This window comes from Cupressus sempervirens, chromosome 11, assembly GCF_028749045.1.
Source record: "Cupressus sempervirens isolate cs-2001-9-10 chromosome 11, ASM2874904v1, whole genome shotgun sequence".
Lineage (NCBI taxonomy): Eukaryota > Viridiplantae > Streptophyta > Pinopsida > Cupressales > Cupressaceae > Cupressus > Cupressus sempervirens.
This window is the reverse complement of record NC_143128.1, coordinates 505,768,292-505,912,470: the sequence shown is the minus strand read 5'-3', so window position 1 is coordinate 505,912,470 and position 144,179 is coordinate 505,768,292.

Genomic DNA, 144,179 nt, shown 5'->3' with positions numbered 1-144,179 from the left:
TATTGAAGACAATTCAAAGGTACAAAGGCAGCTGGCTGAAGAACCCTCTTTGGTGATCTTAACTTCTAACAAGAAGACTCCGAAGTAGCTAACCAAATTATAGTAGATTCCCACCCCAAGGAGAGAGTCTCCTAAAAACAAACTCAAAACAAGCATATCAGGAGGATACAAACCTAAAGATATCCCAGTGCAAGACTTCTAGGTTTTTTTAAATAAGGAGCTAGAGGAGTCTGAAGACATTGAAGTAGAAGCTTTAAAAGAGGAGGAAAAGAAAAATATAGAAATACTCTTAGATGAATTGATCTAGGTATTTGACTTTGAAAATGAAGAAAATTGTAGTATGTCATAGAAAGAAGAACTTTTGCAACAAGTACTATAGTTGGGAGGAGATAATTATACTTTTGAAGATCTCAGAAGGGACCTATTATCTTTTGAAGAAGAAAATAAGCCAAACAAAGACATCGATGAAAATGTAGCCAGAAGGTTATGTGAGGTTGAGGATAGAGACACCTTGGATCACCAAAGCATAATATAACAGATACTACAAGAACTGGGTAATGAAGAAAAGGAGGTCAAGGAAGTAATCAATATGAGACAATAAAAAGTGCACAAGAGAATCTAGAACAATTGGGCATAATAATAAACTAGGAAGGGGTCAAATCCCCTAATTTTGGTAGGATAAAATCCACAAGAGGAAGAAAATCACTCAAGGAACTTAGAGAAGTGGATGGTCAGGCCCGAGAGCATCAAAACATAGGGAAGGGGAAGATCCTTCCCAAGGAACCATGAAGATCTCCACATGGAATGCTAGGTACTTAAATTCCCCTACAAAAAAAAGATTACTAAAACAAAATATAAAATTATTTGAATCTGAAATTATTCTATTATAGGAAACTAAACTAGATAATATAGAAGGAATTAAATTAGGTAAGAAGTTAGGCAGTTGGAGTATTACCATGCAAGAATCTATAGGTGCATCTGAGGGTGTAGGTTTCATTTGGAATCATAAAAATGTAACCTTAGACATTTTAAGTATAAACAATAATTGGATCAATGGTATAGTCAAAAGCTCAAAATCTAATCTCAAGTTTATTCTAATTAACATTTATGGTCCAGCTAGCAATCCAAAGAAAATTAGTTTGGGAAGAAATCAACCAATTCATGAAGGATCATTAGAATAGTCTAATTTTACTAGGAGGATATTTCAATACTATTTTAAACCTAAATGAAAAAATAGGGGGATCTCAATAGATCCTTCAATCTTCTAAAGATTGTTTAAAATAGTGTGATTTCCATAATCTAATATACATCCCATTTAACAATGGGAATTTTACATGGAACAAAAAACAAAAGGATTTTGAGTATATAGCTGAAAAATTAGATAGGTTTTTCGTTAAAGGAGATCTAGATGTAAATAACTTAAATATTCAATCTTTGATTCTACCAATTACTAGTTCTGACCATTTCCCAATTAGAATTGAATTTTTTGAGCCTCATAAACCTGTTATGAATTCATTTAAATGAGAAAAATCTGGTTTTTAGATTCTAATTTTTAGATAATATCAAGGAGTGGTGGTCACAATGTAATTTTGAAGGATCGAGGATGTTTATTTTTGTGTCTAAAATGAAGATGCTCAAGAAAAGATTCTCAAATTGAACAAAGAAAATTTCAACAATATCTTTAAATAAAAACTTGAAATCGAAGATAGATTAAAGGAATTAAATCTAGAAATTATTAAGAAAGGTATGAATAATGATAGCTATCTTTTAGAAAAAGAATTTCTTGCTAAACAAGAGGATATACTATCCAAAGAAGAATTTTTTCGAAGATAAAAGTCATGAGAAAGGTGGCTAGAGGAGAGAGATCAAAACTCTAAATTTTTCCATAACTCTACCCTCTACAACAGAGACAAAAGTAAAATATCAAGCATTAGAAATCATTTTGGTATCTCAATTGATAAATCAAACAAAATTGTGGAGATTTTTGTGGATCATTTTAGAAAACATTAAATAATTTTGAAGGGTCAAATAGAGAGGCTCAAGCCAACTTTCTTGAAGTGATCCCTAAATTGGTCATAGTGGAGGACAATAAAGCATTAAATAAACCCATAATGTTAGAAGAAGTCAGAACAGTGATGTTCAACATGAATCCTAATAAATCACTAGGTCCAAATGGATTTCAGGCATTTTTTTGTTAGAAATGTTGGGATATTATTGGCATAGATCTTTGGAAAGCTATTGAAGCATCATGGAAGAATGGATCTTTGTTATCCAAAATTAATTATTCCTTTCTCACTCTGATTCCCAAAAAGCTAGAGCCTGAGAGTCCAGGAGACTTTAGGCCCATTGCATTGTGTAACACCATTTATAAAATATTCTCAAAGATATTAGCAAATAGACTAAAATTAATCCTTCCAAAGATTATCTCTGAGGAACAAATAGGTTTTGTACTGGGTAGATCTATTTTGGATGGCATTTTTACCATTCAGGAAACTATTCACTCAGCCCAAAAGAATAAAGAGGCAAGTATGTTCATGAAACTTGACATCCAAAAAGTCCATGATATGGTGGATTGGCAGTTCATCTACAAAACTCTAGAAGCTTTCGATTTTTCCCATCAATAGATTAACCTTATTGACAAATGCATCTCCTCTACCAAAAAAATTTCCCTTATTAATGGGTCCCCTAAAGGTTTTTTTGAAATTTCAAGGGGCATAAGACAAGGAGATCCGTTATCCCTATTTTTGTATATAATTATGGCTAAAGCCTTTAGGAGATTTCTTACTAAGGCTTATAACAAATAGGAGATTAAAGGTATTACTATCACAAGGAATATCCCTAATATAACTCATCAACAATATGTAGATGACATGATTTTTCTAGGTGAAAGCATTGTGAAAGAGGCGATTATTTTAAAATCCATCATAGAGAGATACATGAATGCATTTGGCCAGAAAGTGAATGATTCCAAATCAGAGATATATTTTATTAATACAGATTCTAAGGTGGAAAAATAGATCTACCATACTATGGAATACAAAAAAGGTTTGTTCCCATGCAAGTACCTTGGCATTGAAATAGAGAAGGGTATGAAGTCTAGTAAGGTTTAGTATAATACACTTGAGAAATTGGAAGCTAGGATTGGTTGTTAGAAAGATAAGTGGCTCACGAAAGTAGGAAAGAGTATCAAGATAAGTTTGGTTTTATTGGCCATCCCTACATACACACTCTTCTGCCTCCCTCTCCCCAAGCATCTTCATCATAAGGTAGAGTCAAAATTTAGAAATTTCCTTTGGAATGATTGCAAGGAATCCAAAAAATTGGCCCTCATAAAATGGGACAATATTTGCAAACATAAGGATTGTAGAGGATTATGAATTAAGAACTTACAATGGAAAAATGAAGCACTAGGGGCTAATTAATATGGTGCCTCTACACAAAAAGAGAGCATAAATGGGCCAAGATTATGTATAATACGTACTTGAATGTAGAAAACCCCATTTCAATTTTTAGAATGAAGACCCTTCCTAAAGGATCGGAAAGTTGGATCTTTATGGTTAAGTGTTGCCACCTCACTAGAAAATACCTAACATGGGATGTTGGTAAGGGCAATGAAGCCCTTTTTTGGGAAGACTCAGGGGATGGGCATCCATCAATAGATATCAGTCTAATCCTAGGAGACCTTAAAGAAAATCTAATTAATCTATGGGGTAGTAAAGTGAGGATTACAAAAAAAAGATCACTATGGAAGAATATTCTAGATGGATTTGGAAACCTTTGAAAGATATAGAGATGGATTTAGCTACTATAAAGGCATATGAAAAGATCATACAAGACAAGAAAGTTAAGTAGCTTGAGAGGAATGACAATCTCATCTAGGTGGCATCAAATGATGGCAAGTATATTGTGAAAAATAGATACAAAGCACTGATAAACTCAAAGAGATGGGATGAAGTGGAAATCCCACTTAAACTTTGTTGTGACCCTGCTTGTTTTCTAAAGGCAAGATTTTTCTTATGGCTAGCATTTTAGAATAGGATTTTTATGGCAGACAAACTCTGTAAACTAGGTTTTGAAGGCCCTTCAAGGTGTTTTCTTTGTAAGCATGACAGTGAGAATGCTAACCATCTACTATATAGCTACCCACACTCTTAAGTCTATTGGGACTAGCTTAGATAGAGGTTAGGTTGGTATTCTCCATTACCTAAATTATTTACTAATTTTCTCAAAGGTTGGTCCACCAACCCATGCAAGGGCATCTATAGTAAACTATGGAACATTTGTCCTTCCATCCTTGTGTAGGAAGTCTAGAAAGAAAGGAATAGAAGAATTTTTTGTAGTATAGAGTTGAAATCAGAAGAGTTAGTCCAAAAAATAGAAGCTAGCATCATTGAAATAGCTAACTCCCATCTAATCTAGAATAGAAGAAGGCTCCTTTTTTTATCTAGGATGGCCAAATTAAAAAGGTATAGCCTAATTTGATAAATCCTCCTCTTTTCTATTTTAAGAAAAGCAAGGAGGCAAGGGAAAGGTGCAAATGGACTCCCCCTCCAAAGGGATAGGAAAAGCTTAACTTTGATGGGGCAACTAGAGGTAATCAAAGGATAGCTAGGATTGGATGCATCATCAATGATGACACAGGCCAGTAGATTGCTAAAAAAGCCAAGTCTATTAGCCCTACTTCAAATAACCTGATAGAGCTTGAAGCATTAGAAGAAGGGCTAAAACTTTGTCAATATTTAGGATTATCGAAGATCTTCATTGAAGGCAATCCTGAAATTGTTTTAAATGCAATTAGGAATAGAGCTACTACAAATTGGGTTCTTAACTCCAAGTTAGAAGAAGTTATTAATTTGTTGGATAGGTTTGAGGATATTAGGATCTACCATATCTTTCAAAAAGGTAACCAAAAGGTATACCTTTTGGCTAACAAAGGAGCTGATGGTGTTAACCACTTGGAATTTAGAGATGGGCTATGAATTTTAAGTTTCAATTTTACTGTTAGCTTTAAGTTTTTTCTATATGTAAGGTGCACTTGGTATCTCAATAAAGATATTACTTAGGATAGCTAGATTAGGTAAACCATATATAAGGATAGGTTGCATGGGGACTTTAGCAATCTATACAACATCTTGCTTTATAAAATTCCCATGGGTTACATAGCACTTAGGTGGTTAAGATTTGGTATTTTTAAAGACATCATGGAATTTAAATGAACTCCTGGGGTTCTTTTAATATGTTACTGGCTATGAAGTAATAGATTATGATTAGGATTGAAAAAGATATTTAGGTTTTTGTCGTTCCTTTTAATGATGTATGTATTATCTATTAGCTGAAGCTTGTTTTCTTCATAATTCTTAGTTGACATCAAGCTTCTTAGATAGTGCAGGATAGTTAAGGAGCTTGTAGAGAAATTGTTGTATTTTTTTATTCCTACTATTGAAAGTTCCCTATCTTTATCATTCAATTTTTTATTTCATAGATATGGACACAAACATCTATGTTTTTCATACCACCAAGGCCTACACTATGGCCTTTTGAGGCAACACCAAACCTAAAAGATGGAATCAAATTCTCAAGTCACTTGATGGGATGACTCACATTGTGGTTAGTAGGGAAATTGGGAAAGGTTTCTTCAATTATAATACACTTGAAGGACGAACAAAAACATCAAAGGCACATTCATTAGACATATGGCCAAAGCTAGGATCAACAAATGTGCCATGGTAAGACTTTGTTTGAATATTTTCAATTCCATTTGGTGTCAAGGAGCAATAGAAGTCATCATGAGCTTGGATGAAAATTTAAGAGTGCCCCTTCCTAAGATGTACATGAATCATCCACTAGGGAACCTTGTTGTGGAAAATATACCTAGGAGGCGTGCATTAATATTAAGGGATATGGTAGCTTTCAATATGATTTGGCCTAACATGGAATCCTATTTTCACTTCCTCCTTAATTGGAGAAGAATCATGATGGATATTGGAAATGAATGGCCTAACAATTACCTTGGCCTTTTTAAGGCTTATATTCACCTAAGAGTGGGATTTGGTAATCTGGACACACTAGACTTCTTCACTTCCAATCTTGAGAAGTCCAGTAGAGAAAAGTCTTCTTTCAAATTTCCCTCCCAATTTTAGTCAGAAATTTTGAATGATATTGTGGAAGTATTCATGGTGTTTTGGAAGAAGTATGGTGTGTTGAGGATTTTTTGGTTTAGATCTCGATTTTTTCTATTCTCTTATGACAACTAGGCTATGATATATTGTCTCCCTTAGAGATTGGGAGTTTTTGTAAGGGTTTTTTGTTTTCAAAAGTACTATTAGCCTATAATCTTATGTTTCTTTTATCATATTGTCCTAGATAGGTTTTTTTTAGTCTACATTAGGGTTTTGGTTTCAATGTAAAGTTTTTGAAGGTTGATATTGGAATGGGGTCAGGGAACAGGTAGTTTAGGTGCCTTTGGATATAAAGATGTACATGCATACTTGTAATTTTTTGTACTCAGTATGAAAATAGATAATAATGAATAGTATGTTTTATTTAATACATTTGATGGTTACAATCCTTTGTGATATGTTTATCAAGATTTCCAATTTGTTATGAGTTATCTAAGCAATTTATCTTGCTTTAATCAAATAGCACTATTTTGAAAATTTAGAAATGGTATTCTATTTTTTAGATGAGTAGATTAATGAATTTCACCCAAAAACTAATTATCATTATGGTAAGATAAATTATTTGCACTTAGAAGAGAACTTTGTTTTTAAATCCCTGATTTGAAGGGTTTGATGGTTTGGGATTTAGCTTCATTTTTTTCAATTTTTTGATGATTGTGACTAGTATATTGGGCTAAGGAGATGGGTATTTGGGGTATCTATTGGTATTAAGCAGTGGTTAATCTAGCTAGCTTTGTTTGATCTATTGTACTCTTTTTGTATTAGCTTGAGGTGTTAGTTTTGTTGCTATGGCAGATTGAGACTAATTCATTGGGCTCTTTAGAGGAAGATAAGGTTTAGTTTTAGTCCTTGGACACTATAGGAATCGTAATATAGCATTTTAATATAGCTCAGTATAATAGGGAAGATTTAAGATAGTATTATTTTAATTATAGTGATAAATGTAATTTTTTTTGGCATGTATTGGATACTAATAATTTTTTTGATAACTTTATGGATCTAGTTAATAAAGAAGGGGGAAATAATTATTTTGGTGAGTCAGTAAGGCTTATTTTAAGTATTGTAGGATGTAGTAATAATAAATCAAAAATAAAAGGGAAAAATTTTATTCTTTCCAAGGTATCTTTTATGTTAAGGAAGATAATTGCAGTACTATCACTAACCAATCTGACTGTCAAGTCAGCAAGGTAGGGATGAGTGTATCATTCAGTAGTGGAAAGATATAAAGTGTAGTGGCTAGAATGGTCCATTGACAATAGATCTCAACTGCATGTAAGATTCATTTAATCATTTGTATTCAATTGAATTATGATCTTCTCTATTGTAATAATAGCAATTGTGGTAATTTGACTAGGGTATGCCCCTTTTATGGTGTAATAATAAAGGTCCAAGGTCCCAAGCTAGACTAAAGGTTTTGTTCCCCATTCTTTCCCACCAATGCCCATTTGAATGGAGGTACTATATTGTAACTCATTAATTTTTATTAATCAATATAATCAAGGCCTTGGCCATTTATCAATCAAAAAAACAAAAAAGTGAATGGGTTGAAGATAATAGTGAATTTGATTCATCCATAGATGATGATAATGTATCTTGTGATTGTGAAGATATGGATTCCAAATCTAGTAAATCATATGTTTTCGATCAGCATAATGAAGATGGATATGTAATTGAGAATGAATCATGTGACACTATGTATGAGAATGAAGAAAATTCTAACAGTAGTATGGATAACTCTTCTTGTGATGAAAATGAAAATGAAACACCTAGTAAAGTGGTAATGTACAAGGAAGAGGAAATGTATTGTAGTAATGATTCTTATTTTTTAGATTGTCATACTAATGATACTACTACTATTTAAGTTTTTCAAATAATCTAGATTGAGATCATAGCCAAGGAGAATAGACTTGTGATGAATTCTTGCTAAATGCTAATGAAATTTTAGAATTATTGGCTCTTGTTCTTGAAATGTATGTAAACATTTCTCAGGATGCCCATGCTTTCTCCATTTTTTCTTTTTCATGTAGTGAATTCCTTTCTCCAAGGTTTGATGTTGAAGGTCTTATAATTCAAAATGATCTTTATCAGATTTTGGAGGTGTATATGATTGTAGTTCAAATGCCAATACACATGATGACTTGTCTTATGTAGATAATACTATTAGGGAGGATTGTTGTACTATTTTAGATTCTTTTAATGTTGATGATGTTGCATTCATTTTTTATTATTCATATGATGATAAAAGTAATGTTGATATACCTTATAATGGATGTGATATATCTAAGGTTTCTATTAAAGTTCTTGATAATAATAATGATATAAATTAGTTCACTATGAGTGAACACTTTCAAGGTAGTTTTTCAAACAAGGTAACTAATCCAATGTTTCAATGTGAAGAGGTTTTAGCACATGATAAATCTGATTGGATGAGTAATAAGAATTCAAATGAGCAAGGATCATATTTTACATACTCTTCACATCTAGGTAAATAAGGTGAGTTACAAATTTATGATGAATATGACTCTTTAAATGAAGAAGAGTATGAGCATTTTGTGATTCCATTTGATAACATGCATGATTATTTTTATTATAATGGTGACTCTTAGTTTGATTTTGGATCTCAAGAGCATGTTGATATGCATTTTCATAGTGAGAAAGATGAAGAGAATGTTTCAAGTTTTTATATGCACTATGAAAGTGATTTGATTTTACCTAATCTACTAATGAAGAATTATGATGTGTTTGGTGAAACAATTGAGAATGACACTTACAATTTACAATAGGGAGATGTAAATGAATATCATGTGTTTGATAGAGGTAAGGAGTTTTGGTGGCTTGAGTTCATCATTTGTACAATTAGAGTAGTTTTCATATTTTCAATAAAGTTGTTTGAGGGAAAGTCATGTATGTGGTCTATTCACCCATAAATTTTGAATTCTTGCATACATACTTGAGTTATCCATCATCCCCAGATAGAGCCATTATTAGCCCTTATTTTCATTGTGCAAAATTTTTGAAAATTTAATATGAAAATATCTTGAAATTATTGTGCAAGTGGGGCTTGTTATTCATTTTTTTGTCAATTTCCAATAGAAACTCTAATCTGATAGGTTTTTCCCTAGCCATATTGAAAAAAATTTCCTTAGCACATGATTTTTGCATTATCCTAAGGATCATGTCTTCTACCCTTCCATTAAGAAATTTCCTTAATCCATAATAAATTTCAACCTTTACCTTAGGTTTTATTTTCAAGTGGGAGATTGTATATCTTTTTTTAGATATAGCTATAGCTATAGTGATATGGCATTTGATATCGCTATAGCATATAGCGATTGGGTTTGTTATTGTGTAGAGTAGGATATTTTTAATATGGTGATGAGTGATTAAGGAAGGTATATCATTATAGCTTATGGTGATCATCAACAACTGCAGTGTCATGGATTTGGTTGTGGTGATGACCGATGAGGTTGTCGTTATAGTTGTAGCAATGAGGCATCAAATAATGGGATAACATACAATGATTTTAGTAAGGTTAGCTTGAAGTCAGGTAGGATATCACTATAGCATATAGTGATTGGGTTCATCCATCAATAGAGAAGGCTCATTTTTAATATGGTGATAAGTGATAAAAAGAAGGCATATCGCTATAGACTATAGAAATCATTGACAAGAAGGATATCATGGATTTGATTGTGGTGATAATCAATGAGGTTGTCACTATACGTTATGGTGATGGGTAAAGGAAGCCAAGTATGATTTTTTTTATGTATGTTATGGAAAAATGAATGATTAGAGTTTGGAAAAGTAACATTCTCTTATATCAAATGGTGATGAGAAGTCTTACATCACTATAGGTTTTTGCAATGAAGGGTCTTGAAGATGTTAGATTGCTATTGCAATAGTGATAAGGAGTTTAGTGATCGAAGGAGAAGTATTATTTTATTACGATAAAGCAATGATGGCTAATGATGGTGCCTATTAGAGGTTGTGGATGGAGATTTTTGGTATAGCGATGATTGATAATGTCATCATTGTTTCTATGAAGATAAACATGCAAGGGGTAGTGCCATGTTTGTAGTCAATATATGGTTTGATTATAGAGGATAGGAGGAAAGTCTTGCTTTGAGGAAATGAATAGACGTTCGAGTGCCTCAACTTGTGCACATCACAAAGAAAATATTTTAGATTGTGGGTATGGGTTACCTGTAGAGGTAGAAAGATATCAATATAAAATTTTATCCCACATTTGTCAGGTAGAGGAATTTTGTGTTGTTTTTATATCCCATCACTAAATAACATAGTGTCTTTAATACACACACCTTTTAGAGGCAAAACTTGCATGAGGGGCCCATGTACATAGCTAGCAACAATGATGATGTCATGGACAAAATTTTGAACCAAATTGTAGATAAATGGTGGTGAAATGGCACAAAAATGGAAGATTTTGTAACATCGCAAGGATAACCACACAATGAGGAGTTCAAGGTCTGATGGTGTGAAAGTATTAGAGATGACTGCCTCACAATTTTGGAGTAGTTAATGTTGGGTCAATGCAAACCACTTAGAAGGTGGGAAAGCAGGCAATCACATGGTTGCAAGGTTAACTCATGATTTACAAATAATAGGTGTGAGGATGCGAAGATGGTTAGTTAGCCATCATGCATGTGGTCACAATAGTTAATGTGTGGTTGAGGGTTAAGGCCCTAGAGGTGAGATAAGGTGACATGTTGCAGAGCCTGGTGATGTAGTGAGTGAGGTGGTGGATCTAGCCAATCAGAAGATTCTATATGGTGTGCTCTAAGAGGACAGTGTGAGATCATAAAGCTAAGGTTGTAGAGATAAGATGATACAACACTTCATATGATCAAGTGACTTCAAATGTAATGTATATTAAGGAATTCAAAGATGAAGACTTACAATCTCACATCAATTGTAAGATTGAAGATGTTGAAGTTGAAAGTTATGAAGTCATGCTTAGCATATGGTCAAAAATGTTAAGATGGTTAAGTTTCAAAGCTATAAGGAATCATATGTTCAGGAATTTGTGAGATTGGGAGGAAAAGTTTCAAAGGCTCTAAAGTAATGCTTAAGGAATTGTGGGTTTCACTAAGATGAAGCTGGCAATTGAAGATGTGGCACTTGGTACTCAAATAAAATTGGAGGGATAAGGTGAGAATAAAATTAAAAGTAAAATCCAATATTCTCTAATCTAAGCACATATTCTCGGCAGTTGAAAAGTGAAATATTTAAGTGAAGTTTTATAATGTATAGTTTTGACTATATGAATTTTTAAAATTTTCAACTTTTAAATACCCTTTCATGGCCAAAGGTTAAAAACTTCAAATGCACACCAGAGGGAACATTTTTATCTGAAATATAGAATACAATATACCATTGGAAAGGGTAGAAGTTGAACTTTTCAAATATGTACTCAAAATATGTGTAGGATTTAAATGGCAGATGTTATAGGCAATTTTGTAATTATGGGGCATTCTCAACAAAGTGAGTATTTTTCATGATGAAGCATCAAAATCAGTTAGAGAGAAGACATGGGATTTTGTTGGCTCCAAATTTGGGGGAAAGTATTTTAAGAGTTTTGTTTTGCCTCTAAAGTCCTTTGGTGGGTGTTTTGGCCCCTATTTTAGCATCAAATATAGCATCTTTTGTAGTTAGTTGTCTTCTCCATCATTTTGAAGATATTTCAAGTATTCTTGATACAAAATGATAAAGATCTGATTTTCAGTTACAGGAAGAGAATAGAGAGAATTTTTTCATTAGAAAATGGAGGTTCTTCAAGTGGACAAATGGAAACATCATAGTAGATCTAGGATTTCTTCAATTCTTTATAATTTCTTCTCTTCTCTTTCTCTAGGGTTGATGGTTGGTTGTTTCTAGATTGTTGAGCAGAGCTCTAGCTGTGATCCCACTATTCATGCCCATCATTTCCCTCTTGTAATGAATAACAGTTAATGAATTACCAAGATAGTTCTAGTTTATTCATTTGTTTTATCACTTATTTCATACATCCTTTATGTATTGTTTCAAATGAATAAATAAAATGCAACAATTTAGTTTTATCTTCAATCTAATTCTTGTCTCCTATCTGTGTTGTCTATAATGTTTTTGGGTTTCTAAACAAATACCTTAAACCTAGTTGCAACTCCTTAAAGTTGTATGTCTTAATATGTTTTTTTTGTTGGAAGAAAGAGCCAAGTAAATTCTTGATATATTTGATAGGGTTGCAGATTTTCATAGAAGGATAGGTTGAGTAAGAGGTTCAGTCTTGATGTAGATATCTAATTCACAAAGTGATAGGATTGATCATGGGTCTTGATACATGAGATGTATCAATGATTTCCAACCATGTGTGTTAGTGATTTATGGAATTTCCTAATAGATAAGGCATTGATTAGCTACATGATCTATATGCTTGTTGTTTATACCTTGGTTTTGATGATAATCAAAACATTAATCAAAGCATTTTCCCCTTTTCTTGAAGAGCTAAAAGGATTGACCAACACTTAGTTTGTCAAGTTCATAGGTCATGTTATTGGATATTTCATGCCTATGTTGTTTTCATAAGCATAGAAGATTTAGGGGTTTTTATCTACTATATAGATTCAAATTGTATGCTTTGAAACTAGCACCATATGAAAAAATCTAAGGTTCACTTGCCTAGGTTTTGTAGAGCCTGAAGTAGAAGAGGGAGTGGAGCCTTATAGTTGACCCCAATGTCTTAATAGGTATGTTGAACATGTAAATTGGCTACCTCTAGATGTATTTTGTTCTCATCATTGGGTTTTTGAAACCTAATATTTTAAAACAGTAGTGCATACATCATTGTATCTTGAATTATCATTCTATTTAGTCATTAGGGATTTCCTTCCTCAAGAGATATTAATTCTTATTGGTTGTCTTTTTCATAGTAGAGGTTATCCTCCATTAAGCATGGATTTAATTCTATTAATTTTCTCTATTTAAGTCTATCATATCTATCTAGCTAGCTATCCATATAGGTGAAACACCAAACAAGGGGTTTGGCTAAAACAAATGTGTAAACAACACCAACACTTTCCCCATTTTTATGTGTGTAGATCACTATGATCGAAAGAAGTCCCTAATTTTTCTATTCTCTAATGAATGAGACTTAAATGTAGTGCACAAATGGCTCTTTAGTGCCTTATTGGCCAATGCTAAGAGCTTCAAGTCTTTCAATAAGAATTATATCTTGAACACTTTTATTTCTATATTCACAATATCCATAGCTATAATGGTTTACAAGTTATTATTTTCCTTCTTGCACTTCCTTTTACATTTATACTCTATTTGTATTGGTTTAATTTATTATACCTTATTCTAGTTCATTTCAAGTTATTTATTTGGTTCAAATTAAAGTTTAGGCAATAACATAGTTGGCTTGAGACCCTTTTCCTTCACCCTCTATGCTACTAGAAGTGAGGTAGTGTAAGGAAGGTTTTCTCTTGAGGAAGGTAGAAAATCCATTGCCATATGAAGAGTAACATTTTTCCTTAATCACCTTATTTATGTATACATAATACCCCACTACTATTGGTTCTTCCAAATAATATATCTCCCTTTTAAGGTTTAGACAAACATAATTATAAAGTTAATTATATAACTTATATTATCTCAACCAATTGTAATTTAACCTTTAATCAAAATAAAGCTTTTGCATTTCAAGATTAATTGGACAACTTTATCTAATAGAATTTGTTTAACTCTTTCTCAGATTTCACAAATAGCTAATTTTAGAATCTAAGATCGAAGTGGTCTATTTAGTCAATATATTGTTTAAAATAAATTAATCTTAAACTAAATTTATATTTTTAATCAATAATGTTATATCAAATTAAATATTAAAAGTTGATATAACCTTTTTACCATTCAATTAGTTGTCCAACAAGTAAAAATTTATACCTAAAATAGATTCCATTATTACAATCATATAACAAATCTAATTTTTAAATTTATTTTTTTATTAGTAAATGACCAAGGCCATGATAAATTTTATTAATATAATTAAAAGAGTACATAGCTTTTGCTCCATTCAAATGGACACTAGTAGGAAAGAATGGAGAAGCAAACCTCCAGTCTAGCTTGGGACAAAATGCCATATATTATTACATTGTAAAAGGGGCATTCCCCAATCAAAACACATTTAGTGAATATAATGATTAATACAAATAAATAAGGGGCATACTCCACATGGATGCAATTGCTTACAAAATAGAATTCAATTCATTTGACGAAATCCCTCTTGGTCATAAAAATAACTTGCCAATGAGATGTCTGAGTACCTGCATCAGACTTGTCTACTACCAACTAAACTCAATATTAAAAACATGGTTAGTGATCCTAAAAGTAAACATCACAAAAAACCAACTTATAATCTACTAGAGGAACTTAAACACTAACTTAATTAATTTTAAACCAATATGTGACCTTTGCATCAGCAATAACGTATAATAACATAAGAGATGAAATTACTTCAAAAAGATATGGAATAAAGCCATCAGCACAAATCCTCATGCAATTGAAATCCAAGAAACGATATCTAAATACATCAATAGATATCATCCAAATACTAAGCTACACCTAATTTATTATAACAAGGATACAATAGAAAAGAGAAGAAAGAAGAGGTCTAACTCTAATGATCCTAAAAACAAATCAAATAAGAAGGCAAAGAAACCAAAGGACCATAAATTTAAAGCTACAACATATGATTTAGTGAGAAGATACTAAAAGGGAGCAAAGCATGCCAGAGGAGTAATCAATACACACCTACATGAATATTTTAAATGCTAACCAAAGCTCATGCAAAAATATCATACTATAATCAATAGCATAAATAAAGGAGTAGATCTAAGGAAAATATAGAACAAACCCTAATGCAACAAGTCCTTGAGTGAATATACATTTTTAACTAAATGTAAATTATCCCCGTCTACACCTTTATTTGCAAGGTGATATGCTTTAGAGTTACCTTCATGATAGATATGCTAAATTTGAGTAACCTCAAAACTATCAAGTAGATCTAGGACTTCACTAAGTCTGGAGTTGAGGATCCAATTAGGAGTAGAACATTTCCTAATTACATTCAGAATGATTTTCAAATCACCTTTGATAACTATTTTAGTCACCCCTATCTCAATACTTAGTAACAACCTTGACTTTAGTGCTTCTAATTCAACCAAATTGTTAGAGGTAGGCCTAATAGCCATAGCCCTTTTTGCTATCCATTGAGCTGAATCATTGTTGATAATACAACTAATTCCTACTATACTAGGATTTTCTCAAGTGGCTCCATCGAAGTTGAGTTTGTGCAAACCCTTTGGAGGTGGAGACCAAACAAAATTGGCTCTATCTTCTTTGCTATTTTTATGATATACCAAAGGGGGGTTAATCAGATTGGCCCAATTTTTTTTCATGATACTATCCCAATTAGAGAAGGAGGCCTCTTCTTTCATACATTTCCTAAGATGTGAATTAGTAACCTCCATGATGCTAACCTTAATCTTAAGAAACAATTCCTCAAACTTAAGCTCGGAATCACGAAAGATGCACCTATTTCTCTCCTTCCAAATCTACCAAGATACCATTGATAGACAAATATTCCAAATCTTACTATAAATGCCCCCACCCAAATTTGAAGGCCAACCTCTAAGGAGGTCTCAGAAAGATTGAGGAAAAGGCGAGTGCCAATCCAACCTAAATCTAAGTTTCTCCCAACATGTTTTTGAGTAAGGACAATTATATAGTAAGTGATCCATGTCTTCTGAGTTATGTTTGAATAGCATGCATCTAGAGGGACCTTGGATCCCATGTTTACTAAGTTGATCAATAGTCAGAATCATGTTTTGGAATGCTAACCATAGGAAGAAACCAACCTTAGGAAGACAAGCCACATCCCAACAATGCTTGAGTGGGATATTGACCTTGTCCCAACTTTGAGAATGGAGCAATGCTTTTTATCCATCCTTAACTTTGTAATTACCATCATTAGCTATATCCCAGATAAGTACATCTTTCTTCTTTGATTGCTTGATAGGCCTATCTGCCAATAAGTTGTTAAAAGATTCAACTTCTGCTGGGTCTGCCCCCAATCCTTCCAATGATTTCCAAACCCACTTATCAATCCCATTCAATAAGATTTTGGTTTTATAGTTACTAACTTTATTCCCCCATAGTGAAATTAAAAATTCCTTTAATTTTTTAGGGTACACATTGGAAACTAAAGGGGGATGACCATCCCAAGAATCTTCCCAAAAAAACACTTCTTCATCAGTGCCAACATCCCAAGTAAGAAACTTGTCTATAAGATCATGACATTTCAGCATAAAATTCCAACTTTTAGAACCCTTGGGAGGATTGATCATTTTGAAGATAGAAGTCGGGTCCTCGGCATGGAGATATTTATGATAAGGAATGTTGGCCCATTTTTTATTTCTTTCATTATACAGATGCCTAATCAATTTTGCTCCCAAGGCTTTGTTTTTCCATTCAAGATTCTTGATGCCTAAACCTCCAAGCTCCTTAGGTTTAAAAATGTTATCCCATTTGATGAGAACTAATTTTGTGTCCTCTTCATAGTCCTTCTAGAGAAAATTTCTAAGTTTCGCTTTGAATTTGATACAGTGGCTCTTAGATAGAGGGAGGCAAGAAAGGGGGTATATAGGAATGGTTGATAGAATGGAGCTAATTTTAGTTACCTTGTCTACTTTAGAAAGGCATCTGTCCTTCCAACCCCCAATCCTAGTATCCAATTTTTTCGTAGTATTATCCCATACTTTGTATGATATAGAGCCCTTCTCCAGTGTAATTCGCAAATATTTACATGGGAATTGACCTTTCTTATATCCAATAAACCTATAGATCTTGTCTTCTATATCTTTTTTCATATTGATAAAGAAAATCTCTGATTTGGCCTCATTTACCTTTTGTCTAGAGGCCATCGTATATGATTTTATGATAGATTTAAAACCCAAAGCTTTTGAAATAGTACTTTTTCCTAGAAGAATTGTATCATCCACATATTGTTAATGCGTAATATTAGGTAAAGTTTTGGTCATAGTGATCCATGAAATTGTTTGGTTACGATAAGTGTTAGTCAATGGTCTCCCAAAAGCTTCAGCCATAATGATGAAGAGCGAGGAAGATAAGGGGTCACCTTGCCAAATACCCCTTTAAATTTTGAAGAAGCCTTTAGGTGTGCCATTAAGTAGAATAGAGATTTTGGGTGTAGAGATGAATTTAAAAATAATGTTAATCCATTCATGAGAAAAACCAAACACTTCAAGAACCTTACATAAAAATCTCCAATCAACCATATCATAATCTTTTTGGATGTCTAATTTCATAAACATACTTGGTTCCTTACTTTTACTGACTAAATGTATCGATTCTTGAAGAGTAATGATACCATCAAGAATAGATCTACCAGGTATGAACCCAATTTGTTCCTCGGAGATCAACTTTGGTAAGACGTTCTTTACACTATTCGCCAAAATCTTTGAGAAAATATTATAAATAGTGTTGCATAAGGTGGTAGGCCTAAAATCCCTAGTAGATTTCGGATTTTTTTTTTGGGGATCAATGTGAGGAAGGTAAAATTAATTTTGGATAGTAAAGCTCCTCCATTTCTCAAAGCTTCAATGGCTTTCCATAAATCAATCCCAATGATGTCCCAACATTTTTGAAAGAAGAAAGCTTGAAAATCGTTACGTCCATGGGTCTTGTCTGGATTTAAATTAAAAACAACTATTTTCACCTCTTCCAAGGTTATAAGTTTATTTAAGAATCTATTATCCTCAGTAAAAATTAATTTAGGTATAAATTTGAGCAACTTTTCTTGTTCTTTTAAATTTGATCCTTCGTAATTATTTAGAATTTCTTTAAAATGAGTTACAAACGTTTTAGCAACTTCACTTGGGTTCTCAACCCTAGTGCCTAGACAATTTTTAATAGTAGTAATCTTATTTTTAGATCTATTATATAAAGTAGAATTATGAAAAAAAAATTGTGTTGCAATCCCCTTCGTCCAACCATTTCTCCTTGGATTTCTAACACCAAAAATTTTCCTCTTCGGACAAAATATTTTCTTGCTTAGCTAGAAGATCCTTTTCTAGCAAATAACTTTCCTTATTCATACCATTCTTAATCATTTCCAGATTTAGATTTTTTAGTTGGATTTCTATCTCTTCTTTCTCTTTAAATATGTTATTAAAATGTTCTCTATTCCATCTTAAAATGTACTCTTTTATCATTTTAAGTTTGGAAATAAAAACAAACATCTTAGACCCTTCAACATAGTCATGTGCCCACCACTCTATAATCTTTCCAATAAAATTAGGGTCTAAGAACCACATTTTTTCACATTTGAATAGATTCTTGATGGGTTTTGAAGGTTCCAAAAATTCCAATCGAACCGGGTAGTGATCAGACCTAATGATGGGCAAAATAGAAGCTTGAAAATTAGAGTTATATTCATCAAACTCACCTATGAAAAAAAACCTATCCAATTTCTCCATGATATATGCAGAGTCTTTCCTCCTATTATTCCAAGTAAAATTCCCATTGATAGTAGGAATATCCATCATATCATGTTTATCTATCCAATCTTTGAAAATAAGAGATGAGTGTAGTAGATGACTAATACCACCTATTTTTTCCTTAAGATCTACAATGGTGTTGAAATCACCACCTATTAGGAAGGAGTAATCCTTGTATTTGGAAATAAAACAACTAATCTTATTCCAAACATCTTTTTTTTATATATAGCTAATAGGACCATATACATTAATGAGAATCAACTGTAAATTAGATTTGAGACTCTTGACACTAGCACCAATCCAATTGGAGCTGTAGTAAAGACTATTTAATGAAACCTTCCTAGGATCCCATAAAACTCCTAAACCTCCAGACACACCTATAGATTCTTGAAAAATGGAACGCCAAATACCTAACATTTTATCTAACTTAATTCCTTCATCCTTACTTAATTTAGTTTCCTAAGCTATGATAATTTTAGAATCAAATTTTTTAACAAAAAATTTACCAACCTTTTCTTGCTAGGGGCATTTAGTCCCCTAGCATTCCACATGGTGATCTTCATACCTCTTTGGGAAGGCTCTTCCCCTTCCCAATATTGAGTAATTGATCGATTTTTTTTTGTTCTCTACTAAGACCTTTCACTTCCATTAGATCCTTTAATGATGGTCTACCTCTTTTACTCTTTGTTTTACCATAGTTGGGAGAGCTCGGACCTACTTGATTCTTCAGAATCCCAAGATTCTCTAAAAATTTTCCACAAAAATAATTGTCGATCCTCCTCTTCTCATTTGTTCCCTCTATGTCTTCATATTCTAATTCCTTAATAATTTGATTACTTATATGAGGCTGAGGATCCACTTCAGTATCATTTCCTGTCTTATTGTTTATGTTGATCCCATTATCTAAAGTCTTGGGACCTAATCCATTACTCTGAATCTATCTCTTAACATTATCCTCTGCCTTTATACACATTATATCTCTTCTTATATCTTCTCATGTATAATTGTTACCACCTAATTTGATTATTATCTATATTAAGGCTACCTTTTGTATCTTTGTACTATTATCAATATCCTCAAAACTGAATACATGTACTAGTTCATCTACTAGCTATTCAAGATCCTCCTCCCTTAGAGATTTAACTAATTTAATTCTTCCTCCATCTTATCTTCTTTGTTTAGGAAATCTTGTACCTCTCTTGATAAGGAACTCTTTGCCTTATAAGACTTAACTTTATTTGACTGCTCTATTGAAGTAAATGGGGAACTAATGGTATTCAATGGAGTTTGCCAAAACTTGGAAGATTTGAATGCATCTTCTTTGCTTAGTGTAGTCTCTACAAGATCCAACATCTAACATTGTTCACTTTGGATGTATCCTTTGGAGTTACTTAGGACTCTTTTAGGATTGCTTTTTCTTCAAATAACATAATATTTTCTATATCCACTATATTACCTTCATTAGCATTCCCTGAATTCTTTTTTTGATGACAGGGTTGCTGCGGATTGGTTATGTTTGCATTAACTATAGCAACAGTTTGCATATCTTTGGAAGCTAAATTAACCGTGTTGATTATCTTATGTTATGTACTTCTACTGGACTCTATATGACATTGATCCCTTGCTATCCCATCTACTTGTTCCTATACCTGCATAGACTTCTCTTTACTTGTTGGTATATCTATATCTTCATTTAAAGATGTTCCCTGTTGTGTGCTAATCTTGGCCAATTTTTGTTTATGTTTCTTGTTCCTTTTAGTTTCTCCAACCTTACCACTTGAGTAGTTTGAATTCGGGCTCTGTTCAACTACAATAATAGATTTAAGACCTCCTAGGTTCTGAATTACCTTTGATGATAGCCTTACTTCCACTTTGGAGATCTATTTGAAACTTGTGATGTTCATGCTCCATATTGGATGGATCCAAAATACATGACTAAACTCTTGATTTCATCCTCTGTTCTCTAAACTTTCAAAAAATAATTTGCAAGTCTGATGTACGCAGAATGTATTCAAAAATTATTTTCGTGCTCTCCTCAATCTTGATAATTTCTATAATTTCTCCTTCAAATTAATGAAGATAACAATCATATGTAGCTTTCCTTGTTACAACTTTCCTTAACCCTTGAAGTGCTTGATTATATTTTGTTTTTATGAGCAGTTTAACATTATTATCATATTGATATGAAGAGTCTATGCCCAGTAGTTCTCCCAAGCTAAACCCTAGGGATTTAAGAATCTCTATATGATTTAGCTTTGGAGGCAGAGACTAAATATTATACTAGATTGAACACAAGAAATCTAAACTCTCTAAATTAAGATTAGGTTTCCAATCAATAAATTAAACAAAATGCCCATTAAATAAACACTTCGATGCATTAATGAATTGATTTTTAATACTTACATCACTACATTGCAAATAAAGAATAGAGTCTAAATAATAAAAAATACTTACCTACAATCCACAATTTTATTCTAACCAATTAGATAGAAATAGAAGATCTTCCCTCTATCCACACCAAATTACGAAGATAAAAAATTTCCTACACATATTCCAAGTGTCTTCAATTTCACCCCTAGCTAGAGAGATGGAAGGAACTATGTCTTTGGGAGAAGCTTGAGGCTGTGATGTGCCCTTGGGATTGGTGGTAGCCCTTAGAGATAAAAATTCAAGTCGACGATGTGGAGGAACATATGAGCAAGGACATCCTAAGCCATCAGAGGAACCATTTCCAGATTTGGACGAGGAGAAATATGAAGATGAATCTTCCCTAACAGAATTTGCAAGATAAGGAACTGGCTTACAAAAAGAGGGTTAGGCATATTTCGTAAGAAAAAAAGCCCTAATTTTCTTTTCAAGGCTATCCAAGGTGAAAAATGACAAAGGGCGATGGTATTTTTTCTAATCTGTGACATTGCGCGAGGCATCTCCATGCATTGTTTTGGATGGCCTCAGAGTCGGTTGTTGCTTTACATTATGGCGTTTGTGCTTATTGCTACCTTCCACCTTCTCTAAAGCTGAAAATTTGTTTGAGAGTTTGATCTCAAAATTTGATCTAGGGTTCTTCTGTATTCTTTGCATAGAATCTTGGTAATTCTTTTTTGGTGTGAATCTAGATTTTTTTCCCTTTTTAACCCAAGGTTTGGAGTCCTTGAATTGAAGGGAAGTATTCTGCTCTGCATTATTCGTAACTTCACTTCAGCTCGCCATTGTTTCCTACGATTGAAAAATAAATATAAATTTATAACAAATCTACATATTATATTATCTACAATATTTATTTTCTCAATAAAATATCAAACAATAAATTGAAAAAAATAAAATAAAACTACACCTCAAAATCTCACTCAATCATTCAAAATATTTTACACAAAAACCAATATACACAAATTGAACTAGTTATGATTAATAACGCAAATATAATAAATAATATACAACAAGAAATTTTCACTTGATATGATTTACACAAACACTAATATTTTACACAAATTTAACTAGTTATAATTAATAGCCTAAATATAATAAATAATATGCAACAAAACATTTTCACTTGATATGATTTTATTTCCTCTACCCCAATTATTCACTTGCTCAAACATATATACATACAAACGGTATCACATATATCAATGAAAAGGGATTTTCTTTTACCTTAAACATATTATATTTTTAAACAAAAAATTCAAGAATAAAATAGATTATCTCGATGTTCCAAAACCAAACAATTCCAGTCACTTGTCCTTTCTATGTCTACATTACTTTTTACATTAGTTTAATTGGTAATTTTAATAGACTGCCAAATATGTCAAATTAAGTCTCAAATATATCTCCAATGAAATGAAATATTTGATCACCGACTTCCTAAAATTGAGACAAACAAGACAACTAAATAGCTTCAAATATTCCTTCTTTCTTCTAAAGCAATTGTACATCCCATCATGGTGCCTGTTTGTCAAGAAAAATCAAGATCGTTGTTTAAAAGTTACTCGCACAAAATATTGAAATGACTGATTTGAAAGAACATATGCAGGCCAATGAGCGACTCTTATAAAATCACAACCATTTATGTCTTAATAAGTATTCATTTATTATTCACAACTAAAGAAATGAAGATTAAAAAAAGTGACGCAAGCGTCATAGTTCCTGCCATTTGAATTTTTAGTTTAAACAAAATAGAAGTAGCAATGTTCCCATCCAAACATTGATAATTACATGAGACGGTCTATGTTAAATCTTGAAGTGAGTGACTTGCTATGATTTGAACAGTGTAAAAATAGCTTATTTGCATTAGATGGAAAATCTAGCTTCAGATAAGACGGTGCCTTGGTATATTAGCACCAAATTCACCTTATAATATAAGAAATATAAAAGATAAATACGTTAAAAGAAAATAATGCAAGAATAGAGAAAAATATTCATAACAAAATATCTGAATTGTTGGTCTTTATATTGTTTAAAATTTACAAATATAATTTCAAATGTAAAAAATTGCTAAATTTTTATCGTAATTTCTTTGGTTTATTAGAATGTAAAAGCTTAATTCCTTAATTTTTTATAATGTTCTTAAATAACCTATAATTAATAAATAATTATGAATAAAATAAAATCTAATATATTTATATTAAATTATTGTGATTAAATATTTATATTATATAAATATTCTAGTTCACAATCAATAATTAAAAAAGTAAAATAGAAATTTGAACATAATAATATGAACTACTAAAAATAAAATAAAACTATATTGAAAAATATTAAGATTTAAGTTTTATTTCTTATATAAAGGAAATAGTCAACATGTCATGTCACTAATATAATTACTATTTGATCTTTAAGTTTAAAATAGTTCTAAAAATGATTTTCTATGGTAAAAGAAGATTTGTATAAAAGATGACATAAGCTATAATTAATATATTAAAAGTAGAGTGTACAAAATATCCTAATTTTGTATGAAGAAAATTAATTTTACTCCCTACTATTATTGCTCTAAGCCAATAAAGAAGATATAAATTATTTTGTTTAAATCATTTAAATAGATGGAAAACTTAAAACTATAGTTTGTAGACATGTGTTGTAAAAATTGTTGACTCTGATTAGCTATTTAAAAGTTACTATTGCATCCTATGGCATCTAATGGATGCAATAGTATCCTGCCATGGCAGGAACTAACAAGAAGAAGATTACATTTGTAGGTTTGAGAAGTTGGGCATTAAGAAAGAATTATAAAATACATGATGACAATTAGAAATTTGAGAATGTATCATAACGATTGTAGCTTGCCATGTATATTTTAGTTGTTACAAAGAGTTAAAGTGGTTATGTGAGAGGAAACACGTCAATATTGTTTTAATAAAAGATGTTTGAAATATAAATAAGTATTGTTCATTAATTGAAGTATAATTATGGACATTTGATTTCAAATGTGTTAAAAATAATTTTAGAACATTGAACATGCTTTCACAAGCATGAATATGCATCATTCTTCATTCTATCTAATATACTTATTACAAAATTTGTTATAATATTAACAAATATATTAGTCTAAATGGGGTGGTTGATGGAATGGCGGCTTTAGGTCTAAATGTGAAGGACCTATGATGTTGGAGAAAATTTAATGCCTTGCCAAACTTGGTAAGAGATTTAATGAATAAAGAAATTAAGCATGACAAAATCTAGTTGGAGGATACTTTTAAATTATAGTGACTTGTTGCGGAGTAGGTGGATGGGATAGAGTCATTATAGACATATGGCAAGGAGTGGTGGAAAAGTTACTTGTGATAATAAATGGTTTGGGTGTATTGGGAATGATGGAAAAGATTGGAGAAGGGATAGAGGTGGTCAGCATGTGACATTTATGTCTAGATGGGACACAACTATTATTAACAATAAAGGCTTTTATGTTTGCTTAAGGGCCACTATTTTTGCACCTAAATGTGACTACATTCTTAGTAATTGCCTATGGGTTTGGGAGAAGGAGAGAGTTTTAGGGAAAATTGCAGAGATGGGGGGAGATATTTTGTAAATTGAGCCTTCCATGATAGAGTAGAGTTCTAGGAAGCCATTGGTGTGGTACATGCTAAAGGAGGGAGGATTCATCTCGTTTATGGAGGCGTTGAATGGGCTTAATGAGAATTGTTCCCTGTAATTTGTCAATTCTTGGGAGGATCAAAGAGTCACAATAAATGGAATCTTGTTTCATATCTTAGAGGAAGTCATCTCTCTGGCAACAAGACTTACTATGAAGGGAAGGAAATGACAAAAAGTACTAACAAGGGTGGCTAATGAAGTGAGTATGAAGCACTTCTTCGTAGAAGGGGAGGAACCTATTCAACACAGAGGAAGGTTTATGTAGGAGAAGCTCCACAAGCCATGGAATGAAGTTTGTTTGATGTTGATGAAGTACCTAACTCTAGAAGGGAGGTATGGTGTCTGTTATTACTATCATTTCCCTCTCCTAAACCATTTTAGCCATCATGACTTTATTTCCATTCCATTCTTTCTATTACATGATTTAGTGGATATGTTTACTAATGTTAAAGAAAAAATGAGGAAGGGATTGTTGAGATTGATATCCTTGCTCACCCCAAACCCCATTCCCAAAAAATCCCCCTTAGGATCACGAGCCCAAGAGCCCCTGCCCCATAACCTTCACCCAGTGGGTCCCTATTGAGTCGAAGCCCACCCCCTCATGTAAAAAAGGGAAGTCTGATAAATGTAATGAGAAGGAACCGAAGGAATCAGAGGATGGGGGAGAGGTGGTGGGAGGAGGTAAGGGAGGATTGCAAAACCCAATGCTAAAAGGAAGCTGAAATGTAGGGCCTCATAGGAGGATGATTCAAATTCAAAGGAGATGGGCCACCCTAAACAAAGGATTAAATAGAAGGCTTCAAATTTTGGTGAGGGGAACATGGAGGAGGAGGAAGTGGAGGTTTCTGATTCTTCAAGGTATGGCTCCAAAGATTAGATTAAAGGGAGGAAAGAGATTACACATGTTTCGGCCACCCATGGGTTGGGATGTGTGGACTTAACTGAGGACCAATTCCCTGATGTTATGGATAGAGTGCCCTCCCTTATTAGGATATCTTCCCATGTAAGGTTTTCTTCCAAAGATAATGTTATATCTAACCCCCCAATTCTGTAGGATGTCACTAAGGAGCAGGTGGATGGCTACTACTATAGCAAGCAAGAGGTCATTGAGGAGGTCTAGAAGATGGCTGACAATGAGCTATGGGAGAGAATCTATGCTCTAGAGGAAAGAATGTGTCTCTTGACTAAATTTACTATCAAGGTGATGCATGTTGTTGCTACCATGTTACATCTGCTAAAGGACCAAGAGGGTGATTTGACTAATGAGGACTCCAAGATGCTATTTGACTTCCTTGCAGAAGATTGGGCTAAAATTCTCCTAGGGAGGAAGGATGTAAAGAAGCCTTAGGGACCTTTCCTCCCAATTTATTATGTTTTTTTTTTTCTATTGGTTTTTGAACTTTGTTGGGTTTGAGGTAGTAGTGCCTTTGTTTTTATGCTTTCTTAGTTTTATTAGTTCTAGTACAAGCACTAGTTGTGTAATGCATGTTGATACTTTTTTCATTGTGATTCTAAACAATGTTTTTGTGTTAAAAGTGGTAGGGGATAATTTTGGTTGGTGGTAATTTTCTGGTGGTTCACCAATTTGACTGTTCTATGCTCCAACCCCCTTATTTTGGCTACTTTTTAATTCAAAATCAAATATATTAGTAAAAGATAATTATTAGTTTTAAAGTATGACAATTTATTCTTTAAAGCCTCATACAATGATGAGAATATGGATAAGATTGGATGTAAGTATAATATGGATAAATCTTATGTTTTCTACTAGATAAGTGGAATTTAAAGTGTTTTAAACATCTTAGTCATACAGATAGGTCTTATGTCATTAAATATGCGCTACAACTATTGTAGTTTTGACCGTCATTTTTAAGCAATGATAATGATAGAAATTTGAATAAAGATAAATGTTATTTTTCACAAGGAGGCCTTTTCTAGTTTGATATTTGAAGTGCTCGTAAAACCTATAGAAAATGAGAGTAAACATTTTTTTTTTGTATTATTTTTTTTTTAACAAATGCGATTTTAACGTACAACTTAATATGGATTTCCCTAAATTTAATCAAATTTGAGAAATAGATTGCAAAAGGATTTATGGTAACAAGAGATGTAAGGAAATTTGTTGAAATTATAAAAACCCATACAAACATAACCCACAACCAAAACATTCTACAAATTGAATCTTCAAGGTAATGGGTAGAAAACTCACAGAATCAATAGAAATGAAAGAGGAACTTTATGGATGCAATCACCAGAGAAACTTTATTTTCAAAGGTTGAATGACTTTTCCAATTTATTTAACCATGGAGCTACTTTAGACATATGCACAACAAGATAAATTGCTATGAACATACTAGCAAAATTTCCCTTTCCAATTTGTCACAATAGAGCTCTATTCACATAAATCATGACAAACTCCAAAATATTAATGTTGGCAAGCATCATATATAATAGATTACTAGTTCTACCATCATTCATAAAAAAAAAATTCATGAAGATGAAATATTCAAGTAGGTTGTACCACACACAAAATAGGATCACTAATTATATATCTTTATTGCATAAAATATCAACCCTTTGTACATTATACAACCTTAATTTTATAAACAACCCTCCTTAAAGTTATGATTTTGGGAAATGAGGTTTCTATCAACCATGCAAAGTGAAAAACAATGTATTTTAAGCTAATTAGATGCAAAACTAACACCTATCATGAAGTTAATTGGGCTTACACTCTTCTTATTTAATTATTTGTGTACATGGGTCATTACATTGTATGAAAATTATATAGAAGAAAAGAATTAGAGGAAGTTGATGCTCAAGCTGAAGTCACCCTTTGAGTTGTTGTTTGTACTCTAGTTTTCAATATATGGTTACTATAAATATTAAACTATCTTTCTCCATAAACATCTTGTAGTTAACACTAGCCACCCTATCTCATCCAAAAAATTTCATCAAAGATCTCTAAATTAAGCTCTAACAGTGGAAAATGTAGAAACACATCAATGACCAAAATCATCGTAGGTTAGAGCCATGTAGGAAAGTCAGAGCTATCAAAAAAATCAAGTTTTCAAAGTTAGAAATTTTAAGAGGTGTGGAAGTCTAAAAATCTACAAAAGTGGTCTAAGAATCAAAGTTATCAAAATTTTAAACCATTCCTCGATTTTTCGAAAATGGGGTATGGGAGCACTCTTGGGTGTTAGATTCTATTTTTTTTATGATTAATGACACAACAATGGGATCTGACAACTCTTGAACTTTTAGCCTTTTCAAAATTTTCTTGCAAAATCTTTTTGATCTTCTTCTTATCTTCTTTGAGCATCTTGATCTTTGTGACATACTTTATAAACTTTCCTTCATTTTTGAATAGGAATCTTAGATCATCTTCCTATGAGATGGACTCAAAATATGCCTCATACTATTGCACCATTTTTCTCATTGAGAACAAGTATCATATTGTCTCATCTTCAAATATTTCCAAACTTGCACCATTAAATATCTTCTCTATCTTGGTTTCTTTCTTCTTAGTTTCTTCTCTTATATCCTTAATTTTCGAAAATATATCAATAAGTGTTTTTTTGTTGTAGCACCCATGGATTTAATATATTGTATGTGGATATAAGAGACCTTATTGTAGTACTAGTTAAGGGAAATACAACTTAATGTACCCTAATGTAAGAAGATTTCCTATGGAGTCTACAAAAGGGAGAACCACTAAGACACCCTATTATATTACTAGTTAACAAAAAGATGCTAAGGGAGCCTTTTGGAGAGTATACGATACACAAATAGAAACAATTTGCCAACTTAGTAGACCACATCATTTGGATGCTTAAAACCTACCATCTGGGCAAAGGGACCAAAGTTCCATCCTTGGGCTTAGTATGGGACTATCTTGGACTAATTTATCATGAATCATTTTTTCTTTAAATATTATATATATGCATGTACTGATGTTCACATTGTGGTTGTAGGGTTCATAATCAAAAGCATAACAAAGAAGATAATTTTGTAAATATGATGAGCATATATTTTCTTCTTTGTGTCTACTCCATGTATTCATGCATCAATGTGTTTTCTTTGTGACAACCATGTCTTTGTCCATTTACATGTCTATTTTGTGTCTTCTTTTACTTTTTATACATCACTATATATACCTTTGAAATCTTTTACATTTTACTATATTGTACTTTCATTATATATATATTCTGCATGTATCAATTTATATAACATATAATTTCTTGAGGATAAGCAATCTCAAGAAGGTTACACTGTCATGAACCCCCTAAATGAGATCCAATGATTATACATGAGAAGAGATATTAAATATGTATATACTAATGTAGTATGATTAATATGATTAAAATGTAATTAAATAATATATTATCTCATATAGATATGTGAGATAATAATATTATTTAAAAAAATAATATAAGATAACAATATTATATCATTATCTATTAGAGTAATAGTAATACTCTATCACTATTCTATGTATGTATCTTAATAATAACACTTACTAATAAATTCGCTAATGATATTCATTGTTAAATGACACCCTTGAAATACAAGCACATATATTAAAGAGTTTTGATGTTCTAAATCCATACATTTTGACCACCTTAGGAAAGTATCCTTCAAGGATATATTTAAACAAGTCCTTGATGGGACAAGAAGGAACAAGGGGGGTAGAGAAAAGAAGGAAGGCAAAAAGACCATTGAAACCGTAACAAGTGGCATAAAAACAATTGAAGAAGTGGGCAAGGTAACCATACAAGTAGAATATTATATGGTGACCAAAGGGGTAAGAAAAATTAGGATGGCATATTTGAATACCAATGATATAATATAAATTGTAAAATAAGATAAGGAAGGAAATAATAATTAACAAATAATTCCCTTAGCCACATTTTCATACAACTCAATAAAGGGGGTCAAATTTATAAAACAAATAATTATATAAGATACAAGAAAGATAGAAAGAAAGGAAATCATTTGAAGGCATAAAGGTACGTAAATCAAGAAGGGGATCTAAGATAAGATAAAACAAATTAAGGGGGAGAAAAGAAAAATTTATAAAATAAGGAAATGGGGGTTATAACTTATAAATATTTTATCATATATAAGCAATACTAATATAAGTTATCACCCCCACCCCCAATTATAGCATAATATATAAAGAATATCTAGATGGAATTTACAAAACACAATAATTATAAAATTTTAAGAATGGGGGGTATTGATAAAAGTTAATAGGAAGACAATTAAAGGAGAAGTTCAAACAATATAGAGTGACATTCTATACTAACCCCACAGCTAATATTTAGAAGTGAATTAAGGGTGAATCCCAAAAGGGATCATTGTAGTATCATGCATAGACACTTGGATAGTTCTAGATTAATGACCTTCATTAACTTCATTTTTTTATATTTATGTTGCATTAGTCTTGTTGGTGCTCAAAATTGTAGCCCAAATCTTGAGTACCATTAAGAATTTAAGCACTATAAACGCTTTTACCTGCCTATGTACCCAGCTATACCTTTGAGGCCCTTGAGGTGTTTAATGTTTCTAACATGTTCCACTTAGCCCATCCACATGTTCCATGATGATAAAAATTCATTTTGAGTCATTTGGCGAAGTCATGTTTTGAGCTAGTGTCAAATCTGCATTTTTCACCTGTGTCAAACAGTGACAAGAGGCCCTATTTGCATTTTTCACCTGTGTCAAAGTTGGTTAGTCACTGTTTCATGCTTTTGTGTAATTGTCCAAATTTCTGGGAAGCCCTATTTGACATGTTTTAACTTTTCACAAGTTGAGCAAAATGTTGAATTTCCTTTTGCATTGCACTACAGATGTGAGAGACTTGTTATCTTTCAAGTTTCACCTCATGACGAATCCATTTGGTCAGTTTTCAAATGCAATTCCAAAAGCAATTTCTAAAGTTTTACTAGTGTCAGCATTTACAGATTGATTAGTACCCCTGTTTGTGATGCCATAATTCAAAATCTATGATTGGCTAGACTGAATGGATTGCACCATTGTGTAGTACTCTGAAAACACTTTAAGTGTGCCCAATTGCAAGTCTTGATGAATCCATATGCACACTTTTCTAGGTCATTTCCAGTCGCAAAAAATGTTTTGTCAGTGTTTCCAGTTTACAAATTCCAAGTTGCTCACTTTGACCACTCGCCATTTGTGCCCACTTATTCATCATGAGCTCAAATTGAAGATCCATAATGTCCTCATGACAGAGAACTAGTGTCCTAGTTTTCATTTCCCCATGTGCTCATTTGCCTAGTTTTCAAACCCAAATCCGAACCCAGATTATTATTTTCTGACATATTTTCTTGCAGGCAATTTTGAGAGGTCAACTTTGATAGTGAATATCTTTTGACACCAAATTCATCATGAGATGAGATTCGACATGGTGTAAGTTTGTAGAACAAAGCATCATCGTCCCAATTTTCAAAGCTTGATTAGGTGTTTGGATCAATTTTTAATGCTAGTCAAAGGACCTCTAGGCACCAAATTTGATAGTTTATAGATAGGTGATAAAGTGAGCTTTAAATGTTGGTTCAGTGATCGAACTAGATTATAATCATTTTGAGATGATCATTGGATCAATCTAAGAATTTAGTTGTCTGAAAACAAATTTTTTTTTAGTCAGACCCACTTTGGGGCCCCACTAATTTTCACCAGATTGATAGGAATACAGAATGTTTCATTTTAAAAGGAGGTTACAATAATGATGTCTAAAGGATAGGGAGAATTCAAATTCTCTTCAAAAGATAAATAGCTCGAGGTTATACACAAGGGTCAATAAAATATTAAAATGATATAGTGTCAAGCCACGGTAAAGGCTAAGGTATCATTTTTTAGAGGACAAGCCACAATTGCAGAATGAGATTTATCATAACAAGTCCACATCATTGTTATTGGTAGAGTTTATAGACAGAGGGCTAGACCAAGCAGGAAGGTTGGTATTAGAGATAATGTTTTCAAAAGTTTGCTAGTAGTTTCATCGGGGAGTGTTCCAAAGAATGCCTAAGCTATATAGTAATGTTTGATACTAAAGCTTTAGTTGAGGTTAGCTCAGTGATTTAATACTACAACAACAAATAGAAGGCCCTGAATTCATATGTATAAGATGCCCACCACATCAACACTAACACAAGGCATACCTTACAAACAAAAAAGGGAATGAAGCATAGTCTACGGAAGGAGCAGGAGAGGCGAAGATGTGCAAAGAGGAACCTCCACACTAAGAAAAACTCACAGTCAAAAGCCATCACCATTGCAAATGTAAAAAGATATCCCACACTAGAATAGAGGGAATGCCCATTGGTAATCAAAGAAAATCCACCTGCCACAAAGGAGAGGGTGACATCAAAGCCAAAGGTCAGAGATTCACGCCAAACAATAAAAGACGATCATTGTTCATAGATGATGAAGATCTGCAGTCGACGCCAAGTTTAGAGGAATCCCCACACCATGATAGAAAGGATTGGAAAAGAGAAGTCCACGTATGTTAAAGAGAATCTACCTACATAAAATGAAATCACCCATAGCAAGTTAAGAGTGAGCTCAAGCAGGGGAGCCGGCCAGAATAAAAAAGGGGAGGCTCAATGCTAGGAAAGAAGGCAACGTGTAAAGAAGGCGCAGGGATGAATAAATGAAGTACTGTTCAAATAGATATATCCCACATTGTCTATGTGGTGAGCTTTTTAAATGTTTAAATGCAATTCTTTACACACAACATAATGTCTAAGACTCATGGTTTTTGTAAAAGCATTGGCTATTATGAAAGGACCCGCATGCACATGGATGACATTAGCCAGGGGAAGACATGCACAATTTTGACCAAATAAGAAAAAAATGATGATAACATCAGCATTTGTAGGTCACCGAAGAAGTCTAAAATTCGGTGATTTTCTTTCTTGTCATCAAAAAATGGTGAGGGTTTCGGACGGTGACATAACAACCCACTAGAAAAACCTCAAAATTCGGTGAGGTGTTGATAAAGTAGTGTGGGACCCACATAGTGTCATTAGCGAACCGTTGAATGACAAGTGGTAGGGAGATAGTGAATGTAGTGACAAGATGATGACATGGCAATGATCGAACCAACTATGAGATGCCACATGGCACAAATTCCAAGGCAGACTATGATGTGGTGATTAGTTTGTAATGATGAACTAGATTGTGCCACATGGCAGATCCAATAGATGTCCCTATGATGCTAAGGCAAAGTTGCACACTAGTTAACATAGTGACATAGCAAGCATGACATGGTGTGCTAATGTGGTGGCAGTAGGACCAATAACATGGTGACATGTGGCACCTAGCTGTGCAGGTTAGAACTAATCAGAACTTTCCATGTGTCAAGGATGGTCAAACTAGTTTTGACCCAGATTGAAAGGCTGGGAAAGTTCAAAGTTCTCAAATAAAAGTTTCTTTTTATTTTCCTTCTAGTTTCACGTATAGGTCAGACTTTTAAATATAGTCTAAGAACTTTAATATAGTTTAAACTTTAGTGAAAGTTTAAATTCGTGCAAACCTATGAATGGAGACCTAAACTTTAGAGGAGCATAATAATGGCAATTTTTATCGAAAATGGGTGCTAAAATATACCACCAGAACCAGGAAAATCTGAATTTTCCAAATATGAAGTCAATTTATCCACAGGTGCTCACTGGTTTGTGTTATAGGCCAGTTTGTAAATTTTGGGGCATTCTTAGTAGAACAACCAATCTTGATAACTAATCATCAAGATTGGTCATTAGGTAGATATAAAGGCTTGGCGAAGTGTAAAAGTGAAGAAAATAAATTTTAATCAGTTTTCTTGTATTCTTGAGGCCATTTTAACTGATTTTTACCTTTTATCTTGAGTTCACTTTTACTTCAAAATTAGTTATGATCTTTCATCATGATGTTTTTGAGATATTTGATGCCTCTAAAAGCAAATTGAAAAAGGGATCTGATAGGCAGTTGAGGAGAGAGAATAGAGAGAGTCTTTTCATGGCAAAGAGGGGGAATTTCATGTGGATAGATGTCAATTGCATATTCAATTCGAGAATTCCTTTCTCTATATCAATCTATTTCTTTCTTATAGTACAGGTTCTATTTTTTGGAGAAAAAACCACTCACTACTATGATACTAGGTTTTGGTTTCAGTTTTTAATGTGTTCCCATGACTGTGACACCATTCTTTTAGCATAATTCTCTTTTATGAATAGTAGTAGTGAAGTTAATTCGGCTAGTTTCAAATCTATTAGGTGTTTTTCTTTTTAAATTTCATGCATTTGAATGTATAATTTCAAGGAAATGAATACAAGTGAGCCAGAATTTCTTTAGTTTCATTCTGATTCTCGTCTCCTATCTCAGTAATTTGTAGTCTTATGTGGTCTAGGAACAAAGAGCTAAGACCCATTTGAATCCCTTTAAAGTTGTATGTCACATTTTTTTGCTGTTGGAACAAAGGGCCAAGTAAATGCTTGATGTGTTTGACAAGGTTGTTGGTTATTTTGAGAATGATATTTCATAAGAATGAGGTCTTAATGAACACCGATGTTTGAGTCACAAAGTGATAGGATGGATCTAATATCTTGGTGTATGAAATATGTCCTGGATATCACAAATTTATGTATTCAATTCATGGAATGTCCCAATGGATTAGGCACCGATCATTTGTAGGATCAATTTGTTCTTATTGCTACATGTTTGAGGATTTGTTGAAAATCAACATCAATAATCAATTGTATTTCCCTTTCATGTTGAAGAACCTAAATGTGATGCCCTCACTTAGCTTGTGAATATCATAGAGTTGCAATTTTCTACTATAGATCTGTGTTATTACATGAGTTAATAGGAAAAATAAGGGTTTTATCTACTTTATATTAGATTTAGTGTATGCTTTGATAACTGCTACCATATAAAGAATCTATAGGTCCACTCGCCTAGGTTTCGCAGAGCCTGAAGAAGAAGAAGGGTCTAGCCTTATAGTTGGCTTGGTGTCTAAATAGGCATGTTGAAAATGGGAGTTAGCTGCCCCTAGATGTTTTTTGTTCTCATCAGGGTAATTGGAAACTACTAACATTTTGAACATGAACAAAAGGGCGACTCTATTGGGGACAAGGTTGTAAATGCCTGAATTATGGAGCTAAAAACCTTTGATGTATTTTACATATTTAGTTTTGTATGCAATGTTTTGTGATCCCCACTGAAGCTTTGTTCATGGACAACAATAGGTTGTAAAATTGGATGAAAATTGTGTTCTATGACTATTATAGGTCTATCTTCAATCAGTTCAGTCTTTGCAAGTGCTGTTGAGAAAGTTCAAAGTAAGGAATCGATTTATAAAGTGTATTTCCTTTTCAAGGTGTTAATGATCTACAAGTTCCTCCTACATTGAAGGTTTGGTTCAAATTTTTCAAGTGAAAAATTATATTTTATTTCTCACAAAGTGTGAGTGGCGACTCTCAAATCTCTGTACCAGTTTGTTCCTAGTTGATTTCATTGCAAAATTTTGAAGGACTTTCAATTGTATGGGAAGATTTGAAGCTTTTGGTAGTTTCTTGAAAAGGAAGTTTTAATTCTTGATAAGTTTTTAAGTTTTGTTTGCAATCTACTATTATAAGAAAGTGAATTATAAAAGGTAAATCACAGTTATGATTTCTTTATCCTCTTGAAAGGAAGTGTTGACTCTAAAAATTTTGATTAGTGGTGTGAAGGAATTTCACTCTTGCACCTGTGCCAAATTAGCAGATCGAAGTTTGCATCAGCACTTGAGGTATTTTGATTTTTATGTTTCTTTTCATGGAAGTCAAGTGTTTAAAAAGGTTGCCTCTATTAAGTAATTTCTAGCACCAGAAAGAAGAGGTAGAAGTTTTACTATATGATGGAGTTAGATCTCAGATCTGAGATTAGTTTGCCAAATTCTGAGAGTTTAGAAATTGTGAATAATAATGTTGCTATGTTGAATAAAATGGTCTACAAAAGGATTGTCAATCTTATAAGAATTGAGGTAAGAAGTTCTCAAGGTTTAAATGCCAAACAATGTTATATAAGGATTAAATCAATAATTAGCGAGATACCTTTTCATTGTAGACCTGAGGAATCTTCCCTGCCTAGTATTTTCCTTGATGTTCTAGAACCTGATTCAATCAATTGGCCAACACCTATAAGATTACAAAGGTTTTTACAAATTGAAAGATTCATTGAAGAGATGGAAGATGATGATTATAGATTTCATGTTATGTCTCCTGATGATAATGAGTGTGCTAAAAGTCAAGGTAGTAATGAATACAATGAGTCCATAGAGAAAGATAATCTGTCTTCCGAATGTGAAGAGGTGGATTCAAATGTTAATGAATTGGGTAATTGCAATCAGCATAATGAAGATGGATATGAAAGTGAAAATATTTTTTTTTACAGTGAATATGAAGTTGAAGAAATTTTGTAATAGCAATAAGGGTAGTGATTTTCATGATGGGAGTGAATGTTGTAATAATACTGATTTTCTAGATTGTTACACTAATGATTTTTCTATTGTAAGTTCTTCATGTCATCTAGATGATAATCACAGCTGGGAGAAGATTTGTGAGATAGTCTTCTTGAGCTATGATGAAATCTTTGTTTTGTTGGCTCGTGATTTTGAAAAGCAAGTGTTTCTAAGGATCTTCATATTTTCCATCATGATATTTCTTCATTTAGTCAAATCAATTCCCCAAAGTTTGATGTAGAAAGAGTTGTAGAATTCAAACAATCCTTATCATATTTTGGAGGTGTAGATGACATTACCTCAAATGTCTTTGCACATGAAGATTTGTTGGATGTGGAGCATTTTAGTGAAGGGAAGTTTAATAATGTTTCAAATTCTTATCATGCTGATCTTGTAGAAATTTATTTTGATGTTTCATGTGATGAAAATGAATATAGTGAATGTTGTCAATCCAAATATGGATTTTCTTTATATGTTGATAAGTCTTGTAAAGATAAGTTCAAGGTGTATTCTGACTTTCAATTAGATGAAGAAAATGCTTGTGATCAGGATAATGTAGATCATCACTTTCAGAATGAGTCTTCATGCTTGGTAACTAATTAGTTATTTGAAGAATGTGAAGAGGTTTTAGTGGAAAATAAATCTAATTTAGTGAATGACATGACTATGAGTAGGCAACAATTAGATTCCACATACTCTTTGCGGCCAAAGATACAAGGTGAGTTGCAAATTTTTGGTACATGCAACTTGTTGAATGAAGTTGAATATGAGCACTTTGTGTTTCCAGTTGAAAGAATCCATGATTCAGTCAGTAGTGATTGGTTTTAGTTTGATATCAGTTGTTATGATCATGTTGATTCATTTTTTCATAGTGAGCATGAAGATGAAATAGTCTTTGAATTTTATAGGCACTATGAGAATGATGATAATTTCATTTTTCCAAGTGATGTGATTCAAGATGATAATTTGATTGATAAAATTGAGAAAGATAATTTCAGCTTACCTCAGAGAGATGTAAATTGAGAATCAAGTGTATGACAAAGGTGAAGAGTTTTGAAAACTTTTCGGTGGCCCGATGCCATCATGTGTACATAGTTGGAGTAGTTTCTTGTTTTCAATAAAGCTATTCAAGAGAGTTTTTGAAGTTCAAGTGTGTGCTATTCTTCCTCTAGAGATCTGAATCCTTGCCATGCCCACAAGGAACATGCATCCCTAGATAGAGCCATTTTTGGTGCTCAAAATTGTAGCCCAAATCTTGAGTACCATTGAGAATTTGAGCCCTAAAAACGCTTTTAAGTGCCTATGAACCTGGCTATACTTTTGAGGCCCTTGAGGTGTTTAATTTTTCTAACACCTTCCACTTAGCTCGTCCACATGTTCCATGATGATAAATTGTCATTTCGAGTCATTTGGTGAAGTCACATTTTGAGTTAGTGTTAAATCTGCATTTTTCATCGAAGTGTCAAACAGCAACAGGAGGCCCTGTTTGCATCTAAATATTTCACATCTAGAAATGTTTCATGACTCACCACTTTGGGAATGTCTAGTATTCATACCTGAGAACCTATGTTTCAGATTTTGATTCATTTAGAGTTCGTTTGATTAGGTTTTGAATCCCTCAAAGTTGGTCAGTCATTGTTTCATGCTTTTGTGTAATTGTGCAAATTTTTGGGAAGCCTCGTTTGACGTGTTTTAACTTTTGACTAGTTGACCAAAATATTGAATTTTCTTTTGTGTTTCACTATAGATGTTGGAGACTTGTTATGTTTCAAGTTTCACCTCATGATAAATCTATTTGATCAATTTTCAAACGCGATTCCAAATGCAATTTCTAAAGTTTTACTGGTGTCAGCATTTGTAGATTGATTAGTACCCCTGTTCGTGATGTCATAATTCAAAATTTGTGATTAGCTAGACCAAATGGATTGTACCATTGTGTAGTACTCTAAAAACACTTTAAGTGTGCCCAGTTACAAGTCCTGACAAATCTAGATGCACACTTTTCCAGGTCATTTCCATTCGCAAAAAATGTTTTCTATAAGTGTTTCCAGTTTACGAATTCCAAGCTGCTCACTTTGATCGCTTTCCATTTGTGCCTAGTTATTCATCATGATCTCAAATTGTAGATCCATAGTGTTCTCATGACAGAGAACCAGTATCCCAATTTTCATTTCCCCATGTGCTCATTTTCCTAGTTTTCAAAGCTGAATCCGAACCCAGTTCATTGTTTTCTGACATATTTTCTTGCAGGCAATTTTGAGAGGTCAAATTTGACAGAAAATATCTTTTCACCTTGAATTCTTCATGAGATGAGATTCAAAATGGTGTAATTTTGTATAACAAAGAGTCACTATCCCAATTTTCAGAGCCTGATCAGGTGTTTGGATCAATTTTTAACACTAGTCAAAGGACCTCCTGGCACCAAATTTGACAATTTACAGATAGATGATAAAGTGAGCTTTAAATGTTGGTTTAGTGATCGAACTTGATCATAATCATTTTGAGATGATCATTGGATCAATCTGAGAATTTAGGTGTTTGAAAACAATTTTTTTTTTAGTCAGACCCACTTTGGGGCCCGACTAATTTTCACCAGATTGATAGGAATAGAGAATGTTTCATTTTAAAATGTGGTTACCATAATGATGTCTAAAGGATAGGGAGAATTCACATGCTCTTCAAAAGATAAATAGCTCAGTGTTATATGCAAGGGTCAACAAAATATTAAAATGATATAGTGTCAAGCCACGGTAAAGGCTAAGGTATCATTTTTTAGAGGACATGCCACAATTGTAGAATAAGATTTATCATAACAAGTCCACATCATTGTTATTGGTATAGTTTATAGACAAAGGGCTAGAGCAAGAAGGAAGGTTGGTATTAGAGATAATGTTTCCAAAAGTTTGCTAGTAGTTTCATCGAGGAGTGTTCCAAAGAATGCCTAAGCTTTAGTTATGTTTGATACTAAAGCTTCAATTGAGGTTAGCTCAATGATTTAATACTACAAGAGCCAATAGAAGGCCCTGAATTCGTATTTATATGATGCCCACCACATCAACACTAACACAAGGCATGCCATGCAAACAAAAAAGGGAATGAAGCATAGTCTATAGAAGGAGTAGGAGAGACAAAGATGTGCAATAAGGGAACCTTCACACTAAGAAAAACTTTCATTCAAAAGCCATCACCTTTGCAAATGCAAAAAGACATCCCATGCTAGAATAGAGGGAACGTCCATCAAAAATCAAAGTAGACCCACCCGCCATGAAGGAGAGGGTAGAATTAAAGGCAAAGGTCAGTGATTCACGCCAAACAATAAAAGAAGATCACTGTTCATAGTTGATGAAGATCTGCAACTGACGCCAAGTTTAGAGGAATGCCCATGCCATGACAGAAAGGATTGGAAAAGAGAAGTCCACACATGTTAAAGAGAATCTGCCTGCATAAAATGAAATTACCCTTAGAAGGTTAAGAGTGAGCTCACATAGGGGAGCCAGCCAGAATAAAAAATGGGAGGCTCAGTGCTAAGAAAGAAGGCAACATGTAAAGAAGGTGCAGGGATGAACATATGAAGTACTGTTCAAACACATAGATCCCACATTGTCTATGTGGTGAGCTTTTTAAATGTTTAAATGCAATTATTTACACACAACATAATGTCTAAGACTTGTGGCTTTTTAAAAATTCCTAGCTATTATGAAAGGACCCACATGCATGTGGATAACATTAGTCGGGGGAAGACATGCACAATTTTGACCAAATAAGAAAAAAGTGATGATGACATCAGCATTTGTAGGTTGTCAGAGAAGTCTAAAATATGGTGATTCACTATCTTGCCATCGAAAAATGGTGAGGTTTTCTAATGGCAACATAGCGACCCATTGGGAAAACCTCAAAATCTGACGAGGTGTTGATAAAGCAGCATGGGATCCGCACAGTGCCGTCAACAAATCATTGAATGACAACTAGTAGCTGGACAGTGAATGTAGTGACAAGAAGATGACATGGCAATGATCAAACTAACCGTGAGATACCACGTGGCACAAATTCCAAGGCAAAATATGACGTGGTGATTAGTTTGCAATGATGAACTAGATCGTGCCATGTGGCAAATCCAATGGATGTTACTATGTCACTAAGGTGAAGTTGCATGCCAGTTAATATAGTGACATAGTGACCATGATGTAGCGTGCTGACATGGTAGTGAGTAGGACCAATAACATGGTGACATGTGGCACCCAGCTATGCAGGTTAGAACCAATCAAAAGTCACGATGTGTCAAGGATGGTCAAACTAGTTTTGACCCGAATTGAAAGGCTGGGAAAGTTCAAAGGTCTCAAATAAAAGTTTATTTTTATTTTTGCTTCTAATTTCACGTACAAGTCAGACTTTTAAATAAAGTCTAAAAACTTTAATATAGTTTAAACTTTAGTGAAAGTTTAAATTTGTGCAAGATAATGTGCAAACCTATGAATGGAGACCTCAACTTCAGAGGAGCATAAAAGAGGCAATTTTTATCAAAAATGGGCACTCCAATATACCACCGAAATTGAGAAAATTTGAATTTTCCAAATATGAAATCAGTTTGTGCACAAGTGTTCACTAGTTTATGCTATAGGCCAGCTTGTAAATTTAGAGGCGTTCTCAGCAGAACAAGCAATTTTGATAACTGGTCATCAAGATTGGTCATGAGGTAGATATAAAGGCTTGGTGAAGTGTAAAAGTGAAGAAAATTGATTTTAATCAGTTTTCTTGTATTCTTGAGGCCATTTCAACTGATTTTTACCTTTTACCTTGAGTTCACTTTTACTTCAGAATCAATTATGATCTTTCATCATGACGTTTCTAAGATATTTGATGCCTCTGAAAGAAAATTGAAAAAAGGATCTGATAGGCAGTTGAGGAGAGAGATTAGAGAGAGTATTTTCATGGAAAAGAGGGGGAATTTCATGTGGACAGATGTCAATTGAAAATTCAATCTGAGAATTCCTTTCTCTGTATCAGTCTCTTTCTTTCTCATGGTACAGGTTCTAGTTTTTTGAGAAAAAACTACTCGTTGCCGTGGTACCAAGTTTTTGTTCCAATTTTTGATGTGTTCCCATGAATATGACACTATTCTTTCAACATAATTCTCTTTGTATGAACATCAATAGTGAAGTTAATTCAGCTAGTTTTAGATCTATTAGGTGTTTTTCTTTTTGAATTTCATGCATTTGAATGTATAATTTCAATGAAATGAATACAAATGAGCCATAATTTCTTTAGTTTCATTCTGATTCTCATGTCCTATCTTAGTAATTTGTAGTCTTATGTGGTCTAGGAACAAAGAGCTAAGACCCATTTGCATCCCTTTAAAGTTGTATGTCACATATGTTTTGTTGTTGGAACAAAGGGCCAAGTAAATACTTGATGTGTTTGATAGGGTTGCTAGTTATTTTGAGAAGGATATTTCATAAGAATGAGGTCTTAATGAACACCGATGTTTGAATCCTAAAGTGATAGGATGGATCTGATATCTTGGTGTATGAAATATGTCCTAAATATCATAGATGTATGTATTCAATTTATGGAATTTCCCAATGGATTAGGCACTAATCATTTTTAGGATCAATTTTCTCTTATTGCTGCATGTTTGGGGATTTGTTGAAAATCAACATCAATAATCAATTGTATTTCCCTTTCATTTTGAAGAACCTAAATGTGATGCTCTCACTCAGCTTGTGAATATCATAGAGTTACAATTTTCTACTATAGATCTATGTTATTACATGAGTTAATAGGAGAAATAAGGGTTTTATCTACTTTATATTAGATTTAGTGTATGCTTTGATAATTGGTACCATATAAAGAATCTATAGGTCCACTCGCCTAGGTTTTGCAGAGCCTAAAGAAGAAGAAGGGTCTAGCCTTATAGTTGGCTTGGTGTCTGAATGGGCATGTTGAAAATGGGAGTTAGCTACCCTTAGATGTGTTTTGTTCTGATTAGGGTAATTGGAAACTAGTAACATTTTCAAACACCAACAAGTCTCCTACATCCCAACCTCTTAGAGTTTATCTCTTTGTACTTGTGTCATTGTTAATATGGACATGATCTCAAGAATTACTGGCATTGAAACTCCTTGAGGTACTTATTCTAATTTTACACCCTTTTATGGTTCATCCCTTGTGTATGGAGGGGGCATAGTAGGTCTAGGTCCTTAAGGAAGAGGAGGTGTAGACATAATAGGTGACACAAAAGAGATCTCATGTATAGGTGGTAACTTAGGCTATGTTTTGAAATCATCACCTTTTGGTTTCTCCTAAGTGGCACTAATTTCCTTCTTAATCTCTCCTTCCTCTACCAATTTATCTTTTTCCATTCCCATATTTACCTCAATAACTTAAGGTTGTGCATATATATCTTTCATTATGCTTGGAAGAAGTAATTTAAGGACTTATGCTCCCTCAATAGAAACTTGGTTGGTAGGCATGTGCATCTCCATGTTCTCTTGATCTTTTTGTGTGATTAAAAAAGAGTTGAATTCATCTACCTTAAGATTATCTAGACCCATCTTATCACCTATAGCATTTCCTTTTTCAAGTCTATAGACTCTTCAACCTCTATATATAGGTTTTGATTTCCTTGGAGGAGGGGTCTTGGTTTGGCTCCTTTATGAGTAGAAATGGTATCTATACCTATCCTTGTTCTAATTACAGGTAGGATGTAATCTTTAAGTTCTTCTTCCTTTGAGTCTACTATCTATACTTCCATAGATGTAGTACCACTTATCTTCTTCCTTTGGTATACCTAACTTCCTAGAGTAGATTGTGGAGTAATTACCACTATAGGAGTTCTCTTATTCTTGGTTTTACTTGTGGGCTTAGCTTCTTGATATTTGGGCTCCTATTGTTCTTCTTGCACCATCCTCCTCTTTTTTCTTTTCCCCCCTATAGAATCACCTTCTAGGACACCTCCCTTTCATATTGATGTAATAATTCTAGATTACATGGAGGGTATGGTGCCTATGTGGGAATAGTAACTTTATTTCATTTTCCATTGTCTAGCTTATGGGGCATAGGAAACTAGGGCTTTATGGGAAGGAGATCAAGATTGAATGACTTGTGTATTCAACTCAATGTGAGGTCTTTAATATGCCTTTCCTAGTGACTTATTTCATCATTATATGGCTTGTCCACCTCTGCATTAAGGATTAGATGCTCATAAATCTTATCCAATTTATACAAAAGGGTCTAATACACCTCTAAATATTTTTTTCAAATTTCTAGTGGGTCTATCAAGTTTGAGCATGGACTCTACTAATTCTACTTTCACATAATAGTAGTCCCTTGTATGGACTTCATAGTTGTCCATGTAGTTTATCCAATTACCCTCAACATACAACTCATGCACATAATATATTCCCTTTACCTTGTTAAAAATTCCTACTAGAATAAACATGAGCCTTATTGATATATATTTCTCAAGGCAATATTGGTCATATTTGGTGGAAAAAGTTCTTAGACTTTTAATTTATATGATAGTGAAAGAACTAGTCATTATAGGGAAGTCCCAATAATGCTTATTATTTGTTTCTACCTATTCATAATTTGTTTCTACTTATCTCATAATTTACAGCAACACTAACTTGTTTGATGGGTATTTTAATAGTACATTACATTTTGGAATCCCAAATATATATAAGTTGAGTTCCTATACTGCATGTAGTAAGCCCCAATTTCTCTCACTCTAGTTATAGAATCTAAACACAACCTCTTCACATAGTTTCTCAATATGTCTAATAATTGTGAAGACAAAGGCATCATTGAATATTTTTAAAATAGGACTATCATCTGCTAGCTTCTTCTTTATGAATAGTAGATACACTATGTGAGGCCACACAATGATGTTTTCTTGAAAAACTCTCTTTGATAGACTGGGGTAATATGCTCTTTCTAGAATGTCATGTAGAAATGAGGATCATCCTTGACTAATGTCAACTAATCATGAAGATTATCATTAATCAATTTGGCCCAAGCTATTCTAGTCCTTCTTGTTCTAATATTTGCAATAAAATGTACCATCCAAAGCTCTAATTTCCTAGTAGAGGGTCTTCCCGTTACTTGACTCAAGAGAAAAATTACATACCCAATATTACTAATGGTATAGCCTCAAGTCATGTTGACTTTCTTGATCCTATTTGCTAAAGGGGTCTAGATAACATACTTCTCCTTTATTATCTTGTTCATTATTGGGGAATTCTCCTTATATCTTCTTGTTTTTCTCTCCATACTGATTCTCAAAAAAAATTCTCCCTTGGGGATGTGAAATACTTGTTTAATTATATCAAGATACAAATCTAAGACTCCATTTCCTATCATGTTCTTCACAACCTTCTCTCTACATAAATATTGATAAGCCAATGTCATAACTGGGTTAGATGAATGAATTATCATTAGGTATATTGTTGTAGGAACTAGACCAACCAACACCATGGTTATGCACATCTTTGTCCTACCCAGTGGACTCTTACACTACTCTAAGAGCTAATTCAAGTCCAAAATTCCCAAATCGGTATTTCAAATTTTGACATGTCTATCAACAAAATTATATTGTGGAGGTTTTCCCTCATATTTGTACTTCACCAGTTGGGGTGAAGAAATTGTATCCTTGGATGATGAGAACGCTATTATTTATCCTACACACAAAGGTCATTCTTAGTATAGCCATTAGTGAAAAATGAAATTTTCCTAGAAGATATATTATAAACCTAACAATAAACTATCTAACATAGAAAGATATACATGAAAATTGATTTTAAAGTAATTAGAGGAGTATGAGGAGTTGAAGTGCAAAGACTGTGAAAGGTGAAAAAGTGTGAAAGATGGTGGTTTGAGGAAGGTTTCTCTTTTAGAGATATGGGACCTATCAGAGGTGTTTGGGTATGTAAACCCCAAAAAATTCAAAACATTTGTGGAGTTAGGTTTTTTTACTTCTTGTGAATTTTGGAAGGAGGTGAAAGGGTTGTTCTTTGAGGGCATTAGACCTTATTGGTCCAATCATAGGTTGGTATATTGAGGGGGTGATGAGCTAGAATACTCTAGTAGTTTCAACTTTTCTACTTTTATCATACATCATCACTAGTCTATAGGTCTATGCTAGCTACAAATAAACTAGCCAATATTAAGTAAAAATAATGAATATAAACATAGAAATGCATAGCACAAAATTTATTTCATAGAAACTTAGTTAGGGTAAACACCATTGTTTGTGAATTGATCCTTATAAAGATTGTAATCTCCTGAAGTGTGTTCAATCAAGATCTTATCTTTGTTAAAAAAAATTATAAGGAAACTATTATGTTCCACATGGTTAATGGATTTGATTAAGACATGTTAAAGACTTGACATATTAGGAGAATCCTAGTTAAAGGACTTTAGAACATAAGTTAATGTGTCACCCTGTTAGGAGATTTAGTACAAAGAACTCGTTAGGGTCCACCCATGATAGGATTTAATATTGCAGATATTAGTAAACAATAGAGGAATGATCTAATTAAATAGATACTACGCTTATATTGAATATAGATCCCTTTACCACTCATTTGACCCATCTGCAACTATGCTCTACCTTCTCTTAGCTCTATAAATTCAGACACAATCATGTGTGTGGTTGATACTACTCACTCTAGGAGACAATAACACTTGTATTATTTAGGCTCACTTACTTCTCCTCAATAAACTAACTCCTTGGCTATGACTTCTCTCTATCACTCTTTCTCACTTTGAGACTATAGTTATCTTGACTATCTTGCCTCTCTAGCTAATCAATCAATAATCTAACCTTTTCTCTTGAGAAAATATTCTCATTTGTAGTCTCTTCTCATTCAAATTTGAAACCTTAATCTACAAATTCAAAATTAGAATTCTCAAGCCTACTCCTATCTTGACTTCTTTTATGTATTGTGTACCACTCTGGTCATATGTAGTGTGTTCATACAAGATTCATTGGTGTATTGTGTCCTTAATGACTTGTATTGCTATAAAGAATTCAAATTCAAATTTAATTGACTATTCCTCAATATGATAACTCCATCACCATTAAGTGGAAAAATGAGTGTAGTTCTACCTATGCCATGACATGGTAGTCATAGGTATCCCAATGCATGCTTCCTTTATTAATAGAAACATTCCATCTTTTATTATTATCAATTTTTTTGGCTTCATTTACTTCTTTACATCCTTCTTCACATTCTTAATTCACTTACCATAACTCCATCTAAGTGGGTGTCCTTTTTCATCACCTCTATTGAGGTTCTACTTCACCTTTCTTTGAACAAAATTGTGATCTAGATTTGCACACACAAAATCAATGTGATTTGTTGGTCATGGCTCTATACATGTCTTGGTTTCTTTTATGATTTGAAAACATAGTCATGACTAAATTCACTAGTCATTCCTCAAGCTTTGAGATTGTTATGCCAACAATCCCCCCCTTTGGCATTCATTACAATACTTCACAATTTTTAGTAATCTAATGTGTTTTTCATTTTCTTCTTCTCTCAACATCTCCTCCTAACATGATGCAACTACATTCTTTGACTGTTCTGAGTACTTTTTGGGTTCACTTTGACTTTACTCCTTTTGGTGTTCTTCTTCTTCTTAACTTCTCTATGCTCTTTCCTCTTTCTTCTTCTTTCTCTTCTCATATTCTCTTTGCTCTTGTTTGGCTCCCCCTTTTCTTCTCTTCCTTCACTTCATTTCTTCTTCCACTTTTCAACTTCTTCCCCTTTGACAACAATACCAAAGGTGCAAAATCTTAACTCTATAAATGCACCCCCTATGGAGTAGTCCCTTTTTCTTTTCAATCAATCATTTGATTTCTCTTCTTATTGATCATGGATTGACACCTTCCTAGCTATCTTAGTTTAGGCTTGATAGGAGTAATAACCCTAAATACTCTCTCAAATACTCAAAGGTATCCTATTAAAAAGGCTTGGTAAATATATCAACCATTTATTCAGTGGTTGACCTACATTTTTAATATAAGGTAGGAGGGTCCCCAAAACCACTCCCAAGATACCCTTTCTATATTTACATACAAAATCCAATAGTATATGACAAAAAAAGTGAAATAATATTGAATTTGATAGAGATATGATGAGAGAATCTTTTGATAACTTGTGAGGAATATGGCTTACCTAGTTGCAACCATATAGATTCAAATTACAATCAACAAGATTAAAAGCTCAAGATCATAGAGCCAAGTTTGTATTATATTCCTTCTATCTAACTTGATTCTACCTTTCTTAATCCTATATCTAAAATCATATATCTAACAAGACCACAAGTTGACCTTTCAGGCAATTTATTACAAAATATAGGCTCTGCCCCAAAGGAAAAGGTTGAGACCAAACAACTATGAAAAATAAATTTCATGGGGATGTATCATCTTAAAGTGAAACACTTCCATGTTAAGAGTGTTTAGCCCTTTGAGTAATTGGTTTGGGGTCATGTCAAGCACCTTGAATAGTGTTTTTTAGTGTGGAGCCTAATCAATTCCCAAGCGGGAGATTGTTAGTTTGTGGTGACTGATTAGGAAAGTATTGTAAATACTTCATAAATTTTTTGGGGTTAGGGGTATCACCCCAAAAAAAAGTTTTGGGCCCTATTATATTTGGATTTTGGGCTGACATGTAATTATTACTTATAACCCTAAAGTAGTAAAAATACTTTTATAAAAGGTCTTAGGGTTAGGGATTGTTTCATAAGGTGATGCAAAATTTGGTTATTGTGTTGGTATTGAGCTATAAGGGATTACAGATTGTAATAAGGTTGTAATCACTGGATTGTAATAAACACATTAAATCTTGGTGTCTTGTGTTCTTTTCTATGTGATCTATTATTTTTTGATATTGGTTATATTTGCATGTAATGTTATTTATGTCCATGGTTTAATCGTAAAAAATAGGTCTTTGACTTGGATTTGGCTTTTCCCCCTGTTTTACCCCCTTTTCCACTTTCTTTCTACACTTTTCTAGCATTCTAGACTAAAATCCTAAGATTCTTAACTTTTGGGTCAAGGATTATCTTTTAGATCAAGGTTGACCTCAACATTAACCTAAGTCAATGAAAACCTCGACCCTAACCTAGGGTAGCATCAACCTTGACCTTGACCCTAGGTCCAAATTTTAAGGTTCCATGATTTTTGGATGTCGAGTTTTAGAAAGAATCATTTTCCTACTTCTGGGTCAGCTGTTTTGGTTTTTGAAATCATAAACTCTTAATTTAGATTTAGTCTTGGTCCATTTATATGGGCTAATGTTAATTGGGATTTAATTCTCCTATGCTAGCCATCTCTAGAAGTTTGTGCCCTAAATCTCTATATAAGGAAGCTTTCCTCTCTCATTTTATCCAACCCATTATCTTGTGCATTCACCTATTATGAAGTTTACACTCACAAGTTCTATGAAGTTAATATCTACTATACATCAAGCATTGAAGCATTCAAGCATCCATCTTCAACCATTCAATTCATCAAGGAGATCCATTAGTAGCCATTGAAGGATTGAACCTCCCTGGAGCCCTCTTGTTGAAGATTCATCCATTTCCATTCAAGCCCCTTCCTAATTCAAGATCCATTCAAGATTGGTGTTGAAGATCTAATGCCATTGATTTGACACATCCTATGTACAATTCTCCATTCATTTGGAGCATCCATACTTGTGGATTCAAGGATTTTAATCCTCCACAGGGATTTCAACATAAGCAAGGTGAATAGTTCCATTTACTTTATGTATACATGTTGCAATTTCAATTACATTTCAAGGTTGATTCTAAAATGGGGTTTGACTAAGGAAAATCCTTGATCAAACAAAAAAAAACATTTTTCTTGCATGTACAAGTGTGAAATAGAGAATGAAAGTGCAGATTTGGATACCCTTTTCGTTGAACTTGTGGGATCCATGAATAGAAAATTCATCTAAGTAGTGTAGGTAAAGGTTGACTTGGTTGACTTGGGTTAAGGTTGACCTACCCTTAGAAAATAAAAATATTTCTAGGTTTTGAATATCTCATAGTTTCATTTGAGGGACACAAAAATCAATAGTTTCTTGACAGGTTTTCAGCCAATTCCTTTTTGGAGGTAACTACCTTTATTTCTTTATTTCAATACTAGTCTCCTACATTTACATCCCATATCATAACAATTCATATGTATGTGTAAAATATAGGTTTAGGGTCTCTTCCATGTGCATTAATTTAGATCCTATTCATCATCCATACTTACCCTATACATTTTGGTGAACCTGACAACCTTACCCTCTTTTCTTTTATGGAATTACATGCCCTACTGTGTTTGGTGGTGTTATATTTCCTTTTATATTATTGGTGTTAGATTTTTCTCTTATGTTAAATCTTACATGCTAATTATATTTCTTGCATCTATATATTTTTTTAAAAAGTAAAAATAAAAAAATTGCAAAATTTCTTTAAAAATACAAAAATATTTACATGTTTTCATGCTTTTAGTATTAATTTGTGTTCAACATGTATGATTTTTTTTTTGAATGCTTTGGTGAAGCTTTTATTGTACAAGAGGATGGATCCCTTAATGAGGTACATGGAAGTGAGGATGAAAATTGTTTGAGTGAGATCTCCATTGATCCTTTTCCTATTTCATCTTCCTCGACAACCTCTCCAATTGACTTTTAACCTAGGGTATGTGCATGGTTACCTTAATGTTCCACTATTTGCAATATTGATAAACCTAAAATTATATTTCCTAGTGTATCTGATGTTTCTTTTTCCTCTTTTGAACTAAATTGTAAGGATATATTAGAGCAAGAAGATGACCTTAATCTTTCTCTTTATGGACATGAGTTGAGGATTGCTATTAATTCTTCTCCTAATATATGTCCTTTCTATGTGCCTACTTTAGAATATAATTACCTTTTTCCCCCTCTACTGAACAATATTTAGTGATTTTTTGTGATCCTACTATTTTCTTTACTGATAGGGATGATAATCCTCCCATTTGGGATGAACCTTTGGATTTGGATGTTGATTACTCTCTTCCTCATGAACCATTATGACTGATCCCATGGATAAATACATTGATGTATCCCCTCCTCTTGAAGAAGCTTTGTTACAAGAGGATTATTTATTAATGGATGTTATATTCATATGTGATGATAACTCTTTTTCTAACACACATTCCTCTTATATGGATATTATAGATGCTTTACCTACATTTGACATTCCTTCTAGTGATGAGGCATTAGTGGAGAATGATATGTTTTCCCTTAATGCTCTACCTCCTAGTGATGATGTTATGGAGAATCAAGATTTTGCCTCATATTTTTCTAGGATGTCTTCTTTGCTTCCTTCTTATGAATTTTTTGTAGTGTTGAGATGACTAACATGGTTTATCTAGAACCTTTGTTGACTATCAAAGGTTTTCCTTGCATTACTATCAAAGCTAAATCTATGGATTCTTTAGAGTGTTACAGTGACTAGAGTTCTATATCCAACACATACCATACAAGGAGTAACCTTCAACCTAATTTGGTGGTTTCTACTTCATTTCCACCTTCTCAACCCATTCTTCCTCCTCCACCCTATCTTCCTAGCAAGGAGTGTGATTTGATAAACCAATTGCAAAATACCCTTGCCAAGATTACTTTATGGGAGCTTCTTCAAACTTCACCTACCTACTATGAAGCTTTGCAAAAATCTCTGGAAAATCTTCCCACTCCACCTCCTAATAAAGAGAACATCAATAACTTCTTACAATGAATGCATACTACCCCAAGTACTCCTAACATTGTATTTACTCAAAAGTATTTGCCATCTAAAGAAGTTCAAAATCAATATGATGCTCTTATGGTGGTTGTTACTATCAATAAAAGTATCATTCCTAGAACCTTGATCAATAATGGATATAGGCTTAATGTTTTAGCATGGACATGCTCAAAGAAATTCAAGCCAGTCTTTCAACTATTCAACTTGGTAATGTTCCTATACATGGCTTTGATAACATTTCTAAGAGAACTTTGGGAATCATTTCCTTACCTATCAAATTAGTTATAGTTATCCTAAATAAACCTATTATGGTATGCCTGGACCTCTCCATTATAACCATGTTTTGGGTAAATCTTGGTTGTATGAGATGCATGTTATCCCTTCCACCCTTCACTGTAAAGTCAATTTTATACATAACGACATGATGTATACACTTCATGTCGATGATGCACTAAATCTTTGTCTAAATATTCAAATCCACACTATTCATATCTCTAATAATGATTCTTCTTCCTCTAATGCTCTTCCTAGTGATGATTGGGGAACCTTGGATTTTACTCCTACCTTTATTAGAGAGTATAAGGTTTCTGATCTTGATTTTATGAAACCACAAAGAGAGCTTGAACAATGAGATTTTACTTCTAAATATCTTTGTAACAACTTTTTCAATGCTTCTATCCACAATGAATTTTCAAACCTACTAATGATGACATATTGACTAATGAAGTTCCATTGACTCCTTCTGATATGGCTTCTCATTATGGTCATGGTTATCATTTCCTAGTTAAACAAGGATTCAATGGTCAAGCATGTGGTAAGCATAAAAAAGGAATTTAGAGGCCCTTATAGAAAGAGGGGCATGAGAATTCTTATGGATTGGGATTTAATCCTCAAAAAAAAAATCAATGTTAACAACATCTCAAAAAACACTTCAAAGCATGATGAAACTATGAAGGATTTTGACCAAGAAGATCTTTTGCCTAAAATCCTTCATTCTAAGATGATTACTAGACCTAAACAGAAAAAGAAATGTAGTGCACACTTGAAAAATCTTCCTTTTTTATATATCATAGATTTCATGATCACTCTACTAATGAATGTCAGACTTTACATTATAAGATTAGGCAACTCATTGATAGCAAGGTTATTTATATATCATGTGACAATGAGTTGTATTTCAATCTTGTTTTCTCTAAATTACATTTATGTTCCTATTATGGAGCTCCACATTATGTAAACAATGTTAGCCTAATCTTTGGGGGTCATTGTCTTGCATAGTGTTGTGAGAAACATAATATGTCCCCTTCCATCTTTGTTCCTACACTTAGGGGCCAAGATGCCATCTTCTTATTTTCTATCTTTCTGGGACCCACTTTTCCTTGGTTAAGCAGTGTCTATCTATTATGTAATATCCAATCATACATGAATTTTATTGGTTTGCATTGAGGATCTATGACCTTAATCATAATCTATTTCATTGTTTGACATTTGGTTTCCATGGTTGATAAATCCCTTACCTTAGAAACTACATAGTGTGATATCCCTCATGAGGGTTACTTTTTCTTTTCTTGCATGATATCTCTTTGCATTCCCCCCTTCCATAGCCTTATAGGAGTTGTGACCTTCTTGGCTTGGATTGGGTGTTGTCTATGGATATTGCCTTGATGTTGAAGAAGGATTTATCCTTGTTCTTTTCTTTCCTTAACATGTCAATATAGTATATATTTTTGCCATCTGAAGGAGGAGGGCATATGTATGGCCTCCCTCATTCTATATTATTCATTTTGTTCTAACCTTTTGTTTTGTAGTATGCTAAATCTCTTAACGTAATGCACATAAGTTGTCAAATCCTGAAGAGACATGCATTTTCAATTTTTAAATATGCTAAATTCTCAAAAGGTAATGCACATAAGTTGCTAAATCCTGAAGAGATACACATTTTACAAATGTATTCCATGGTGATATGAGACTATGAATCCATGGGTACTTTATAAAAGTTGTCAGAAGACACACTACATACATGCACAAAGCTGCCAAAAGGCACAAAACTTTATGGAGTGACTATCAAGTGCTTTGTTGATGGGCCATCCTATTCATTTTATGGTTCATAGTGAGATATACACATCTTACTGGATGAGCTAGCCACTCCTCTCTTCCTCTTCTTTTTTTTTTAGTGATGTCTCTCCTATTATAATCTTGGAGTTGACAAAGACTTAAGTCCTTGTGGTCTTGAGGATCTCTTTTTCTCTTTGATTTTAATAATATTATCTTTTTATTATGATCTACTTTACCAAGAACTTGCATCGAGTTCATACTCTTGCTAAAGTGGGGGCTAAATGTATTTTAACTAAGTACCTACTTGCTACATAGGTTCAATATAGTTCTTATCTCACATGTAAGAAAAGTCATGTGGAATGTAATTGTGCTTAATGAAAATAATAAGATGTATATACCCAAAAAAAAAAATTAAAAAATAGATAAATACAAATATCCTAAACTATCTCCTAATATTCAACCCTTCAAACTATCCCTAAATCCTTTCCTACTTTTAACACTTCCCAAGATCCAAGGTAAATAATAAAATAAAGAAATTATGACTTTAAATTTCTACATTAATTAAATACCTTATTCTACATATCAACCTATTCCCATGATATTAAAATATAACTTAAAACAACATATTTTCCTACACCCCCCCATCCCTTAACTCCTACCCTTTTTACCCTAGGACTACTCCATCCCAAGGCACCAAGTTTTCAAAGAGTGGGACGCGACTAAAAAGAGGTGGTACTAACATTTTTTAGTCAAAAGACCTACTTCCTATATTAAAAAAAATTGAGTTTGGGCAGTTAATAACCTATCCCACCCCCAACACCTTTTAATATTCTTTTCAAATATCAATGCCATGCATTTAAGGAGGGAAAAATGGTCAATTTTCAAAGCTATCAACTTCACACATGTGGAGAGGAGGGTGATACATTAGGATGGTTAGATTTTAGTTTGATCTGCCATGTTTTGATAAGTGATTAGGATTATGTGAAGTCCTTAGTGGGTAAGTGGTCATTTCCACTTTTCTAATTGTGTTGTATATATATGAATATTTTTTTCTCTTATATTTTTTTTTTGAGCTAACCTATGGTATATTTATTATTTTGCTATTTATTATTATATTATTATTATTTTGTTCTTAATGTCTATACATATATGCAATAATTTTATATGCATAAGTGTCTGCACCCAAGGAGCTATATCTAATCATAGTTCTGATGTAAATCTGACATAGTTTAGGTACCTAGGTAGGTGCTTAGGTTAGCATATTATTATGTTATTTCCTTTTTTCTCTAAGGTAGTTTATTTTTAATTATATCTTATTGAGAAGATTTTGGCTATATTCTTTCTAAATAAAATATTGATCTATAATAGGGAGAGGATTTATTTCTACTCCCATACATTTTCTAGAGAGGAAAACGTACACCTACAACAACTTTTCCCTTATAGATTTCTAACTATGTCATTTGAGGATTTACTTTCTCCCATTCCAACTATGAAGACACGGTATTATTTTGGTGATAAAGTTGGTGTTATCATTTGTTCTACCCAATCTTTAAAGATTTCTAATGATGCAATACATTTCAAGTTTGGACACTTTAATGAACAAGTTCTGATTTAAATGTTTCAAAAAGGTAGTTATTAACACATTTGGAAAAAAAAAAAGCAACTATACATAGTGTAGAACAAGAATTAGTATGCAAAGAACATTAGAAAATAAAGTAAACATTCACAAACCAAAAACTAAATTCACATATATGCTTAGACAAAGAAAGCAAACAAGAAGTGCAAACCTCACAAGAGAAAACACTCCATGCTTTCTTGATTCTGTAGATGTGTCCTTTTGCTGTGGATGTATGCTCAAGATGCTCAAAAGTTGCTTCAATGGAGATGGGTAATGGAAAATTGGTAGCTTTGTGAGCTCTCAATTTGGCATTATAAGGGTAATATTGATGGCTTTGGTTCTCAAAATAGCATGGTAACTTTAGCTCAAAGATTGTTGATGAAATGGCTTGGGATGGGATTCAATTTATAGGCTAAGGGGTAGAGGGATGGAGGGCTTAGATGCAAGGATGGATGAAGGCTTAAGGAGGGCTAGGATGCACTCAAAGGAGAGCACATGGATTGTTCTTGTTTAGCACCAATGGGAAGGTGACACTTGTCACAAGGAGGATGAGTGTGAGAGGGTAGGGTAAAGGGTTGGTTAAAAGGCATGATGAGTGGGGTTGAGTATGTAAGAGGGATGTAAGAGGAATGAGTGTGGAAGAGGGAAGAGTGTGGAAGATGGGTGTAAGAGTCATGAGTGGGCTTGTAAGAGTCTTTTATGTTTTGTAAGAGCACTCATGACTTAGTGGTTGGTTTTTTTGAGGGGAGACTTTGGTTTGGATTAGGAAAGTCTTAAACTTGTTTAAGGAATGTGACAAAATTAGGGGGTGGATTAGGCTTGTGTTTAGGATTATATTAGGGATGTTAGAGATGTGCAAGTGGATGACATTAATGAGGGTGGGTGAGTTAGTGGCTAAGCTTGGTTAGTATGGGTGGATGGGGTGGATTAGGCTAAATGGAGGATTAGAGATAGGTTAGGGGTTTTTGAATTTGAGGATTTCATTTATCAAATAGATTTATTTAATAAATGGGGATTTTTGGAATTAGATAGAAGAATAGGATTTAATTGATAAATAATAGATTATTTGATTTATCAATTAGGACTATAGATGATTAATTAAATTAATCAACTAGGGGATGACAAAGGATTAATTAAATAGAAATTTAATTAATAATGCCCTTTTTAGATAACTAAATAGGATTACTAAAATAGTATAATCAAATTTAGGTGTCTACATTTTGCCCCTCTTTGACATAGTGTTGAGACAACACTATTTCAAAGAAGTTTGAATGAAGACGACATGAGGAAGATGTTTTAGCAACAAGGTTGCCCCAGTCTCGGATAAGAAGAGGAGAGACTAGACTTAGATGATGCCCCCTCAAGAAAGCGGCGGGGAGAGAAATAAGGGTTGACGACTTCTTGAAAAGTACAAGAAATTGAGACGAGTTGAGACGCAAGTTGGCAAAGGGGCTGAATTAGCTCAAACTCTCACTATGGGAGAATGATAAAGGGAAATTAGAGGCACAATAGTAAAGCAAGCTTAAGACTTTCCAGGATTGGGGGGGGGAGATGAAGGAGCGGAGCGCTATAAAAGGAATCCATGATAGGAAGATGGATGATAGAATGATAAAGCTGATGCAACAGGATTTCAAAGAGTCAGATTGGTAGAAGATGGGTTTCGGAGATCCCTAGGACTAGGATTGTGGATCTCGAAAGATGAGGCTTGGTGGATTGATTTGATTTGTGGATCCCTAAAGCTAAGCGTGAGGAGTGATTCAAAGAGATACTGATGCATAAGCTGGGGTAGGAGTGACAGATGTAGGATATGGATGGGGGATAATGGAGATGAAGGGAATCCATTGAAGCTTTTTGAGCGGGGGGATACTTCAAAGAGAAGTACCACCATGTAGTTGAGCACTAGATTTTCTATAAGACTGTTGGTTAATTGCCAGGGTTACCAAGAACATCAAGGCCTTTTTACCAACCATCTAGAAGACTGACGAACTGACTCAAAAAAAATACACAAGGATTTCCCCAGTATCACACATGAATCCTAGAGGAAGCAGCGTGGAAATGACACTAGGTAACCCACAAGCAGAAAAAGAAAACAAGCAAAAGACCTGATCAAGACCTTACGCTCTAATTGCCCCATTCGTAGCATACCATGATATGGAAGATCATGGCAACCTTGAGGAGGGAACAAGGAGATTGCTTGGAAAAGATATTTCAAGACCCAAAAGGGAAGATCCCAAATCAAAAGAAAGTGAAAATCCAAAAGAGAACTGTTTGCCAACGAGATGGGTAGGATGAGGTACTAACGGACCAAGATTAGACATGAGGAAAGCTATATCCTGCAAGGACCTATCACAGAGCACCTAAGCTGATGGATCGAGATGAGTGATGCGTCAGGAAAGTTGAACTAAGAAGGATAACACTTTGGTGATAGGAGATCTAGCTAAAGGATGCATTGGAATATCTAACCAAGGTGTGCAATGTGTGCAAGATGTTGACCAAGGATGAACTAACACAAAAGCCGGATAGATACAATGATACTAAGCTAAAGAGGATGTACAAGCTGATAGACCAAGATATGTTACAAATGTACAAGTTTGTTCATGTTTTGGTTTTGTGTGAGATGGAAATGTTTGTGAAGGATGGGGTGTCTATAATAGTTGATAGGTGGATAGGTAGATGGTTTGTGAAAAGTTTAAGGAAAATGGGATTCTGTGTGTGCATGTGATAGGATACAAGCTAGGATACAAGATCATTTACAAGATGGAATATGGTACAAGATTTGGACAAGATTCGAATATATACAAGGTATGGTACAAGATTTACAAGGTATAATACAAGCTTTGGTACAAGATTTACAAGTTGTACAGGAGGTATTGACAAGCTCAATCAGATTTTGGATATTTGATTGGAACACCAAGGGAACAAGCAGGTGTTTTATTGGATGGTGGGTGGATGGATGAGGGATAGGATAGTGATAGATAATGGATTAGTCTTTAGCACACAAGGCGCCTGAATTACCAGGTTTTCACCAAGGTACCTATCCAAGGCGCTTGAATTGCCAAGTTTTCACCATTGGATGCTTATTTCTCTTTACTATTTTTTTTTTTTTGTATTTTTTCAAAAGTTGGGTATACCAAGGATCTTCAAGCATAGAACTTCTTGAGATGAATGATGTTAGTGGGATCATTCAAGAGTTCTTCTTCTGGTGTAGATAATTGATAGGCTCCAGAGCCAAAGGAGGTAGTAACCACATAGGGACCAAGCCATGTAGGTTCAAACTTGCCTTTCTTTTCTCGATCTACTTGGACTTTCATATTTTCTTTGAGGACCATGTCACCTGGCTGAAAGTGTCGTGGGAGCACCTTCTTGTTGAAATTCCTTTTGAGATGAGTTTGATAGACTGTGAGATGGTCATAGGCTTGTTGTCTCTTCTCGTCTAAGAGATCTAGCTGGGTGAGTCGAGCTACTCTGTATTCTTCATCTGGGATTTTCCCTCGCAAAGATATGCGTAGTGAGGGAAGTTCAACTTCTATAGGTAATATCGCTTCGGCACCATAGACTAGGGAGTATGGATTTGTGCCCGTGGATTATGGAAGGAAGTTCGATAGGCCCATAGAGCCAGATTTATTTGAAGGTGCCAATCACGGCCGGAATCATTGACAACTTTCTTTAGGATTTTGAGGAGGGTTTTATTAGTTGCCTCTGCCTGGCCGTTACCTTGTGGGAAATATGGGCTAGAAAAGCGGTGATGGATGCGGAGGGAAGTGCATAATTCTTCCATGTTGAGATTTTCAAAGTTACCTCCATGGTCAGTGAAGATGGTGGATGGGATGCCGAAGCGGCAAACAATGTGGTACAAGATGAACTTGGAGACTTGAACTCCTGTAGCTGAGACTAGGGGGACTGCTTCCACCCACTTAGTGAAATAGTCTGTAGCTGTTATTATCCATTTATGTCCATCAGATGAGAGAGGTGTGATAGTTCCAACTAGATCAAGGCCCCAACAAGCAAAAGGCCAAGGTGGTGCAATAGGCTGTAGATCCTGTGCTGGAGCGTGCACAAGATTTGCATGCTGCTGACATGGGAGACACTTTCTGAAAAAGTCACAAGAGTCTTCTTCAATGGTAGGCCAATAGTAGCCTTCTCTAAGGATTTTTTGTGCTAGGACAATACCACTCGTGTGGGCACCGCACAGTCTGAAATGTACTTCTTTTAATGCCATCGCGGCCTCATTTTCATCTAAACATTGAGAGAGGGTATCATGATAACCCCGACGATATAGGGTATTGGCTATGATAACATAGCGGGATGATTTTTGAATAAGGTTCTGGTGTTGGGTGCGTGTGAGGTGAGGGGATATGATACCATCGTTAAGGTAAGCATGAATTTCATGGTACCAGGGGGATTGGGGACCAACCAAGATATAAACATGGTTTGAATCCTCATTCGCATAAGCAGGTGTGAGGAGCTGCTCAACTAAAAATTCATACTGCGTAGCTTCTTGGGGAATTTCCAAGAGCGAGCCGATAGTGGCCATGGCATCTGCTGCCTTGTTCTGCATTCGAGGCACTTGTGTAAACTGAAGCTTTGTAAAATGTTGGGTCAGCTGATCAACTAGCTCTTTGTAGGGTAATAGCTTTTCATCTTTGGTTTGATATTCATTTAAGACTTCTTTGATGATGAGATGGGAATCGCCAAAGATTTCTAACTCAGTGATATTCCATTTGGCAGCTATCTTTAATCCTGCTACAAGAGCTTCATATTCTGCTATATTGTTGGTGCTAGGGAATTGTAGCTTGAAGGCTTTTGGAATGTAATCTCCTTGAGGTGTAACTAACAATATTCCTACCCCTAATCCATGAGAGGTGTATGAGCCATCAAAATAAAGCTTCCATGGGGGCTGTTCTTCAATTAGGTAGATATGCTCATCTGGAAATTTTATGAGCAAAGGATATGCATCTACTAGAGGTGCATCAGCTAGGTGATCTGCTATAGCTTGCCCTTTGATTTCCTTTCTGTCCACATACTGGATGTCAAACTCACTTAGTAGCATAACCCATTTGGCCAAACGGCCTGTAAGTGCTGTTCTGGAGAGCATATACTTGAGAGGGTCAATCTTGGAGACTAGTTGGATGGTATGACTTAGCATGTAGTGGCGAAGCTTTTGAGTTGAGAAAACAACTGCCAAACAAGCTTTTTCCATAGGAGTGTAATTGAGTTCATAACCAACTAGGGTCCTACTGATATAGTAGATGGCTCTCTCTACTATAATCATCATGTTGTGCTAGAAGTGCCCCTAGAGCAGTAGGTGTTGCTGATATATACAAGATCAAGGGCTGACCAGGAACTGGTGGAACCAAGATAGGGGGATTGGTGAGATACTGCTTGAGCTGATCGAAGCTATGCTGACATAAAAGATCCTACTTGAAGTTCTCATTCTTCGTTAGCAAGTGTGAAAATGGTGTACACTTATCTGCAAGTTGGGAGATGAAGCGTTGGATAGATTGAAGTTTTCCCTGAAGAGAGCGAAGCTGTCGCAATGTCTGGGGAGGAGGCATGTCTAAGATAGCCTCGACCTTTTTGGGGTCGATCTCTATACCTCGTTTAGAAATTATGAAGCCTAGAAGCTTGCCAGATGTGACCCCAAAGACACACTTCTTGGGATTTAGCATGAGATGATATTGGGCCAACCTATCAAAGACTTTTTCTAGGTCAGCAAGATGATCCATGAAGGTGTGAGATTTGACTAGGATATCGTCCACATAATCCTCCAAAATGTTATGGATAAGATCATGGAAAATGGCTGTCATAGCTCTTTGATAGGTAGCCCCAGCATTCTTTAGGCCAAAAGGCATCATGGTGTAGCAAAAGGTTCCCCAAGGGGTAGTGAATGCTGTCTTATGCTGGTCCTCTTCTGCAATCTTGATTTGATTATACCTAGAAAATCCATCCATAAGGGACAAAATTTCATGTCCAGCTGTAAGATCTACAATCATATCAATGTTGGGCAAGGGAAAATCATCCTTTGGACAAGCTTTGTTAAGATCTCTAAAATCAGTGCAGATTCTGATGTCACCGGAAGGCTTAGTGACAGGGACCATGTTGGAGATCCATTCTGAGTAGTTGATAGGTCGGATAACCTTAGCAGCTAACATTCTTTCTAGTTTAGCTTTGACTAGTAATGCCACCTTGGGGTGCATTTTTCTAAGCTTTTGTCTGATGGGCTTGATCTTTGGATCGACTGCAAGATGATGAACTACAAGCTTTGGATCAAGTCCTGGCATGTCTTGATATGACCATGAAAATTGGCCAATGTTCTCTCATAAAACCTCAAAGAGGAGGTCAGCTTGGTCTTGTGATAGGGATGCAGCAATGTGAACAATTCTAGGGATCTCTGAAGAACCAATGTTGACTTCTCTAGTATCCTCTATTAGAATAGAAGACACCTCTGGTCGATTATCTTGAGGAGGCAATACTAAATCCTCATGTTCTGCTTGTGGCTCTATATTTTCTTGCTGAGGGGTTCTCTTTGCTGCCTTAGCTAGTCCCAGATTTACCTTAGTTCCAGTTTTGGGTGTATCGAAACTAGGTTGGGGATTTTCTCCAAAATACCCCTTGGGATCTAGCTTGTAGATGTAGGCAGAATCTGGCTTTGTCTTCTTATGAGGAGTTTCGGCTCCCATGAATCTTAGAAGTGCTTCCTCTGATGCAAACTCATCAATATGTATGACACTTGGTTGGTCCCAATCTATGAGTTGTGGATGAGCAAGTGGTAGGTCAATGAGATGGATGGATAGTTCTCGGAGAACAGAGTCTCCTAGGAAGATTTGGTCTGGGATATCGTCATAGGCTCTCTTTTCAACTTCCTCAGGAATGTCTTTGATTTTGACAAGGTCACGATGGATGTTCAAAAAAGCGTGACCGTTCTCGTTGGTGCCCCCAATTGTGGGTATGCCAAAGCCAAGACCTGACTTTATTTCCCAATCATGTGCTTCGATGGGACATTGCATGCCCCTTTCTTCTGGTCCTAGTCCACCTCCTTGATAGTTCCATTTTTTAGTGACGAGCTTATGTTGTTGGGGATACTTCTGGCTGAAGTGATCAAGGCGTGCTTGATTTCTTGGAGGTGCATCCTTATGTAACCAATTGTTGATATCTGGAGTGAGCTCCTCATGAAGAGGGGTTTTTGAGGACACAAAGGTGGTTGGGCCAAACTGTTTGTATTGAGGAGGTGGAATCTCCTTAGCTTTGTGATATGTTGGCTGTCCATGGGTATGTGGATCAAGTGGGATTGCTCCGACAGCAAATGCATCTGATAGAATATATTCTCCACAACCTTTGTTGTTGATCTTTACAGTAGATAGGGTGGAGGCAAGGATGGTTTCTGCGTCATTACAAGTGTGGGATGAGCTGGCGATGGCTATGCCGATGTCTATTCTAGGGCAATGGTTTGTATATGAAGCTTCAACTGCATTGCAGTAAGCAAAGGGTTCTGGATCGGCATGGATGGTTACCTCAGTGCCTTGATGCAGAAATTTGATGCACTAATGGTAGGTGGATGGAACGGCCTTCATAGCATGAATCCATGGGCGACCGAGGAGGATGTTAAATGGTAGGTTTAGATCAACAACATGGAAAACTATCTCTTGGATGACCGGCCCAACCTTGATTGGTAGCAAAATAGTCCCTTCTATGGTCCTTTCCAAGTTGTCATAAGCTTTGATGGTGATAACCTCACTGATCATATCTGCCTCAGTATACCCAGCTTGTTTTATGAATTTTAGGGTGCAAATGTTTAAGGCTGATCCATTATCTATCATTACTCTTTTCACAGCAAAATTGGATACCATGATGGCTATGCGAAGCGGAAGGGTGTGATCTGGCTCAACCACGGGTATGTCAGTGGGTTTGAAAGATAGAGCACATGAGGATGAAAGGTGTCCAAAAAGATTATGAAAATCAGTAGCATTGATATCAGAAGGGACACGAGATTCTATGAGAGCACTGTCAAGGATATCTTTGTATACAGGACTAGTGCGGAGAAGGTCTAAAATGGAGATTTGGGCTGGCATGTTCCCAAGGTGTTCCAAGATATTGTACCAGTTTTTTGATGGAGCTAATGGTGCTAACAAAACTGGTGGGCCTGCGATGTTAAATCACGCTCTTTGAGTGGTGACCGCACACTCATTGTCTGGTCCTCAGATATTGATAACATTGACAGAAGGCTCTTTCTCAGATATACAACCTATAAGGCTACCATAGTCTATATAGGATGAAGTGTGGTCATTGTTCTTCCCATGCCGTTGGTTTGGTTGGCTGTTGTTGGTGTTGTTTTGGATAGGTACTTTTCCAGTATTTTGGTTGTTGTGTGGAGGAAAAGCATTTTGATAAATCTGTAAGCCTGCATTGGGAGAGGTTTGGGCACCAACAGTGATTTCCTTCCGATCAATGAGGTCCTGCACATAGTCTTTCAGTTTCATGCATCTGAGGGTGGTGTGACCATTTACCCTATGGAACTTGCAATACTGATTGTCCTTGTACCATGCAGCTTTGGATTGGCTTGGATCAATTTGATGGGTAGGTGGAAATTTGATGAGGTTTTCCTTAGCCAATTTCTCAAAAATAACATCCAATGGCTCACCAAGGGGTGTATAGTTTCTAGGTGCAGGTTGGAATCTGGGCTTTTGCCTTGCAGCTACATTGATGGCATTAGCTTGATTGTTAGACCCTTGAAAGTTGGGTCTTGTATTGTGGTTTTGATAGCTTTGGTTATTTCATTGCTGGTAATTGATAGCTTGTTGGTTGTTTGTTTGATATGGTGGGTTAGACTGGTTTTGAGAAGGACCAACGATATTCACATGTCTGGTATCAGTAACCCCATTTGTTGCAACATGCTTGTTTTTGTTCCAATAACTAGACTTGCCATTAGAATGTGATTGATTTTGGTTGGCCTCTTTGTAAATCTTTACCACACCATCTTTGATGAGTCCTTGCTCAAGGATCATTCCTTTCTCTTTGATATCCTTATAGGTCTGCAAACAGTTCATGGTCATGTGGTGGGCCAAGCTGGGATGTGCATTATCAATAAACATTTTCACCACATGGCATTCTGGCAAGGTGCAGGATATGCGGGTGGTAAGGGTTTGCCATCTTTGCAGGTATTCGGCAAGGCTTTCTCCACCTTTTTGCTTGGTGTGGACAAGATCAACTATTGATAGCTCTGTTTCAACAAGATGGGCATATTGGGCTACAAATGCCTCAGATAATTCAGCAAAGTTTTTAATTGTGCCATAGGGGATTCTATAAAACCATTCAAGAGCTGGTCCAGCCAAGCTTTTGGGAAAAAGGTGCAAGAGGAAGACATCATTGTATGCCACGTCCTGGCAATGCATGTAAAATTCTTTGATATGTGTGGCAGGGTCTCCTTTTCCTCTGAATTTGTCAAATTTAGGTACCTCAAAGTGTTTGGGAAATGGTGTCATGGTAATGGCTCTGTCAAATGGGTAAGGACACACATTCTTAAACTTGAATTTCTTTGGATCATTCCCTTCTTGGATGGCTTTTAGAGCTGTCTTCATTTGCTCCCACTCTGAATTGATAGGTGATGGTTGGGGTGCCCCCAATGTAGGAGTGCCTTGAGGTAGGTATGTGCTGGATGGGACCATTGAATATGGATGGTTATGAGGGATTTTCTGATAGGGATTGTACATTGTTTGGGCAGCTGCATGGTGGATGACAGGTTGTTGAGGGGGAGGTGGCGCATATTGTTGCATGTGCTGCGAGGCTTACTGTTGATATGGGATTTGAGGTTGGGATTGAGGAACATAAGTTGGTTGCGGGGTAAATGGATTGCTTTGTGGAGGTAAGGTATAAGATGGTTGTGAGGCTTGGGGAAAGGATCGGAGGGCTTGTGGGGTTTGACCAATATATGTGGGTTGTGCCCCCATTTGGGATGGCATCTGCAAATAATTGGTGGTTGGCTGGGGTGGTGGATTACCTCCTAGAAGTGGCATTGAAAAGTAGTTGGTAATTGGAGGTAATGGATTAGTTGGTGGTGGAGGTGGTGGGAATTGAAAGCTTGGGAATGGAACTGATGGGGTTTGATAGCTTTGTAGCTGGATTTGGAAGCTTGGTGAAGTGGTGGTGGGAGCTGGGGTCACTTGGGAGCTTGGTAGAAGATTGGCAATAGCTTGTGGGATTTTATAGCTTTGTCGAGTGAAGTTAGTAGCTTGTGGATTTGTGGCTAGTGGTATTGAGCTCCCAAGACCTAATGGAAATGATGGGATTGTGTTCTAGGCTGCAGTGAACAAGCTGGGAGTGATGAAAGGTTGATTACTTGGCTCCATGGGTGACATCCCTGTTGTATATTATTGAGGTTGGCCAAAGATACTAGCACTGATTTGGGAGATGGGTGGATTTGGAAGGCTCGGTTGGGGAGCAGCAGCAGCAATAGTGAAGGGGGTGAATGGTGAGGTGTTTTGAGTAAAGGGGGTTTGGAGCGGAGAGGTATGAACCAAGGATGGAGTGGTGGTGGCTGGGTTGGCTTGCGGTATGGAGATTTCAACTTGGGTGGATGATGGTATGTTTGGGTCTGTTGGGTCATATGGATTGGCTGGAGGCTCTTCTTTTGGAATATATTGAGGATAATTTGGATCATAAGAGCCTATGGGTGGTGGCATCTGCCCAAACAATGGGTGAGATGGATCTGATAATGGAGGGGGTCTTCCAAAGTCAAAGGTTCCTGCATTGTCCCTTCGAAAATTAGCCATGATTATCTCTTTGTTTTTGTCTATAATGGCGTTTACCAATACTGCATTTCCTGGTTGGTTCATGAAAGCTTCAATGTCAGTAGGTGATGGCATAGCTTGCTCTGGGCTGAAGGATGGTTGAGTGCTCAAGGGGGGTGAGGCTGTTCGATCCAAATGATAGGGCTCCATTATTTCTTTCTTCTTGGCTAAGCGAGTGACGGGTGGCATGAAAAATGCTCCTAGGGATGAGGTGCAATAATGCTGATGGATGCAAAAGGGGGAAGGCTTTTGTATGCAAATGATTTCCTAGGTTGAGGCAAAGCTATATGACAAAACCTAAGGAGGATTGGGTTGGGGATTCTAACTTCAAAGATATGTTGTCAAAGCACAAAAGGTCTGCTTTCCTATGTGCAAGCTTGGTGGTGATTGTGTCAACTTAAGGATAGACTGATGATCCTTTAGGAAGAACACGAGATTGACCACTTGCAGATCCCAACCTTTAGCTCAAGGTGATGAGGGATAACAAGTGACAAAGCTAGATTACCCTAGACAAAGCTTTGTCAAAGGGATAACCTTGGTGAGATTGGTGGATTTGGAAGATTTTAGGAATGGCAAACTTTTAGCAAGGTGACAACAATTTTGAAAGCTTAGATGTGCAGATTTTTGATTACTAGCTAGATGGTATGATTCTAAATGAGATGGATGAGCTAATAATGCTTAAAGGGATAACCTAAGATGGCTAGATTTTCTACAAAGATGACTCTAAAGTGAAGCTTATCCAAGAAGATGGGGAGAAACAAGGGTGTCTAATCATAGAAATCATGCCTAGTTGGTAAGGCATAAGCAAGATTAACTCCTGGATGTTTGCTAAATTTGATGGTGCACTCTAACCAGGCCTCTTGAAGTGCTTCGTCGGTAGCTTTGTCCTCTACTTTGTGGAGTTTGGCAATTTGTGGGCTTGGTGTTATTTCTTTTCTCTTGGCTGAAAGTTCTTGGTATGCTAGAGATGGCTTGAGTTTGACCTTGTGAAACTTTTGTTTGGGTTTGGGTTGTTCCGACATAAATTCCTGAATTTGCTTGGCTTTGGGAAAAATCTCAGTTGTTTTGCTTCAACTTTTTCAACTTCCAAAATAGGCAGTGACTACGCTAAGTGTGCCCTAAGCTAGGATTGACCAAGTTTGGCAAACATTCATTCAACAAGTAAAATAAAAACAAGCAATAGATAGGAACACCCAGATAGAAGTTTGTGGTTCTCAAAATGTGATACTTGCGCCAAGGAGTGTGTATGTTCTACAAATGTTTCGATCAGTCACTCCAAACACATTAACATCCTAGATGGTTTTTGGCAAGGCTGACAATTGGTTTAGCTAGGGAGTCCTCGATATATGTAAGGTACGTGAGGCCCAAATCCATAGATGAGACCAAAAGGATGTCACACAGCCGAGAGGAGCGGTAACCCACTTCTCCTCTTTCACTTCTCAAGGGTATAAAGTTCCTTGAGGCTTAGCCCGAATGACAAAATCTTGATCCCAAGAGAGGTGTCTTTCGATTCACCTCTCGATTCTTATACTCACCAGAACGCCGGAGTTGAGGTCGTCCAAGGGGTGATGAAATCCCTAAGCAGGCCTCCTAAAAAAGAAACAAGGTTTTGGATCCTAATCTTATGCACCCAAGATGGCCTCGAAAGACGACAAGGGGAGAGAAGACTTGGATGACCTTGGGCTAAAAAAACACGCTTGTTCTTTTACCAACTAACTCTTATGTGTGCTAATCTAGACTTTGCAAGCACTCATGTTTAAGAGACAATGTTCAATTCCAACTTGAAGCGCCAACAAAAGTAAATCAATTGAAGAATGCAAGTAATAAGAAGAGTTAGGGTCAACAAAAGAAAACTCGCGCGCCCGGAGGCCCTCCACGTCAAGTATCGATTAATTTTCTTTAAGGCATTCAAGATTGAGTGTGAGTTTGTTTTAAGCCCAAAACAAAAGTGTGTGAGATTCGATTTCAAGCGCACGCTCGGAGGCTCTCCACGTCAGTTGTTGTTCAATTTTAGTGCCCAAACTTGAAGTGTGATCAATTTAATCTAGAGTTTTGGCCATTTAAGAATTTTGATAAAGTTAAAGCAAACATTCAAAGAGCAAGTGAGTGAGTTAGATTGTGGAACATTTAACACCTTTTTCAAGTAGACCCATCCCCATAAATGGCGCTGAGATTGCAACCAATGGTTAATATTTGATGGGTGATTAGAAAAGAGGTGAGGCCAAGGAACTACTCAAATTGATTTTTGTAAATTTGTATTTTAACTTAACAAAGTTTCTTAAATGTCCAAAAATCAAACTTTACCTAGATTGCATGTGAAAAAGAGATTTGTTTTGTTCAATTTTAGAACCTCCAAATGAAGTGTTTGATATTGTAATGGTTAATTGATCCTTGGCATTCAAGTTTGGATTTTTTGTTTTAAGCATGCATTCCAAGGAAAGTTGATTTTAATCCATGACATTCAAGAGTGTGTTTTGAGCAACATTCATTCAATTGAAAATGTGTTTAACCATTCAAGTTCATTTTTTTAGCAACATGCATTCAAAGACAAATGGTTAAACATTCAAGTTCATTTTTTAGCAACATGAAAACCTACAAGAAACATGGTTACTAGTTCCATATGTGCTCCAACCTGCAATGAGACAAAAAAAAAGCAATTTAGTTAGTTAGCCAAAATCTTCAAAAATGAGAGCTTAACTATGGGAAAAAAAAATTTAACTTTTTTTGTTGTTTTTTCTATGCATAAAAATGCAGAAATAAAGATTTTAAAACAGAAATGCAACATAAGTATGCAGAGACGATAGTCTATCAAGTGGAGACACCAAAATACGTAGACGCTAAAATGCGGAGACGCTAGTATTCGGAGACAACAGAGCGGAGACGACAGGTCAGATTTTGCGGCGCAGAAAATTATAATAATGGAAGGATTAAATGGGAAAATGGAGAAATTATGATTGTTGATTATGATCTAGAACCTTCTCAATTTGGTTATTTAAGGAGATTCTAAACCCTAAATTAGGAAGTCAAAGATAGAAATAAAAGATAGAATTGTATATGAAAAAGAGGCAATGTTTGATGGCTAGAAGGAAAAACTAGATAGAGAAACCTAGTAGTGAATAACAGAACATAGTTTATTAGATAGGAGATCAGATCAAAATTGGAGAGAGGAGATCTGTAATCAAGCATTAGAGTGGTAAGAAAAGAATTAGGTACTAATACATTATAGCAAGTGAACCAAGATAAATCTCTTAATAGAGTGGTCCTGATAGGCCCATACAAATCTTCTAACAGAGTGTTTACTTAGCTGTAATTTTAAACCCTTTTAATCAAGGTAGACTAAATAAGTCTTGTAATCTCATAGTATATAAGACTCCTCAAAGGGTAGATCACCAAAAGTGATCAAATATTGTAGCCTTAATAGGAATACCTTATTGTTGTAGTAGTGAATATTTGTGGGTATCATTACTTTAATGTTTATGGATGTAATGAATAGTTAGATCTATTTCAATTTATGGTTATATGATTATTGATGATGATATGAGATGGGTTAAAGGTGGATGCATTTCATTTAATTCAAGAAGATAAAAGGTTTTATATATCCTCATTCACCTCCCACCCCTGTGCTCAGTATCTTACTTTCCCAATAGACTTCTAGCAATTGGTATTAGAGACTTGTTCTCTTAAAAGAAGTCTAACCACTTGAGAGTTGAGATCTTGGAGATGAAGGATTATAAGTTGGGAAAGATCATTGAGAATCATAAGATTGACATAAAGATAATACTTTAGGAGCTTGAAGCAGCATGAGAGGAGTTGAATAAATCCTTAAAGAGAATTAAGGAATTGGATATCCAATAAAATGACACTCAATATAAAGAAGAAGATACTTAAGGACTACTTAATAATGGAAATTCTAGTGAAAGTGATGCAACAATAGAAGACATGTTGGATAGAAATAACATATTGAATGAAGAGGTTAAAGGATAAAAAAATGAGAATAAAATCCAATCCATAGGACTGTGTGCAGTGACTAAACTAAAATGGAAAGTTAAGGACAGAAATAATAAAGCAAAAATGCAGAAATAGTAAAGCAAAAATGCAACATAAGCAAACAGAGAAGACAGTCAGTCAAAATACGAAGACACTGAAATACAGAGACGCTAGTATTTGAAGAGGACAAAATAGATTTGCAGCACAGAAAACAGGTGACAAACAGAGACGCCGATTTGCGCAGATGCGGATCTTCCCAGACGACGATTTTCGCAGACGCGGATTTTTGTAGATGTCAATTTTCGCAGATGCGGATTTTCGCAGACGTCGATCTGCGCAGACGTCAATTTTCGCAGACGCGGATTTTCGCAGACAGAACAAGTTGCAGACAGAACAGGTTGAAAAATGCAATTTTTTTTTTTTTAGATGGTATTTCTTCTTCCTAAGTGCGTTCTTTAACCTGCAAAAACAAGCAAAACACCCTCACAACACACTCAAACAACAACACACATTAGATGGTTAAAAAAAATGACATATAGATGAAAATAGATGATTAAATGACCCATAGTGGGGTCCCACCGGGCGTGCCAAAATGTAGAACAAGAATTAGCATGCAAAGAACTTTAGCAAATAAAGTAAACATTCACAAACCAAAAATTAAATTCACATATATGCTTAGACAAAGAAAGCAAATAAGAAGTGCAAACCTCACAAGAGAAAACACTCCATGCTTTCTTGATTCTGTAGATGTGTCCTTTTGCTGTGGATGTATGCTCAAGATGCTCAAAAGTTGCTTCAATGGAGATGGGTAATGGAAAATTGGTAGCTTTGTGAGCTCTCAATTTGGCATTATAAGGGTAATATTGATGACTTTGGTTCTCAAAATAGCATGGTAACTTTAGCTCAAAGATTGTTGATGAAATGGCTTGGGATGGGATTCAATTTATAGGCTAAGGGGTAGAGGGATGGAGGGATTAGATGCAAGGATGGATGAAGGCTTAAGGAGGGCTAGGATGCACTCAAAGGAGAGCACATGGATTGTGCTTGTTTAGCACCAATGGGAAGGTGACACTTGTCACAAGGAGGATGAGTGTGAGAGGGTAGGGTAAAGGGTTGGTTAAAAGGCATGATGAGTGGGGTTGAGTATGTAAGAGGGATGTAAGAGTAATGAGTGTGGAAGAGGGAAGAGTGTGGAAGATGGGTGTAAGAGTCATGAGTGGGCTTGTAAGAGCCTTTTATGTTTTGTAAGAGCACTCATGACTTAGTGGTTGGTTTTTTTGAGGGGAGACTTTGGTTTGGATTAGGAAAGTCTTAAACTTGTTTAAGGAATGTGACAACATTAGGGGGTGGATTAGGCTTGTGTTTAGGATTAGATTAGGGATGTTAGAGATGTGCAAGTGGATGACATTAATGAGGGTGGGTGAGTTAGTGGATAAGCTTGGTTAGTATGGGTGGATGGGGTGGATTAGGCTAAATGGAGGATTAGAGATAGGTTAGGGGTTTTTGAATTTGAGGATTTCATTTATCAAATATATTTATTTAATAAATGGGGATTTTTGGAATTAGATAGAAGAATAGGATTTAATTGATAAATAATAGATTATTTGATTTATCAATTAGGACTATAGATGATTAATTAAATTAATCAACTAGGGGATGACAAAGGATTAATTAAATAGAAATTTAATTAATAATGCCCTTTTTAGATAACTGAATAGGATTACTAAAATAGTGTAATCAAATTTAGGTGTCTACACATAGAACAATTAAATTCAAGGATGATTGGAATCATATATGGAAGTGATTACTCATAGAAACAAATGAATCCTTCCCATACAACATTATGTACAAATACAACCTTAGAAATTTTATTCATAATTCATCAATCACCAAATGCAAAGCTTACAAAGATTTTACTCAATCTACCTTGAATGGTTGTTACAAGGATTACCCTATATGAGGACCCCATGAGATTTAGCTTTAAACTAAATACACAAATCTTCATTTATGCAAAATTTTGTTCATCTAACTTTAACATGCTCTTCTTCACTATGAATATTTCTTACAACAACAACTTTATACAATTTCCTCAAACTTCACCTTACACAACTTCAACAATATACAGTGATAAGGAGATCTCTTTTTACATCATATTGAAACAAAAATGGAGACTTCACATCACAACACATTATGAGATGACATGGGAAGTTTTGTCCCTCCACACAGTTAATTCTCAACATGGCCAAGAGTTAAAATCTAACCTCTTCATGGGAACCATTTTCTCGTACCCTGCAAAACAACACAAAACTTGGAACCATGGAGGCTCAACTCCCATCCTAGGCTTCTATGAATCCACCCACTGAGCAGGGGAAACAAGTCCAAATGGGATACACACACAACACTTGCCAATGCATAGAACATATCACATAACACAAAATAATCTATCACATGGCTTATACATTAATTCACCATTGGAACCATTGAACATAGGGTGAAGGTGTGCTTTCAAAAAGGAGACTTGCCATATTATACCATATCTACAATAACAATCTTTTTCATACCCTTTCGAGGCTTTTCACATTTCAATCAAAATTTTATGCCCTTTCAAAGCTTTCACAAACATTCTTCAAACATACTATCTACAGCTATAGCTTCCTTGAAGCCCATACTCTATTAACTTCCTTTTTACACCATCTTTTCCTTATAACCCCAAAATCATGATATGAATGAATATGGCATACAATGGAGCCCATACTCCAAGGTTCTCAACTATATTTCAAGCCCAACTAAGCCCTTAACCCTAGACTTATCTTCCCTTCCCAAAGGGTGAGTGAAGCCCTCACACCCATAACAACACTTAACATTCAAATCAAAACAAAAGGATCAAGAAGGAAAAACAAAAAAATTACATGAACACAATATCAAAATCTACAATACCAAGATTCACTATACAATGCATGATCCCAAAACAATTACTCCATACTTGCAGATTCATTATGCAATGCTAAAAGAAAGAACATGGTTTTGAAACACCAACCATGGTCCAAGATAAAGGAAATGATAGTTGTTGTAGAGCTCCCTTAATCTCCCTCCAAGCCCTAACTATCTCTAAACATAGAGAGTGGGTGAACACTCCACTAGTTTGTCCAAGTCTCCCTAAAAAAGCCTTCCCACTACCTTTTTTAGGAAAAACACCAAGCCACTTCCTCTTACAAACTTGTCTCCCTCTAACTTTTCTATATTTTACTTAGTGAAAACATGGGAGAGAACACATGTGACAAGTCCGTTTTCAAATTGGTGGAAGAATGCATGGGTAAAGGGCACCTAGGCTATCTAGTCACTATCATGGTCAAAATTAAGTCCCTAATATGTTATACTATCATATGGGTAGCACATTTTCACATAAAAGACACTTTGGGACCACCTAACGACCCCTCAAAACCCTAGTCAAGTCTAAATTCGAATTTCTTTTGATTGTGACCCATCCTACCCCTTGTCAAGTGGGTTTACTTACTCATTAGCAAGGTAATTAGTTTTAGGGTAAAATTCCACCATGACCAAAACCCTAGACAACATGTTATTGCACAAAAAATCCACAAGTGTCAAGTGACACATAAAAACACATTCCACATCACCATGACATGTCCCTAATGCATCTTTATAATTAAAAATTTCCACATACAAGAAAACTTACATTTACAAAATAAATACATCACAATGAGGCTTTTGAATATTCTAAAGAATCATCTTGGTTAAACTATGTTCACATAGGTTTGGAACTTTTTTCTCCTCAAAAATTTCATGGTTCCACTTCCTGCACATTAAACTTGAGCATTAGTAGTCCAAGGAGGTCATATAAAATATATAGCATAAATGCATATAATTTCAAATGTTACATAATCTATATTAACATAGTTCAATTAAATTTCCTTTCCTAATCATTTCAAATAAATCATTCAAACTATTAAAATATCAGAATCTTCATATCATAAACCATCATAATCAAATTAACATTTTGCATCACATCAAAATATAATTCTATCTTGTCATAAAATTGCATCCATATGCATTTGACCATTCCATTCACAATATCAGGTTCATAATACATATCATAGGTGTAGGATACTACTGTAAATTTCAAATTCAATAGATAAAATAAGCTACTATCCTTCTAAGTTTTGAATAATGTCAAAATATCCAAATCTTGAAAACTAAAATGCAAGTAACATACCCCCACTTAAACATTACAAGCATTTATCAAATTTAGTTTCTATCAAAGCAATTAAAAAGGTTAGAACATGAACAAAATCATTAATTATATCATTTAGGTCTTAATGTGCATACATATGTGCAGATCATCAAAATGTAGATATTAAGATAATATAACCCTACATTCTCTAAAGTATATCAAAACATCAAATTAGAAGTATCATAATACAAATATGTCATTTATACTATGATGGATCGAGTGAGGCCTCACACTTGCGCATCCACCTATTATGAAGTTTATGCTCACAAGTTCTATGAAGTGAAGATCTACTATCTATCAAGAATTCAAGCATTCAATTCATCAAGGAGATCCATTAGTAGTCATTAAAGGATTCAAGCTCTATGGAGCCCTCCTATTGAAGATTCATCCATTTCCATTCAAGCCAATTCCTAATCCAAGATCCATTCAAGATTGGTGTTGAAGATCTAATGCCATTGATTTGAGACATAATACATACAATTCTACATTCACTTGGAGCATCCATTCTTGTGGATTCAAGAATTTGAATCCCCCATAGGTATTTCAACATAAGCAAGGTGAATAGTTCCATTTACTTTGTTTATACATTTAATTTTAATTACATTTCAAGGTTGACTTCAAACTTGGGTTTGATTAAGGAATACCCCCCATCCAAAAATCAAAACCATTTTTCTTGCAAGTATATATGTGGAACAACAAATTAAAGTGCAGATTTGGATACCCATTTCATTGAACTTGTAGGATCCATGTACACAAATTTTGTCGGAGCAGTGAAAGTCAAGGTAAACTTTCTAGGGTCAATGTTAACCTACCCTCACAAAAGAAAAATATTTCTAGGTTTTGAACATCTCATAGTTTCAATTTAGTATGGCAAAAATTAATAGTTTATGAGATAGTTTGACAATGTTTTTAACCAATTCTTTTTTAGAGGTAAGTACATTTATTTCTTGATTTCAATATTAGTCTCCTGCATTTACATCTCATATCATAACAGTTCATATGTATGTGTAAAATATGGATTTAGGGTCTCTTCCATGAGAATTATTTTAAACCCTATTCATCATCCATATTTACCATATTTAGGGGACAAGGATAGATCCACACAGAATCCAAAAAGAGATTCCCAAGGTTTTACAAAGCCTTGATACCACACACAACCTTGTCAAAGCCCAACTAACACATTACTTGAGCTATCAGGAAATAAGCACATCATGAACAAAGAGAAGAATAAATTTTTCATACAATGGATTTAATTTCTCCAAGCATGGGATAAGGATCCATGATAGGTCCAAATCAAGGATTTGACTAAGTGGAAAGAGAAACATTAATGATAAACTACATTTTTATAATAATAGATAGGAACAACTAAATGGAAATATTTTTGGTTAATGCAAGATTGGGTTAATGCAAGATTGCCAAAGTACCCAAGATTCTCCTACAACTAACACATGGGGTAAATAAATATTGATGTCCACATCAGGAAGTCCAAATGATATGAGAACTATAATAAGGATCCAAATCATCTTAAGATATTCAAGAACTAAATTCAACATTTTAATTCTTCGATTTTACTAACTATTCCTTGTAATCTTTTATGGTGCTCCTACTGACTTTGGTATCCAAAATTATGTCAATTTCCCCTATCTTCTTGTTAGGATAATCATATTATCATATGTCTCTTCATTAGATTCATAATCTTCAAAGATATGTAAAATGTTAAAAATAGGTTAAATATGTAGTGCCTCTTGTGTTTGCAGTCTGTACCTTGTTTATTTTGATTCAAGAGATACTTGATACTCTTATTATTTGTACCTTGAGATGACCTAAAAGTTGGATGTTATTCTTTGATTTTAGTATTATAGATGCTATACTACAATGTTGTTTAGTTTATCATATTTTCATGTTGATGCCATTTTCAGATGATAGTAGGTCTATGATGATATCTGGTTATCTGGTATTTGGACATTTATCTACTTCTATTATGTGATGGATTTTATGCTATGGTGATTTACTTTATGCTTTATGCAAATATGAGTGATGTAAATGGATTATTTAGGTATAATTGAATAAATGGTTAAATTAGTTATTTAATGCATTTATTGCTTTAGCTATGATATTATATGCATGCAATGCCTTGCTTAGGAACCCAAGAGAAATAAACCTAATATGTTACAAAGTTTACTAAATAATTTTTTAAAAAGTTTAAACAACATCAAAGTAAAAATAATGTGGAAGTAATATATAAATACACATCAAGAAAACGTAATCCATTACAAATATAGTTTCAATTCCTCAAAGGTTCCTTTACATTGAGTCACATTTAAGAAAGTTTTATTAATAAGTTTAAGTCTCAATTACATTGTCCATAATCATAAAATAAATAAACACATACATAGTCATATAAGTAAATGCATAAGTAAAATTAATAATATGAAAGAGCATCTAATGAATAACATCCACTACACATGTCACAATGTATGTGAAAATAGATATAGGTACATCAATATACAATACAATATCTTGCAAGATCTGAAAACACATGATACATAGATACATCAAATGAATAGAAGTCTTCAAGATAAGAGGAAGAATGATAATGGTACCATAATTTCAAGGAGCATCCAACATATGTCAATCTGAGGGGGACCCAAATAGTAAGAATACACCACCTCCCGACTGCATGGTCACCTAATCAAGCTTCCACTCCCACTGTGCAGGAGAGATAATGTATGATCCACACACATATAATCAAATCATAAAATAATCCTAGGCAATGAATCCTAATAGCCAAAACTACCTCAAAGCTAACACTTAACAATCAAGAAGATAAGATACTCCAAAAGGAAGAACACTCAATCCAATACTAACACCATACATATACCAATAATAGATCAAATCATAAGATAAAGTCAACAAAAGATATCCACCTCAAGATAAAAGCCACATGCCAAGAATACATCAACCATAGATCACCAGTCACCATCAAAGAAAGTAAATAACCACATTAAATACATCCAACAACAAGTACACCACCAATAACAACACCACCAAAGGCAAATACAACCCTCAAATGTTGAGTTACCAGGGATTGGTTACTCTAAACCCTAGGCCCTCAATATGACACATGTGGAACCAAATAACCCTCTCAAGAAGATGAAGCAAACCAGACTATATGAGCACTCAAGACATGGGTGGGAAAAATATCTCTAACTTATCTTTATAGTGTGTTTCCCCAAAATATTAATTACTAGATTATCACTTATTACATAACCTATAATAAGTTACCCTAGCACTGACCACTTCAGGTCCCAGACCCCTACTATAAGCTACTCCCAAGGATATGTACCTAGACAACCTCTCAAAAATCACAAACCACAATAGTGTCCCATACCACAAGAGTAATATTGATCAAATTTGGTTCCTTAACAGGCAACCGAAAAATAACATTGGTTCTTAAAACCCAAGTTCTCATAAATGCTCAATAGCATAAAGCTCATAAAACATAAATCTCAATTCAAATCATAAAATTCATCATGAGATCTCGTCAAATAATCATAAAAGAAATCTTAAAAATGTCTCTAGTTCACATCCTAACTTGGCCAACTAAATAACCCACAAAGAAAAACCATCATGAAAATAAACATTACAAGACTATAAGTAGAATATTAGAAAACACAGTTTTTAGCCACATGATTTAATTCCATCAATTTCTCTTGTTTAATTTGGGTCATAAAGATGTGTTTAGAAATAAGGTAAGAATATACATGTTAATATAAATTGTTATGCTAATAAATCTATTTAAATAATTAAGTATTTAAATACCAATCTCTTTGCATATAAAATATCATGCAATATTATCATGTTATCAATTTAAATAATCTTAAATTATAAATGATCTAATTAATAACATAAGTGTATATTATTAGATTAAATACTAATATCAATTTCATTTCTAAAATATTAATTTGACTTCTATTTTAATCTAATATTAACATTTAATTTTTCTGTGATTCATAATGCAAAGAAAGATAAAATTATAAATTTAATATAATTATTTATAATTTCTCTCACAAAGTCAAATAGTTATTAACTAAATGATTACAAAGTGAACTATACCACAACTTCTCTTAAACTATAATAAAATTATAAATATTTATTTATTAATGTAGACACTCAAAATCATCTCAAACACTATATTAATTTATTTAATATTTTCTATGACATTATAATTAATTATATTGGTCATGTTCTTCTACTTATTTAATTAAATTCATTAATTAAATAGGTTCATTCCCCTAATGTATTTAAACTTAATTTGAATACTTCCCCTCTAATATATTAAATTCATTTAATGCATAGTGCTCCATAAATCCCCTTTTAAATAAATTTTAATTTATTTAATTCCCTCCACTTTATTAAAAAAATTTAATCATATGATTAAGTTAAATCCTATTTAATTTAATCCTAATCCTATAATTGTTTTTAGTCAAATCATGCAACCATACTATACTTAGTTTTCTATTTTTAGCATATTTATTTTCACATGCATGTAACCCTACTATACTTAGCTTTCTATTTTTAGCATAATTATTTTCACATGCATATAACCCTACTGTACTTAGCTTTCTATTTTTAGCATAATTGTTTTCACATGCATGTAACCATACTATACTTAGCTTCTATTTTTACCATAATTGTTTTCACATGCATGTAACCATACTATACTTAGCTTCTATTTTTAGCATAATTATTTTCACATGCATCCATAATTTTAGTTAAAACATGCTTTCCTCTCAATTAATATTTTTCTTTTTTCAATAAATTTTACAATTAAATTATTTTAGACATAAGAATAATATCTATCTATATTTTAAAAATTCATAGAAATCTCATGGTTCTAATGAAAAATTTAAAGTTGAAACCCTAACTATTCAATTTATTATTTTCTTCCGAATTTTTATAATCAAATATTTCTATATTATCTAAAAGGGTTTTAAAAGAATACAATTAGAATAATTTTTATAAATTTTTCATAATTTTTTCCAACCAAATTTTCTTGATTAATAAGTTTTCCTTTTCAAAATCTACAACATAATTTCTTATTCAAAAATCAATATAGTAAATTAATAAGCAATATGCAAATGAAGTAGACAAATCTTTCAATAAAATTAAAATACAATGGGTTTTCAAACCCTACCTCAAAACCACAACTAAAATCTGAGACAATCTGTGAATGCATACAAATCTTGACCTCCTAAAACTTTCAACAATTCTTTTGATCCAATTCTAAATTTTTCTCCTCAAAACTTATGTGTAGAAATGAACTCAAGTCTCTTAATAAAGAGCTTTAACTCTACCTAGCGTTTCTGGTTTTTGAATATGCAAAGGCCTCTCCTTAAAATAAACGTTTATAATTTAATCCTTTCATGCACACTTAAGGAACCTTTTAATTAAAATATTATTTTATATTTTCTTTTCCTCCAGATTATTAACTAATGCAAGTACTAATTAAAGCATAGTTTATTATTTAAATTCTTAATAATAATCAAAGCTCATTGTTTAAATACAACTCTAATTTAATTATTATTAATTAAATAATTATAATAAAGCAATATTAAATCTTTAATATTTTAATATTTTAATCATCTCTTTGTCCAACTTCTCAAATTGGACTTCTAAATTAAATCTTTAAGTTGAAGTACATATTTAATTAATATATAATTAATTAAATATCATCATATTCTAATTTCTCTTTAACCAATTTTATAAATTTAGATTTCTAAATTAAGACTTTAAGATTAAAGCACATATTTAATTTTTTTTTTAATTAATTAAATATTATCATGCTTTAATATTTTCTTTTTAATTAAATAATATTTAATTATATAATTAACCCAAATATTTTAATTAAATCATTTATCAAATAAATCACATAGTGAAATCCACATAAAAGCAACATTACCAAAGTAGACCAAAACTCAAAATCAAACAACACAGACAAAGATAAACTCATGGGTTTAGAAAGGGTGAAAAGTCAAATACATGTCCTTCTTCTCAGGACAAGTAATTAGGCTATGGTTGGGATTGGATCTGAACATTATCTCCCCATTATTGCCATTGAGTTATTGTGATAGGGCACGCTCATCTTGGCAATTCAGGGAAGTTGATACTCGGTACCTACATTCCGCATAAAAGATGAGCATGTACATGTATATAAATATATCTAAACTAAACAAGCAATGGCAAGGAGTGGTATATCATATAGATCCTGACTAGCAGGTGACTATGACTCCCTCCCTTAACCACATCAAACATGACAGACAAAAAGATAAAATAAACACGTACACCATACACATGCAAGTATGGGGTAAGTATCATAATAATCACAAGTCAAACATCAAATGCTCAAGTATAACAATGCATCATTATGAATCTAAAATAGTCATCATCAACAACATCATCTCACATTTCTATGAAAGAAATCTCATTTATTAACTATAAATTATTAAAGTATCATTTATGCACCAGCAACCATAATCATTAAACAACACATGAAATATAGTCAATTAAGTAATCATTGCTGATATATCTCTAGTCCAAGTTATGAAATAATATCCTTGAAACTAACACATCTATGAAATAGGTATAATAGTGTTTAGTAAATATAATGGGAAAACAAACTATGGGTGGACACTACAATGCAATTACACTTGATCATGTGTTTAGTGTGTAGGATTTGTATCCCTAGCAGTGGCACATGGAGTTAGTAATTTAGTTATTCATATTTCTCCAATGTCATCCATGTATTGTTGATGTATCTTTAAATGTTAAATTAAACCTTCTGATGATTCTTTAAATCCAGATTCATTTTTATTATGTGATTAGACTAGCGAGTGTGTCTCTATATTTAGAGATTCACTTTATTGTGAAGTTTTTAATACCTTCTATGATTTTGGCTTCAGGGTTTTTAGACTTTATTTAATTAATTTTTAAATTATGATAGCTTTGCCATAGGTGAATTCCTATTATGAGAGATAACCTATTTTCATTTGGATTGATTCAAAGTCTAGCTAGTTTAACTAGGTACTTTTTTAAATTGATTATTCACTTGAAAAGTGAATAAGTATTGAAAAAGGGGTTTGTTTTCTCACTTCTCACTTTTACAAAACACAAAATTGAGAGCTTTTTTTAGATTCCTCTTCTAGAGGATCAAGTTTTTGTTCATTGTGAGAGTTGTGGGTGTGCGATCTTCAAGAGGTCAATCTCATTAGATCTAGCTTGGGCATACCTTGTTTTGCCATGATTTATGGCAGTTTCAATGAGAAATTTATTTTATTGTGTTGTTTCCTATTTTAGCCCCTTTTGTTGTCAAGTAGGGCTCTCCCATTTTCTTATTTCAGCTCAGTTTCTATATCTATTTCTAATAATTGTTTCTTAGGAGGCTGAGAACTAGTGTTTCCCTTCTTTTTTGTTTGTTGGTTCTGCTTTGTTTGTTGAGTATCATCATTTTCCCTATTTTTTGGATGGGGGTTTGGGGTTTCTCACAGTTATGCTAGTCATTTTTGCATACAGTGTTTGAACTTAAATTTTGTTAGATTTTTGAGGCTTTTGTACTCAAGGACCAAATGGGTTTTAATTTTGAAGTTTTTCAATTTTTAGGATTTTTACCTCATTTTGCATGCTGCCCTATTTTCTCAAGTTTTCTTGGCATGAGCTTGATCATGGACTTGGATATTTTTTGGGATGCTAGATAGATCATTTTTTCATTGGGATGTATGACACATCTATTCTCTCTAGTCTATTTTTGATTGAGTGTATTTTTACATTATGTTTACATCCAATCCTTATGTTATGATCTTTGTGATGGTGGTGTACCACACATGAATACATGCGCATACATTTTTCGAGTGACTTGTGAGGCCCAATCTTCTATGGTAATTTTGGGAGTTATGATCATTGGGGTTGGGTTGGGAATATGCATGTCTATGGGCACTCATCATTGGATGAGCATGGGTAGGGTAGGGTAGCACATGAAGGGGCTTCTATCTTGCAACTTGGTGACTATTTCCCATTGGTTGGAAAAGGAATGGTTATATAAGTGATGAATAAATTAAAATATTGGGTGGTAATAAATTTAATATAATTAAAAGGTTAGGATTGCACACCTATTATTGGGAAGAGCTACAACCCAAAGTGTGTGTTTCCCATTAGGGAGTTCAACTGCCAATACTAGCTTGGGCTTTTGGATGCCAAGTGACTTTCCATGATGTCAACCCCTACTTAGTAGCCCACTGAATGTCTAACTAGGACCTATAACTTATGAATTATCTCTAATCTTGGTTTCAGTCATCATTACTATTTGGCATGAGTGTTAGCCATGGACATTGTGCTTAATGTATTTTTGGGGTTAGGTCATTATCTCCATCAGCTTAGTGAGAGTGGACCTATGTGTTTCACATGGTTGGGAGGTGTAGCTACCTATACCACTATTGGGGACCAATGTATAAAGATGGTCTTTTGTCCTAGTGTGACCGTTGCTGGATGTTTTCACTTGGTACTTTAGGTTTTGGAGTATGCTTTCATTGGAATGCTTGTATATCACATTAGTTATTTGATGCATTACCTTATATATGATGTTTAGCATATGGTTAAATGATGTTAATTGATTAGCTAGAGTATCTACTGCTTGTTGTTTTAGCATGTTAGGTTTCTAGTTCTTATGATATTATTATGCTTTAGTAGTGACATCCTTATAAGACAACTCTAACTTTCTACTTGGCATTTCGGGATGTTATGCATAGGGGATGGATAGGACCTTCAAGGTCTCATGATGCTATTATGGTTAGGAGGAATCACACACTTAGTTCATTGTTTCAATATATTATGATGTTGTTTCTATATAATGTGATGTTTCTTTCAATTCTTTCCCTTCATTCCTATGATTAGACAATTAGATGCAGTTCCTTCTTATAGTTTTGATTTGAGTGTTTTTGTCTCAATTGTAGATCTAGTACTCGTTGGTGTGGAAGTTTTGACTTTCTATTTTATCCCTTAGTTTTTCCTTGGAGCATTTTTTAATATTCCTTAGTGACCATGCATTAGCATAGGGCAATACTTTAAAGTAATGCATTCCCATTAAAGAAGAATCGAACGATACTAGAAAGTATCGCCCACCCATAGGAGAACCATTGTAGGATACTTTAAAGTATCACAATCCCCTTATAGAAAGATTGTACAATACTTATGAAGTATCACATGACTTTAGGAGAAGTGTCATCTAGACCCTAAAAGCATCACATGCTTTCTTTAGAAAGGTTGTACAATACTGGAAAGTGTCGCACAATGTTGTTTTAAAGTGTTGCCTAGATTTTGGAAAAACTTGTCTAGGTGGACAGCAGGCACTTTTTGGATTGTCCAAAACTTTTTAGAGGGTGATTTAACTACCCTCTAAGGTTTTCTTGAATACCTTAGAATTGCATTTTTATTTTGGCATGTTTCAGATTTGAAATTCGATCGCGTCCTTCCGTGGTTCATCATTTTTGGTTAGCAGTGGTGTTTGGAGATCTGTTGGTGTTTGAATATTTGTTTAGTCTTCTATTGTGATCTTTGTGTCCTCATATGTCATATGTCATGTGCATCTATACTTTTTAAAAAAAAAGACATCTTGGCTTATATTTATCCTTGTTACAAAGATCTATAGGTGGGACATTACAAAATATCCATGTCATCAAGGAATTCAACTTCAAAGGCATTTCTTGTGTCATGTTTCTTAAAGATTTTAGAAGCTCCAAATTTTTTCATCTTCAAATTACTATATGTAGAAATAGGAAATATACTTTTATTCAAGTGTACCATTACCTCATCTCCAATATCTCTTACTTCTTCATGGAAATTCTTCGTAAAATCCAAAAATTCCTCTACTTCAATACTATTCTTTACTTTAGTATCCAACTTCCCCAACACATTAGTTCCTCTAGGACTCTGTCATTCACAATCTCAAAAGGTGTATTCTTAATACTTATATATTCACTGAATTATTCTATGCAAATTCTACTTATGTCAAAACCAAGTCCCAATAGTAGGTTTATCTCTAATCAAGCATCTCAACAAGTTACCCAAACTTCTATTCACTAATTCAATTTTTCCATCTTTTTTGTAGATGAAATATAGAACTAAACTTAATCTCAGTATTCAACTTCTTCTGAAGTGTCCTCCAAAAATAGCTAGTAAACTTAGTATCTCCATCATAAATAGTAGTCTTAGGTAATCCATGTAGTTTGATTATAATACCCCTCCTTTTTTATCATGGTAGACTTAGTTGTTAAAGTTATACATGAGTCTTGTATAGATTTTTTATCCCTTATTTGATATTTGAAATATAATACTTTGATATGTTTAGTAATTGATTATGTCAAGTTGTAACAATTTCCTACTTGCAATGATGATGATTTAATTTCTCTTAGTTAGTTAATAAAATTATATTTTATAATGTTATCATATAGTGTGTCTTACAAAGATGTGTATTATATCCTCATGATGATGAGATTTTCAGGTTAGAATATGATCTTATTTATATTTAGGATTTACTATTATACTTGCATGTGTATGGTGTATGTGTGTGTGTGAGAGTTTTACATTTATGTTTGGCATGTCTAATATCATTGAGGGAGGGAGTCATAGTCATCTGCTATCCAAGATCTACACGATGTACCACTTTTTTCCATTCTTTGGTTAACTTAGATATATATGCATATGTACATACTTGTCTTTTATACAGATTTGTAGGTATCAAGTATCAACTGCCCTAAACTGCTAGGATAATTGTGCCCTATTGCAATAACTCAATGGTAAGAATGAGGAAATAATATTCAAGTCCAATCCCAACCATAGCCTTATTACTTATCCTAGGAAGGAGGACATGTATCTAAAATTTCACTATTTTTAAACCCATGAGTTTATCTTTCTCTGTGTTGTTTAATTTTTAGTTTTGGTCAATTTTGATAATGTTTCTTTTATGTGAATTTGGCTATATGATTTATTTGGTAAATTATTTAATTATAATAATTGAGTTAATCATATAATATTGAGAATGCTTAAATATTATTTGATAAAAAAGAAAATTTAAAAATATGACAATATTTAATTAATTAAAAACTAATTAAATATGTGTTTTAATTTAAAAGTCTAATCTAAGAAGTTGGATAAAAATAAAATTAGAATATTAAAAGATTAAAGATTTAATATTACTTTATTATAGTTATTTAATTAATAATAATTAAATTAGAGTTGCATTTAAATAATGAGCTTTAATTATTATTAATAATTTAAATAATAAACTAAGCTTTAAATAGTGCTTGCACTAATTATTAAAGTGCAGGAAAGAAAAAAGTTTTAAAAGGTCATTAAGTGTGCATGAAAGGATTAAATAATTAAAGTAATTATTATTTAATAAAGTTAATGGCTTTTGAAATATTGGAGAATAAAAACCCTAGTTGGAGTTATGGTTCTTTATTAGAGGTTTTGTAGTTCATTTGACGAAGAAAAGTTTTGGAGAGCAAAATTTAGAATTGGATCAAAAGAATTATTGAAAGTTTCAGAGAGTTTAGATTTGCATGTGGTCATAGGTTGTCTCAGATTTTAGCTATGATTTTGAGGTAGGGTTTGAAAATCTATTGTAAAATTTTATAGAAAGATCTGTCTACTTCATGTCTTCTCGGGTGCTTGCATAATGCTTATTAATTTATGATATTGATTCTAGATAAAGAATTATGTTGAAGATTTCATAGAAGAAAATTTATTGATCAAGAAAACTTGACTGAGGAAAATTGTAGAAAAACTAGAAAATTATTATGATTGTATTATGTTAAAATCCTTTTTAACATGGGAAAATTTTAATTACAAAAAAATGGAAGAAAATAACAAATTGAACATCTAGGGTTTCAACTTTAAATTTTTTATTATAACCATATGATTATCATGGATTTTCTAAATAAAGATATATATTCTTCGTATATCTAAAATAATTTGATTGCAAAATTTATTGTAAAAGAAAAAGATTAATTGAGAGGAAATCATGTTGTAACCAAACTTATGCATGCATGTGAAAACAAATATACTAAAGATACAAAACTAAATCTATTATGGTTGCATGATTTGAGAGATCAAAGGCATGCGAAAATACTAATTGGATGTTAATTTTTATTTTATAAAAATATAATATAATTTTTAGATTTTATTTTTTGAATTTTTTTTTTTATGATTGATTATTAATTTCATAAAAAATTTAAAACATATTAAATCTATTTATTTCTTAAATTAAATAAATAAACACTATGTATTTTCTTATAAGTGGTTTTTTTAATATTAATTCTTTTAAAAACTCTTGGTTATAACTTATTCTATATTTATTAATGCAAGTGGAGTTGTGTGTGTGTGTGTGTGTGTGTGTGTGTGTGTGTGTGTGTGTGTGTGTGTGTGTGTGTGTGTGTGATGAGAATTTATAGTAGAGCTCACTATATAATCATCTAGTTATGAATATTTAATATTATGAGAGAAATCGAAGACCACCTAATTAAAATTATAATTTCAAGTTTGAGTTATCTCTAATTGCCTTATGAATTTAAAGAAAAGTAAATATTAATATTGGACTTAAATAGAAGTCAAATTAATATTTTTAGAAATGAAATTGATATCTATATTAAATCTAATAATATTCATTTATGTTATTAATTAAATCATTTATGATTTAAGGTTATTTAAATTAAAAACTTGATAATGTTGCATGATATTTTATATGCACAAAGAGATTGGACATTCAAATGCTTATTTATTTAAATAAGTTTATTGGCATAACAATTTATATTAACAATTTTTTTAAAAATGTACGCAATTTTATACAGGATAACAAATAATATCATCTCTGCAACTTGTTCCAATTGTTTCCCACTTTTTTGACATTTTGAATCGGATGTGTGGGAATGACCCCCAAGGGTCAGGCCCGATCTTAGAATCCTGCCCAGACCTACAACTTCTTCTGACCTCATCTAGGGTAACCTAGGGGAGTGTTCACACTGGTCGTCCTAATGGTGGGGTGTTAGTGGAGTCAACAATGGCCTCATGTGTGGGTCAGGAGGATAAGATGAGTCATACTATGGCTCTTGGATGGAAGGATGTGGTCCTTGGAGAGAAGACAACTCATGTCCTACTGGAAGCTCCCAAGATGATTAGTGGTCAAGAGGGAGTGGAAATCATTTTTTCAGATAACCTGGTTGATAGTGTGTCTTCCAATCTAAAACTTTTCCTGCTTAGCAATTTTATAATCTTTTGTTCGTCGATAGAGATGGTCAAGAAGTGGGTTAGCTAGAGATGGAAGTTAAAGGGAGTGTAACGATACCGATGATGTCGAGGGGTCTATTTTTTTTAAAGTTCATTGCTATTGAAGATATGACAATGGTGATGGTTGGGTCTTGGTCATATGGAAAGCATAGTCTAGTGGTGGCCAAGTGGCATCTAGTGTTGGATCTGGTGAAAGAACTGATAAGGATGGCATTGGTTTAAGTAAGGCTTATAGGAGTCCCCTTAGAGTTTTGGGATTAGAGGATACTAAAATCTATTGGGAAGTCCTTTGGACATTTTGTTGTAGCGGACATGGTTACCCTACAGAGCTCTAAGTTGGTGTTAGCAAGATTTAGTGTGAATGTCTTTACTTGAGTCCATTGCTCTGACTTCAAAGTGGGGTAAAAAAGTGCAATCCATCATTTATGAAAATGCAGGGTTGTTTTGCAAAAAAATCTCATCATTTGGGCATTTTTTTGTTGATTACAAAAAGACTAACAAGTCAATTGAGGAGGAGGCAATAAGGGAGAAGGAAGTTGTGGTTGCTCCGTTGGACATGGGGGAAGAGGTAATTGCACCACAAGATAAAGGGGAAGGAGAGCTAGAGGGGATGGTGAACACATCTTCACATTGGAAGGAGCAAGAAGATAAGAAAGTTACCCACCAAGAAGAGGTGGAGAGTACTAGGATAGAAGAGAAGGCATCTCACCAAGATGTTGGTGGGTTGAATATGGAAAAGGCTTCTAAGGAGACCTCCAAGCTAGATGGGAAGGTAGGAGAGTTAGAGGAAGGTGAAATTTTTTATGAAGAAGAGACATTACCCTTTCTATAAGGAATTAAAGATCTCCTTAGTACCCCCTTGAGAAGCATGCTGATTGAGGAGGTATTTAGAGATGACATTGACAATGCTTTGGAAAGAGGAAAAATGAAAGAATCAAAGAAGGGGGTGGTAACTAGGGTACTTTGTTGGAGTGAAGAGGTGCTCCCAATTCCTAATAAGGTGGAACCACTAGCCTTGGTTGAAGATGTGGAAGGGAAGTGGAAAACCCAAAGAAGGCATACATGAGTATCAAAGAAATCTGAGGTGCTATTCGAGTTAAAGATAGATGTAGGGAAGTCTAGGAAACAGAGTAGAAGAACAAAGAAAATGGCAAGGGAGGTGGCTAGTGGAAGGAGACCTACCTTGGAGTCCTTGAAAAGGGGTAGAAAATGATTGTTCTATCATGGAATATGAGGGGGTTGAATAGCCTTCAAAATTAATTTTCTCTCAAGTAGCACCTATCTAAATTGAAAGTTGATATTCTTCTAATCCAGGAAGTTAAAATGACTATGTCTAATTTGGAAAGTATTGCTAGTAATGTTTGGCTAGGGGCTAATTTTCTTTATAGTGAAGTGAAGGGGGAATCAGGAGGTGTGGCTAATTTTTGGAACCCAAGCACTAGTAAAGGAAGTTTTATTCATTGTTCTAAAAACTTTTGAATTATTGATCATAAGAAGGGTGATAAGATATAGAATATTGTCAATATGTATGCTCCTAATACTAGGCAAGGAAGATGTGGTATTTGGGAGGAGTTTTCCATCATTCTCTCTTGTAATAAAAATACCTTTTGTATGGGAGATTTCAACTCACCACTGTACCCCCCAGAGAAGGTTGGGGGAATGGTCGATTTCAACAACAGTATGAAGGATTTGGCTGAATTCATTAATAAAAATGACTTAATGGATATGGAAATTCATGGAGTGAAGTTCACCTAGTCAAAAAATAGGAAGGGAGTTGACCTTATCCAAGTCAAACCAGATAGACTTTTGGTTCTAGTAGGCTGGGAAGGTCTAACCTCCTCCTTTCTCATGGGCTTACCTAGGAAGGTCTCAAATCATGCCTCCATCTTTTTTAATTGGAGGGATGAGTCTTAGGAGGGATCAAGACCTTTTAGATATGAAATTATTTGGCAATACCATCCTAATTTTAGTAGTAGGGTAGTAAAGTGGTGGGTGATCTTTTTGCAAGAAATGACTATGTATAGACTTTTTGCTAAGCTGGAGAATGTTAGAAGGAATGTGCGGCCCTAGAAGAAAAAATATTTTGGTGATATCTTTAAGACTAAGGCAAAGGTGGAAGAGAAGTTAGAGGAGCTTTAGAAAGTTATGGGGGAAGGCCTTACCTTAGAAGATATGATTTAGGAGGAGGATAAATGTAGAAAGGTCTAGAAGGAAATGATGATTAGAGAGGAGACCTTCTAGAAGCAAAGATCTAGGATGTTATGGTTCAAGGTGGGTGATAGAAATATGAATTTTTTTCATAGGTTGGCATTGATTCATAAAAGGAGAAACATGATTGATAGTGTCAAAGATGATAACAATGTCAAGCTCACTAAAATTTAAGATATAGGAAACTAGGAGACTACTTACTTCAAGGACTCCTATTTAGAAGAGTAGAGAAATATCAAGGAAGAGGATAGATGATGCCTGATTAATTTCATGTCCACTATGATATTAGTTGAAGAGAATGAGGAAATTGCATAGGTGGTTATAGAGGAGAATGTTTGCAAATCTATCTTCTCTATGAAAGCCTACAAATCCTCGAGGCCTAATGGTTTCCCCCCAGCTTTCTTCCAGTACTTTTGGGATGTAGTCAAAATGGATCTTCTCAGGGCTGCTCGTGACTTTTTTAGAATAGGGAAGCTTCTCAATTAACTTAATAAAATGTTTATTTACCTAATTACAAAGGTTAAAGACCTAGGGCCCCTCTCCAATTTTAGGTTGATTAGCCTCTGTAACACTACCTATAAGATTTTTGCTAAAATCATGGTGAACTAGTTAAAACCACTGCTAGATAAATTCATTGGGAAAACCCAGAATGGGTTTGTTCCAGGTTGCCAAATCCTTGATGTAGCCATAACAACTCATAAGGTGTTGCACTCTATGGAGAAGAGTGTCAATCCAAGTATGGCCTTGAAACTTGATAACTATAAAACTTATGATAGGATCAATTGGAAGTTCTTGTATGAAGTTATGGGTAAAATTGGTTTTAGTAAAAATATTATAAGGATGGTCAAGTCGATGGTTGAAACTATTAATTACTTAGTGATGGTGAATGGTTCACCCTAGGGGAACTTTGGTGGAGAGAGGGGACTAAGACAGGGTCACCCTATCTCCTCCTACTTGTTTATCATGGTTGTTGAAGTTTTGGGGAGGGGATTCTTGAGAAATATGGAAGGGGGGTTGATTAAAGGGATTAAACCTACTTCTACTCTTCCACCGAAGGTGATCCAATAGTTTGTGGATGACACCTTCCTAAGTGGGGAATCCTTGGTGGATGAAGCTAGAGCTTGGAAGTCTATTATAGAGGTATATGTGGTCGATGCGGGATAGAAAATTAATTTGGATAAAAGTAAGGTGTTCTTCTTCAACAACCCCTCTAATATCTAGTAAAGGATTGTTAATATTTTGTGTTGTAATACTGATGTGTTACCTGACACATACTTGGGCCTCCCCTTGACAATGAAAGATGTAAGTAACAACTTTTGGAATACCATCCTGGAGAGGATGGAGAAGAATTTGATTGGGTGGAAAGGTAAAACTCTGAGTAGTGCAGGTAAGCTCCAAGTTCTAATTTCTTCCCTTCAAGATTTACTTGTGTATTTTCTATTGTTGTTCAAAATTACTCAGTGTATGGCAGAAAAATTGGAGAAAATACAATGTAAATTCCTTTGGTCGGGAGGAAGTGAGAAGAATAGGTTAAGTCTAGTAAATTGGGATATAGTTTGTAAACCTAAGAGTAGAGGGGGCTTGGGAGCAAGAAATATTTCTAATTTGAATAATGTGCTACTTGCCAAGATGGGGTGGAATCTAATGAAGGAGGAAGCCAATTGGTGCAATATGTTGAAAGCCAAGTACCTAGGGAATATGAAATTCTCTCACTACACCTGGAGAAATGACCTCCCTCTAGGATCTAAGATTTGGGGAAATATTTTGAAAAATAGAACTCTCTTGAAAGATGGTGTAAGGTGGCTAGTAGGTAATTCTAATTAGATTAACTTTTGGGAGGATTTGTGGCTTACTAATAAACTGTTAGCAAGAACAAAGTATGGGTCCCTTTGAAATCACCTCCAAGAGAAAGGGGGGAGTAAGGTTGCTGATTTTATTGTCCTAGGGAAGAAGTGGAAAAAGGTTGAGTTGCAACATAATGCACTAGATGAAGGGGTGTTGCTACAAGAGCTAAATGATCTAATTGAAGGATATAGAATTCTGGGTATGGATCAGAATGATGAGTTCATTTACAAGGCCACTTCGACAGGGGAGTTCTCTATTAAGTTCGCATACAAATTAATGTTTGAAAAAACCTTGGAACCTAATTACTGGGGGAATATATGGTTCAATCATTCAATCCCTAAGATTAATATATTCTAATGGACCACCATTCATGGGAAATAGTCACTATTGATAACCTTATGAAAGGGGATTTCAATTATCCAATAGATGCTATTTGTGTAAGAATGAGGAGGAGAATATTACCCATTTGTTCCTTCATTATAATTATGCTTCTAATGTTTTCGGGGGGGCTATTATAGATGTTGGAGGTGAACTGAGTGTTTAACAAGGTTTTGGAGCAATTTTTGGTGAGTTTGCAAGGCCCTTTGCGCACCCCCTCCTTTTTGGTATGTGGAAGGTTATCCCCCCTCCCCCCACATTTTTTGGGGTATTTGGAAGGAGAGAAATAATAGGGTGTTTAGGGATGAAGAAATAAGTGAGGAGGTTGTTGTGGATAAGATCTACAAACTTTTGGTCAATAATCTGACTTGCAACAAGTGGAGAAAACTAGCTTTCCCCCCTAGTCAGCTAGATATTAGAGTGGTCAAGGGTTGGAAGTTGGAGGAGGGGATAATGGAGACTTATAATTCCAACCTATTGGATAGGAAAAGGACATGATGGAAACCCGCACTTGAGAATTGGGTTAAGCTCAATTTTGATGGTACTGCTAGAAAGGAGGGTTCAGCGGGAAGAGGTATAGTTAAGGATAGCAAGGGTAGGATGCTATTAGCATACTCTAGAGAGCTAGGGAAAGTGTCTAACAGCATTTTAGAAGTGATGGCTCTTTATTGGGGTTTAAAATTGGTGATAAGTATGTAATGGATAAGTGTGGAGATTGAAGGTGATTCAAAAATCATTATAGAAAAAAGTAAAGGTAACATGAAGGAAGGATGGGCTATTAAGCATGTGATAGAAGACATCAGACACTTATTAGTTATTTTAAATAGATTTTATTTGAACCATATTTTTTGGGAGGGAAATAGGGCGGTAGATGGAATGGCGGCGTTAGGCCTAAATGTGAAGGGACTAAGATGTTGGAGGGAATTTAATTCCTTGCCAAATTTGGTAAGGGATTTAGTGAATTAAGAAATCAAGCATGATGAATCCTAGTTGGAGAATTATTTTAAATTTTTGTGACCTATGGCCAAGTTGGAAAAAAGGAAAAATTTATAAGGATAGATGGTAAGGAGTAATGGAAAAGGTACTTGTGATAATAAATTTACATGGCCTAAAAAAGAAAGAACTTTGAAGTTTGAGATGAAAGGTTTTTCAGTGATTTTCCTATGTGTGTTCTCGTACACTAGGATTAGCAAAAGTTCAAATTTTAAATCATTTGATAGTATTAGGAATGATGGAAAATATTGGGGGAGAGATAGAGGTGGTTAACACGTGACTTTAATTTCTACAAGGGACGTTGCTATTATTATTAACAATAATGGCATTTATGCTCTCTTAAGGGCTATTATTTTTTTGCCTAAGTGTGAAGTCATTCTTAGCAAGTGCTTCTAAGTTTGGAAGGGGAATCAAGTTTTAGGGAAAATTGTAGAGATGGGTGGTGACCTTTTACAAATTGAGCCTTCCATGATAGAGGAGAATGCTAGGAAGCCACAGTCTAGTACATGCTGAAGGAAGGTGGTTTTATTCCATTCATGGAGGCATTAAATGGGTATGATGAAAATTGTTCCCTATATTTTGTCAATTATTGGGAGGACCAAAGAGTGATGATTAATGGCATCTCATTTCATATCTTTGAGGAAGTCATCTCTTTGGCAAGGGGGTTGGTTGTGAAGGGTAGGAAATAGCAAAAGGTGACAAGGGTGGCCGACAAAGCAATTTTGCAACACTTTTCTTGGATGGGGAGGAACCTGTTTGACGTAGAGGTGGATTTATGTTGGAGAAGCTCCTTGAGCCATGGAATGAGGTTTGTTTGATGTTGATGAAGTAACTAACTTTAGAAGGGAGGTATGATGTTTTTTATTACTACCACTTTCCCCTTCTAAACCATTTTTTTCACCATGACTTTATTTCAATTTTTTTCTTTCTGTTGCATGATTTAGTGGATACAATTATTGATGTAAAGGAAAAAATTAGGAAGGGTGTTAATTTTACCATTTTGTATCAAGTGTTGATGTTCTAGCTGTATTAATTTTACCTTGCTCTAGTCCCCCCAAGATTGTTGAGATAGATATTTCTACCCATCCCAACCCCTAGCCCCATTTGGTCCCCCTTAGAATCATGGGTCCTAGAGCCCCTACCCCTCAACCATTGCCTAGCAGGTCCCTTGTTGAGTTTAAGCTCATCCCCTTAGGAAAAAAAGGGAGGCCAAATAAAGGGAAAGAGAAGGAACCAGAGGAGTTGAAGGGTGAGGGGAGAGGGGATAGAAGGAGGTCAGGAAGGATTGCAAAATCCAATGTTAAAAGGAAACTAAGAGGTAAGGCCTCACAAGAGGAGGAGTCAGATTCAAAGGAGATGAGCCATCCTAAACAAAGGATGAAAGAGAAGGCATCAAATTTTGAGGAGGGGAAAAAGGAGGAGGAGGAAGAGGAGGTTTCAAATTCCTCACAGTTTGGCTTGGGAGAAGGGATTGAGAAGAAGAAGGAGATGACACACATCTTGGCCACCATTGGGTTGGGGTGTGTGGACTTAACCTAGGACCTATTCCCTAAAATTGTGGGTAGAGTGCCCTCCCCTATAATGATTTTCTCCCTTATTAGGGTTTCCTCCAAGGATACTGCTAACCCCCAAATTGTTTTGGATGTTTCTATGGCATAGGTAGATGACTTTCTTAGTGACAAGTAGGAGGTCAAAGTGGAGATCAAGAAGACGACTGGAAATGATGTGGGAAATAATTCATGTGCTAGAAGAAAGAATGTGTCTTCTAGAAAAGTTCACTATTAAGGTGACACATGCAGCTACTACCATGCTTCACCTACTTAAAGATTAGGAGGATGATCTACCAAAGGAGGACTCCAAATTGCTATTTGACTTCCTTGTAGAAGATTGGGTTAAGATCCCCCTAGGAAGGAAGAAGACTAAGAAGCCTTAAGGTCTCTCTCCTTCTATTTTTTCATGTTCTTGTTTTGATGGTTGTTAAACTTGGCTGGGTTTAAGGCTTTTATACCTTTGTGTTTATATTTCAAAAGCTTTTTCAATTTTATTATAGGTAGTATGTATGTCATGCATGTTGATAATTTTTTAGTTAAGTTTCCAAACTATGTTTTTGTATTTTAAGTGGTAGGGGGTACTTTTGGTTGTTGGAAATCTATTGGTAGTTTGCTAGTTTGATTGTGTAAGGGCTAGGCCCCTAGTTTTGGGTACTTTTAATTCAAAAACAAATTATATTATAACTATTCAATTCACTTATTTTTAGGATGTGATGAGGAGTAGAGCGGGAGGAGCAAAGCTAGGGAAAATACCAGGTAATATGGATTATTCTCAAAAAAATTAACTTATTTCCCTACAAGATATGTCACATATCCCAAAAGTAGGAGGGGCAAGTATGCATGACCTAACCAAAAGAAATGAAGCTTTTGGTGGGAAATTAATTTGGAAAATGTACAACAAACCTCAATCCACTTGGTGCAAGATTATGCAACAAAAATATATGGACAATAATGATTCCTCTAGATTTTTCTCTATTTTGGATCCTCCAAAAGGCTCGGTTATTTGGGATTTCTTGATAGCTTCACGAGATATTGTGGTTGAATATGTTTCTTGGGAAGTTAATGATGGTAGTAGAGTTAATTTTTGGAGGGATTCTTGGAATGGTTAGATTCCTCTTTGAAATAGTTCAATCTCTCCTAATATTATTGAGGTGTTAGAGTTTCATTGGGGTACTCAACTCAATCAGTTTTTTGCAAATGTTTGTGAATTTTTAGGGAAAGTGTCTTGGAAGAACCCAGATGTATTACCCTTGTCATCTTAGGATATTAATCAATTTAAAGATATTTTGACCTCTAGAGAAGTCTTCTTTTCTGGATCTAAAGATAATATTTTTTGGGCTCCAGCTAAGGATGGTCTTTACATAGTAAAGGTGGGCTATAAAATCTTGTAGCAAAATGTTTTGAATAAAGTTACTTGTAGGACATTTACATTTTGCTGGAACCATATTGTGCTTCCAAAAGTAGGTTGTTTTTCTTTGCTTGTATTAAAACATAGGATTTTGACTAGTGATAGATTGAATAGACTACACATTGCCCCATCTTTCAACTGCATTTTTTGTAACAAGTGTGAAGAATCAGTGGATCACTCTTTGTTTCATGCTCATTTTCCTATCAATGTTTGAGTTTTTTTTTTTTAACAAATTAAACTATAGTACTCCTCTCCAAAATAACCTCTGGGATCTTTTCCAAGCTTGGTCAGTTCTTTATCATAATTCTTATTTGCAAATCTATGGAAATGTATTTTGGCATTGGTTGTTTGGGCTGTTTTGGTGGAAATAGAATAAATGCATTTTTAGAAAAGAGTGTCATAAATTAGAAAAAGTTCTAGAGGGAATTGAAAGAACAATCTTAGAGGTGACAAACACAAGTTTGAGAAATTGTAAATGTAATCCTATTGTTACTTCTTGGGACTCTCAAATGATTCAAAATTAGAAACAATTATTCATTCTAGATGGTTGGAAAATTAATAATACATCCTCTTCTCCCTTATCTCATAAGAAAATAGTTTGGAGACCTCTAGATGTGGGATATTGGAAACTGAATTTCGATGGTGTATCAAGAGGAAACCTTGGTATTTATGGTTTGAATGTGTGCATCAAAGACTCAAATGGAGATGTTGTGGCAATTACAACCTCCCCTTTGCCCACTGGTAAAAACAACATCACAAAGGCCCAAGTTCTATTAACTGGTCTCATATTAGCCAAACAAAGAAATTTTCACTTGCTGCATATTGAAGGAGATTCTTCTGTCATTATAGAAGCTTGTATACATAGGAGAATTTTTTCATGGAAATTAAAGTACATTCTTATTCAAATTTGGAGGCTCTTAGATGAAAGTCAAGTTGTTTGCATTTCACATACATTTAGGGAAGGGAACCAAGTTGCTAATTTTACATCAAATATGGGTTGTGAGTGTTGTTAGTTTCATCACTTCATCCTATATCTATGTTAGAAAAAAATGATGTCCTCAAAAGATTAATTGAGGTTGACAAGACTGCTGGCTTGTATTCACATTAGTTTATTTGATCATGTTGTGGCATAATTAGTACTTGTATTTATTATACATGTTGTGAATTGTTCTTGCTTCATGTGGCAAATTTGAGAAATTATGGAGGCGTTTGGGTAGTACAAAGCTCAAATTTTTCGAATGACATATTGTATGTGAATTCACATGGTTTTTATGTCTCCTTCATGCTTCAAAATGATGAGAGGGATGGATATTTCTACTCCTTGTGAGCTTTTTCACAAACAACATCAAGCTATCTTGCTGAAGAACTTTCACATTTGGATTCCACTGAGCTCTGATGAAGGTGTATTGCCCAACAATGTTAGTGACGTAGTGCTTGACCTTATGTTTATTGTCCACTCTTCAACTGTTAGGCGAGCTATATGATGTGTTATTAGAAAAGAACTATTGATTTCTACAGTGCCCCATTTCTTCTATTTGTTACATCTTGTCTCCATCTTCTTGTCAAATGCAATGGACCTTATACAATCCCCTGTACTGCTTCAATCGCTAGCCCAAAAGGTAATTTGGGGCATTTTTCTTGGTGATAACAAATTGTACATTGCTATACAAAATTATGATATCTAGAATGGTATGGCTTTGGTGGGAGGTATATTTTCCCATTCTCAGTTATTGGTTAAGCAGGAATGTTTCATTTTGTTTGAAGCCATAATGAAATTGATAGATAATCGTAGTTCCATCCATATAAAAAAATGTTTTGCAAGCTGCCTCCCATGCCCTAGGCTTTCAATTTGAAGAGAGAATCAAGAAGGTGGGATATGCTCTCATAGTCTACAAAGGGTCTCAAATTTGTTTCATCCTTAGGGGCCGAGTTTGGGAAATGTGAATCTTCAGCTTGATGAAAGGAATGCCTAGAGTTCAATGTTTGAACCAATTATCCCTCCACACATGACTTCTCATGCTATCTTAGGTTGGTCTCCTAACCTATCTGAGGTTGCATGCTCTAGCTGGGGGCTTGAAAATGATTATAGTGGGGGCTAGAATGATTTAGTTATCAAACCAAGTGGTGGGCAAGGTGCTTCAGTATGTGATAGTAAAGCTACTTGGGAGGTTTTTCCTGAAATTGGTTGTTAGTTTCTTCGTGGTTATTATGATATGGAAGAATGAATTAGGGGGTATGATTTTGAGTTTTGACTTCTTGTTGGATTAAATGTTATAAAGATTTTGGAACATGTTGAAAATCAAGTTTGATAGAGAATTTTGGATGGGCTGATAATCAGTTTTTGATAACTAATGGAATATTGTTGGGTGGTAGTTGATACACCTTTTTGAATTATGTTTTTTCACTAGTTTCAAAAAATATATAAATTATGTATATAAAATGGATGATGCTAGGTTTTCTTCACTGATTCTTTCCCAATTGACCTTTTTGAATCAGATTAATAAAATATTATAGTGGCTTGCCACTTTTTGCCTTTAAAAAAAAAATGTATATTCTTACTTCAATGCTAAAAACATCTTTATGGTCAAACTAAAGAATAGAAAATGATGTAATTAAACCATATGGCTGAAAACTATGTGTTTTCTTAATTATTATTTTTATAGTCTTGTGATGTTTATTTGTGTGATGGTTTTCTTTGTGGGTTGTTTACTTGGCTAAGTTAGGATGTGCACTAGAGTTATTTTTGATGTTTCTTTTATTATTATTTTACTTGATGTCATGATGCACTTTATGATTTGAATCGAGATTTATGTTTTATGAGCTTTGCACTATTGAGCATTTATGAGAACTTGCATTTGGAGAGCTAATGTTATTTTTGGGTTGCATGTTAAGATATCATATTTGATTAGTATTACTTTTGTGGTATGGGAAACAATTTTGGTTTGAGTTTGGGGAAATAAGTCTAGGTGCATTCTATGGTAGTGGCTTGCAATAGGGGTTGGGACCCAAGGTGGGTGCCAAGGTAACTCATTTTAAGCTGTATAATAAGTGATAATATAGTAATTAAAATATTTTTAAAATATTAAAAAGATAAGTTAGAGATTTTTTCTCACCCATTCCTTGAGAACTTGGATAGCCTAAGGATGGGAATGGGATGATACCTCATGAGGGATATTATTATTTTTCCTTATCTTCATGAGAAGTTATTCTAGTTTTGCATGTGTCACATTGAGGGTTTGGGGTCTAGAGTGACCAGTCTAGGGTAACTCAACACTGGAGGGTATAATGTCTGATGAGAGACTAGTCTAGAGTAAATCAAGTAGTTTGACCATGTGATGACACTCCCTAGTATGTAGCACAAGTCTCCTCCATATATTTTGTATTTTCCTTTTGTGGTGTAATTTTTAGTGGTGTTTTATTATCGAATGTATTTATCAATGATGATTTCTTTCATTAATGGAAATTGGTATTTAGTTGGTTATTATAATTTTTCATGCAGATATTTTCTTGGAGTGGATATCTTTTATTAACTTTATCTCTTGATTCTTGATTCTTGATTTATACTTGGTATATGTGTATTCACTTGGTATGTGGTGTTGGTATTGGATTGAGTCTCCTTTCAATTTTGATTATCTTATCTTTATTAATAGTTTGTGTAGCCTTGTGGTAGAATTAACTATCAGGATTCCTTTCCTTGGATTTTTTTATTGTTTGACTATTTGTATGTAGATCATGCATTATCTTCCCTACACAGTGGGGGTGGGAGCCTAACTAAGTAACCACTTGGTTAGGAGGTAGTGGCTTCTTACCATTTTGGTCCCCCTTAGATTTATAGATGTTGGATGCTTGTTCGTGTAATTGTACCCTTTATCATTCTAATTAATATCATGGAGACTTCTATTCATTTAATGTATATATGTTAATATGTATCTTGTATTTAGATGTGCTTGTATCTACTCTCGCATACCCTGTAACATGTGCAGTGGATGTTATTCAGTATATTTATTATGTCAAATGTATTTATGATTTTCCTCATGAGATGACGTATTTGTTATTTCCTTGTGATCATGACATTATACTTGAGACTTAAAACTAATTAATGTAAACTTCTTAACATGACTCAACATGAAGGAACCCTTGAGGAATGGAAATTTTTATTTGTAATTGCTTATGTGTACTTGATGTGTATGTCTATATTATTTTTGCATTGTTATATTGAGTTATTTAAACCTTTATTTTTAAATAGTCCAGTAAAATTTGTAACATATTAGGTTTATTTCTTTTGGGTTCTTGAATGGAGGGTCACACTAACAATCTCCCTAAAAAAAATCTGCTATGAGTACATCTGATGTCTTCTTGCAAGTTATGAAATGTGTCATTCTAGAAAATTTGTCAACCACTACAAAGATAGAATCATTGTCTCTCTAAGTTCTAGGTAATCCCATAACAAATTTTATACTGATGTCTTCCTATGGTTCATCAGGTATAGGAAAAGGTGTATATAATCCAACATTCTAACTAGTTCCCTTAACTACTTGACAAATTTTACAACTTCTTACCATCTACTAAACATCATAATATATTTTTGGCTAAAAGTATTTCTCTAAAATCAACTACTCTATCTTATCAATCCCAAAATGTCCTATAAATCCACTACCATGTTTCTCCTAAATGATATTATCTCACATAGATCTTTTGGGTATACACAACTAGATTCCTTTGAACACCATATCTTCCTAAATGTAATAATCAATCTACTTATCTTTTTATTTGTTATGTGATTTTTACAATATTTTTAGGGTTCTATAAAATTAGGGTCAATTTTATACAAGTTCTTCAAATATTCAAATCCAAGCATCTGAACTCTCATCTGTATCAACAAACTTCTTCTTCTACCCAATGCAACTGCTACCCAGTTTGATTGTCCAATTCTATGTTTCAATAAAAAATAAAATTTATGCATATAAATAACCCACTTCATATGTCTCTAATTCAACTTATTCTAACTTCCAAAATATAGTAAAGTATATAATCAATGTATAGTACATATTCTCTAGGCATCAAGTAATGTCTCCATTTCTTCAAAGCTTGTATAATTGCATAGAATTATTGATCATGGACTAAATATTTTCCTCTTTCATCATTCAATTTATCACTGTACAAAGCTATAGGCTTACCTTCTTGACTCAAAACATATCCAATTGCACTTTCACTAGCATCATAGTCAACTTTAAAAACTTTTTTTTTTAAAATTAGGTAAAGCAAGAACATTTAATTATGTGACCTATTGTTTCAATTTTTCAAAGATTTAATTTTCTCCATGTGTCCATTTGAATTCCCTTTTATTACCTCTCATAGTTTCTTTCATAGCATTACATGCTAAATTGAAATTTCTAAGAAACTTCCTCTAGAAACTTTCCAAGACATAAAATGATCTAACTTCTCCAACATTCTTAGGTGTAGGTCAATCATGTATAGCTTATACCTTCTCAAGATCCATTTCAACTCAACAACAAAAATCACAAAATTAAGGCACACAATCTCTTCCTTCATAAAAGAATATTTCTTCAAATTTATCAATAACTTTTTCTCTTTCAACTTCTACAACACTTTTCTAATATGCATTAGGTGTTACTCTTTAGTCCTTCCATAGATTATTATGCCATAAAGATATATAAAATCACAAACTTTCCCAAGAATTTCTTTAGAACCTCATCCAACAATCTCATAAAAGCACTAGGTGCACTAGTTAAATGAAAAGGCATAACCAACCACTCATATAAACCTTCATTATTTTTGAAAGTGGTTTTCCATTCATCCCCTTCTCTTATCCTAATCTAATGATATCCACTTTTTAAATAAATCTTTGTAAAATACTTTTTTGCACTCAAATGATCCATAATGTCAACCATTCTAGGAAAAGGAAACCTATACTTCATTTTTATTCTATTTATAGCTCTAGAATTAGTGTGCATTCTCCATTATCCATTATTTTTAGGTTCCAATACTATAGGTACTACACATGGACTTTAGCTTTCTCTAATAAAACCTTTTTTCTCAAGAAACTCTTGCAATTTCTATTATATTCTTCATTCCATATAGGGGTTAGTCTATGTGGTGCTTTCTTAGGAAAAATAGCTCCAAATATCAAATCCATACAATGACCTACACTTCTTATAGTGGGTAATCAATTAGGAAAATTATTTGTAATAATATCTTGAAATTTAGTCAACAAAGATCTAAACTCAAGTGCATGTTCCAATTCATCTTGTTTCTTAATCTTCTTAGGGATCAAAGTAAAGAAAACATTTTGTTTCTTCATGTCTTTCAAAAACTAATTCTTTTAACCAAGCAAACTCTAATTGTAGTATAATACTTTTCCTCATGTTTCTCTACCAAAGGAAACAATACTTATTTCTTCTGACTAGCCCAAATAGTATATTGATTCAATCTACCATCATGGAAAGATTATCTATCTTACTGCCATCATCTTCCCAAAAGATTATGATAGTAATCCATAGGCACAATATCACACAAGACTTCATCAAAGTAATTCTCAATATTAAATTACACAAGGCTTTTTGTGCTTCCTTATAACTTGTATTCATGCTTTATCCATGCAAGGTGATAAGGGTTAAGATATCTTAATCTCTAAAACTTCAACTTAGCAACCCCTTAGATGCCAAATTATTAGAGCTACCATTATCAACAATCATTTTGCAACATTTTCCTTCAAGATTGCATATGGTTTGTAAAAGACTTTTCCTTAAAATAGTTTCCCCATATAATTTCTTGTTCCACAAAGTTCTTCTATCCATCATATTCTCTCCCTTTTTAGGTTCATTAGGTGCATCAATATCTTCTTCTTGAACTTATGAATTTATAATAGTACTTCCTATCTCACCAAAAATGTTACATTCAAAGTCTCTATGTCCTTCACCACACTTAAAACAAGTACCCTTAAACCAAGATCTATCTTCTCTTTTACCAATATTGTTATTCCTAGAGTAACCAAAATAATTGCCTCTATTGTAGTTGCATCTTCCTCTAATTCCATTACCTTCTTTCCATTCTAATTTTCCTTTATCATTAGATATATTTTAAGATCTGCTACCTTCATAAGATCTGCCTCTACTCCTTTAAAATCTTCCACCTCTTTTCCTCTTTCTATGTTATTATTTCTTTGCCAATTTTTCTTCATCTTTCAAGGCATACAATTATGCTTCTACAACACTCCATTTTCACAAAACTATATTCACTTTCTATAGAATTTATTAGGCCATTCAAAGATCTAGAAAATGTTTCAACCTCATCATCAATATGTCTAGATCTGATGTCTAACTTATAGAATCATATTCATATCTTTCTATCTCAAATTTTGCATTCTTCTCAACAAATTGACTTGATAATCAGTAGGAAGGAATTTATTTTTCAACTTACCAACCATTTTCATCCAAGACTTGATTTTTTTTTTCCTCTTCTTTGTTTAATAGTTTTCAAATATTCCCACTAAAGAGAGGCATGTCCTTTCAAATTTGTAGCTTCTATGCTCATGTTCTTATCCTTAGGGATATTAATTTTAAATCATAGAGATACAATCTAACAAAGCATAATTATTAAGCTTTCCATTGTAATGAGAAAGTTCAAAGGTTGATCTTGAATTTACTCTAGCCAAATCCTTAAGGAGTCTTTCCTCATCTTTTTCTACTTTAGGTTCAATATTAGGTGTTGTTTCTTCTTCTTCTACATTGTGAACATCGTCACGATGTGCTCCTCTTCTTTAGGCTAATTCAATAGCTTCAAGTTTTTCTTCTATTTGTCTCAACATGTCTATAGTAACATTATCTACATTTCCACCACCTTGAACCATTTTGACAATATTTATGTTTGCAATATGGCTAACTAGGATAAATATTAGAGTTTTCATTTATGAAATTGTATATACTTTGTGTAAATAAGATACTATCTATAGATGAAGATCCCACAGTTGGACATGGAAATTTTGTCTAAATATCAAATAGTTATCTAGCAAAGTAGAGATTGTTTTAATTTCTATGGATAAAAAGTTATTATTGGTATGTGCCTAGTTAAGTATAGATATTACAGAGTGTTAGGATGATGTATTTAAGTTTACAAGTTAGTACGAATAGTATGGAACAAGTTATGAATTAAATACTAGTGAAGGAAGTGTATAGAAAGAACAAAGTATAACAAAAAAGTGTATAATATAGGTTAATGAATTATTTTGGTTATGAAATAATTACTTCACTAATTAGGGAAGACATCCTAGATGTTAATCTAGAGAGAGAGAGAGAGAGAGAGATAGAGAGAGAGAGAGAGAGAGAGAGAGAGAAATAATTTTATATTTTTCCAAGCATATGAATGCTTGAAGGCCAACTAGACAATTTTGTTAATTGAGAAGGTATAAAGGAAAGATTTTAATATGCAAAGTTATGTGTAAATTTTAAGCGATATGAAAACTCATATACAAATTATATTGATGTAAATTAGGATGTATGATCAAAGGTATGTGAAGAAGAGAAAAGGAAAGATCATATATTGAAGATATCAAGAGGTTTTTGTATCCATCTCTTTTGTATAAAGAACCACATTGTATAATTATATGTTTTCATAGTGGGCTCATCTTGCATACATTTTGTAATTGTATATATCAACTTTTAATAGGTTTGAGGATTTTAATAGGACCTAGTCCTATAATAAGGACTTAGACACTATGTGTATGCAATAGACTCCTAATAAGGTCAATATCCTTAATAGGATACTTTTGTTTCATTGATCATTTTGTGGGTACCATCCCCACTATGCTTTTCCCTTGACTAGGGTTTCCCTAGTTAAAAAAATATTGTGCTATGAGTTCTCTTATTTCAAGGTTATGTTTATTATTCAACATTGTTAGTTTACTTTCATATGCAAGTTATAAGGCAAATAACAATATTCATTTTTGAGATAAATTTTGTAAAATACTAATTCACACCCCACCTGCCCCCCCACCACCCCTGCACACCCCCCCCCCCCCCCTGCCCTCAATATTACTATTTCTAAAAATTGGTATTAGAGATCAATTACTCTAAAGAGGCTTAACATCTTGAGTAGGATCCCTATGAATATGGAATAGTTGAAAAAGAATCTTGAAGAATCCCTTGAGAAAATTGATCTTCTTACTAAAAAGAGAGATCATCTAAAAGAAAGATATGAAGATGCAAAAGAATACATTGGGAAGTTAAAAGATAAGATTGATCATCTCAAATCCAAAAGGGAACCTAAAGAGAAGACAAAAGATAGTGATGAGGTGTCAACATTTAATAAAGAAAATGAGATTATGAAACATGAGTTAAAGATTGTTGAACTAAAGCTAAGTTTGAAAAAAAATGATAGTAAGATTGAATCAGATCTAAATTCTAAGAATGCAGATCTAAGATCCTATCTTACAAAAGTAATATCTAAACTTGATTATATCAAGATAAAGCATGCAGAGTTAACCCAGGCTAAGAAACAATTAGAAAAGTTATATTCTAGCAATGAGAAAATTGATGAGAAACTATATTTTTAGAGACCTTCCTATGATAAGATTGGTATTGGATATTTCATTGGAGAAAAGTTAGCAAAGAATTATAAAGAAAGAAAGGAACTAGATCTAGTTATTGAACATTTTGAACCAAAGGAAGAGTGATCAAAATGAGATTGAACCTAGTCAATCTAAAGATGCACAAAAGGAAGTTGAACAAGTAACTCAACCTAAGAAAAGTGATGAACCTAAGCACATAGAGAAAGTTGAATCACCTAAAGAGGTAAGCTATGAATTTAAAGGTAGATGCTTTCTATGTAATGAATTTGGTCATATGAAGAAATATTGTATAGATACGTCATTCAAACTAGTTACAAATATTTATTGTTATAATTGTCATGGTTTTGGTCATAAAGTAGTTGATTGTAAGAAACCTAGATTTGATAATAATAATAATAATAATAATAGCAATAGTAGAATGTTTAGAGATACTAACCCTGTAGGTAATGAGAGAAGGAGATACAATGATAGGACATCTAGGAAGTGTTACATAATGTGTTACAAGTGTAACAACTTTGGACACATTGCTAGACATTGTAGAGCACTTGTTGATTAGAATGGAGCTAATTAGAGAAGAAGTGCACTAGTATATCAGCTATGCAATAACTTTGGTCATATAGAAAGATTTTGTAGAATGGACATGAGGAACATCTACAAGAATCCAAACTTTAGAAGGAACAATAATAGAAACACTAGAAAGAATGATAGTAGCAACAATAGTTAGAAAGATTAATTGAGAAAACATGTGGAAGAAGTCAAAGAGATATTTTTCAAAGAAAAAGATCCATCAAGTTCACATGTCATATTAAAAGAATAGTATTTTGATACACTTGGTGAAAGGTTGAAGTATTATATTTGATTCATCCTATCTGAATTAAGTACCTTTTATTGAAGATTGAGTATTAGAAAAGAGAAAACTGAGGTTAAAAATTGAGTGACGAGTTGCAAAGTTAATATGAGATAGAACAAAAAAAAAGGAAGCTCTAGTTAAGAGTGCATGTCATTTGGAGATTGTATATGTGTGTGTAAAAGAAAACAAGTTTACTGGTAATAAGAAATAGCTTTTATGAGTTGTGTAATTGCACAATTAATGAGGAGGTCATTTTGGTAAGATTTAAAGGATCCAAATAAGATATTTTGTCTAATTTGACCTTGTAAAGTGTTAAGAAGAAGTTAAGAGTGATTTGATAGAAAAATTAAAGGAGAATTGAATCATTTTAAAGTGAAAATTAAAAGAAGCCCTATTTTTTTTGAATTCAGCTATTTTCTAAATTTACAATTGTGTTTCAAATCTTTTGAATCAACACAAATGGAGAAACCTATAGTTTTTTATGTAAGTGAAAGGACAAGGTATACATTCTAGAAGCACCCTTATGTGTCATTAGAAGATGATCCTCTAGGAGTGTTTTCATATTTTTTGTGTGATGTATTACACATCAAAGATATTAGGGTGTATATATATTGCAAGTTTGATAGTATTGGTGGCTGCACAAAGAGCTAGACCTAGTGTCTAATGGTGACCTATCATTGAAGCAAGAGTTTGCACACCTGAATGATTTAAACATTGTTAAGCATATGTTCTATATAGACTTTGACAATCATGAGTAGAGTAGAATTATCTTAAGAAAAATTAATGAAGGAATTTTTTAGGAAGGAGGCATCATTATGATGATTGATAACAACATTATCCATAAGCTCACTAGTTTGAGGAATAAAGGAAGTGTTGGTGTTTTGAAATGTCACTATTTCAAATTATCCTAATGAGAACAAAATACATCTATGGGAAGCTACTTCCCATCTTCAATATATCCCTTTAGATACTAGCCCCTTCTTATTATCCCTTAGTTTCAAATTATCCCTTCTTATACTTTAGGCTCTGCAAAACCTAGGTGCATGGACCCACAGATTCTTCATATGGTACCAATATTCAAAGCATACACTGAATCCAAAACAAAGTAGATAGAATCCGTTATATCTTCTATATTTATGTAAAGATTATAGACATGAAATAGCTAATGACATGACCTAAGAAATAGATAAGCTCAGTGAGGGCATACTTTTAGTTCTTAAATAGAAAGGGAAATGAATGGTTATAATTTTTATTTTCAGTAAAACCATGATATGAACAACACAACACTTTGATCCTATAACTGTTCAGTTCCCTATCTATTGGGAAATCCCACAAACCCCTAAGACACATCCGTAAAATTCATTGACATATCCCATACATTACAACTTCCTGATCTATCCATTCACCTTGTGAATCAAACATCTACATCTTTCTAAGTCTCATACTTGATCTATCTGTTCATGAGATCTGTAACCCTATGATGATAAACTAAGCATTTTACATGACTCCTTGAATCACAAGTAGAAAATATCAACATATAAAATCTAAAATAGGTTGCAACTAGACAATATGCACCTTGTATATATATCAAGAAAGATCACAAATAACATGAACATGAGACAAAACTTAGATAGAAGATTAACTTGTTGTTGCACTTTTATTTATTTCCTTGAAAAAAATACAATAAGATGCATGAAATTAAGTCATAAAATTGTGTAACAAATCATAACTATCTATATTCTTATTACTCATTGGTCATTGCAAGAGAAAAATTTGAAGAGAATGGTATCATAGTAGTGAAAATGGGTATCTAAGACAAAATCTTGAATAGCTTGAGTAGGTGGCTTCCTATGCAAAAAAAAATCCAAAAATGGAAATTTTTTTCTCTCTAAGCTCTAACAATATATAATAGTACTATATCAGCATATCAAAAGTGCCCCAAATCCTTATTTGGAAACCATGCCCCTAGACTGGCCTCACAAGGTTTCATATGCCTTTAAAACTTTACACAAAGTTTTTAACATATTCTAAAGTTAAAACTTTAGTATATAACTCTTTTGATTTCAAAACAACCTGTAAACATGAAAATTAAAAAATAATAAAAATTATTTTTCATGCCTATGCATTTTCCCTCCAAATTCCAATCTAGGTCAAACCTATTTGACCATGTTGTGACATGTGTCATATTTTGATTCACCCATTCCTGCTCAATCACTACCTCTACCACCTAACCCATTAAATTGGTCCTTATTATGTCACATCTACCTAGACCTACTGCCATGTAGCAATCTCTAATTAGGTTAAACCATGTCACCATGCTTATCCTCCTTGCATCTTTCCTTGGTGACATGGTGATAGCCATCCAATCTGCCATGTGGCACGATTTGGTACATTTGGTCTGCTCACTACCACATCACTAGTCGGATGCCATGTGTCACACTATGATTATGTCACCATGTCACTATCCATGTCAGCATGGTCACAACATCATCATGACATAGCGACATCGTGCCATGTGTCACTCTTTGCCATGTCATTACGTTGGAATCTATGCCAAATTTGGAAATGTTTGCCACTTGTCATTTTTAGGTTCACCCATCAAGCTTCCACTTGTCAACTTATGATTCATCTAGATGTCCATGTCATCATCCATTTCCTGTGCCACATTAGTGCATTTGTTGCTCAAAATTAACTTAACCTCCCATCAGGCCTAGGCCTCGCATGAGAAGGCCTGCCTTTAAAAGGCATTTTTTTTAAGACACTTAACAAATGAGTGTTTAGCAATATAAAGAACTAAAATATTTTCAACCCAGCAATGTGAGACTAAAGAAAGCAAGTTTTATAGGACCAAGTCTCATGGCTCATTCACACAGTTTGTCAAAGACATTTGAAGCATAGTGAATGCTCCCTCATATCATTGCTTTACACAAAACTCAGACTCACCTTTTATCTTATCTGCAAACTGAGGCTAGACTAGAAAACTACACACTAAACCTATACATCTAGATAGAGGGAAGGTAAAAGTGCCATTTTTGTGTGGTCTATGTAATGGAGGAAGGTTGGCACAATAAATTATCAAAATAAAAATAAAACCACCTGCTCTAAATACACCACCCACTTTCTCATTTCCCCTCACTGTGGAGTTCAATCCTTCATTTTATGTGGACTACTCCTCTGTTGTGTGGTTTTATTCTTGGACAATGGGTGACTTCAATCTTCAGTTAGCAATTAACATCTCTCATGGGGCAGATCCCTCTTTTACCAAATTTACCAAAACTCCAAATGGTGCCTGGTTAAGGACAAAACCTCCTTCTCTCTAAGCTTTTTGTCTTTCTTGAAATGTCTAATCCCGTCAATCGATGGTCACATGGCTTCCATTTATTGCACTTTGCATTTGAAAAGGATGTTTATGGTTTTGTTCTTTTAATTTCAATATGCCCCCATTTCCTTTGCAATATGAATTGGCCCTCTAATGGCACACACTCCTAGAAAAGTTTCTAACCATAGTAGGGAAGAATTCTTTCACTTGATACTCTTAGCCCATATTGGCTCACGTTGGGAAATTTTTGTCATCACTTGACTAGAAAGCCTGCTCTTTCCTCTTTTGAAAATGTGTACAACTTATACATTCAACTAGTCTGAAAGTGACATATATACACATACCAAGTAAAACATCACCAAATCTCCCCATTTCATATCAATCTAATGCAATTAATCAAGCCCCAAAGTAGGTCCAGCTAAAAAAAAAATCATTTTAAAACACATGATCTCTCAAACTAGCCTATTGAACATCTGGCACTGACTAGAATTAGATTCGACCACTAAATAAAACTTTAAAACTCATTTCACCTTTTTGTGTGATTTATCAAACTCATGCCAAGTGGTCCTTTGACTAGGCTTAAAAACCAACCAAAACACCTAACTGGGCACTGAAATCAAACATAATGATTCTTTATTCCACATTCTTGCATCCCACAAAATCTCATCTCATGATGACTCTAGGGTCAAAATATATTGACCATCAAAGTTGCCTTTGTGAAATTGTCTACAAGAAAACATGTCAAAGAACAATAAATGCATTCAATTTTGGCTTCAAAAACAAGTCAAACTGACACTTGAGGGCATGAAAACTGGGGCATTGGTTCACTTTCATGAGGATAATATAAATCTATTATTTGGGCTCATGAAAAATAACAAGAAACATTTGGCAAGTGGTCAAAATGGGCTACTTGGATTTGCAGAACTTGGAACAATAGCAAAAAAGCAATTTTTGAAAATCGAATGGACCTAGGGAAGTGTGCAAATGAATTTTTCAAGACTTGTAAAATGGAACACTTAAATAATTTTCAAAGTAGAACACAATGGTATAATCAATTTGGTCTCACCTATCATAGATTTAGAGTTATGATATCTTGAATAGAAGTCCTGATCAATCTACACCTTATGACACCAATAAAACTTTAGAAATTGCATTCAAAATTGCATTCAAAAATTGATCAAACAGATTATTCATAATCTAAAATTAGAAACATAAAAAGTTTCAACCTCTAGAATGCAATCCAAAAGGAATTTTCTCATTTTGGTCAAATGGTTCAAATTTATAATAGGTCAAACAAGGCCTCCCATAATCCTAAACAAATTACATCAGCATGACAATAGTAAGAAACCAACTTTGAGGGATGCAAAACCTAGTCAAAACATGTTAAAATGACTTGAAAGTTGAAACATAGGTTCTTTGATATGCATATTAAACACTCCCAAAGAGGAGAGTCATGAAACATTACTGGGAGCAAGATATTCAATTGCAAACTAGGCCTCCTGTCATTGTTTGACACTAAGCAAAAATACAGATTTAGATATTCCTCAAAATGAAACTTCGTAGAATGACTTAGAATGGCAGCTTATCTTCATGGAATGCATAGACATACTAAATGAAAGGTGTTAGAAATATTAAACACCTCTTAGGCCTCAAATGGAAAGCTAGGTACACATGCATAAAAATGTGCTCATAGGGCTCAAAACCTTGGAATGGTACTCAAATCAGGAAGGTGTTTTCAAGTCCCAACATCAAGCAATCCAGTTAATGAAAAGAATGTGAAGAAGTTAGTTGAAAGAAACTCAAAGACACAATTAGATGGAAGGAACACAAGGACTGACCTAATAATAGAAGTAGATGTTAAGGTTTTTTTTATATAAGATCATTGGGTACAAAATGAGCCATATCTATAGAGTGAATTTAGTACATGTTGGATTTATCCATGCAGCATACTTGATAGAAAAGAAGAAGAAAAGAGTAAATATGTGTAAGATTGTGAAGAAGAAGCTATTGGATAACATTGAGAAGTTTAAGAAGACAAATAATGTGGTGTGTAGATTTGAATCCCTACTAACACACGTATTCTTCCAAGTGATCAAAAAAATTCTTGGTATGCCAAACCCAGAATGGGATAGTGATTAGTGCACTATGAGATTTATAACACAATATTATAGGAAACAATTAGAGTAAAAAATAACATCAAAAATATCAGAGATGATGAAAGGTTTCCAACTTGAAATGAAGCAAAGATTCAAAATTCCATGTACACTAGTAGAGAAATATAAGAATGACATATGTTTCATGGTTGAAATAGATGTTACATGTATGGAAGCAACAAATCCTAGAGTGAAGTTCCTTGACCCCATGGGTTATGAGATGAGTGAAGAAATAAAGAGGGATATGCAAAGATTATCTTAGAGTCAAAAAGAGACAAGGAATGTCCTACATGTGGGACATATGATGAAAAATCCAAGCTCATAGTGAACTCTATAGCAAAGATATCAAAAAGAAAGTTGAGAAGAAAATTGATATTATATTTAAGGAAATTAGGATGACAAGATAAGAATATAAAGAGGAAATGGGAATTGCTACAGAAATGAGAGCAAGTGGAAAATGAAAATTCTTGGTAGGTACACCTCTAGCAATAGTAGTATAGGAAGGAGTTATTGTAGTAGGACCCTCCATACAAATACCAAGTGCACCTTATGCCACAGTAACACAAGTACAACCAATTGTTGTACAACCTATTCAAAAGAAGAAGGATGAAGATGAAGTAAAGATAACTAGTGACCAAGCAATAACCCCTCTAAGCACAAGGAAATTAGAGAGACTCACCAAAGTAAAATAAGAGGTAGAGTCACCTTCCAAGAAGAGAACGTAGAAACTATCTAGCAGACTAGGAAAGAGAGGGAAAACCATGAAAATGATTGAGTAAGATGAAGAATTAGAAGAATCTAAGGATGGAGCTATTGAGAAGGTTGTGACTAAAGCCAAGACAACCTAAGGTAAGAAACCTTGGAAACCAAAGGTAGAAAATCTAAATGTTTAGATTATTGGTAATAAAAGCTTTGTATAATTGAAAAAGTATTATCATTTGTATACTAACATGGATAGAATGCAATTAGAGAATGCAGCTGTTAGATGTATGATTTTGGAAAATAAAAGATTTGAGGATATTTAGAGATGCATACCTCAATACTTATCTAATAAGTTAACTAATAGAAAAAGATGAGTAGTGTGTGTAAAAAATGTGTCACACTACTATAAACCCTTATTCTTGAGAATAATCATGAAAGAGGGCATCTCAAGAGGCAGCTTATAGCTCTCTATCTATGATGTGCGAAGGTGCATGAAATGAAATGGTGGCTCTCAAATGAACCAAAGCTATGGGATCATTGCAAGGTGCACCATAGAACAAGAGATTCAAAGAGTAGAGGCAATGATTATCAATATCTAAGATTTAAGAGTATGAAATGAAAATGCAATATATTCTAAATGAAATGCAAGCTAACAAAGAGAGTTACAAAACCTCCAACTTAATCTATGTGATCTAAGCTAAATTATAAAAGAAAGCTAAGAAAAGAGTGTCATAATGCAAGTAGAATGAGAAATCAGCTAAAAATGCAAGAGTGTCAGAATGCTCTAGGTCCTTCAAAGCTCCAAAAGAACCTAAAAATCTTGTAGCATAACATTAACATGAGAGACTAATATTTTTAAAATGAGGAGAGAGCCCTCTCTTTTAAAGAAAAAAAGGACGATTGAGATTAAAAACCAAGAGAGGCTTAATCAAGGGAGGAGAATGAATATTGAGTGATCTATGTGCACAAACATATCCACCAATCACAATCAATAATTGAATTTTGAGAGGGAAAGAAATGTGTGGAGGAGAATTAAGGATATTCTAAAAATAGAAGATTCCTCTCACATAGAAAGTTGTGCATTCATGTGTAGAAAAAAATGTCTTTTCATCTTACTTTTAAAATAGGAATAATGCTTTATGTGTGTACACTTAGGATAAGTGGGTAGTGGGGCTTTTTATTTAATTAAAAGGGAGCAAGTTATTTTAATTAAATGGGAACTTAGGATAAAGTGGTCAAACCATAGGTTATATTTGAATAAATAGATTTTTGAGGATTTGATCAAGAATAAGCAATTAGTAAATTAAGAAAAAAATCTAGAAAGGGGTGAAATAGTCTAGATGACCATTTTTGGGTGATTACCATTTCCCCTCTTTGACAAACATGTGATCAATCTAGGAACATATTATGTCAAAGAATGAAGAAGCCAAGAAAGTAGCAAATAGAGAGATTTGACATAGAAGAATGAAGTGTAGAGAGAGATAGAAAATCCTTAATGCACAGTCTATTAGCAATAGTACTGAACATTAAAAGAGAGGTAGACAATATTGGAAGTTGAAAGAACTCAAAAGGAGTACTAACATTAAGTAGAGTGGATAGATTAAGAGCAAATGCTCTTGAGGAATAGATAGCCATAGAAGAAAAGAAATTTGTAGTGATAATAGAATAATCCTTCCCCCTCAAGATCAAAATCTAAATGAGATAAAGAAAATGCAAAAATGATCTATATTTGATCAAATCAAAATAAAGAAAGTCCAAGATGAAAAAAAAATAATTAAGATCAAAAAGTGATCACCAAGCAATGAACATATGCCCCAGTTTAACTAAGTTTGACCAAGAATATATAGCATTAGAATTAAGTCAAAGTATGAAGAAAGGTAAAATGAAGTGAGTGAAAGACAATATAAATGATGAAGAAATGAAGAACTAATGATTTCCCCAGTAAGATTTAAAGATTAAGCCTCAGAAAGTCAGCCAACTACATAGAAGAAATAAGAATTTTTAAATGTGCTTTTGACCATCAAGATGAAACCAAATTTTTATTTTGATCTCAAAAAATGAATCTAAGATGTCAAAAGTAGGTCAAAATAGGGTCAAAAGGTTATATAGATGTGATGATAGGATACTAAAGAGATTGTAGGAATACTTTAGAATAACTAAGAGGGGGGGGTGGGGTGTGAATTAGTTATCCAAGGTCCAAATGTATAAATAATAATTTTCACAACTTAGTGAACCCATAAAACATTTATCTTCATGCATGTATCCATAAGATTATGCAGTCACTTAAATCTTGTAGGTTACTGTTAAATCAACTTACAAAAATGTAAACATGAAACATAACAGATTCAACAACACACTTGACATGATAATTTACATGGAAACCCAATTTGGGAAAAAACACCAGTAACATGCTACTCTTTTTCACTCTTCTAAAGTGATGCCTTATGAAAGGCCAACCCTATTAAATGTGACCCTATTAAAGGATTTCAATCACCCTATTAGGAGTGAGTCTTTTTAGAGGACTTTAGACCATTCATTTGGAATGTCACCTAGTTAAAGGATTTACAAATGACTGTTATGTCAAACTTAATCCAAAGGATTTACCCTAGATTGATACAATTATTAGAGAGTAACATTAAGGCTTGATCTGATAACAACTTAAAATTCCATTTGAAAATTATAGATCTCTCTTTCAGACCTCCATTATGCTTGGCCTTCACACATTTTAGCTCTGATAGCTTGTTCACCCTTCAAGCATTCATACCATTAAGCCTTCTTGCTTAACATTTCAATGCAGACTCTTCTCTTAGGTCACCTGATGAAGAAAAACCTTTGAGTCCTTGTCTTCCTTAGGTTCTCGCACATGACAACCTTTGCTTCTAATCAACCATTCTTATAAATAGGAAATTAAGATCTTTTATCACTTAGTCTCTATCGTCCATCTTAGGGTTAGGATAGATTAGGTAGGATACAATGAATCTAACCCATATTTCACATCTCTTCTAGAAAATTCTTTTTGAATCCTCTTTGAATCAACCTAAAAATGGTTTACCTTGAATTCTATGCCACTAGCTCATCAATCTTGTCTTTGACCTACTTTACATAATCCAAGAAAACAAACATGTTGGCTCAGATCCATCGAATTCATGATCTTTCAAATAATGCAACCACTCAGCATTATATGGCTTCTGATGCTCAACACATACTCCATTCCTTGAAATCCTCTATAAAATCACTCAGCATGAACTAAAGTTTACTAGTGCTTGACATCAACTAAACTGTACTCGGCATACACTAGAATAAACTTTTACTTGGCTTCAACTAATTTTCTACCTAGATTGCACTGACTTTGCTCAACACCTACTATCCACTCGATCAAGCTTGGAAAATAAACTTTGTTTAACTTGTTCTTCTAAACTTTCTTAGTGTGACTAGCCTTTGTAACCTTAAGTAGATTATCAATACATTATGCTATCACTATTTTAACTGATTCTTGTACTCATTTACATAATCATAACTTAACCTTTCCTCTAGGTGCTATTGTTACATCTTTTGATCAAATCCTTTTTATCAATCAAATAAGTGATAGTACTTAAATCAAATAAAAAATTGTCTTACCAACAAATAGAAAGTTTGAAATTAGTGACAAAACAATCATTGAAGCATATTAATCATACTTGTATCAATCTATTCTCAACAGAGATGAGAAAAAGCCAAGAGAAGATGACAAGGTATGATCAAGAAGAAGCAAGAGAAGATGAACAGAGTAAGCTCACATGTCCATGAAAGATAAAGAAGGCTCTCTCAATATTGAAAAATGCAAAGCTAAGATAAATTGAACTCTAAAATGCAAGCTAGTATGCAAAAGGTGAAATTGCAAGGGTTACATAGATAGGTCCTAGTTTTTATCATAAAGCCTTATTAGGGACATCATAAGATCATACAATCATCACAAAGATATGAATATGATCTATGTTGGATAGAAATATGGGAATCCAACCTAAGTTTCAAAGACATGTAAGTCAAGATGACTAATGTAGTTAGATTCCCTATGTTTAGCATATAAAGATTACACCCGTATGAAGGCATAGGTGCCAGAATAACCCTTGAGTCCAATCTTGCAAAAATAGACAAAGATGATGCATTGTAGGTCCAAAGTCTCAAGTAGGACAAGCACAAAGGCTCTCAACAACTTAGAATACAAAAATACACTCATAAGAAGAAAATAAGTAAACCATGCCCAATGACCCTAGTCTTCTAGTCTAGGACATCCTTAAAAGACTATTAGGGAGGAAACACTTACCATAGAAACCATCATAGACAACAAACAAAGAAGATAAAGTTTGAGAAAGTCTCAGTCAATTCTTTTTACGTGTGTGTGTGTGTGTGTGTGTGTGTGTGTGTGTGTGTGTGTGTGTGAGAGAGAGAGAGAGAGAGAGAGAGTCTCACAAAGACATCTTCCTAGGATTTCCAATCTTCTAGTAAGAAACATCATGACATTCTAGACTATAGAAAAGGTATCCGGTAAGTTTTGAGAAACACTCAATTTCAAGGGAAAGTTTTGAAAAACACTATTTAGAAAACTTCCAAAGAAACACAAATGCAACAAGGAGACCCTGATAAACTATGTAGTTTGTGCCTCCTAGACCTAGAAAAGAGTTAGTTCCAAGCTAGGCAAGGAAAAGCAAGGTGAATGGTGTATGAGTGCAAAGTGAGATAGAGATAGACATAAGTGCAATGATCTCAAGTAGTTCCTATTTCCATATTTTTACCACTTAGAAAGAATATTTTCTTCTTCTTCTTTTTTCAAGACATTTTATAATGTTTTTGTATTTTTCAGATATTTGGTTTTTTTTGGCAATACATAAAAGTTCCTAGTGCTAGGTTTTCACTAAGATGATCATTTTTCATGACATTTTATGCCTTTTAGGATTTTTTAAGCATCATACATATTTTTTTGTATTTTAGAATGATTTAGAGATTACTAGTTCTTAAGCAAGATGAAATCATTTTGTTCCAATGTCTAGCAAGGTGAAGAGAAGGATGAAGTGAAAAATTGGTGGATAAGCAGAGATGGATAGGCAAGGAGTATGAAGCATGTAGTGTAGGAAGTTAAAACCAATAAGAGAGATAGTATATAGGATAAGTAATGGAAGCCAATACATAGGATACAATAAAAGAATGTAATCTAAAAGAGTTGACATGTCAAGAGGCCCATAAGAACAATTTTTATCTTTTTTGTTATCAAGACCAAGGGGTGAACTAGATAGGATAGTGATGGGATAGAAGAATAAGAGCTAAAATAGATATGAAGGCTATGAATGAGTAGGAAAACACAATAGAAATGATGATGGATAAGATAGCTAATACATGAGGATATATCTACATTTTCAAGATAAAAGAGGAAGAGGGAATAGATGGATGATGGAAGAATTAAGCATGATGCTTTTTTTCTAGGTTTTCATCATGGTACTTATCCAAGGTGCAACAAGAAGTGGTTTTCACCTAGGCACATTTTCTTTTTAAATTTTTTTTTTCTTTTTGTATTTTTAGAAATAGGTCAAGTTTTTCAAATTTAGATAGTTCTCCTATAGGAAATATAAGTCATGATAAGACAATACCACAAATAAGTATCCTCAAAGATGTTGATAGGGTGAAGGAAGAGAGATGGTAATAGGATAAGTATATGGTGTGTAAGAGTTCATGCCTTGAAAGGATTGGAGGATTATGTATAGTAGGTAAGTGTATATTTTAAAAGATTTCAGAAGCGTAGGTGACACAGTGGGGAAGATCAACATTGACACACACCTTGGAGGGTTTTGAAAGGATGGAGGAATGATGGAGGAAAAATATTGAGGTTTAGATGTATGAGGTGGTAGGATAATTTTAGAGGAAGATGGAGTGGAAGGCTTCAAAATAGTTTTAGGAATATGTTTAGAAGAAGATGAAGTGGAAGTCTTTGGAATCTTGAATGTCAACTTTGATTTCTTTTCAATGTTAAAGTATTTCAAGAGAGACTTGGGAGTCCATATAGCTTTAGATTTTCCTTTGGATACATTAGAACACATTTCTTCAATGATGGGTTCAGGAACCACATTTTCCTTGATTTAGCTCTTTGGTTAGTGGACCTCTTTGAATTTTTGTTCTTTCTTATCATTCACATGTCAAATAGATGAGATATTGATCTCTTTTTTTCAATGGATTCTTGTGTTTGTTATGTTGAACATCCAAATTTCTTCCAAAAGACTTGGGACTTATGGATAGATAAGGTTGATATGACTGGTTTAGATGGTTGAGTGGACGGATATTTTTCAAGGATGGATGTCTTTTTTGATCTTATGGTGCAATAGGAGATTGAGAAGTGGAAATTGGAGGATATTAAGGAACATAAGGTCCCAATATGGATGAAAATCTTGAAGACTTTAGCTTAGATGGATAAGGACCAAGCATAGATTTCGAAGATGCAAATGGATAGTGAGTAGGGATATTAGCATATTTAGAGTGAGAAACATGACCAAGGCCATCAATAGACTCATGAGTAGCTTTGATTGGAGAAACACCTTTCCCAAGAGCATTTAAAGCTTGAATGTAGTTGTAAAGTGAGAATGGAGAAGTAGAACAAGAGGTGATACTTTGATCTTGACAAGTTTCTTTGGATAGTATAGAAAGAGAACTTTTCTCATAATTTTCAGTAAGCTAAATGGAGGTAGTGGAAGTGGTATCTTCATCATACTTATGATTTGGATAAGAAAAATGATATGTAGAGGTGAAATCTTGAAGGATATGTAAGGGTGCTTGATCTTGATTTGTATTGACATTTATAGCTTTAGCTTTTTTAGATTCCTCTTTACATGGAGCTACTTATAAAGACAAGGGAGAATATGAAGAGTGCATGGTAGGATCTTGAAGAAATGGTGAAGGATTAGCTAAAGTGGGCATAGTAAGCATAGCATCACATGAAGGTTGAGGATCTTTAGTCTTAGTAGCATGAAAAATGTTTCGATCCAAGTGAAGGTTAGCTTGAGTTTATTTTAGAGGTATCCCTTGAGGATAAGCATAGTCAATATGTAAAGCATTAGGATCTTTTTTTGATGAAGGCATGTTGGAAACCTTTGAATTTTTGGGAGATGCATGAGTGTAAGAAGAAGTGGATGTGTCAAGGAGACCACTACAAGACATAGGTTCATCAATATGATCTTGCTCAAGATAAATATCCTCATCACATGAGTCATTAGAGGTATCAGTAATCCCATCATAAATAAGATCTTGGACTCTATGTTTTAGCTCAATGCATTCTAAAGTACTATGCTCATTATGTCGATAATAAGCACAATTGATATCCAAGAATGGTTTTCCATATGAGCTAGACTTAGGCAATGTGATAAGCTTAGTGTCAAGAAGTGTTTTCAAAATATCATCATAAGAATATTACAAGGGAGCAAAATTTCTCCCAAAAGTATTCCTAGAATCTTCTTTTTATTTCTCAAGTGAATAGCATGCATCCATGTCTTCATTATATTCATCAAAGAAAGGATTATCATGAAATTTTGGCATAGGATCAAAGGAGATATCATTTTATTTCTCTCTAAAGAGGTCTTTGGATCTAGAAGGTGAAGACAACATATGTCTTGTACTGGAATACATAGGCCTAAAATAAGAGGACCCATGTGTTTATTGAGAGATTAAGGGAAGCTCATGCGATGATTCCATTCTTTCCTCTAACCTTTTATCATTTTTATACTTCACTTCTATCATATTCTTAGTGAGTTGAAGGTAAGAAATATCATCCATATCTTCTAGTCCTTTTTATTGAGTGTATATGTCTTCAAACTCTTTAGTGGCATGGAAGAACTCATGATCATCTAGACCTGGTTTAGGTTTGGTAGCATAAGGTTTGAAGCCCATAGTGGTAGATAGAAAATAAAGCATGAAGGAGACTAGAAGAAGCTAATAAGGTGACACAAGATAACTTGATTTCCAAACTAGAGAGTTAGAGTGTTCACTTGTCAAGCAAAGTGTCCAATAAATTTATAACACTAGAAACTCAATTTTAGAGATAGAAAAGAATCCAAATAGCCAAGTATATAGAAAAATTGAGATGGCAAGTGAACAACTTTCCAAATCAAAGAGTTTAGTCAAGAGATCAAGGTAAGCATTTTAGCCAAAATAAATCCTTATTAAGAGCCACTTTAAGCATATTTAAGCACTAGAGACATAAAAAATCATAGCGAACTGATGACACTCCCCTTAGAAAGCAACAAAAAATAAAATTGCACTTGATTTTTTGACTTAGATGACAAAGTTTAACAATAGTTGATAGCATAGAAAGTTTGATGTTCAAAAGAAAGTTTTTTCCAAGAAAGAGAGTGACACATGGAGTAGTATTCAAATAATCAAGAAAGGGACAAAGAAACCTTGCATGATATAAGCATATGTGAGGTCTAAAAAGGATAACCCTAGAACTACCATCATGTGTATGTTCAAAATATTTCCACGGGTCTAGAAAATTCAAAGCACATCAAGCAATATCTACCTAAAGGACAAGGTTCATTACTCAACACCTTGGACCACAACTCGATGCTCCCTTGTCTCAAACAAAATGGTTTCCCATAATAGATATTGACTTTTTTTTAGATGGGTTACCCACATAAAGGAACACATATGGTGAGTCAAATCTTGGGGTGATCTAGGTAGTCCACTAGGATTGATCCTTGCACCAAGATATTGAGTGGAAAAATAGGGTAGCTTATAACCTATGGTGTTTAGAAAGGGTTTCCATTCATAGCACTCCTCTTGCACCCAATTACAAGACACCTTGCCTTGTGAAAAGTAAAGAACCTCATAGTCACAAGAGTACCTTAAGCATTCTTGCTTAGCATTTTCCTCATGGTCCCAATCCTATAATTACTCACACTAAGAAAAGCCAAGCACTATGTCTACCAAGGTTTTGTATCCTTGATAGCCTTAATTTTATAATGGGCTGAAATAGTTGGGTTTTCTTGTCCTCACTTGAGTCATTCCTCTTGATTTCTCAAGAGAAGGCCTGTTAAAGGTAATATATGCTAAACAAAATGGATCCACTTTTGGAGGTCAAGATTTCTGGTTCACCCCAAAAGTGAAGATCATACTTTCCTATTCCAATAATTTCTCCTAAATACACCAAGAAATGTTCATGAACCCCTTACTTTACCTTAGCATATCAAATGGGTCAAGATTTCTTATTCACTTAAAGGTGAAGAGCATACTCTCCTACCAAGTGACAAGGTTCAGTAAAGAAAGTAATTATGTGCCTATGAAAAAAAGAAATCTATCTTAAACTAGGGAAGAATAATAGATGCATGAAAGCATGAAATGAAAAATGATTTTTTTTTATCTAGAACAGCCTTGCGAACAAATGTTTGTAGCCCTTTTATCTTTGGCAAACATTCTTTTCTTTTCTTTTGGAAATAAAATGTGAAACCCATACAAAACAATAAGGTTAGGCCATCAAAAATAAGTAAGACCTACAACATAAAGTGGTTATTTGCTTCAAAATTCCAAGTTTTCTTCCAATCAAGTGTATGCATTGAAAAGCAAACTAATCACAAATACTCTCATTTTTACATTTTACTTTTGACCTAGTCAATAAGATCTTATTTTTTTTCTATTATTTTGGCTCCAAAAATAATGGGAAGAAGAGACCCCTGATAAAAACTAGAGAGATTTCCAAAAATGTAAAAAATTTAGTAATATCTTTTCATTTGTACACTAGGGACTCATTTTGTCAAAATAGACTAGATTTTTAAAATCAACTTCTTGGGCCCTAATATAATTTTTAAATTCACAATACAAAGAATAAACCCCTTGTATAATTTAAAGAAGTGAACACCCACTATCAATGATCTATCTATCATTCTTGTTCACACAAGACACTAGTGTGGTTGCCTCTTCCTCATCAAAATCATCCTTCATTGTAACATACTCCACTTCATCATGATGATCATCAAATTCATCTTTAGTTTCCTCTTCAACAATGTATTAAGACTCCTTTGTTAGAGTAAGTTATTTATTACTCTAGTTGCTTTAGCTCTCTTAGGTGCATATATTTAATATTTTATGTTAATTATATTGTGAAAACCTAGTTTCTTTTTCCCTCTAAGGTTTCGTTCACCTTTAAAAGTTGAACTTTTTTTTTTTGTTTTCATAACTTAGAATATATTTTTCGCTCTCATATTGTTGAGAACTTCTAAGCTTTTCTTTTTCCATTTTCTAGTTTCTCTTCATTGTAGGATATTTGCATGCAAGTGTTCTTAAGGATCTGTGAAGTTGGTTTTCTCAACTTCTACATGGTATCAGAGCAGACATGTTGCTTCCTCGTCTGAAGATTCTAGAAGCCATGATTTAGATCTAAAACCCCAACTTTTTCAGAGTTTTTTCCTTCAAAAGGGTGAAGGGTGAATTTCTAGGGCACTTTGGGCCCAAATGGACACTTCCATTGGATTTAGAAGGCCATTTGCAATCAAAATACATTAAAAAAAACTTGTCATTTTTCGCTTTCAGGCATTCTAGGAAAAAAATTTAGCCCCCAGGAGGTCGTACGAACACATTTTTCAAGAAAAAATAAAAAAATGCTAAAAAGGGTCATAGCTAGGTGACTACGCAAGCGCAACCATGTGGCCACCACCACACAGCCCACGCACTACTCACCAGCTGCCACAATTGGCTGTGCCATTGCTGCTTAGCCTAGGCCCCACTGCCGCCAATGAGCCACCTAACCGCTACCCCCACCAACAATGAAACCAAAACCTACCACCTCCACTGATTGAGTGCTTATTTCCTCTGCTCTTACATTGTTGACTATTTGTTCACTATTGATGTCATTTTGCATTCTACTGACATCATTTTTTGACCATTGCACAACTTTTCTGGCAGTTGAGGTTACTTTTTGGGTAGATAACATCATCCCTCCATACCCCCTACTGATGTCATCATTCTGACTACTGACATCATCATTGTGAATACTGATGTCATCTTTTTGGCCACCAATTTTTTTCTTGCAATAGCCTAGTGATGGCTATACGGGCGTCAAATTTAAGCCCATGTCTATAATTTTCTAGTGAGCTCCTCTTTTGGACCTTTAGTCAATTTTTTGCTCATAACTTGAGCATACAAATGTATTTTTGTAATCCAAAAGAAGCACTAGAAAGTTGACACAGAGACAGAGACAATGGTGGTAGTGTTGTTTGATTCCTAGTTTGTTTGAGCTTCCAAATTTGGTGTTGAAGTAGAGGCTTCTATTTTCCTCTTCTCTACATCTAAACTCCAAGTTCTTTTCTTAGTTTTTGTGTTTTTCCATAGTTGTTTCTTTGGTTTTGGGGGATATATTTATTCACTTTTGGGGGGAGCATTTTCTATTCTTTAATTTTCTTTAGAATTAGACCCTTCTACTTTCATCTTCTTCTTTCTCTCAATGTCGAATCCTTCTATAATTTGGCTCATGCCGCACAACTATCATACCTAGAAGACATAAATGACTAGGCTTCTCATGTCAAGAGTCTCATTGTCCAATCTAGATGTGAACCAACCTATTCTACAGTTCCTTTTTGAGGTTCTTGGCATAAAAACAAAATGGCTAAAGCCATGGGACTGATTGCACTAAACATCTCAAATAGTCTAGTGTTTCACTTGGATGGTTTGACCACTCCACTAGATATTTGGACCAAATTCCACACATTGTTTGGCATAGTGAATGAGTTTTGGTCACCTCAGCTTGATGTAGAGTTGACTTCTTTGACACCAGCTAGCTTTCGCACTATTGAAGACTTCTTGATGAAGTTCAAATCTCTACGTATAGTCTTGCAGTGATGTGGTAAAAACAAAACTGATGATGAGTGTATTTTTTTGATACTCTCAAAGTTGTAAGGATAGTATTAGATCTTTTCTTCCACTTTTTACTCCACTATGGATGCCTCAGGTAATAGACATCAGATGCCTTCTTTTGAGACATTTTATGATCAATTGACATGAGAACAAGCTAAGATCCAATAGGTGGGTGCCTCTAGCTCTTCTAGCCAAGAATTGGTTGCTCAAACTTCTAGGGGAAACCAAAATAGAAAGCCAAACCGAAGAAAGATGCACCAAAAATTGATGCCAAACCTCCAGCTAACCCTTCCAGGGGTAAATCTTCTTTGAAGACTACTGAGTCTACCTCCAAGACTAAGAAGAAATCAATTGAAACCTATAGTTTTTGTGGAAAGGATAGACATCCCATTTCTAGGTATTGAAAATGTTTGGAGGCTTTAGAGGAAGCCATGCAAGAGCATCACATTTCAACTCCTAATTCTGCATCCCCCCTGCAGGGAAAGGTCACACTCTTACTGCATGAGCTATGACTTTTGGGGCTACTTGGATTCTTGATTCCGGTGCCACTCACCATATCACAAACACTCAGTAGTTGGTCACCTCACTTGCCCCTTGTCCTAATTCATAGATTTTTGTTGGGAACTCATCACATCTTTCCATCAAGGGTTCTGGTTCTATTGCATTAGCTAGGGGCTCTCTTTAGGATGTTCTTCTTGACCCTGATATTTTGATGAACCTATTGTCTATTTATTAGATTTGCCACTCAAGCTCTGGTAAGATAGTTGAGTTCTCACCACATGATGTGGTTATCTAGGACTTACATGATTCTAAGATGATTGTGGCTATTGGGAGTGTTGATTCTGCATTTCACCTCTACAGATTTGATGGATTTGAGTCTTCTAATGACATAGGTTCATGTCTTATTGCACATGTAGATTCAATAAGTAGAATTTGGCATGGGCATTCTAGCCATGTCAATTATAGATATCTTTAGTAGATGAGCACATAAGTACTTGTTCTTGGGCATCCCCAAATTTGTTATATAAATGGTGTTTGTTAGGGTTGTGCACTTGGCAAACAACATAGGGATCCTTTTCCACATGGATGAGCCACTTGTGCTTTGGCATCACAGGAGTTGATTCATAGTGACCTCATGTCATTTCCCACTCCTTTTTCAGGTGCCAGATATGTTCTTACTTTCATTGATGACTTCTTTAGAAATACATGGGCGTACTTTTTGAGGTACAAGTCTAATTTCTTTGATTCATTTCGAGTCTTTAAGACATTTTTTGAGAAGTATTCTGGTCTTTCTATTCAATAGATATGAATAGATAATGGGGGCAAGTATGTGAACGTAATTTTTAGGGATTTTTTCTCTAAACATGGTCTTTAGTATCATTTTTTAGTGCCCTACACCCATCAATAGAATGGTGTGGCTGAATGAAAGAACAAAACCCTTTGGGAGATGGCTAATTGTATAATTTAGTCTAGGTCCATGGATTCGTGCTTTTGGGTAGAGGTAGTCAATTGTGCCAACTATATTCAAAATTAGATGCCTCACAAGGTAGTTTGAAATATGACTCCTAAGGAGGCTTGGTCTCATGTCAAGACTAATGTATCTTTATTTTGAGTTTTTGGTAGTGAAGCATGGGAATTTATACTAGATGCTCAAAGGAGAGAAATGGTGCAAAAGATTTGACACCTCATTTTTGTTGGCTACTATGAGGATGTTAAGGCCTACAGGTTATTTGATCCTGGTTCTAGAGAGGTCCTATTTGGACGAGATGTCTAGTTTGATGAGTGCCTTCCTACGATTGATACCCCACCTCTAAAGTCTACTTCACTTACCAACACTCCCTCATCCTTTCCAATCTCTTTTCCAAATGATGAGGATGATGATAATGTTGATCCCCATTTAACTCTACCATAGGATCCTCCCCAGATGCCTAAATGGGCTCGAGCTATAGTTGAGGCTACAGGATCACTAACTGGTGACCCTACCACTTCCTATCACACCCATTCTCATACTATGGGTTCTAGTCTTCTCAGTCATGCTATTTGCAATGATCCTCAAACTTTTACAGCAATGATAGGACATCCTAAGTGGGATAGTGCAATGGAGGAGGAGTATTCTTCTTTGATGAAGAATCATACTTGGGATCTTTTCTCTCTTCCTAAGGGATGAAAGGTTGTGCAATGCAGATGGTTGTATCGTACTAAGTTTTCTACTGATGGTTCCATTAATAAGCGTAAGGCTCATCTTTTTGCAAATGGTTTTTCATAGGTTGAGGGTATTGATTACACTGAGACATTTTCCCCTATCACTAAGATGAATCCTATTCACCTTGTCTTATCCCTCATAGCTTCTTAGGGATGGCCCATTTTTCAGATGGATGTAAAGATTGCACTCTTGCATGGTGATCCTACTAAGGAGATTTACATGGAGTAGCCTCAGGGATTTGTGAAGGATTCCACCTTGGTTTGTAGACTTTGATGCTCATTATATGGTCTCAAATAGGCCTGTCAGGCCTGCTATGAGAAGATGGACTCTTTTCTGCTTTCTATAGGCTTCACCCGTTGCCATTCCAATCCTACAGTCTACATTCTATGTCTTGAGGGTAAGGTTTTGATCCTTGTGCGATATGTTGACGATCTTCTTCTCATGGGTAGCTCATCCTCTATGATTAAGGATGTTCATGAAGCATTGATGGAATAGTTTGAGATGACTAATCTTGGACTGCTACACTATTTTCTTGGCTCCAAATTGTTCCTCATTCCCTACTGGAATCTTTTTTTACTAGTAGAAGTATGCTCTTGACATGATTTGATGCTTTGATATGCTTGGTTTCAAGCCTTCTCCAACACCTTTTCAATCGGGTGTCACCTTGTCTACCTCCTACCCTTCACCTTCAATGGATCCTACATTATATCAATAGTTGGTTGGTAGCTTGTTGTACCTGACACACACTCATCCTGATCTCTCCTTCGCAGTGGGTCTTGTCTCCTCGTTCTCACATGATCCTCATGAGAGTCATTGGCAAGCTCCCAAGCATATTTTGAGATACATTCAGGGCACCTTGATGTATGGCATTAATTACACAGCAAGGACTCCTCACATTGTTGGCTACACTGACTTGGATTGGGGTGATGTTGTTGATGATTGAAAGTCTATTTCTAGCTTTGCTTTTTATCTTAGCTCTGGTCCTATCACATGGTCATGCAAGAAGTAATAGGCTCATGCACTTTCATCTACAGAGGCTAAGTATTGAGCTGTAGTGCTTGCTAGTTAGGAGATTTTATGGCTTCGACAGTTGATGACTGAGTTTGGTTTTCCTCCTAATCATCCCACTATTATGTGGTGTGATAATTAGAGTTTTATTCATATTTCTTGCAACCTAATGGAGCATCAACACACTAAACACATTGAGCTTCATATGCATTTCTTTCATCATCTGATGTATGATGGTGTTCTCTCTTTGGAGTACATTTCCACTAATGCATAGGTTGTCAACATCTTCACCAAGTCATTTGCATTGCCATGCTATCTTTAGTTGTGGTCTATGCTTGGGGTTTTAGAAGTTGGCCTTGGGGGGTCTTCTTTAGGCCTTCCTTCCTTCATGTTTTTTAAGCATGTTTGTTCTATCTATTTTTGGAGAGGGGTGTTTCCCTTTGGGTTTTCTCCTTTGTCTCCAATTTACAGAGATTTCCATGTATTGGGTACCTGATTAAGCCTTGTTGCCAGGACCCATTTTTCCTGCTTTCATAGCTTTTCTTAAGGGGAGGTAAATAATAAGTTATTTATTACTCTAGTTTCTTTATCTCTCTTAGGTGCATATAATTAATATTTTATATTAATTATATTGTGAAAACCTAGTTTCTTTTTCCCTCTAGGGTTTCATTCACCTTTAAAGGTTGAACTTTGATTTTTTTTTCATAACCTAGAATACATTTTTTTCTCTCATATTGTTGATAACTTCTAATCTCTAATTTTTCCATTTTCTGGTTTCTCTTCATTGCAAGATATTTGCATGCAAGTGTTCTTGAGGATCTGTGAAGTTGGTTTTCTCAACTTCTAGATTCTTGCCTTTCTCTTTGTAATCTTTATTATCTTCATCTCTTCTACTTGTGTACTTGTCTCCACCTATGTAATTTTTCTTCTCTTCAAATCTAGTAGCAATATGACCAACCTCATTGTAATTGAAACACATGATAGGTAACTTACCTTTGAATTTTTCTTTACCTCTAGAAAATATTCTTGCTAGTAGTGCTTCAAGTTGTTCTACATCTTCCTCATTTGTGTCAATGTCATTGGAAATATATTTTATGTTTTTATTCTTCTTCTTTTTAGATTCCTTAAATGATAGCTTAGCTTTGAAAGAAGATTCAACATGATCATATTTGAAGTTATCAAAATTAGATAGCTCAAAAGTAGTGAATATACCTACCAGACCTTCAAGAGTTAGATTAGAACCTATTATACATCTTAGTTCTTGAATTGTAGAAACTCTAATAATATAAATGGGCAAAAATCTTCTCAAAACTTTTCTTAATATAGTGTCATCATCTATCTTACCATTGGCTCCTCTTATAGCATTAACAACACCTTTAATCATAGAGCAATATTGAGCAATATTCTCACCTTCTTGCATTCTCATATCATCAAACTTGCCTCTAAGAGTGTTAGATTTGGCTCTTAAAACATTTGTGTCTCCTCCATAAATGGTATGAAGAGTGTCCCACATTTTCTTTTCACTATTACAACCCTTAATGTCATTGAACTCAACATAACTTAGAGCAAATGTAATCTCCAACATTGCCTGGTTGTGTTCTTTCTTCTTTTTTAGATCTTTAGCAGTTAGGGCTCTAGCAGGGTCAACATACTCTATGGTGATGGTAGATTTTGTATGATATCCAAGTCCTCCAAGGTGTAGCTTCATTATACTTTTCCATGTAGGGAAGTTATCTCTATTAAGCTTGGGTACCTCTCTTTTTGACATCTTGATATTTTTTCTTTTAGTGCCTTCAAACTAGTCCTCTTAAGAACATGGCTCTGATACTGATTGTTAGAATTCTTTAGAATAACTAAGAGGGGGGTGAATCAGTTATCCAAGGTCCAAATGTACAAATAAAACTTTTTATATCTTAGTGATCCCATATCCCTATAACATATTCATCATTCATGCATCCATTAGATTATTGAATCATTTAAACTTTGTCGGTTACTACCAAATCAACTTTGTAGAAATATAAGAATGAAACATAGCAAATTCAATAACATATTTGACACAATGATTTAATATGGAAACCTAATTTTGTAAAAACCACTAGTAACGTGTTACTAATTCTTACTCTTCTAAAATGATGCCCTATAAAAGACCAACCCTATTAAAGGTTACAATTCACATTGTTAAATGTGACCTAGTTAGATAATTTCAATCACTCTGTTAGGAGTGAGTCTTGTTGGAGGACTTTAGATCATTCACTTGAAATGTCACTCAGTTAAAGGATTTACAAATGAATATTAGATCAACCTTAATCCAAAGGATTTATCCTAGACTGATATAATTATTAGAGAGTAACACTAAGGCTTGATCTGATAACAACTTATAACTCACTTTACAGATTACAAATCTTTGTTTTAGTCCTCCATTGTATTTGGCTTTCACACACTTTAGCTCTAATATCTTGTTCACCCTTCAAGCATCCATATCCTTAAGTCTTCTTACTTTTCATGCCAATTGTAGACTCTATAGTTTGGCCACCATATGAAACAACACCCTAGACTCCATGTTTTTCTTAGGTTCTTGCACATGCCAACTATTGTTTCATGTCTTGTATCCCCTTATAAAGAGAAATTAGATCTTTTTCTATTCATTCTTCATCGTCCATTTTAAGATTAGGATGAATTAGGTAGGATTTAATGAATCTACCCATCTTTTCATTTTATTTCCTTTTAGAAACCTCTCCTTCAATTCACTTTGAATTTTCCTCAAAATGATTTATCTTGAATTTTGTGCCATCAAATCATCAAGCTTATCTTCCACATAGTTCATGCAATTCAAGAAAACAAACTTGTCAACTTAGATTCATCAAACTCATGATCTTTCTCATAGTGTTGACACTAAGCACAAACTACATTGCTTGGCATCCACTATCAAAACTCTTAGCATGAACTAAAGTTTACTAGTACTTGGCTAACACTATATCACTTGACATACACTAAACTTTGACTTTACTCAGCTCCAACTAAGTTTCTACTCAGGTTGCACTAACTTTTCTCAGCACCTACTATCCACTCAATCAAGCTTTGTAGACTTAATTCCTCTCTCTTGTTCTTCTAGACTTAATCAGTGTATCCAACCTTTGCAACCTTAAGTAGATAATCAATGTATCATAGTCTTAACTGATCTTTGTACCTATTTTCCATATCATAAGTCTATCTTTCCTCTAGGTGCTAGTGTTACCTCATTTGATTAAATCCTCTTCATCAATCAAAAAAATGATGGTACTCAAATCATCTAAGCAATTATCTTACCAGTAAGTAGTAGGTTTGACATCAATAACAAAACAATTATTGAAACATGTATTCATACTTGTATCAATCTATTTTCAACAATCTCCCTCTTTGGTATTGATGACTAACCAAACTTAATTAGTACAACCTACAATAATACCAAAAAATAAAATAATTCCTTGTATTGAAAGCTCTCCCTCTATCAGTATTTTTCATCTTCTATAGGTTACAAATTTTTTTTTTCTATTCTGATCAACAAATAATCAACTCATTCTTATGACTCCCTCTTGATCACTTCTTATATCTCCCTCTTACTAGGTAGATATATTTCGCAGGTACACTATCTCTATCTGAGTAGATATTCATGTTTCTTCTGTTTGTATCTTCTATCATATTTCTCTTTCTAGATTTCTCCCTTATTTTATCATAATTCTTTCTTAGAATTTCTCTCTCTTTGAAAAAAAAATTCCAAAGACTTGTCATCTTAATACACAGATATAAACATTTTTAGTTTCTCCCTTGGTCACCTAGCTTGTGATTGATTTGTAGCTCCATCTCTTTGATTACTTTAGGTAGTTCCTAAAGTAAGATCCACTACATCAATGTGTAACATATATCAATAATCTTGTTTGATGTAGGGCACGTCTCATGTTCCTTAAATAGCATTTGATAGGAGTATCAGTCTAATTTACCTCTTAGATACTCATGAGCATCCTTAGGTAAGTTTTTTCTCTTTTGTGTTAATATATTCCATCTTCACCTCTTTATCTTGAACTAACTCTCTCAAGTAATGATATTTGATGGCAATGTGCTTAATCTTTGTATGCATCATAGGATTTTTTGATATATTTATAGCACTTGTATTATCATAATAAAGTATCACAGGTTCATTGATTTCCTTCTTCATACCATTGAGTAGTTGTTTGATCCATACAACATTTGTACAATTTACTACAATAGCAACATATTCAACTTCAATAGTAGATTGAGAAATGCAATTTTGTTTCTTACCAGTCCACATAACGAAACTTTTTCCTAAGAAAAATACTCCTCCACTAGTTCTCTTTCTATCATCAATATTTCCAATCCAATCAACATCAGTATAGGCTCTCAATTCAAATTTCTTATTTTTCTTATAGTATAGACCATAGTCTTTTGTTCCTTTTAGATATCTCCTTATTCTATTTATAGTCATCGAATGATTCTCCCTAGGATTAGCAAATAATCTTAAAACTATCACAATAGATAATGCAATATTAGGTCTTCTATATACTATATATTGTAATTTTCCAATCATAGGCATGTACAAAAGTTGACTCACCTTAGCTGAATCATAATTCTTAGATAATTTATGTCCTATCACCATAGGTGTGCTTTCTTAGAATCTTCCAATCCAAAAATATTTAGTATCTCCTTTACATATTTTGATTGAGTGATATATATATCATATTTCATCTGATATACTTGTAAACCCACAAAGAACTTGATCTCTCCAAACATAGACATTTCAAATTCTTTCTTCATTTCATGTACAAAAAGCCTTACATAAAGTGTCTTTACCTCCATATATGATATCATCAACAAAAAATTCAGATAGTAAAATACATTTTCCTTTTTTTGTCTTTAGGTACATATTTTGTTATCATTAGTCTTTTCAAATCCAATCTTCATAGTATAATTATGATGCCTTTCATATCATGCTCTTGGTGCTTGCTTCAAAGCACATAAAGCTTTGTGTAGTCTACATACCATGTTTTTATTGTTAGCATCAACAAATCCTTCTAGCTATTCTATATAAACTTCTTCTTCCAATATACCATTCATAAATACAGACATAACATCCATTTGATAAACTTTGAAACCTTAGTATGCAGAGTAAGCAAGCAGAGTTTTTACTCCTTACAATCTTGTAACAGGGGCAAATGTTTCTCCATAGTCTATCCCTTCTTCTTATGCATATCCTTTACAAATTAATCTTTTCTTGTTCCTTGTGACTTCACCATTTTGATCTAACTTGTTTATATACACCCACTTGGTACCAATCACATTTTTATCTTTGGTCTTCTAAGGAATCTTTCACTTTTTTAGGTTCATGCAAGTTAAGAAAACATGTATCATTTCTCAACTTGTTCCTTGTCATTGGTTTAGCATTTTTATCTCTAATTATTTGTGGTGTAGGGTAATGTCTCTTGACATTCTTTGACAATCCTAGTTCTGGTCTATTTTTCTCATTTTCTCCCTCAACTTCTAAATTACTATGTACATTTCTATCAAGTAGTTTGTTATCTCTTTCATGTACACTAATCTCATAATCAAAATATGTCTCAACTTCATTCTATAACTCGACACTTGAATGTAGCTTGGTTCCTTAATGTAGCTCAACATTCATAGTATGTGACTCAACAATCACTGAAATATATTGTTGATTAGCAACTTGATTTACAACATCTTCATCAATAGGCATACCTTCATAAAAATATACTAATGATTTGTATTCCTCTAGTTCCTTCATAGGTTTAGTCTCATGTACTTCTATATATTCATCAAATTTCACATTTTCACTTTCCACAACTTTTTTAGTGTTACTATTTAAGCACTTATAAGCTTTACTTCTTATGGAATAGCCAAGGAATATAACTTCTTCACTTTTTGCATCAAATTTACCATTCCTAAAATCTTTGAGAATATAAAACTTTCTTCCATATACCTTAAAATATTTTACATTGGGTGAGTATCCATGCCATAGTTCAAAAGGTGTTGAATGAGTACCTTTCTTGACCACATGGTTCAAGGTATAGATAGTTTTACTTACAACTTCTATCTAGTATTTCAAAGCAACATTCTTCTCTATCATGAGTGTCCTAGCACAATCCATTATAGATTTGTTCCTCCTTTCATCAATTCCACTTTGTGGAGACGTCCTAGGGGAAGATTTCTATCTTTTAATTCCTCTATCATTACAAAACATCTCAAAATCATTTGATGTAAAGTCTCCTCCTTTGTTATATCTCAAACATTTTAGAACTTTACCTATTTCCTTCTCAACTCTTGCTAAGTACCACTTAAACATTTAAAAAGCATCGTGTTTCTATTTTAGAAACATAATTATCACCATTCTACAATAATCATCAATAAATAGCATAATGTACTTATCTCCTTTATAGCTTTGCATATCAATTGGCCCACACAAGTCAGTATGAACAATCTCTAATATTCCTTTAGAGGTATGAGTCTTACTTTTAAAACTTGACTTTGTCATTTTGCCTAACTGACATTGTTTACAAATTATATTGTCAAGTTTCTTCAACTTAGACAAACCTCTTAATCTTCTCATGTTACTGATAATAACCAAGTTATCAAAATTAAAATTTCATAACCTATTGAGCCATAGCCATACATCATCAAACTCTACAACTAAACAAGTAGCATTATCCATATCAAGGTAGAATAGGTTACCTCTAGTTTGATCACCTTTTCCAATTAGTTTTCCATTAGAAAATGTGAAACCCCTACAAAACAATAAGTTTAGGCCATCAAAAATAAGTAAGACCTACAACATAAAGTGTTTATTTGCCTCAAAAGTCCAAGTTTTTTTCCAATCAAGTGTATGCAAAATAATGCAAACTAATCAAAAATGCTCTCATTTTTACTTTTTGATTTTGACCTAGTCAATAAGATCTAATTTCTTTGCCATTATTTTGGCTCCAAAAGGAATGAAAAGAAAAGATCCCTGATAAAAGCTAGAGACATTTTTAAAAATGTAAAAAAATTAGTAATATCTCTTCATTTACACCCTAGGGACTCATTTTTCCAAAACAACCCAAATTTTTAAAATCAACTTATTGAGCCCTAATTTAATTTTTAAATTCACAATACAAAGAATAAACCCCTTGTATAATTTAAAGATATTTTCAAAAATGTAAGTTTTTCTATAAAAATTTCTTGTTTGCAACTATAAATGATTTTTTATTTAAAAAAAAAAAAAACTTATAAATGACACAAATCAACTCAAAATAATCTGAAAATTGGACTGAGATATTTTTAGAGCATCCCCAATCTACAAAAAAAAAATTCAGATCTAATCTTCGAAAATCTAAGGTTTTTCCCTTCAAACCAATTTACACAAGGCCGGTTTGCCTTAAAACCAAAGTCAAAACCCTGTAAAAGCAATTGATTAGATCCAATAAGTTGCTGTAAAATAGAAGAATGAAAATGAAACTAAAATGCAAAAAAGAAAATGGAGTTAAAAACTTGTTTCTAGCCCCATGGTGGGCGCCAAAAATGTGTCTACAAAAAGTATCACACTTCTATAAACCATTATTCTTTAGAATACTCCTGAAAGAGGGAATCTCAAGAGGCCTCTTATAGCTCTCTATCTATGACATGAAAATGTGGAAGAAATCAAATGGTGTCTCTCAAATGAACCAAAGCTAAGTGACCCTTGCAAGGTGCACTTTAGAATGAGAGATTCAAAGAATAAAGACAATGAGTGCATATATCCAAGAAACAAGAGTATGAAATGCAAATGCAATCTATTCTAAATCAAATGCAAGATAACAAAGATAGTTACAAAATCTCCAACTTGAGCTATGTGATTTAAGCTAGATTATAAAAGAAAGCTAAGAAAAGAATGCCATAATGCATGTAGAATGAGAGCTAGGCTAAAAATGCAAGAGTGAAAGAATTCTCCAAGTCCTTCAAAGCTCCAAAAGAACCTAAAAATCCTTAACATAACATTAGCATGAGAGACTAATATTTTTTGAATGAGGAAAGAGCCCTCTCTTTTAAAGAAAAATGGATTTTTGAGATTAAAATCCAAGAGGGGCTTAATCAACGGAGGAGAATAAATATTGAGTAATCTATGTGCACAAGTATATCCACCAATCACAATCAATAGTTGAATTTTGAGAGGGAAAGAAATGTGTGGAGGAGAATTAAAGATATTTTAAAAATAAAATATTTCTCACACAGAAAGTCATGCATTCATGTGTAGACAAAAATGTATTTTCCTCTTATTTTTAAAATAGGAATAATGCTTTATGTGTGCACACTTGGGATAAGTGGGAAGTGGGGATTTTCATTAAATACAAACTTAGGATAAAGTGGTCAAACCATATTTTATAACTGAATAAATAGATTTTTGAGGATTTGATCAAGAATAAACAATTAAGAAATTAAGAAAAAATGCTAGAAAGGGGGAAAATAGTCTAGATGGCTATTTTTAGGTGATTACAAGTAGTAGAAGAGGATACAAGAATAAGGGAAAATCAAATAAGGAAACTCTGTGAAGGTAAAAATGATGAGGACAAGAAGAAAATAATGAATGGTGTAGAACCCCTACTAAGGAACAAGAGAAGAACAATTTTGTTGATGGGTGGAAATTACGAGGAAGTAAATGGAGAGACAAAGCAAGAAATAATTAGATTCATGACCTCTATACCCATTATTACTAAATAGAGCAAGGATTTAGGGGGAGAAATTCCTATGTCAAAGGAGTAAAGTGCACCTACATCATTAGCAAAGGCAACCAAGGACACTGTGATGTAAGGATTATTGTCATTGATTACAATTATACCTAATACCAAGCAAGTGGAGATTACAAAGATAAAAATTGATGATAATGAAGATCCTTTTAAGGATTATGGCACAAGAATTGTTGGAAATATCACTAGCTACTCCAATTCAAAAGAGGAAGAAGGAAGAAGAAAGAAGAAGAGAAAAAGAAGAAGGAAGAAGAAGAAATAAAAATAAAGAAGACAAAGAAGAGAAAATAAGGAAGAAGAAATGAGGAAGAAAGAAACAAAAGAAAAAGATGACAGAATAAAGTACAACTAGAAGGTTGTGATGCATGAATCAACATTCCAACCTCAACTCAAGCATGTTATAATAGAATTTGATAAAGTTGAGTTCTAGCATGAGGCTGACATTTTGTTGTCTACTCTTGAGAAAAGAAATTCTTCTATGATAATAGCATTATCCATTGCATTAGATTATGATTATGATCATAAAAGGACTTATATCATCACTAAGAAAATTGTTGGAGAAGAACAAAAAAATTCAAAAATCTAGAGAAGACCTTAGAACAAGTTATGGAGAAACTACGGAGATCAGTCACAACCAAGGTAACAGAGAAGGACCTATAATTAAAGGAAAAAGAGTCAGTGAAATTCTTTGATAAGGAATTCACTAGTCTATCAAACATTGTATTAGTTCAAGCCTAGATTAGTCATCATGCACAACTATTTGCTACTATCATTAGTACATTTGACCCCATTTTTAGACCAAAATTTTTGACCATCTATTAAAATGGGGTCAAATTGGTCAGAATAGGAAAGGGAAAATGTCATTTTTTGTAAATCCATGCTTGTGTCAGTTGAAATTTTGACCAACATTGGCTTCATTATGTTAAAATGAAAAAAAAATTATTTCGCACCCTAATTCATTGTTATGGCGAAAAAACTTGTATGCTTATTTCCTACACAAGCAACACTTTACCGATTGTAAGTCTTGAATCTCAACTGTAAGTATAAATGATGTTATTTATGCTTCCATGGCGTAGATTGAAAGGGTATCCGTGAAAAAAATCTACACCCTCCCTATATGGATCATATAGGGTATTGACAAAAAATGGCGTTGAAGGGCAAAGCAAGTTCTTTATGTGCTGCTCCAATACATTGATGTCCTTCCCAGGCAGATCTTTAGCAACCTACAACACAAAGGGGATTGAAACAACATCATCGAATTAGGAATAAATAAAAATGCAAGGGAATGGCATAAATAACACATTGAATGCTTTTGTACTTTTTCATCATCTTAAGTCCTCCATTTTGGAAGTTCCATGTCTCTTACATATTTTGTTGTATGCAACTTTTAACCTTTGTGCCTTCTACATCTGCTATATAAGATTTCATTGTCATAATCTTTTATTAGATACTATGATCTTTATGTTTATTATTGTGAACTTCATTTAGTCATGTTGCACTCTTACCTTTGAGTGACCCATTGTTCTTTTCATTTCATGAACTCTATGTAGTCATGGTTCAAATTTTTTATTGCACATGGATAGAAAACTATCATTGATTTTTTATTTCATCATTATTAGGAAGACTAGGTTGTGCACTCAATAGTGATTGGCTTTTTTTTTTGTAGGGTGCAATTCAGTTTAATGATTCTAATGTTCAAGAGAAGCTTCTCGGATACCCATTGGATGATTCTAAAATATTGGAGCTTGTTACTAGATAAATTCATGGAGTAGGTACAAACATTTTTCTTTTTCTTTTTTGGAATTTCTTAGCTCATTCCTTTGACTACTTTTTATGTAACTTTATTTAATGCAACACAAATCCTAATACATGTTATAACTATCAGAAGAATTATATATCTAGTGGATTATTACTATGCATCTCATATATTGTTTAGTATTACATTAAAATAATTCATATTCTTTTAGGTTGTTCAAGATTTTTTCATTTAGTTATATTTTAAAATGGAAATTTTGAGTTTGTTTAATATATTTTTAAAATATGAAATAGTCATTTCCTATATCTTGTACTAAACTTTTACCTTATCCCAAATTGTGCCCCAATCTCCAAAACTGAGAGAACTTTTCATACCCAATCCCCTAGGTTCTCTACTAATTGAATGAAAGATACTTCTACCCTTCAAACAATTGAATTAAACTCTTTGATTTCTCAATAAGAGTGGCTCTCTATTGAGGCCTATCTATTTTAAAGAGTAGGTGGGATTGTAAGTAGCTATAAGTTGTTACTAAATGGTGTGTTGGATACCACTGAATCTTCTTATGTTTGTACAAAGTTTTTTGTGTTTCACAAGTTTTCTAACTATTATCCATTAGGATAGTGATTAACCATAGCCACTATTCCATCATTTTAACTAAGTAAATTGATTAACTTGGCCCTAGCTTTATATTTTGTGCCTATAATCCATAGTGCAACAACTAGAAACTTGCTAAAAGATATTATTTTGGCACAAAAGGAAACTTGGTTTGAAACTTCGATGTATACTCGTGCACTATTCCAAAGATCTTATTTTAGTACAAGAATGAGGAATGTTAGCATTAGTTTTAGAATCTATGTCTACCCATTTCAATTTCATTTTATTGAATGTTTATAGATCCGTTCAACTAATCCATTTTGTACATATCTTTTAATCATTACAGTCCATGAGAAGACATCATGTAAGTTCTTATATTGAAAATTATAACTCTTCTTGCTATTAAGCCCACAACATTCAAAATATAATCTCTGTTGAAAAATTAGGTTCCTCTGGACTACATGGTTTTGTTAGATCTAAATACACTCATCTACTTAAGAAAGTTAAATGAAATCCTCCAGGAGATAACAAGATAATGACCCACCTTCTTTTACTTCAGTTTCACCACTATGTATGATTTTAAGATGGCTCAGAGTTGCCAAAAGTGTTTAACTATAATCTAAGCATGGTGTTTGGAATTAGAACTTGACTATGAGGCCTATAGGTTGAACCACTTCCAAAATATTAGGCTTTTCTCTTTGTTCCAATATATTCATCAAAACGTATACCCCAATAATATTATGATGTCTAAGATGGTGATGGAACATATTAGGTGAAGCCTAATGGGTAAGGCTTTAGGTTACTCATGCAAGGCAAAAATTGTGTCAAAGTTCATTCTTTGCCCCATCATAATTGGAAGGTGCTGGAATCTACTAGAAGAACCAAGAAATGATATTGCCAGTTGTGGTGATTCTTACAATGTTAAGGGAAACCTTGATGCATGATCAAGAGTCTTTTGAGGAAGTTAGATCTTTTGAAAAATGGAAGGAAATTATATTCCCACCCTGCCCCTTGTTGACACTTTAACGAAGTTTAGTTATAAGTTACCTTGATTAATGCTGTAGTAGCAGAGCGAGAAATAGAATAAGAAAGGTTTATGTTTTGTGAATTTTAAATTTAATGTTTTCAATAAACATCCTACATGTGGTGGCATACCTAGAGTAGCCGTTTGATGAGCTCTCCAGATATAGCCACCTAGGACCGGGTATAGGTTCTTTAAATTAGAATAGTTTTAATTCGTAGATAATGATTGTCAGATTCCAATAATAGGTAGTAGGTAGTTTCAGATTCTTATCCTTTTCTTGGATAGAAGACGAAAAAAAAATATTTCTCATCCTTTTATTAGAAAAGGAGAGTTAGTTTTAAATAAGCTGGTTGGCTATGTAAGAGATTCATTCAAATTTGGGCAATAGTGAAAAGTTTTCAATTTTTTTCTTTTCAGATTTGGGATCCGCCTGATCTCTCCTCTTTAATATCAATATCTCAAAGAAATTGAATGAAAAAAAGAGAGTTATGAAAATGATTTTCATTGTGCAAGTTCAAGTTTCTATGGTGTTTTTTTGATGCTTTCAAAAAAGATATACGGTCTTTTAAGATTCCTGCTGTCTATCATATATGGTGAGGAATTTAGTGTAGGAGACTATGTTATATTACCATCAATCTATAGGAGAATACGAGTTTTGAGAGTGATGTTTCCTCATCCCCCATCTGGCTTCTACCTCATTTTATTCAAATAGTCTTTGTTCACATCCACTCTTCCCACGTGACTGTGGGGCTGAAATGGATCCGTTTGTCTGAACTGTCATCCCAAGCTTATGAAGTAGCGAAAAGCAGTAGAAGAACGTCAGTGAGAAGCTGAAAGGGGAGGCCTATTACATGCTTGGTTTTTGTATTGAGGATTTCGCTGAGCCCGTGCTGTTGAGGGTTGATTCTTGTTCTCACAGAGTCCAAATTCATAACAAAGAAGGAACATGGTGACAGCCGGTTGGAATATCAAGTTGATCTTGCATGGCGACATATGACATGATGTTAATGCCGTTCTTTTTGATGGAAATCAGTTTGTAGTGACTTTGATATTCGAAGGGATAGTTTCATGCATATGGAGTGGAATAGTTTTTTTTGAGGACCATTTCTATTGTTATGGGGGTTTTAGGAAGAGGAGAACGTATCTTGTAATTAACTAATTTTTCCTTCGCAATAGATTGATTTACAGGGTGTTTGCAGATTTTCTTGAAGATCTCTATATAAAATTTATTATGATATAGAGAGGATCCACTGTTGAGTCCCTTGAGTTTTTAATCCCTCGAGGAGAGTTCTAGTGTTGATCTCTCTGCATCATTTTTGGTATCAGAGCCTAAGAGTTGCAGGTTGTGAAGTTATATGTTGAACGCCCCTGATCAAGATTCTTTAGTAGGGTCAAGCGAGATGGTGACCAATGCAAAGTTAGCAAAGAAGGTCGAGGAGCAAGAAGAACTTCTCCAAAACAAGAATAGAGAGTTGAAAGGGATAGTGGCAGAACTAGCCAGTAAGTTGGAATATATGCAGAATGTAGTTGAGAAGAAAGACATGAAAGAAGGAATGGAAGAAGAGGAAGATGTACCTGACAATGAAGAAGATAGAATAGCTGAGAACGAGAGGCTATTTTTTAAAGCTTTAAAGGCTTTGGGAGGAAAACCCATTGATTTACCTATGTTTACAGGAAATATGGACGTTGAATTAGTGTTGGAATGGATTGAAGCCTTAGAGAATCATTTTGAATGTGAGAAAGTTTCAGAATCTTAGCAACTTAAATTGGCCAAGTCTAGAATGAAGGGAGCAGCCCTTACATGGTGGAATTTCATGCAAGAAGAAAGGGTAAAGGAAGATAAGAGGAAGATCTATTCATGGAAGAAGATGGTGTCAATGATAAGAGAGACGTATCTCCCTGAAGACTATGAGGTACAGTTGCATCAGAAGAGGCAGAATCTTAGACAAATGGATATGGATGTCTGTACTTATACAGAAGAGTTTCAGAAGTTAAGTCTAAGGTCAAAATTTGCAGAACCTGAGAGTATCAAGGTAGCAAGGTACCTAAATGGTTTGAGGATGAACATACAAGAAGAGTTGCAGTTGCTAAGTCCTAACACTGTACCTAAATGCTATCAGCTGGCTTTGAAGGTGGAAGAGAAAATCAAAAGGAGACAAGAAAATAATAACAAAGGCAGAGGACGACAACCATTCAGAGGAAGAGGTACATTTCTAGGAAGGAGTTCAAATTTTCAGCCACAACCGGAGATGCATAATGAAGTTAATAAGTTTGATAATTTCAGAGGAATTTTCAGAGGTAGAAGGCCGAATTTCAGAGGAAGATCACCAAGAAGGATGAATGGACCAATAAGATGTTACAACTATAATTAGGAAGGTCATATGGCACACAAATGTCCAGCAAAAGCAAGATCTAGTACTTATGGCGAAAGAAGAATACATCTGGCACAAGAAGCGGATTTACAAGAAGATTCAGACAATCATGGTTATCCGAAAAAAGGGGAAGCACGTATGATGAGAAGAACACTGTTAAAAAGGCCTGTCAGAGAAGAACCACTGCAAAGGAAGTTCATCTTTAGAACTACCTGTAAATCTGGAGGAAAAGTTTGTAAGGTACTAGTAGACTCTGGTTCTACAAAAAATTCTGTGTCTCTTGAAATGGTGGAAAAGCTAAAGCTACCAAGAATACAACACCCATACCCTTACAAAATATCTTGGTTGAATAAAGGGCAACATACTATAGTGGAAGAGCAAGCTTGGGTGGAATTTCATATTGGAGCCTATAAGGACAGATTATTGTTTGATATTGTTAACATGGATGCATGCCATTTACTTTTCGGTAGACCCTGGCAATATGATCTCAAGGCACATCATGATGGAGTGAAGAATACATATACCATTACAAAGAATGGAAAGGTCATTGAACTAATACCTTTAGTTGAGCCAAGTCAAGAAGAATCAAAAGCTGCAGAAGCCAAAGTTATGGTGATGGGTAAGAAAGAATTCTTGAAAGAGGTGAAAGGAAAGAAGAACCCACTCTTTGCACTGATTCTTGTACTCAAGGAAAAATTGCATAATGATGCTGAAAATCATACTGAGGAAGAAAATTCAGGGATGGAGTCTTCAAACTTGAAGGTGGAAGTGATAGAAAAGAAGAAGGAAAAGGTACCTAAAGAAGTGGAACCAATTCTAGACAAGTACAAAGAAATTATAGCTGATGGAGTACCAAAAAGTCTCCCACCAGTGCGAGAAATCAGTCATTGCATTGATCTCATACCAGGATCAACATTACCCAACAAGGTGGCATATAAGCTAACACCACAACAAAATGAAGAAATGGCAAAACAAATTGAAGAGTTGCTCGAGGCTGGTTTGATTGGTAAAAGTCTAAGCCCATGCACAGTACCTACAGTCTTAGCACCAAAGAAAGAAGGAACATGGAGATTATGCACAGATTCAAGGGCACTGAACAAGATCACTATAAGGTACAGATTTCCAATGCCTAGAATAGAAGATTTACTGGATTGTTTAGGGAAAGCAAGATATTTTTCAAAGATTGATTTGAAAAGCGGGTATCACCAGATAAGAATTATGCTAGGAGATGAATGGAAAACAAAATTTAAGAAAAATGAAGGATTGTATGAATGGAAGGTAATGCCATTTGGATTGTCTAATGCTCCTAGTACATTTATGAGGCTTATGAATGAAGTTTTGAAGGATTTTACAAGGAAGTTTGTGATAGTATATCTAGATGACATTTTGGTTTTCAGCGAAACAAAAGAGGAGCATCTAAAACACATAGATTTGGTGTTGAGAAGGTTACAAGAGGAAAAGTTAATGATCAATATGAAGAAATGTAGTTTTATGCGAGAGGAACTGGCATACCTTGGCTTTGTGATCTCAAAGGGAACGCTCAAGATGGATCCAAATAAGGTAAGTGCAATTCTTTCTTGGCCAACTCCTAGAAATATTGCAGCAGTTAGAATTTTTCATGGTTTAGCCACTTTCTACAGAAAGTTTATTAGAAATTTCAGCTTGATTTGTGCACCTATTCTGAACACCATAAAAGGAGGGCAAAAGTGTAAATTTGTTTGGACAGAAGAAGCCAATAAAGCCTTTGAACTTCTTAAGCAAAAAGTGGCCCGACAACCAGCCCTGGCATTTCTTGATTTCAATAAAGTCTTTTAGATAGAATGTGATGCAAGCAACATAGCCATAGGAGGTGTTCTTAGTCAAGAGGACAGACCTATAGCCTTTTTCAGCGAAAAGCTCAATGAAGCCAAACAGAGATATTCATCATACGATTTGGAAATGTATGCCCTTGTTCAATCCCTGAAGAAATGGAGACACTATTTGCTACCCAAGGAATTCATTGTATACACAGATAACCAGGCACTTAGTTTCATAAACAGTCAAGAGAAATTGAATCATAGGCACATGAAATGGGTGGAGACATTGCAAGCATTCACATTTTCTATTAAGCACAAGAAGGGAGTAACAAATAAGGTTCTGATGCATTAAGTAGGAGAACTTTGACTATGTCACAAATTCAGTTGGAAACTACAGGTATTTCAAATCTGAAAGGTATGTATGTTGATGATGCTGATTTCAAAGACATTTATCAGGCATGTATTAATCTAGATGAAAGGTGCGATAGGGAATATTCTGATTTTCTGGTTCAAGAAGGATTATTGTTCAAGGGAGGACAACTTTGCATCCCAAAGTGTTCAATGAGAGATAATATCATACAGGAGAAACATAGTGGGGCATTATTTGGTCATTTTGGATTGGATAAGACTTTAGAGCTGGTTCGTAGACGCTATTTTTGGCCA